This window comes from Nylanderia fulva, unplaced genomic scaffold (genome assembly GCF_048542155.1).
Source record: "Nylanderia fulva isolate GAGA-0341 unplaced genomic scaffold, ASM4854215v1 Scaffold26, whole genome shotgun sequence".
Taxonomy (NCBI): domain Eukaryota; kingdom Metazoa; phylum Arthropoda; class Insecta; order Hymenoptera; family Formicidae; genus Nylanderia; species Nylanderia fulva.
This window is the reverse complement of record NW_028190325.1, coordinates 1163083-1307261: the sequence shown is the minus strand read 5'-3', so window position 1 is coordinate 1307261 and position 144179 is coordinate 1163083. Positions and strand designations below refer to the sequence as shown.

Sequence of the window (144179 nt, the reverse complement as noted above, 5' to 3'; positions counted from 1 at the left end):
GCAGGACTCGCCCTCCTTGTCGCGCCACGACACATGGCTACGTCCGATTATTTAGATATGCAGATGATCCGCCGGGCGAGAGAGAAAGAGAGAGAGAGAGTAAAAGAGGAAGGAGGATAAGAGCGGGACGCCTCACCTTCGCTCTTTTTTACTCGAATGTGAATCATGTGCGCGCGTGTATGTGTATCTTGAAAAGGGTGTTTGCCGCCCTTCTGGTCCCCCCGTTTCCTCTGAAAAAACCCCCACGCTATGTTCGTCGCGGAGGGAGCTCATTGTTGGTCACCGTTAGGAATTTGCATGTCGACGCACTTTTCGACGCGCGTTTGCGAATAGGGTGGTCCTAGGATTCGGATAACAAAGTTATCCCCACCTTTCCGAATGCTCATTTTTTTTGACATACGTCTACTCGTGCGTGTGCTAATCAGCAAGCCGTCACGACCTGGAAGACAAATGTATTAGACTTATTTGCACGTAATAGCTTTGCTCGCAAATTTTTCTTATTTCAGGATTCGATTAAATCGAGATTGAAATTGTAGCGTATTATTTAACTCTATTTACTTTTACTGTATACTTTTTTGTCACTTTTTATAATATAATGTGTAATTTCAATGATATAATCTTCTAAAATTATTTGCGGTACTCAACGTGTTATGTGACTAATCAATTAGGAAAAAGATCATTGTCGGGACTTTGAAACCGTTCGTCGTGTCGAATAAATTTGATTCGTCTGTCCGTCCCAGCATCGACATCCGGTAGCTCCAGTCAATCGCGACGATTCCTTTCTTCGCGCGCGACAAAAACGTGCCGTGCTCTGAAACGAGCAAACGCAGATAGAGTTGTAAAGCATTCGCGTCGAGAAACTACCAGTTTTTCCGTACACGTCGCTTCCCCGAATGGCTAAAATAATACTGACGACGGAAACTTGCATAAGTAACGTTTATTCTTTCGTTACGCTACTGAAAACTTAATTGTCCATATAATTCAGAAATTCTTTCTGTCTCGTCTCGATATTCTTAGATCCGGTCGCCTTAATGTCAATTAATTTCAAATATCCTAAAAATATCTGTCAAATTTTGATATTTCAAGTATCTTTAATTCTTCTAAAAAATTCTACTATATATTATTTTATAGAAAAAAAAAATATATAATTTCATCTCTTCGAACTCGAGAGTTGTAATACGTGATATACATGTTGACGTATCGATGCAGTATAATTTGGGGAGAGAGGGAGAGATTTTAGAATTTATATTATATATATTTACTAATTATATAAAAAATAGTACAACACAATTTATCTCTTAAAATGTGTATTTCTTGAATGTCTTTGTCAGAGGGAAGGTGTCAACTTAATGAACGTGAAAGCGGGGTGGCGAGAAGGAGAAGGGACACGCGCTAACCTAGAACGCCGTTTGCATACGAGATCACGCGTGTACACACGCTTCCACGCACGCTTTTACTCGCGCTCGTGCGCGTACACGCGACCAATTCACCGTTCATTCGGATCGATTTTTTTTTAAGATCCGTATACAATATTGCAAATATTTTTTTTTTCAGAAAAACTGGAAACCGCTAATTAGTCTCGTTCCTATACGCGGTTGATTAATTATATCGCTAAAAAAATTAAAGAGAGATATATATTATGTGGATATGGGATTATAAATATAAATACGATAGAACGTTGCAGCGTGAATAAATAGAGGCATATGCGCGATTGACAGCGCGCATTAATACGGCGAACGTTACTCGTGCGGAACACGTTCTTCCGATTTCCGCGGTTTCGCCGGAGCGAATCGCGCGTAGGTTGCCCCCTTAGTTGAGAGACGCTAGTGAAATGGGGACACGATCGAGATCTCGTTCTAGCGAAATCTCAGAACTTGTTCGTAGCCGTGCTAAACGTTATTATAGATATTTATAGTCGCGTATTAAACGTCGAAAAAAATAATATGCACGCATTCCGAGTAAATATTAATTTATTAAGTCAAGCGTGTAGAAGTCTAACGTGTCCCCTCATAAAATCGTATTAAGACTGCAATACGTATATGTATGATATATGGTAACAAAATTGTCCATTTAAAAGAATATACAAAAATATTTATTCTCATTTTCTATTAAATAAGAGAAGAGAAAGGTTTGATTTTTCTATTGGAAGATTGTGATTTATATAATTTCTTACAACTCATAATTTTTATCATACTCTCAAAACATATGGATATTGTGTCATTATTTTTGCTATGAGAAAAGGTTGCAGCAAACTTTCTCCAGTAGTAGGTATATAAAGAGAGTGAAACTTATTTGTTCACATCTGGTTATGCGAGTTTTGGTCTTTAATAATATTTAATAGTTCTCCATCGCGTGGCCGCGTGTTCTATGCACTTTCATAATAGTCTTGTGCGTCTGACGAACGACGCGATGATATCATAATAAAATAATTGATGCTTCGGGAACGGTGCCGATTAATAAGATCGTCAACTAGGCTTAACATCGTTGATGGGGATCGGACTCGCGAATTGCATTTCTCGAGCCAACTCGGTAGCCAACTTGGCAACTGACGCGAAATATCATGCCGAGAGCAGAATCGCGTGGGCGGCTTTACGTATGTCTGAGCTCTATCGTCGCTTGATCGAAAGCCTCGCTTCATGACCGAAGCTTTAAAAAAAAAAAAAAAAAAAAAAAAAAAACGTTATCTCAAACGTTATCTGTTGCATCGTGATTACAATATCACGCGGACAATCAGTCATCAAAATGATAGAACGATAAAGTGATCGACAAGTTTTTTTCGTGCGCTTCCCTCCTTCATTTTTGTATTGTGAATATATGGTATAAGTTGGATCGAAGGATATGAAAGGACATGAAGTAGATGGATAACACTAGGAGAGGCAAATGTGCTAAGTGTCAGCTGATAACGAGAACCGCGTGTCTCTCACCGATTTCTGCGATTTCTCCAAACCGTCAATCATTGGGACCGCAGAGCTATGCGCATACCTAGCCAGTTTCATTACGGATCTCGCGAAAGTAGAAACTTTCTCAGACATATTTTTGCACGCTTCGAATTTAAGTGCAACACTGATTCCAAAATTTGTCGTATTAAACGGATAGATTTTTTTTTCAAGATCCAATACAATAAAATCATTGTTTTATTCTTTGTACTATTATCGAGAGAAAAAGTTTCCGAATTTTGAGACGTATTAATATACACGTAATAGACACACACGTCGGTCGTACGTGCATAGTTCGTCGATGACAGTCGGCGTTTCTCTGACGATTTTCACAAAAGAAATGTCGACGCCGGTAAAGTATGATACCTGCATTCCATCGGTTGCAACATGTGTGTCATACGAGACGTGCTTTGATTTTCTATCGTTTCGATCGGGCCAGCCCTCGCCGTGGCTTATTTACGCGGCACGAGTCGGCGACACTTCGGTAAGTCGTACAGCAAAAAGAAAAACAATCAACTATTCATGTTTGAGCTAGTCATTGGATATCAAATCGCTATCGACGCATTTTGCAAGCGGCGACACTGAAATCATACTGATTCATTCTTGAACTCAAATAAATTGTACGACGCGACGAGCGCATCATTCATCAATTTGCTAAATGTATTCTAATCTATCACACGAGTGTCGAGTATCTGAAATTATTGGTATCCTGCGAGCAGAGAGACACCATATTTTTCATTAATTATGATCCGTACAAAAATTCACCATAAATTATGAGCGTTTGTTCTCTCTCGCGTCTGAGACAATACCTTCATTTCCGTTGCACAGGCGTGCGTTTTCGATTTCATGCAACTACAGTCTGTGTGCGTGCACAAGATCCACGACTATGCGCCGATGCATATATAATACATACATGCAGTTGCTTGGCAAGCTCGCAGGCATCAGCGGGGGAGGGAAAGATGCAGAAGAAAGGGTTGGAACCTCTAGAGCGGGCACGATTAACACGTGTCACGCGTCACACACGTATACGCGCGCTCATCTATCTTTCCACACTCGCGCGGATCCGCGGGGCGCACACGCGAGCGATCGCGTATGTCGCGCGCGCGGAAAGGCTCGACAGTCCATATATCTAAAAGCGGACCCGCGCCGCCAGTCACCATGTAGGACAATAAAGGACGGAGGTGGTAACGTAACGTTTCCATACGCATTCCTGGGCGGCGACAGCGCGCTTGCGACCGGCCGTTTAAGAATTTCTCGTCGTGTACTGGAATCGAGGTGCGACTCCGCGCATTTCAATCGCTCGACACGCGTCGATGCTCGCCACGAAAATTCGCGGTTCCTGACACAACAAATAGATTAACAAAGCCTTACAAGCGGTTTTAACTTTGTAGATGTATCTATTTCTATGGAGGAAAGAATACATCACTCTGGTGACGTGCACGTCTTCAAAATTAGTTGATTTTGTCAATTATTTCTGATAAAAAGTTACATTTTTATTAATTTATAAAATTAAAAAGAAATGTCAGAATAATTTCCCCAAAAAATTTGTTTTATTTTAAAATTTCCTTTTGTTATTTTAATATAATTTTCGTGATACATCGAAAAGAAGAGAATTTTATACATATGAAATGAAAATATTATTAATTTGCGGATTATAACTGCGAACATTAACTTCTCCAAAATCGATTAATAATGCATATCTTTAGATATATTTGTGTTCGTAAATAGAAAGGAAGATATTTCACGGTACAAAAGCGAGACGAACCCTTTCGCAGAAAAAATGAATGGAGTTTTAGCAGTATACGAACGTTCGTTGAGCGCATGAAACCTCCATTCACGAAGAAATTGTTGTACGGTCGCGGAAACGAGCCGGCCATCTATATTTAACTTGTCGACCGGCGACAGGAAGAAGGCACGACGTGCTCGTCACATCGTCTCCAAACGAAGACATTTTAAGATACCACCGCCTTTTTCTTCTTCAAGAAGTCCCGTCACATTTACCATTCCGAAAGACCAACGTCTTTTACTCGCGGACAAACACTATGCCGATGAGAAATATTCTTCTTCCCATGCATTTTGATCACTACACTTTTATTATGACAATGTTCTGAGAGAGATCTATTATTAATATTATTTTAATTTCTCTCACGATCCTTTTTGTATTTGTCTTTACTTATATATTATGTCGCTAAATTTGTTATTTAGAAATTTTTGAATTTTTTTGGATACTCTAATGTGCGCTGTAAAAAGCAACTCGATATTGGAACGAGCCGTATGTCGAAAGTATCTTTCATCGCCCCATTGTATTGTTTCTCCTTTGTTCGCTTTCGTGGCCGCAGGTGAAAGCTTCGTCAAAACCGATCGCTAATATACTCGTAACTTTTCGCAGCATGTGCGTACATATATTGTTAACCGAAATCGCGATAAATCGTGCGGAAACGCAACCTTATTTTTTCATTGAAGAAAAGGGTAACATCCGGGTAGCTGCAAATTATTTTACGTCATCTTATAAACAAGTAAATTTCAAATTAATTAAACAGATTTAACATCAGATTTAATCAGATTAAATTACTTGTGAATAATAAATTTTAAAAATTATAATTGATACAAGACATATCTGTGTTAATACGATCGTTCATTGATAAAATGAGATTGAACGAACGGAAAAAAATCACAGCCGTTACAGTAGACATGGAAGAAAAATCGGTCGATGCCGCTGCAAATTCCTTTCCTTGGTCTCTTTTCTTCGGAACCGGTACTCACGGTATCTGTTCTTAATCCAGAAACGATTAATAATCCGAAAATACGCCAAACTCTGCCCGCTGTCGCATAATTCTCGGACGAATCGTGAGAAACCGGCTACTGATGCTTTTTTTCCCCAATTATCGCCGTGATTTCCGCAAGTTTCAACGAAATCGTTCGCCAAAAAAAAGGGCGTCGCCCAAGGATTCTCACGCGTCTTGAACAGGTAGAGCAGGACTTAAATTCGGGTCGATTTAATCGTACGCCGTTAATTAGGCGTCGTTAACTAACTAACTGATTGAAATGAGAATTAACATAACAATAAACATGCCTTTTTTTACTACATTTCTATCGCGATGACTAAAAAGCAAAACAATACTTTCCTCAGCCGACTATTTCACCGTAGATCGTCGATAAAGAATTTTTTCCTTCACTCGTACGCCCTCTTGACAAATGTATGTTGCAAGGGCTCGACGAGATTTTAAAATCCGACTGTGTCTCTCTCGGCTCCGAGTATGATTATAATTATACGCCCGACGTAATACGTACGACGCGATGGTGCAATTATCGGAGTATGCATCTAACTTTATAGGACAGAAATCTAGCTTCATAGTATTAGGTATATTAGGTTCTTGACCGTTCCTTCGGACACTCAGTCGAGGTAGCTCCAGGCTGGCGAAACCAGAGCTCCCTCGACCTCGCACTCGCTCCCTTTCTGTCTTCTTCATTATCTCAGCTATCCAAGAGATGCAAACATTTGTTCGCACACGCCTGTCGTTCACGCACTTCACTCATTTTATATATACGAATACATACAATTATATATCTCGAAATTATAAGAGAAAAAATAGTTTGACTCGTCAATGTGATTTACGTATTTGCCGAGAATAATTTTCAGATATTAGCTTATATAAAATGTAATACATATAAAAATTTACTTATATAAATAATTATAAATTTTAAATAAATAAAAAACAAAATTTATTATTATTATCGCAGAGATAAACGAGTAATTAATTATTTTAAAAAATTAGTAATAAATTAAATAAATTGTTAATAATTTACCTTATAATTGCATCGCGGTGACCGCGATACCTCCTCAGATTTCTTCCTCTTTTATTTATTCTTTTTAATTGCTTTTTTAATAAGCAGCTCACATTGTGCATTCACTCGCGAATTAATACGATTAATTGACGTATGCATGCACTAATTAACGGAATACAATGAAAGATCGCACAATACTTTGTACGACATTTCCGAGCACTCACGACACATCTTTTATTATTACATGATTAATTAAGATCGCACTTAAACTTTGTTAAACGCATCGCAATTCTTTTTAATGGAACTTGATTCTTCCTGCATCGCGATATTTGATGAGAAATTCGAAATTGACATCCACAATTTAACTTTTTAATATCGTTCATAGAAACGCTCATAGAGTTAATATCTCGTTTATAGAAGTAAATTAATACGATAAATCTTTTGAAAATATGCAATTAAAATTTAATGTTGACGCGATTAAATTTAATATTGATCTAATATATATTACAACTTCAAAAGAATAAATTAATTTTAATATATTAATTTATTGTATTAATTTTATTATTATATTTATTGTATTAATTTTTTATATCGTAATAAATAATTGTTTAATAATTTGCAAAAAATAATTGCGTTTAGCATGTCGCGTCGTAGTAACTCGTGATTGTTTCGAGAATTAATACGAGAACACCCGGAACGCTTGTTCACTCGAGTCTCGTCAAGGAGAAAGTATCTATATACATAAAATATTAGAGAGACAGACAGAGAGATACAGAGAGAGAATAGAATCGATATACCGTACATTCATTGTATATTTTTATTGTCGTGTTATATAAAATACTTAACATACCACAAAATAGATTTATGTGAACATTCTATTTTCTTGAAACTTTTTAATCTAACTAATAAATTATTAAATTAATAAATAATCAATAAATGACGTAATATTTTTTATTACTTTAATTATTTGATCTTGCGATTCTTGCAATTGTATTATATTATGCGTTTTTAATCCGAAAGACAAATTATATCTAAATTAGGGAAAAATTCGAAACACGATGCGAAATACATTTAAATCCAAGCATTATATTATAATATAATATTGTTGATGTATAACACATTGTTATTTATTATATAATAATGCTATGGATGCACAGGCAACCTGTTATTATTCGCTTGACGAGACTTGAACGAAAAGGTAGCAGCGAGAGATTACTACGTATTACGTCACTTCTTGTCATATGATCGCGACAATTTGAAATATCTCAAACGCGATAATATGTTTATTACAATTGACAATTAACAACAACGTGTCGACTATTTCGCGTTTAATTGAAGCAAGTATTTCATGCAATTTATTCCTTCGAAATATCATTAAAATATATCGAGATTTGCAAGATATGTGTGTATAAGATATATCGCATACATGCAATAGTAAATTTCGATAACTTATTTACAGACATGTCATCGCATTTAGTATCTCATTAATTCGATTTATGTACTTGTGTGTTTATGTCGCACAATATGAGTAAACTGCCAATGTTTTCGAGTTTTCCATCATTGATGGAATGTCACGAGTATAGAAAAATTCGATTCCAATCGAATAATGTCGCTCTATGACGTAATTATAATAAATTGTGATTCTGATTAATTATATAATACTAAAGTATAATTTTGATGGGAGTGTTGTAACAAAATATCGCATATATTTTAGTGAATACAATTAATCGTATTTCCGCGAGTGAGAAAATGACTTAAAGAAGTAACCAAAAGGTCAATAAGAGGGATGAAGGAGAAAGCTCGGCGAAATGTCAGACGACAGCGCAGCAATCATAAAGTATGTAACATGTAATTTTAAATAATTTATTATTTATTATTGTTTATTAATATTATTTGATACTAAATATTTATTTCTGCAGTAATAATCAACATCATTAGATGATATAAAATGTTATAAAATATTTTAAAGCAGGACACCCGCGTAAAATATTAAATAAAATAAAATAATTATTGCTGTTATCGTGTTCGCATTTTTAAGTGATGTAATTATTTTTTATTGCTGTGTTTGCTAAGAGTGCGGAAAGGAAAAGAGAGGAAGAGAGCAAGACGGGATTAGAGTCTCGAAAGGACGGAGAAGCGAGAAATGCTGGAAACTGGATATCCAGTTTGTCCAGGGTGAAGCGATAGCCGTGCTCGAGATATCGCGCTGCGCGTTTCACTTTGCATCTGCTCTTCTCGGGACCGAGGATAAATCGACGGATAAAACTCGCGTAAGCGCGAGATAACGCATCCGGAATCGATGGTCGCGCCCGCAGGATTATTTTATGACCGTAAGTGGGCTATGAAAATCGGACAGATCGTACGCATTGCATATGGGCATTTATCGATTCGCCGGCGGAATCCTGCTTATTCCGCTCGTACTTCCGATTTTCCTGTTAAATCTTGAATTACGTTCAAAAGAGAGAATCTCTCGCGGATAAGAGAACTGTCGATATACCGTTACAACCATCAACGCGCCTTTTATAAATTCTGTATATACAACCGCGATATGTTAAGTGCCCTATATTTAATTCAGAGACCTCGTGTAACAATCCGGTAAAATGACGCGGCTTAAAATAGACATCGCATTCCGAATTACTAAATACAAATATAAATACTTATATCTGAGAAAAAAAAGCGAATATAAAAAATATTTTTGTGCGAAATATTTATGCAGATATCCATAAGTGTCGCGTTATTTGCGCCAAGTAATGGCCAAAGGATTCCTTAGCTCGGTTACAAAGGAATGTCAAGGGCCAGTATCGTGTATCCTATTGCTCCCGATATTTAGTAGCCGTGGCGGTCGTGGCAGTCGATCCTAGCGATCGTGGCGAACGATCGCGACCGGTCGGTCGGTCGGTGTCGTTAACGGTGAGTATTTCAAGTCCGTGCCCAGTCACGATAGCCTCGAAATTCGCGGTAGTCATCATAAATCTACGGATCTAAACGCTCTCAATCCAGCCGATCTAACAAGTTGCGCGAATAACATCGGCTTCGAACCCATTAAGACGCGGTGAGAAAAATCTGAGAGATCGATATATCGCTGTTGAAACGTGACAATGGGGCGCGTGTATACGGCGATCAGTCGAGATTGGTCCAGCGTTGCGTTAATAACACCGCGTACGATTAATGAGGGTAGCGATTCTGTCATAACAACGTCGAGTTTTTTTACCTCTTTTAGAAGATTTAGAAATTTCAATTGTCATTAATGCAAATTAAAATCTCAAATTATTTCAAATAAAGAATATATGCATATTATTTAATTTAAATTATTTAAAAATTAATAACAAATTAGGATTCTCATCAGGTGCAAGTTAGAATTAATAGAAATTAAAATTAAAAAATATATTATATTTGATTTGAATTTTTTAAAAATTAATAAATTATTATGAGATCACAAATTATGAGATAAATGTAAATTAGAATTGTAACGGTGATGTAATTTATGATTATTGCTTTGCGTCTCTCGCAATTTCATGTCTATGCAAGGTCAAGAAATGATCAATAACCCTTCCTGGGATCATCGATTATTATAATTTCCGTCACGATATGGATCCGCGATATTGCTTGTTATATGTGTGCTCTAGTTTCGATCGAACCGGTGTATACCGTTCGCGGATCTAGATCTCGAGTAGGCCTGATTTGCGATAACCACAAGGAGAGACATAAATTCTGCTTCTCTACGAGGTTTTTCTAGATTATCAAAATACCAGCATTAAATAGAATCAGGTTCTGTATTCCGGAATACCGTCGCAAAGGTACGAATCGCTATCTACGGTCACCATGGCTATTTCAGACTATTCATTAATCTTGGTTGTCGTTCTTTGCTTTGGTACAATTTGCAATAACAATCGTAGTAAAAAAAAAACTAAAATCTAAAAGAGATCACATTGATGAAACTATTAATAAAATTCTTAATTTTTAATTGTGACATTTATTTGCAAAAAAATAAAAAGTATGAAAATATTTCGAAACTAGAATAGTTATTAATATCTACCTAAAAACAGAAGGAACGTATAATCACATGCCTCCTTTTAACGAATTTCCAAATAATATAAATATTCTCGCAGAGCTTCGCAATAATTAAACCTCGCCATAATTATAGTTAACGATCGAATTCTTCAGTTGCGCGTATCGGTATTTTGCGATCTTCGATCGCGCGAGTTGATGAAGAATCGCGACATGTAGTGGACATGCGCGAGCTAGGAGGTATGCATTTTATGCACAAAAGCCTGCGAGCGCCGAGAATGAGAAAGAGAGAAGGATGGTGGAGAGGAGCCCGTAGGATCTCGACGGAGGAGCGGCGGCGGTTCGTTATGCCGGCTCTCCGCGAGGACAATTAATTATCTCCTGATTCCTTCTAAGAAACCAGTCCAAGTACGCCCGAGCGGGCACACACCGACGCGACTACGGCCGGCCAGATGCACACGTACGCATCTACACACCCGCGTCCGCGCGGACGGTGTTTTATAGACACATATGATGGAACACTCTCAGGCTGATCGTGTTTCAAACCGCAGAGGGACTTAACTGAGAAACGACACACGTTCGTTCCCCTGCCGCTACATCTACGGCTGTTGCTCCAGAGTCTCGCTCGTCTGCCGAGCGATTCGGCCGGCAACTGACCACCTTTTCTCTCTTTCTCTTTCTCTTTCCTTAATCTTTTTCCCTTCCTCGTAGTCCGAATTGCATTGTCTCGCTGACGTAAACCCTGCAGTTTGTGAAACATTCGATAACGCGTAGAGGAGATCGAATTTCTCGATTATGCGTAATCATTCTAGGAGCAGAAATGTGATTCGAGATGAAACAATTAGTTTGATTGCCGTGGACAACGTTAGCGATTAGTCTCCAGTGTTTGTGTAATATCGATGATTAAGTTAGTTTCGCGTAATCGCTCGATTAAATTGTTACGTTCCTCACTCCTCGGAAGGGATCTCTCGTCGTGGCGTTTACAAAGCACCGTAGCGCTATAGTGAATTACGAGGTATATGAGTCGAAGCAACAGGTTGTCAGAGAGCGCGCAATCGGATGGAAAGTTTAGCGAAAAAGGTTTCCGCCCTCTCCATTTATGCGACGTTATACACGTAATCGCGCAACCTCGCGACCCGGTTTAACGATCTAACACTTTATCAAGAAACTTTGGCATTTCGGGACGGTTGCGAGTCATTAACTCGTCTAATCGCGCCTGAGACCCAAAGGATAAAGACATTCATCATCATTAGAATGGCTAATTATCGCGAGCTCTCAACTTCGGGGATATATGCGTCCACTTTTGCGGCTTGTCCGTTCATTAGGCGCTCGGGAGGAAGCTAACGGGCTTCGACCGACGACGGTAATACGAAGAGCCCGGGGATCCCGAGGAAACCCATCGTCGATCTACGTGTGGACACGTGTACGCGTACGTGCCGTACGATCGGTTTCTCGCAGAGTTTAGCTCGTCGAATCGTGGAATCGAAGTCATTCTCTTCCCTCGTTCCACCCTTTCCTCTCTTCTTCTCTCTCTCTCTCTCCTTCTCCCTCGCTCCGTGCCCTTTTTTTATTATTCCGTGTAAGCGCGTTCAGCACGCGGGGCGCGTGACACGTCCGCGGCATCCGGTCGCGTACGTGACGTCATACGCGAGTTATATTGTGTCGATAGACCAACGCTGCCCATATGGTCCGGTATTGGCAAAGTCGACGGTAGAAGCGATCGATCGGCTCGATCGTCGGAGTTGAACTCTCGTAATCTCGTAATCTCGGAGGTCAATAAGTGACAAGTATTCGCGATTATATGGATGAGCCGCACCGTGTCCATATTCATTTTCTCTCGCGATTCTCACTATTGATATATCTTTTATCAAGGACAGTCATTTCAAAATTGCAAATGTGTAACATTTCTTTCATTTAAAGTTAGGAAATATAAATGTATTTATAATAATTGTGATCGAATTATAACGCGAGGAGAATTAATTTTTTCGGAATTTCCACCGTTGTCTTTTTTTCCTATCCATTTCGAAATGGAGGGAGCTTCGCGAAATGATCGCGCATGTCCGTGATAGTTCCAACCCCTCGATCACGTCGCGAAGGGTGGAATTCCGCGAATGGGAAAAGCGAGCTTGGAACTTGCGCGTTGGCTTTCCGCGACCGCCCCTCTCGAACCGGGAAAACGGAGAGTCGCTTCTGCCGAGAAGAGGGTGGATCGAGAAGGGTTTCCGGGGGTAAGTGACGCAGGCAGTCTTGTCTGACTCGGTCGCAAATCGCCGCGAGGTGGGCGTAACCGGCGATTCCTTTTTCTGCGAGGTGGCGAACTCCGCGGCAACTTCCGCCGACTGTTTTGCGACAGGAAATTAGAATAATTCGATGATACGTAACTGTTGCGGCCAGAGCCAGAGGGGGCGGCCTTCATTTGAATATCTGTATAATCGGAACGTCGTTGGGGCGGAACCAGAAAACGGCGGAGCCTGCCGTCGACACCTTCGCACCCTCGTTTCTCTAAGGGATGTGTAAAAAGCTCTTCCTTGCGACTTCTTTTGCCCCGTCTCTACTATTCAGGAATGATAACAGCTTCCATTTCATTATGAAGACCGTCTATCTCGTGTTTTTCACGTTATCGAAATTAAAGATACGTCAGAGAATTAAATTAGTAATTACGAAAATTATAATAGCGAATTAACGAGTCAGATATAACTGGAAGAAAATTAATCTCTCGCTTTAAGCTTGAAAAGTTATAAAAATAATATGTATTGGTTTGAGTAAGAACTGGTTATATAAAGTGAAGGCGAGAAGGATTGTTTCTGATTTCAATCTAGACAGAAGTCTTTAAACATCGCCGTTCTTTTCCACGAACAACGAGATAGGAGCCCTTTTCGAATTTAGCCTTATGCGTGTTTCGCCTTTTGCACGGGCGCGCGAACGAATAAGGAATTCATCAGCTAAAGGTTGGCAAACGCGCACCACCATAAAACCGAATGATTTACGCTCGACATTTTATGGGCTACAGCCAGACGCCTTGACTTTGCGAATTTTTCGTCGATTTTCGGCTGGCGTTGCTTGCACAAAAGTCCCGTCCCTTTGTTAATTCTCGTAAAGTCGATGAACATTTTTTTTACCGATTGGCTAAGAAATAATCTTAATCAATTACTTTCCTCAACACGTTATTTAGTGTTGCATTGTATATTATAAAAAATTCGGCCATTTTTATGAAATTTGATTATTAATAAAATTTTGATTTTTAGTAAGTTTTATAGCAAAGAAATATTGTGTATATTATTATCTTTAACATTTTTAATTTTTTTTTTTTTTATTAAAAGAATTACAATTCTGAGTCAAATTATGTGTCTAACATAAGATATATTATACATATTATTATTTTAAAATATTTTTCCTTTTAATCTGTCACATGTATCCAGTAGCGATAATTATTAATTAGTTAATAATTTTTGTTTTAATTGAATTTATGTTGATCTCTAGAGCATACATCAAGTTTCGTTGAATCATAAGGCTTCCTAAGTATCGATAAATCGCGCATTTCTCTCTTTCTCTTTCTTTCTCTCTTTATCATTTTGTATGATTGTGTGTTGTGTATATGCGTGTATTTCTATATGTGCATCTGCAAGACTCTGGGAGCCGAGTAATCGGAGAACTCGGTATAGTCGTCGATCGATGTCCCGTTCTTCTACCTGCTGCGTATCTTTATTCGCGTCATATAAAAAAGCCAATTTTTGCGAAACGAAATAGTCGCGTTAAAAAACATAAATTGAGAGTCCTCGAAAAAATTTAAACGATCTCGCGGCAGTGAAGAAGAGTCATTTTCGCACGCCATCGACGCCTTATAAATCTCGAAAGTATGATACTCGCTTACCCTCTAGTCACTATTATCTTTGCCCGTCCGCTGTGAAATAAAATTTTCACACGCGCGAAACTCTCTCTCTCTCTCTCTCTCTCCCGACCATTAATTGACCGATTTAGAGATTTTTTGTCCCGTCGAACTTTTTTTCGGAGCACACAGACCTTCGACGGTCGATGGACCGAGAAAAATGGTCGAACGAACCTGTCAAAATATTATCGACAGTTCTGCCTATTGTCAGGCGATTTTCCGGAGGTTACAGCATCCGCACGAGGGGGTCCAGTAAGAGAGGGGTCCCGTTCGGGTCAACGTTTCGGGATCGGGACGGTCGATAGGTCAAGCGTTAACCGCTCAATTTCACAGGCGGACCCACAAGGAATTTCCTCGTTTCTTCGGGAACAGGTGCCATTGTGCACCCATTTTTCCTTGCCGTCCTTTCATCGGCTCGCTTTTCACGCAAAAAAGCGTATAATGGCCGGCGTGAAAAAGTCGAACGTTTCTCACTCAATTGCAATCGAATCGTTCTTTTTTATTTTATTTAAAAAAGTCAACGAAAAAATGTTTCCCTGTCGAAATGATTTGTCGGGAGCTTCCCTTTCGATGACAATCTCCGCAATAATTCAAGGCTCGAAAACTGGATTGAGAAAATATCTGTCGTAACAGTTGGTGAAAAAGATTGAAAGATTTTCTTTCCAGCAAATACAAAGATTCACGATACAAAAAAAAAATTAAAATACGGTATAATACTAATTTAGATATAAAATTCGGTATTAAAAGAATTGAAACACGCGTGTTTGAAGAGCTTAGCGCGCTCGATTCATCCCAGAGCTCTGTTCGCATCTCCGGTTACCAATACATAAAGAATGGCGCATAAACGTAAAGGAAATTACGAGGGATTAAAATGATAAGGAGTGCATAGAGGCAGTGCCGACCAATAAAAGGTCATTGACATCTCACTGGCATATACAATCGCCACGTTCACATCCGTGTGCGCGCGTCTCCTCGTCAATAAACATGCGCGTTACGCGACACAGTATTATATATGCACATATATGTATATATGTGTGGGACCGACTCACACGGACTCGTCGTTAAAGATACGAACACGGGACTGGGCGCACATGTACGTACGAGGTTAAATTCGTTAATAAGTGGACGTCGTTGACGTTATTCTCAACTGTTATACTCGAATGTCTCTTTTCTTGCGACGACGGCGAGACTTTTAAATGAATCTGTTTTTACGAGGACGCGCGCTTGTGTAGAAATATTCTTTTCATATCTTTTTAGCCTGCGCTATACGCCAAGTGGATGCAATGGAAACGGAAATATACAAGTGCCTTCGAGAGATTACACTTTCGAGTTCAGCGTACAAATATATATATGACCGAAGAATAAACGGTGCAAAGGGTTTATTTTACTTAGAGTTTCTCCGGGGGTTTTCTAAATTTTTTTAACGCGGAAATCAAATTAATTACAAGTTTATATTAGCTAAAAACAAATCGCAAGAAGCTTGCAAAGCTTTTATTCGTTGACGTTGATTGACGAATTATTGATGAATTTTTCAAACATTATTTTCATAATCTTCTCTCTTATCCGACGATGTTGGAAATTAAATACCTTCGAGGATCGTTAGTATCTAGCACGCGCTCTCTCGAAACGCGGTATGTCACGTGTAACGCCTCTTCTTCACATATTGGCTGCCCATTGTTTCGTCGAACTTCTCAATTAAATGCCCTACGCACTCGCGTCGGCTCCCTTCCTCCGCGATACTTCTTCCTTTTTCCTCTGTCCATCTCTCTCTCTCTTTCCCTCTCTTTTTTTCGCGCGAATCGTGAAAGGACTACCGCTTGATTCCAGGAATTTACAAACGGGAAAGAATTTCTGGAGAAAGACGGAAGGGGAAAGAGAGAGAGAAGAGAAGAGACGAAGTTCGCACGAGCGAGAGGGAGACGTACGCGAGTGATATAGGGAGAAAGACACGTGGTGGGTGTGAGCTACTGGTATTTTATTGTTCGCTCGCCGTGATTTGTGGTGTTGTTGTATTGTCGCTCGAACGACGGTCGCTCTCGCATCGCGGAGTCGGGGCGCATCCGAGAGCGAAGACGCGCGTTATGGCGATTCTGTAACTAAGTCTCTCACATCAGCTCTGGATAACGAGCCGGGGATAAATGTAAATCCCACGCACGGCCGGTCGAATAGTTTTATTCCGCCTTGGCCGCTCAATTTTCCCCCTAGCCCGCCTTCGACGTTTTATCGTTCGGCCAGCCAGAACGTTCACGGTACACGCGCGTTTGCACGCGATAACATTAACACCTGTGACATCGAGCCGCGATTGTAATCAGTAAAATACCTCTTGCAAAAGCTCTGCCCGTTGAATATAGCGTTGGAACACGCGCGACATTATGGTATGTCCCTAATAAGAACAGCCGGATAGACACAATTGACTGAAAACCAGTTTGCGTCCTGTAAAGTTTGTCACCGAGTATTGACGATGACACCAGGAGACGAGGCAAGAAAAAGAGAGAAAGAGAAAGAAAGAGTAGCGAGAAGGTAAAAGTCGCGAAATTTGAAGCGGCTGTGTGTCTCGGGCGTGAAAATAATTCTAGAGACAGGCCGGATAAATGGGAAAGATTCGCCAGATAAATTACGTTTCGTGTAACAAAGCGACAAGGCGGGCGGACGGATATAATCGGGATTTTTTAAATTAATTGCCTCGTAACGTCCATTTCCCGAAAGGCACATAAAATCCCCGTCGAGAGCGCCGACGGGCCTCGAATATAAATTACGCGTTCCTTGAAATACTCGCACACTTTACCGTCCCTTCACTGCCACGGGCGCATCCTCGGGGATGCAGCTGATATATATGTATAAATCGCCGATAAATCGAAAATATTGATACATAAAGTACCTCGATATAGTGTTAATCTTGTGCGTTTATCGAGTTCTCTTTAATTAAATTTTTTAAACTTTATATATTGTTTTTATCTCGCGGTAAAACGAGGAAAAAATTTTTAGATAATGTTGAACATTAATTAAAAGAAAATTTTGCACTTTTAAAATATTTCAAAATATTACGAGAAATTATTTTCTAATGATAGATTAAAGTAAGAATATGGATGATTAAAATGATCGCAATCTTGTTTCTTGAGAACACACGATATCTGTCGCCAATAATTGCGCACCAATAGTTATGCTCGCTCGTTGAAAGGGAAAATATACGGGCTAATTCGTTTATTTCATCGTTACCCTTTCTCACATGATTTGCAAAGACAAATTCAATCTTATTTTCGCAAGATAACATCGTTATGGTTGGGTTTAAAATTTCTTTATCCTTGGTAGGCCGATATATTGACTTTTGGTTTGAAATTGTTGACTTTAAATAATGCATCTTTATTCTTTAATTCATGACAAAAATATTTGGTCGCGTTTAGCAATTAGGTCAAACTAGTAAGTAAATAGTTTAAAAAATTCTATTCATAGTTTATTTGCATCTCGAGAAACACATACTTCTCGCTATGCCATCAATTGTCTGAGCGGAAGTAACGCGAATTGTTAAAGAGACCAAGTGCACATCCCGCAAAATCGAATCACATACGATATTTATTCTCACGCTTCGGACAAGTTTTCACTTGCATCGTGGGATGTGACCAGGTAATTCCGTTCCGATAAGAGGCCTGGATTTACATAGCCGTGGGAATTGATTTGACGCTCATTACGAACGATGACAAGGTCGCGCATACCTGGGCACACGTACATATGCGTTTTACGTGCGATACGCTCGAGTATCGACTCCTCTGCCACTGGTATCGATTGTTCGCCGAGAGAGTCAGGTCGAGGGATATCCCATTTCCACGGGACACATAATACTCGCGCATTCCCGCGAACCTCCGTTTATTTCTTCGCGTCGGGCTTCGATATCTCGCGAGGCACTTTGCGTCCGCGATGACGGATAAGAGGACAAGTGCTTACGGTCCAGTACTCCAAGTTATCGTAGCACACTGTGATTGATGCAGTGATAAATAGATAGTTTCTTTTAACATAGACAAAAGTGCCGACATAGAAATATTTTTTAATAAATAAATAAATAAATAAATATATTTGTTAGTACAAGAAATATTTGTATGTTGAAAAATTTAATACTCTACGGGTCGGTGATTGAGATGAAAATCATAGATCTCGCCCGATTAAATTATTATTCCATCACGCTTAACGGTTCGTTTTTAATTAACATTCGCAAATTATCTGTGTGTTTCTTTGATTTGGGCACAGCTTACTTGAGGCAATTATTTCATCGTCGATGATTTCCTAGTCGAAGTAGGCGGACGGACATTGATGGAACTGCGTTTCAGCTAATTAGAATCTCTCGTATTCGCGATAAACTCACCTGCGGAAGGCGAGCAAAAAAACAAGCCCGAAGAAAGAACGGTACGTCGAGCAGGATCGACGGATTTTTGCCCGCAGCCACGACGACCGTTAGAAACGTTTTTAGATCGCGAATTTGGATCTCCTTTTTTTTACGGTCATTATCTGTGTAACGATCGTCATTAAGGCGCTCTTATACGAGCGGTCGATCATTACACAACAGGAAACGTCGTAGAATCACGCAATTATTAGTTTAATTTTCTAACGCCTCGTATACGGGAACACAACATTCCGGTGTTCAATGATCACGACGACGACGATTTTTTATCACTTCGTGCTTTCGTTGCCATCGTCCGACCACTGGCCATAATGAATCTCATTGATTCAATAAACGAGTATATTACGGTCGAGTCCGATGTGGTTCTATATAATGGCATTTTAACGCTGCACTGTATGATTTGTTGTTTTGGCAGTATGGTCTTATTTTCGTTAGATCCAAAATAGACCCGGAGGCCTTTGCTTACGAGAGGATGTCTCGTTTCCGCGGCAAAATAACGTAAAAATAAATAAATAGTGATCAGTAAAAACAAAACGCTCTCCGCAATTTGTTCGAATAACAAATAAAGAGATATTAGGGAATTAATAAATTTCCCATCGTCCCTCGATCGAATGCACCGGAAGTGATCGGAAGCGACGCGACGGCCACGTGTAGCGCCGGCGAACAACGCGTTAAGTATCGAAGAGACGAGGCGAGGCGAGGCGGATGTAGCGTTGAAAGACAGCGAGTCGTTACTTAATTCCATGCGCTCGCTTAAATAGAACGACTTAGACTTAAGGTAGTCTGCAAAAATGAGGGAACACGCCGTTGTGGGACTTGTTCATACATCCGTATATACATCGATACATACGAGGATAGAGATGGAGAAAGAGAAAGAGAGACGGAGAGAAGTGAAGGTGCTCTCGCGCGCGCACACGCGGATCCCGCGATGTCGGGGGTGCCTACTGGTTTTGATATACGAGCGCACTAATACACGCGTATCGAGCACGCGTGAGTCATATCGAAAACCAGTCTCAGCTGGCGAGAGAAAGGGAGAAAGAGGGAGAAAGAGCGAGAGATGCATACGCATCCATACACCGTCGAGATAGTCGGCGCGAAGCGAGAGAGACCTTTGAATATTTCAAGCGTGTGATGCGTGTGCGTGTGTCGTTACGAAGGCGTGTGAGTAATCTCACCGGTGCGGTGCGCTGCGTGCTCCGGGGATACGCACGTGAGATTAAAACGCGTGTGCGTGCGGTTATTAACGCGCGCGTTGCGTATGTATGTATGTGGACTGGATTTGTTACCCGGTTATTTCGAAATTGTTTTCTGGTTCGAGATGAGGCGATCGATAACGGACATCTTGTCTCATGATGACGGTCACTTTTCATAAAAAGCTCCATTTTTCGTTAATAAGGTCGTACTCCGAAAGGAGGAGCCTTCGGCTGGCCTAAGACCTGGCCGTGACATTTCAATGAGCGCGCCGAACTTTAATCTGCGCGATCTTACAGATATTAACGGGACAGAGAGAATAGTTTGAATGTGTATTGTATATATCCGTTCTATTTCTCTGCCACTACATTTTGATTCAACCTGATATACCGACGTGATTTACAAATGTGCATTCCTATATTACAATAGTAAACCCTTATACAACGTCGCGGAGAAAGTTATTTCATTCTTCATGCTCCTTCGTGTACGAGAGACGAGGTCTCGGGTAAATAATACGCTACCGTGGGATGCGAATTTCGCAGACGCGATTATTGATCGATGCGATCGTGACCGTCGATGCGGATTTCTCCATTTGTTTAAGGAGAATAGCGAGCGTGATTGCTTTGACGAATGATGAAGGGTAATGCGCGAGTAATGGTTTCACTGCGAGAGCGGATAAAATTGCATGTACCGGGATATAAAGGTCGCGCAGTCGACGCAAATACGAAGAAAATGTAGCAAACGTTGTCACACAATAACTTGGACGAAACTAATTCGTTTACAAATTTCTAAATTATTTCAAAAAGAGATCATATTTCTTATTTAAAATAAAAATAAAATTATCATACGTTTGCGACTCGAAAAAAATCAAATATGGACAAAACTTTTGCGAGTTTTGACATTTCTGTAATCGTCGAATAAAAAAAAGAAATCATTAGCGAATCGATGCGTCCGCAGGAAATTGACAACGAGAGAGAAGCGCAGACGTAAGCAGCGTATCCACCCACGATGTGGCGTACTGTAACGAGGCTACAGTCCATTAAGTGCGTGCGGCTATTATGGCTAATGCATTACGAGGCGATAAAAAACGGGAACTATAGCACGCACACATACATACATCCTCAGATGTGTGCCCTTCGTCGCTCGCGTCTGCGCCCGCGCGCGCACACTCGAGAGAACCGGACCACATTCCATGTCGGACGAGTACGAACTCTCGCTGCCCGCCCGAGTACAAGGCTCGTAGATACGCCGACGACACGCGCGCACTGCAAAACGCATCCGTCTCGATCGGTCCGGACCGGTGACACGCGTCCGATTCTCTCTCGCGAGGAAGCATTTCCTCAAACATTTCGATAATTTTAGACTTTTAATCATCTCGAGCTTTTCTCAGACGCGATATAGAAAAAATGATGATAGGAGACAGACTGCTCCGAGTAAGATTTGTCAAAATGACATCTGGTTTATCTAGGAATCCCGTAAATAAGAAAGGAGGGCGGATGAGAAGGGGAAGACACGACGAGAAGAATGTAGACGCGGAAACGATAGGGTAGCAGCGTGAGGTAAAAAAACGAGACGAGGACGGCAACCCTTTTCTGTTTCCTATATCCCTCCGTACGGAACCACGGAAACTACCTTGGAAATTCGACTCTAAAAATATTCGTCTTATGGAGTTTCTCCGTTTTTTTCGACCGTGCTATTCCCTACTACTCCGACTCTCTTTTTTGTCCTTCTACCCTCGGGAGACGCGCATCAACCATATGGCTTGCGCGCGCGCGCGAGGGAGAGATAAAAAATTCATATTTTCACTGGAAGGGCTGAGACTCTGAACAGTATTTTTAAACTTGGAAGAGTGCTCCGAGAAGGAGATCATTCAACTTTCGTTTGTCCGTCAGATTCCTCCCAAGTTTCCCGAAATCCTTTCCACACCTATAATTAATTATCGAGAAATTAAGAAAAAATTATCGCGATGATGAAAAATAATTGTATTACACTTAAAAAATGAAATATTAAAACAAAATTTACGTTTTTAATCTATTCGTTTTTAATCTATTGAAGTAGTAATATAGAGCAAATAGAGATGGAAAAAATGCTGACAATACCTGAAATAAAAAATAGCTTTTCCATTCATCCCCAAGCGATCATCGGCGCGGTAGTCCGTTATTTAAAGGGTTCCTTTAGGCTAATGGTTTTCTCACACGATCCTCGAAACGGTAAAAACCCTTTTCACGGAAATCGAAACCCCTTTGGAAGGCTGTGGCGGGTTCAATCATTGGCACATTACGCAAAATCATGCGGTCCCACCTAGTAGCTTCCGATACCTGGAAACACGATATTTTATTGGTAGATTAAGGCGCGGCCCTTTAAGAAAATGTCATGGTAGGGAAAGAGATGGCGAGAGGACGGGCGAACGTTCTGACCTATTTTCGAAGGGTTTCGCTTCAACCCTTTCGAGACCTAACGGGATGCCGCGACTTTTTTCCCACATTCTACTTTTCCGAAAATCGACTACCTGATCATCAACTGGTTGTTGCGACGTCCAAAATGGGGTCGTTTCATAATACAGGAAAGGGTTAAGAAAGGGCTCACCGTTCTTCCTACTTGAAATTTTGATTAGTTTTGCCGAGCAAAAAATATGGATTCATAATAATTATGCAGGTTGATCATAATGATTATTTTCGTAAAAATAGTTATAACAAATAAAACTACATATTCTCTCTCTTTTTCGTACATATTAATAATAATAATCGTAATTTAAATAACGAGTGAGAAAAATAGATAAAAAAATAGTCTAATTAATAATTTCTTTAATAAATACAATGAATATAATAATACGCGTATTTCCTCTAATAAGAGTAACTTGCGCAATATTTCCGTAAAGCGAGAAAACACGTAATACGGCAGACACATACACAAGTATAAGAATATAGGAATATAAATACAAACGGAACGATAATTGTGATAAATGAGCGCGTTAAAGAAATCAAAAGAGACACGTTCACACGGCGGACTGGTATAATCACGTGAATCAGACCCATTTTCGTTTATGACTCTTTTCAGCTTTAATCATCCTTAATCCCTGTTACAAGCTACCCGCACGATGTAAATAGCTCGGAAACGTCAATCTAAAAATTGGAAGAGATATTAATGTCGCGATGTATCAGAAACATAACGGGAATAATATAACATGTACGAGGAAAGAGAGTTTCTTACGATACTTTGTCATTCTCGTCGGAAAAGTTTTTAACTAAAAGCAGCCTTTTATTCATTCGCGCGATAATAATGTAATATTGAAAATCAATTATTAATTTGTCTTTAGTTTTTAGTTTTATTTATAAAAGAACTATCTATTGTTCTTTCGATCGCATCCAATTTTCGCAACACATAGCATCCCTCGTTTTCTCTCAATTAGCGACATCCCCCACCTACCCCTTGAATAATCGTCGTAACCCCAACGTAACGCATCGGCGATAAGCATCAGCGGCATCGTAAGGGCCTTTGAGGGGGTAAAAAGTGGGAGTGTACTTCGAGGGCACTCGAGTGACGTCATTGGTCGACGGGATCTTCCTGCGAAGAGGGTAGGTAAAGCGGCGATTCTGCGCAGGGGTGGAAAATCTGTTCGCGAATCGTGATGATATATTACATATTACATCTAGCAGAGCGTTTCGTCTTCACGTATCATAAGTTTTTTGTCACTCGACACAATGCTGAGCATTATCTAGTAACGCAAGATATACTATATAAATACAGAGAAAGCGATTCTATCATCAATTAAGAATAACGTAACCTCAGTAAATATATTCGTTTCGAGATTTATTTCAGAGGAACGGCTAATATTATCCTAATTTGAAAAGAAAAGTAAATGTCAGAGAGGAGTTTCTTTCAACGATTATTCCGATCGGAATTACCGTCCACTATTCGCAGATTCGCCAAGATGCTCCCAGCCGCGCGTGAGCGGGAGCATCTCGGCGGCGGCTTACAAAGGCGGTGCGCTTGGTTCGCCAGCCGGTGGACGAATGCGAGCGAGAGCGATCGGAAGAAGAGGAAGGAATCGCACGGCAGAGTTCTCTCCGTCTCTTTGCCCCCGTCATCGTCATCACGGCCGTGGTACCGCGACGACGAAACCAACGCGGCGGGAAAGGGGGCGAACGATGCGTACCATCGGGGGTGGGAGGCGGTAGAACATCGGCCGAAGGCGGGGAGAATGCGACACGTCACTATACCCGACGGGGTGGGGCATCCTACGAGCGTTAAACTGGTGGGGACCCCCAAAGTATCCGCGATCTTTCCCTCTCGGTGAAAGAGGGGTCTCAGGTTGAGGAGAGAGAGAGAGAGAGCGGCGTGTTCTCCCCCTCCTTCCCCTCCTTTATTCCCCCCTCTCCGCCGTCTCTGTCTCTCACCCTTTGGAGGGGTTCAGTCATCTCGCGCCAGCCGAGCCACGCGCACTCTCTCCTCTTTCCGACAATCCGGGGTCTCGTTGGAGAACCACCCCGTGATTCTGGCGACGACGAAAGCGTTAGACTATCGTCGCGAGGGTGGCGTCCATCGTCCGAGGGTTGCGGTGGTGGAAACGCGTGGCGAACTTTGCGGGGGGTACCGAAGAACGAAGGTACGCGAGGAACGAACCGCCCTCTTCGAACATCGGGAGACCACCCCCACTTCTTCCCCCTCTTGAACAAACGCGAGCGCGCGCGCGCGTCCGCGTGCCTCCCTCCTCGTCGCGGGTGCTTAGACAGCCTCGGGAATCGAAGACACACGGGTACCGAGTTTCACGGGTGGAGAATCCGCGCGTGTCCTACGCGATCTCGCCTTCTCTCGACGGGAACGACAGTTTTCGAGTGTCGCGATAACGCGAACCGGAAAAGCTTGTCTTAACTCTGACGTATATTTAATCGGGGACGTGTATTATGTATGCGTAGTGTCGTTATACCGTCAAACTATCATCCCGAGTGAGAACGATCGAGTAGGCATTCTAATCTGACAATTTTCGGAGAAATCGAGGAAATGATGCACGATGAAATCCAACTGTCAAATTAAAATTCGACGGGGGCCGGTTGGGAGGATTGCCAATCGCTGAAGAGACGATGAGAAACTGGAGCGAGAATGCCGGATAATCATTCGAGTGACGGTGTTCAGGGTGGCACGAGAAGTGTCCGATGAGGGTGGAAGTGATCTCAGTGGATTTCGAGGGGGTAAGAGCTGGTGCGTGTTTCGTGTTCCTCGCGAGGCAGAACTCTTTGAAGAAGTCTCGCAGAGCTTCGTGACGATCAGCAAACGAATCGAAGGACTCGAATCGGGATTGTTCGGTGCAAGTGAGCGATTTGGTGCGCGAGCGATATTGAATTGTCACGGTTTTGAAAAGTGAATGGAACTCCTCCTTCCAGGGGGGCGATTAGTGTGAATAATAATCGACAACTGCGATTCGCGAGTCTCATCGATAGAACTATGATGTCGACAGAAGTGATCCGTGGCAGAAACGGAAATATCAACTAAAGAATAAGAGGTAAAGTTTGCTTCCGGTTCTTTTCAATCGATATAGAATTTAATTGACAGGTGACGGAAACTGTTGAAAAATTTCGTAAAATAACATTGATATTTATATATTTCTCACTTATTCTTGTGATACCTTTACAAAAAAAAGTAGAAGAACATTGCTATTTTATGCGATGTACTGGAATACATTTGTAGAAATTTTGTAGTAAGATTTTTCTTTTTCACAATAAAAATTGTGGTATATTATTAATAGAAATTATATTATTATTAGAACAAATTACGAAAACAGTTTACCTCTATCGTGATGTATATTGATTATATTTATCAATCGAATTCGCCTTACAATTTCGCGCTGAGCAAAGTATCGTCACGAAAATTCAGAGATTTCGCTGCTTTCCGCATTCTTCTCCTTTATTTATGTCGCTTATAGTCAACAAACAGTCGTCCATAAACAATATTAGCGACGTTGTGCTTGAATTATGTCTCTCGCCACAATGATGGTTTATTGCTATAAAGTACGTATGTAGTTGGCAGCTTTCTCGTCCCGTTTCTGAGATTTCCGCAATCGCTCTGAATTACATCTCGAGAGAACGAAATTAGCCCGTGGAATTGTTCTCGACGCGATTCCGCGGAATTTTGTCGTAGAAAAATTCACCGGAACGCGCCAACAGAGAATTCGACCGCGGATCAATTTGGCAAAATTTCACACACGACGAGTCGTCCAAATACCGATATTATCTCGTCCCAACTGCACTTTACAGTTTCGCCTGGTGATTTCGAGTTAATAGCTTCGATTTTTCGCTCCCGTGTTATTACATATGTCCTCGATGATGCGTTAATGCGTCGATGTTAAATCGTCCGTATAATACAAACCCTGTTCGAAAATTATCATTCCGACGACATCTCTGGCAGAGAATTCGCGATCTCGATCACTCGACAAATTCCCTCTAGCGAGATTATGTAACTTCCTTTCTTTATTTTTTCTCACGCATACAAGTCATCGTAATAGCTCTACGTTTACTCGACATTTAGCACATTATTCTCATTGCTGCTGTTCGGTAAACGCGTCATGTATTCCGGAACATGCTTTCGCATCCGATGTATTGTATTTAATCAATAATTTGCATTCATAATGTAATTTGTTAGAATAAATGTTACTGTTTCGCGCGATGCAAACATGCAATATTTTGTCTGTGCTCAATATATGTATGTATGTATATTCTCTCTAAGACATATAATATATATTTTATTATTTAATTTTTAAAATTTTTCATTATTTAAATTATGATAAGAAAACAATATTAAGGAACATGTATTAAAACAAAATAATAATAAATTTAAAAATAGTGTAACAAAAATTTTGCGAAAAGAATGATATAATATTAAAAAAGTTTCGCAAAATAATAGATTAAAGAACAAAAAAGAACCAATGAGCGTATCGCAAATAGATAATCCATAAATAATCGAGAGGTAGAGAGCGAAGAGAAAAATGTACGATAGGACAAAAAGGACGAGATAAAGAAATAATCGAGAGGTAGTTGTGCGGATGTGATAAAGAGAGGAGTCGCACAGGGAAGAAATGAAGAAATCAGGAAAGGCGGAATAGGAATGGGTAAAGAAGGAGGATGGAGGACAACCGAGGAATATCGTGTACGTTGATATACGTTGCAAGATATATTGGCAAAAGAAGGAAAGGAGAGAAGCGAAGAACAGAGAGCAAGGGAAGAAAAGGGTCGAGTCTCGAACGGATAAACGCAAACGGTGAGAGAAGTCAGGCGGGGGAGCGAGGGGGAGGAAGAGGGAAGAAAACCACGAAACAATTGGAGGAGCGGAGGCGGCCGCATTTCATGTTGTCTGGCATCGGCTCCCTTTAAAGAGTCTCTTGCTTTTTGTTAGCTCTTCGAAAATTATGATTGTTTGTCCGCGAGATTTACTGCTCGGAGGCTCCCTCGACGCACCGTACGCGTATGTGTGTGTGTGTGTGTGTGTGTGTGTTCATATGTGTACGCGAGTGCGCAAACGCTCTCGAGAGGAGCACCGCGATCTTTCGCTAGGCCGCGAACGGGTTTCCCGAAAGGGAGGAGAGAGATGATGGTCGGGAGGGACGATATAGAAACGTTGGAGGTTTACCGAGAGATTAAAGAATCGAGAATTTACAATGTTCGCGCTACCAAATTGGTGCTCCTTCTCTCTTCCTCTCGCTCGTTAATTTACTCGTCGCGCTATCTCGTCGGATTTATTAAATTAGTCGCTGTTTGGATTAAGAGATTTCACGCTTTGAGCTGGCAAAAAATTCCGCCGAGACCGCTTCAAATAGCGAGACGCAACGCATGAGAATATACACGAATACGTACTTGTCATTTGGATAATTAAACAATTATATTAGAAGCTAATCGAAGAAAATTTCTTTTCGATTTCAGGATATTGCTTACGTACGTGTGATTTTAATCGAATGCATTATACCGTGATTATTTATTCCGTGTAATCAAAGTTAGGTATCTACTGATTATTCATGAACATGCAGTCCATGCATTAATTAATAAGAGCCAAGAGTTATATAATTATAGAAAAAGAAATTGATTTAAATTAAAGAGTAATTTACTAGAAAAATTCTTTTATACATTATACATCGAAGGCGAAGCTAGAGAATTATATTGTATGAGAATCGATTCAAAAACTTTCATCCTTTCACGTTACGAGATTTATGTATCTTCCATTGAACCGCTTTCCATTCTTTGGATTATTACGACTCCCCCCGACTTGGACCGCAACGCATATTCCAGAGAAGACACCTGTTGCCGTATTCGAACTTCCCCGACTTGGAGTCGCGCGACTTTCCCCAGCGCTAAATCGCGCTAAAGACTCTCTTACGGCGCGAATGCATTTTTCGTCCGCCAAGCTACCGAGAGAGACTCGAGAGAGAACATATCCGGCTGATTTATTCGGGATCTTATTGTGGCTGCATGTGGGCCCGGGAACGATGGGCCAACTCTCTCGGACTCCAAGAAGCGATTCCTTCTCCGGCGCGGCGATCGCTCTATAAATTTCACGAGTCTTTCGAACCCTATATTTTCTCGTTATCCTCGCGTTTTGCGCGACACGTTTTATTAAAGTACGATAATTTTACGAGGGTCGGCCGTCCCTCAAGCCTCGCTCGTGCTCTCTTTTTTCTCCTCCACGGTTCGCCGTTCCGCGCCGAGATCAACTTTTTCGCTTTCGTTTACAGTATCTTTGCCCAAATTCGATCCATTTTCCATATCCTTCCCATCTATCATCCTCGATATAACTTTATGCTAATTTTCTTAATTACACGCGAAAATTTTCAGTCATCGCAGTTAAATACACTCGCACGAATGGTGCAAAGTTTTTAAGCGTTTATATTGCGCGTTGATTTTTATCTCATTTTTATCGTATATTAATATATACGATGCTAATTAAGATCATACCGCTGTCGCGATACGACAGCGAAACGCGAAGACGTGACGCGTGATATGTCGATGAAAACGCAGGATGCGATATAATCTTTTGTGCTTTTAATAACGCTTGCACACCATCGGGAATAATATATTCAATTTTATTCGCATGTGGCTTTGTTATCTACGATGCAAATATATGGTGTTAATTATGATGATATCACCGCGTGAAACCTACTTTAAAGTACTCGCTTTTCTTATGTTTAGTACAAATATATATTACGGAGATAAGCTCTAATTAAGACATGCAGGTAAGGTGCAAATTTGTGATGTATTACATGTCGATCGAAAAAAAAAAAAAAAAAAAAAAAAAAACATTTTTAATTGCGCATTGCCGGGAAACGTCTTGGTGCATAGTCGTTGACTTCTCGCGCGCATGTATGGTATATCCGAGAAATTGTGCTCGTCCGAGTCAGCTCGGCAGTAAAAGGCCTAAAGTTTTTAATACTTTCAGTTGTTTTTATGGCGGCTGGCATTTGCTCTTTTTTATTGTTTCGTCCTCCTGCCGCTTGTCTCTCTTTCTCTCTTCCTTTTGTCCCTTTCTCTTTCTCACTTTCTCGCCGGAACGCGAACGAGAGTCCGAGAGCGTATCGGAGTAAGAGAGAAAAGAGGAGACTCACAGTCAGCCCTCTCTGATGTACGACTCGGCAGTCCGCGTGAAAAAAATCCCATAAACCAGTAAAAAAGCATGGGGTCTCTGGACTAGAGGAGCCGAGAGGGATGGACGAGGAGAGGACGCGAAGGGAGGGAAAAGGGGTCCCAGTATCGCCAAAGGAATTCCTCTTATGACGAACCACGCGTGATTTTCTTTCGTCTGCTCCCTTCCCACACTCTCTTCACCCTTTCTCTTCTCATCCTCGCTTTACCCGACAGTTCCACGCTGCGTTTCTTCATCTTCGTTTCGACCCTTTCTTTACTTCTTCCTTCCCCTCGCTGCTTCTTCGTCCGATTCTTTCGCGAGTCTTAATCTTTCGCATCTGTCTATCTAATGCCGTCTTAATTAGCCATAGTAATGTCGAAGCGTCTTGATATGTCGAAGGGAAGAGGGAGAAGCGAAGTTCTGCTAACGTAATCTCATCTTGTAACATTTTTTTCAGTGTTAAGCTCTTTTCCGCTTATTATACATATATATATAATGTCAATTTAATTAGATATAAATTTATCTTGCTGCCTACAATATTTGCAACGTCGAAACAATTTTCGCGAGGAGAAGTCGAACGAGGAAAAATTCTCTCAGTTCGAATCGATTATCGTTTAAATAAATACTTTCGATGTTTTTTACCACGTCTCTCTTTCTCTGTACTTTCTTCTTTCTCTTCGCTTTTTCCCGTCTGCTTACAACACCCAGTCATCAAAACGTGCAGTCTCAATGGGTAAATTAAAAAGCAAAGACAAAAGCAGGTCATGTGACAAATGACGGACACATGTGCCATCGTTTCACGTCTATTATTTGTGCCCGCCTCGGAGGTCTACACCCAGGCTGGAAAATATGTTCTCTCTGTCGTCTTAACATACACTCTCCTACGACACATTTGCATATATTCGCTCGAGTTTAATTTATTGAGATGTCAATCCATATATCCGATGACATTGATAATATTACGAACCCGGACGAGCCGCGCCTCGTATTTCTTTGAATCCTAATTAATTGTTGAGTTGTTTTAAATCTACAATTAATTAAATTTTAAAAATTAATTACTCTCTCTTGGACGACTGTTAAATAAAAGATGATCGATCTTTTTTTTTTACACAACGATCTTGAATATCCACAATAGTATTACGAAAGGAGCGAGTCATTGACCTGGCGATTTTTGATGAATTTTACATTGTTTCGCGTAAGCGTTGTGGACGGAAGTGGCGACAGTGCGATTTCGTTGACCATAATCAATCGTGCGGGTATGCAGATTCGAAGATACGACGTATACATAGGAAAAAACACGAATTATAGGTCTCTCTTTCTCTCTCTCCTCTTTCAGCGCTATGAATAGTTATAGATCGTTTCGCATAAATTAGGCCGTAAGAAATTAATAGCTAATTCAGCAGGTTTTCAATTACGGTGCAATCGAGAATTCAGCGGAATGAAACTTATAAATATGGAGAGACGAGTATCACGACTCGACGGTGTACCACCATCGTGGATGGACCGTGGGCGATATACTTTTGCGAGCGTTAATTGTCGAATTAGCACGCGATTCTTCTTCGCGAAGGTTGTCACGAGCGTTTTCATTAAGCCGCCGTAACTAATTCAACAATGTCCGATACGAATCGACACGCCGTGTCGACGTATTAGAACATCGAAATTCAATGTTAAAAATTACGAGACTCGAGATATTAAATCTTCAAATTATTTGACAGTCTAAAAGACCGCATTCTTTTATCTCGTCCAAAAATTTATATATTTTCGCGCGCGAAACATTTATTTTCCAAACTTTACGAGCGATATTTCGAGGCATTGAACTTTATACTTTGCGATGCAAAACGCTTCCGTCGAAACTCGCGCTCGGATATGTCTTGCATCGAAAACGTTTCCCGCGCTATCATCTCGATGAATTATTATTTCGACGATCATCTCGATCGGGGATCTTCCAATCGTACGAAGAAGGTGAGGGAGAAGAAGAAGAAGAAGAAGAAGAAGGAGGAGGCCGCCCCGCGATCGCGCAGCACCATCCGTAATTTCAGATAGAGTCGGGTGTTATTAAACCTGATAGGCCAGCGAACGTTTCTCCCTCGCGGGTGTTCCCCGACTTCAATTTAAATCGGTGACTCTGCTCTTCTGCACCCACCCTGATCCCCCTCCCTTTCCACCCTTCGCCTCCCTCGCGCCGACTGTTCGTATACGCGCGTCCACCCTCTGTGCCGAAGGGCCCCGTTTCGGTCAGCACGGCGAAAAGAAACGGAATAAGATCTATGACGGAATTGTGCGCGCGCGCGCGCGCAGGAAGGAAGGGAGAGAAAAGAAAGAACGTCTCTCCACTATTCGTTAGATTTCACGATAACGACCGGTTATTAAAACTCGTGATAATTATCAATTTTTAATTATCGACATGAATCGTCATTAACCACTGGCCTGCGTAGCCTCAAATATGGTCCGCAAAGGCCTGTAGCTATCTAAATGTTTTTTTTTCTATCCACACAAAATTATTTCAGCTAGATTTTTCTATATTAATTTATTATCTATTTTCATGAATTATAAGGCAATACATTTTTTGCTTAAATTTATGCTTTCATTCCGTGCAAAATTTTTTACTCAAAATTCTGTTATGTAAGTTTTTCGTATATAGCTTCTTAGATATAATTATAAAATATATAATATTATAAAAGTATTATATATAATAATTACACATATTATTTGCTATTAATAGTTACATCAAATATAAAAAATATGTATTCGTGTAATAATATAAATAAATTCCTAGATGAGAATTCAAAGAAAACGGTTACAACATCGATATTAAAGTTAACATATCATACGTCCTTCTGGAAATTGTTCTCGAGTTCTCATCATATTGACATGTACACCGAGCGTTTAATGGTGTCATAGTTGAGATCGTTTGTCAGGACGAGTCTCCTGACAAGTCAATGCCACGTCAGTCAAAGGAAGGCTCATCGCGTCTCACGATGAACGATTATTCGCGATACGTTGCCGTGGGCAGTTCCGTTTAAAAGGAGTTCGTGCGAGCCAGGTCAAGAATCTTGTTCTCTTTTCTCAACAAATCACCAAAGCGAAGTTTCTCATAAAACTTAAGACGACAAAAAAATTGTATACATTTGAACTCTTCTCGAAGCTCTGTCTCTCGGATTAGAATGTTTTTTTTTCCAATATAAAATAAAGAATAAAAATTGAAGGAAGATGTAATTAATCATCTCAATAACAATAAGTTTTTTAAAATTTGAGTGTATTTATTTATTATTTAATAGCAGATAAGAATCTGAATATATTATGAACGTTATTAAAAGACACGATCGGTAGCAGGCAATCAGAATAATAATAATAATCTCGATCGTAAATGTCGATTGAAAAATCCAATGTTTAATATCTCTCGTACAAAGATTTTCTCCGAGTGGTTAGCGTGTTTTCACGAGAATATCAATGACAGTATTAACGGTAATTCGCATTCGAAGGATCTAAAAAAAAAAAAAAATGTTAGCGACACGCGCGCATCCAGTGGAAATATCGTTAGAGAAGCGGCGTCAAAATCTTGACGCGACCATCATCCGATCGTTTCGCGCGCGATTGCGCCAGATCGTAAATCGCCGTCGAGCTTACGGAGGATGTCAGAAGACGGTATCTTCCCGCAAAGCAGGAAGTAGCGCGGACACGCGCGTCTCGTTCTCCCGCGACCGGTTTCTGCCGATCGCGTTTTCATCGCCGCGTCTCTTCTCGGCGAATCCGGAACTCGTTGCTCGCTCGCGCGTGCGAGCGCGACACCGACCGTTATTCAAGAATTAATTCATAATTAGAGCGGCCCACCTCTGTATACACGGGGAGAGCCTAACCCACATTCCAGCCACCGGCTGTCCCCGCTGGCGCGGGAGCTTGTTTCCAGCAGCTTTTCTTTCCTTTTTTTCCTCTTCTCTTCTCGCCTCTTCGCCCTCTCCTGTTTTCTCCTCGTCGGGTCTGTCTCTTCGCTCCTTCTCCCCCGCATCTCCTCCACGTGCATCTCTCGCCACCTGGTTCTCGCGCCTCACCTACGCGTCAGCCGTTTTGCATGGTTTCCTCGCGCGTTATCCGCGATGTGGCATGCGGTGACACTCTCCTCTGAAAGAATGCGCCCGCAACGACCGCCGGATCAGCTGATTGATTCGCGTTCTCCGACAGCGATCTGGTTTCGCGCAGCTGTATTTGTGAGCATATATATATATATATATATATACATATTATATACCCGTTCTCGTTCGCGATATCGCAGACGGTTAGAAGGCGAGTGCGTCTGCTGATGGAAACTCATCCTGACAAATCTCCGTTGAATGTCGGAGCTAATAGAACGCACGAAGCGAACTCCATATACGATGTGGTCTGGATTCTATATAAATTTTATCGATTTGGAGATGAAGAATTTTCGATCGAGATCTCGATACTATATGTACTGTATACTGTAATTTATTATTAATATTTATCAATATTTTCGCATTACCATTTCGCACATTATAAAACATATAATCAAAGTGTATATATATTTCATATATCTAATGTATGATGTCGAGATAATGTTTGCTCGCGCGTTAACGTCTACCCTATGAGATACTCTGTCTGGCGAGGCGGGAGACGAAGGCATCATCCTCTCTGTATCATTTCGCAGTGTCATAGTTCACACGTTAATAACGGCGTGCGCCCACGTCCGCTTGAAATCGTAGTAGGCTGCACCGAGCCAGGTTGAAACGCGATATTGCGCGTTAACGCGGACGCGATGGATTAGAAAGTGGATTTTAGATGTTACCGTTCCTCCGCATCGGTCTCAAACGCGCGACCCGAGTCTCTCTCTCTCTCTCTCGCGATATATCGATATTCGCCACGCGTGTGTTATCGGCGTTCACGATCACGCGTGCGAATCTATCGGGTCACATACGTCAGAGATTTCGGGCGCGCCTCTCTCGAGAGAGAGACTCCGAGCCGTTGTTTCAAAATCATTCGCTCTCTCACGTTTCCGTTCGCATACATTTCATTTTCTTTTTTTTTGTCGGACGGTTCGAGAACATGTACGTTGTCGTTATATATTGTAGAACGGCACGCATCGCGCGAGAGAGCGCGTTATCTTTCGTGTACGCTTCGTATACCTGAGCGAGGCGATAGCGCAGCTGCAAGAAGTCTACAGATGCCGCAACGGAAGAGCGTGTGCCGAGCTATGCAAGTAGGTCAGCTGGATTCTGCTTGTGCGTAAGTGCGTGCGTTGCTTTTGTCTTTGCGAAAACGCCGAATCTTCAAGTTTCTTCATTGTCATCTTGTTTAAAATACTTTACCCAGGCTATATTTACATGAAAAAGAGACACTTTTAAACGAGGAAAAATTCATCTGTCAGTTCTTTTAATACATGTGATGAGCAAAATTAAAGAGAGAGAGAAAAAAAAGAAAGATCTCGAGTCTACACTTTCGGACGACCACGTGTGCGTGAGAAATTGGAGAATTTTTACAAAAGCGGAAATCGCCGGCGCATCGATCCGCGATCGACACATGATGGCAAGCGTTCTCGCTCGCGAAAAATTAAATCGCTGACTCGGTGAAGTTTGATCGGGTCGTCGTCCAGCACGATTCCTGCTCTGGCAGCTGGTTATGCTACCTTCCCTCTCCTCCTCTTCCTCCTACTCCTCCCTTTCTTCTCCTTCGTGATTATTATTCTTATTTTATTCTATTTCGCACACGCATGTTAATTAGCGATCGAATTAACATGCGCAACAAACATCGATATTATCGATTATTATGATACATCCTCGAAACTTAATTTCAAATCAAAACTGCTCATGATGAAAGTAATAAAAGGTTTCTTTTATTAAAATAATAACTGTTTGTGTGTGTGTGTTTGGTTTTTAATTTTCATGGCAATTTATTTAATACCATTGCGTAAAATTTTGATGAGTAAATGCACACGCTGAGGCAACGTGTATATGTGTACACAAGTCGATAAAAATGTTCAGCGTGTATAGGTGGGATTATAGGTGAAACATTCATGTTTAATAAAACTACCATTGTTACGCGGGCGATTACGGAGAGTTCGCGGTAAGAAAAAGAGGTGACGGTTTCGACGACGCCGAAATGCAATTCGTCGCGCGACAAGAGGTCATTGCACCGCGGGCCCTTCCTGTATCCACCTCGTGCTACCTCCAACGCCTTGCCTCGGTTCGATCGTGCTTTTGCGAGACGATAAATTACCTCGTCGCGTCGCGACCGCGACAATTCCTCCTACTTGCGAGAAACAAAGAAAAAAAGAGAAAAGAAAAAAAGAAAAGACCGAAACGAGGACGAATAAGTGCGTGACAAATTTATCCGCGATCGATATCGATCGCCACTATAAAGAAAGACTAGAGAGTCCAGTCGAATCACGCCTGTGATGTTTTGAAGAGAAACGTGCGTGAACGAGGGTCATTACTTAATCGACGCGTAGCGCTCCGCTTTATAATTCTAAACACACACGTCGCATGTTTCGTACGTAATTAACATCGTATAATTTATGTTATTTTTCGATAGCCACTACCAGGCAGATTGATCGGGACCGGAAAATGCGAGCTATAATGACACGAGCAAAGATAAATTTAAATTTTGTTAAAGTAAAATCCGTAGCATGATATAATTGAAAAGTCATTTCTTCTTTTTTTTTTTTTTTTTAATTCACGACCCTTTATTATTTCTTCTACGCAAACAAAGTTGCGTTACATTTAATTTCGCTCTCCTTCGTCGGTCGTACACTTGTATCCCGGGAGAAATCTTACAAAGAGAGAGCTGCGGCGATCTTCGGATTTCGGGAAACAACGCGACGGGACACTAGGATGAGATGAAGACGAGAGCGAGAGCGAGAGCGCGCGGAGACAAGCGGCTACCCGGCGAATCGTAAATTTAAATTTAGAGAGACGCATGTGCTCGCGCGAGCGCACGTGAGCCGTGCCCCTTCCTCTCTTCGGGGCTTTCGCCTCCGATCCCCTCAGCACCTACGTTCTTCCGCTCTTTCGGCCTCTGCTCTCTCGCCGCGGCCTCATCCGACGTCATCGCCGTCGCATCTCGCCGCGAAGCGCGACAACTCGAAAAAGCGCCGATTTCCTTCGCCATCGGGGTTCGATTTGAATTTTAGAACGCGATGTAGTAGACCCGCGGGTTTTGCCGGGATGCCGCGAAAAAGTTGCTCCGATCCGCAAGTCGACGTTCGCTCCGATCGACGACGTCCTTCGGAGCGATTGTCTCAATAATGAGACGGGATTCACATTGGGTGCGATTGCGCGGTTCTCGCAAGAACGCGCCACGGTGTCTTCTTTTACCTTCTTTCTTCCATCGGGAACATTCTTTTGGGCGAAAACACGTCTCGCACATATTGATTCAATTACAAACGAGACGGTAGGATTTTCTTACACGATCCAATTTTGTATTTAATGACGTTAAAATCTGAAACGAGAAATATTAAAAATTTGTTTCGATAAAAAATGACAACACACGATGTTTTTATAACGAAAATCGGAATTATTACTTAACAGAATGCGTGTATGTAGTCGCGTATTGTGCCGCGTACGGAATCTTCGATTTAATGCAATCGTAAACGGACGGTGGTTCGAGGGAGACGACCTTACGTGACTTGGAGTAAATTTGAAAATAGCCGGGTAGAGAAAAGCCTCGTTTGTGCCGCTGCGAAACGCAACGAGGGAGCGAATGACTCTTGGCAATTTTAGCGAACGTGAGAAGTCTGGACGCAGATGAATCTAAGCTAGATTCGTCCGCGTCCATTATAGACAGATCACGTTGAATGCCGGTAGTTGGCACGCTTTTTGAGAAAAGAATTTCACGAGGGCTTCTCGCGATTCGTGTGCAATCAATTTTATCTATATGTAACCTTTCTACACTACCTGAAAAATAATGGTACTGTTGTTAGCACACATTAAATCTTTCATTTAAGATTTAATCTAAAGCGAATAAATTTTAGCGCCTTTATATACCTATTAGTGAGAACAAAAATTATTATTAAATCTAGAGAATACGATGCAAAAAGCGCTGCTGTAATAATTTTATAATTTTATCTGACAGCTGGAGATTAATGAGAAAATAGATATTTTTGTACGTATCGTGACCCATAAATTACGGAAGGAAGTTTTTTTAGACACTTAGGCGGCATTTGACTTCTTATCTATACGCCGTGAACGTTCAGCATACGAACGCCCACGCACGGAAGTTGACTTCCTCATCTAACCGCGGGACGGAACTTAGTCTCGTGATTTTAATTTTACGTAGACCGCCGTATCTTTAATGACCTTGATTTGGAGAAAAATATATGCGCAAGTAACAACGATTTAAAGCGTGAATTTTTGCATCTGCTCAAAATTCTTTCGTCTGTATTTCGCGTACATAATAGATTTGTGCGGGTTTTTCTCTTTCTTATTATTAATTTTAACTTCGCTTTCAATCTCTCTGTCGGGGTCATTTATTAAACTTGCCATAAATCTTGAAATTTCATTTATAGCTCAGCGTGAAGATTCTCTGTCTGTACGAAATTTTGCGGAAAATTTATCTCACGCTTTAAAGCTCGGAACACACGCGTATTGAGTAGGTGTAAGGTATGGGTCGCCAGTTTAATATCGCGGCGCGTATGTAACTAGGCCGTGTGTCGCGCTGTTCGGGTGTGGCCGTCGTGCATTGTTTCTGAAATGACGATATCCCTCGTTATTAATATTTATATATTGCGCGTGAAAAGGAATCGTCATCATCGGTTGTTGTTGCTGCTGCTGCTGGCTCAGCGACGACTTTCTAAAGCGATCGAATACCATCGCGCGGAGGAAACAACTCAGCCGCCAGTCTGCCTTCTTGGCTAACGACAGTCATTGTTGCGCCAAGCGCGCGCGATTCATGGAAATCGGAATCAATTTGGAATTCGATGTCGGTAAAAATGAAGGAAGACATTAGCATTTTCTTCTGCATAAAAATTTCGTTTATAAGAACCGAGAAAAATCCTGTAGACAAAGAAACGCATATATTATATTACAATTTAGGCTCATGTGTCTGATGCATAGAAGATGTAGAATAAAAATTGCGATCGTTCAAGGTCTACGGTATCGATATCTAGAGGAGACGAACGAGCGCGACCACGTGATATTTCACAGTAGCCAGCGACCGACCGATCGATATCCACCGGAACATCCAACGAAAATCAGACGGCTGCTGGCGGTTGATCGACATTTCGGGGGCGCTCGTTTGTCACTCAGAAAAGCCCCGGAGTCCGTTTGTTCCTGCGCGATCGCGCCCGGTTGTGTCTCGACAGCCAGCCAGCCGGCTTTTTATCTGCCTCTGTCTTGCCCCATTCCCTTTTTTCCCCTACCTGCTTCTCTGCCTACGACAGACCGGCCGGTCGACGAACACAAACATACATACACACACACACACATACTCGCTTCTCTCCTTTTTTTAATTATTCCGTCCTTTTTACGGGCATTAAGATAAGCGGCCGCGCCGTTCGTCGAACTATCGGTCAAAGTCACGTGGTGTTCGCCTCGCGATACGTTCGAACACGGAAAGGATTGTTCCTCCCACGTTTTTTAACTCCCTCGATCCATCTGTCTGCCGTGTCATACCGTCACGCGTCGACGCATTTTCGGCCCTCTTCTCGTGTATCCCTTCTCGCTTTGTATCCTTTTTCCTTCTCGTTTCTGGACGTGGATCTGTGCACGACGGCAGACTGGAACGAGCCGAATCAGCCGAGAGAAGAGCCCGGATTATTTTTTTAACGAGTTCTTCCGCGAACGCGTTTTGTTGAGATTTTACCTTGATTGATCGTGGGTGGACAGGAACGATACTTATCCTGAGATGCGGATTTCTTTAAAGGTATTATAGTAAATGATTGGGTGTTTTAAAAATTCTGACAGCCCCTCTCCTTGGCTTCTCGTAATTATCGGATTTGGATTCTTCATATCACTCGCGATCGACTCATTGACATTTTCGTTGAGTTTCACTCGTTGGAATTCCACGTCTGTGCCCACGTTGCAATGTTCTTTCCACAATGAAAACGCGCACGTATAGATACTCGTACGTAATCGCTACGCCTCGTAGGTATACATATGTACGAAAGTTCCGGATAGTTTCTCTGTATAACTTTGATTCGAGGCGAAACTTCTCAACGCGCTCAAGGTTTATTATTTTGCTCGTAATTGCGATATAATTATCAAAGCTGAAGTTACAGACTGTAATATGAAATCTCTCTTTGCTCTAGGGATCGAAAGAAAAAAAGTTCTCTTTGCATACAAAAACAATTACACGGAGGAAGTTAATCTAAATAATTAAAATATGCGGGATTCCAGAATCGTTATATTTACAAGGGTAATTCTCCGGACACTTCTTGCCAAGTCTAGACGTTTACGGACGCAAAAAGTATCGACATATATTCCTCATATTATGCGCGATACACGGCTCATTGACATTTTAATCGAGTTTCGCGGAAGGCGTACACCGGAATTGCGATCCTGATCGTCGTCGCTTGATCGCGACGTGACTTTTCCCCCGCTATATATAAAAATGCGCGTCCGGTCGACAGATTGCAGCTGGGATTCGTTAATAAACATCGCGAACGACGGTACCGCCGAAAAAGGTCAACCCCGGTCCCCGCACAATGGCCAGGCCACGAAAAAGGCGCGAAATCCAGAATGCCGCAACGGACGCGCGCTCGCGATTGCGAAGGTGCGACACGTTCGACGCACGTCTCTCAAATAAATTATCAACACTCTTCGGCATTCGCGGCGGAATCGAGCGGAGTCGACGTATTGACCGATGCCGGGGAAGAGGCTTCGACCGGCCGGACGGATACGCTGGATATGGTTGTGGAATATGTATACATACGCCGGGGACACACACGCCATAAGCATACTACGACTTGGTGTCTCTTCGTTCACCCACTTCGCGCCCATATCCGTAGAAAACTTGGAGATTCCCTTAAAGGGAAATCTCCGGTACGTGTCTCTATTCGCGCCCGACATTTTCGTCTCCATCATAAGCGTGCGCCGACTAATTGACACATCTCCGAGTATGTGACTCTTGTGTGTAACATATTAGTGTATTATATTATTTTATATAAAATATGTTTATATACAATATATTATATGTATTACATATATGACGCTGGAATTAAGCTGTCTATGTATCCGAATGGTGAAAGAAGCGGTAATGCGCTATGACAGTTTTTCTCGAACGTTTATAACACGCGTGTCGTATCGCGTTGCGTATGAGGTGTTTGCGAAGAGGCCTCGATCGATTTCAATCGGCTTTTCTCGTCGAGTGGAATATGGTATGCGCGCGAGGCCGATCGTTCCAACGTTATAAGCATGCGTTCTCCAATGGTCTCATACTGCTCGCCCTTTTTCTCCCTTTTCTCAATAAGGTTCATGCGTTTTATCGCATTCCACGAGCTTTGTGGGAGTGAAAAAAGAAACATATATGCGGGACGAAGAAAGGTTGTCCTTGTGGTAACCTCGTAAAATCTCGCACGTCGCGAACAACAAATCGATTCATCTCGACGAAGCGGAACCGATGCGTTTTTCGACAATTCAGTATGATCCATTTTCGCTATATAATTTTTCCAGGTATCATCTTTAATCATTTTTCTTCGCCACCGTATTATTCCGCGAAAGGATTTAAATGCCGCGCAAATCGGATAATTCCATTATGCGGACTTTGTTCTTGCAATCCAGACCACTTGTCTGCGTTGCAAAAAAGTCCAGCTTGATCGAGACGAATGAGGAGAATAAAGAAGATGAAGAAAGAGAGAGAGAGAGAGAGAGAGAGAGAGAGAGAGAGAGAAGAGAAAAGAAGAAACGACGGAGGATGCGCGAGTCTGGCATCATCTTCGGACAGCGGGCAGCGCCATTATCCCTCGTCCGTTTGAATTTTCAAGTTTCGTAATAACGACTAATATGAGACAAATGAAGCGCGCGAAGGACGAGAAAGGAAAGAGGGGGAGAGAGAGATGGAAGAAGTAGCGAGGGGGAGGGAAAGAAGAGCGGGTGATTAATGGAGTCTCCGCGGCGAGCGAGAGCTCGGCCTGGATAAGATCTCCGATGGAATTCCCGTGGCTTTTATATTGGATTTCTTTTAAATTCGTTACTTTATCCGGCGCTATGTTAATAGCGGCTCGATATGAGAACTCGCGGTTAAGAAGAGTTCATTTATCATTCCGCGGTGAGCTTCGCATCGCGCGGCGAAAGAGAGTCTCTCTCCCGGCAGCGGCCTCCAACACTCTGTTCCATGCATTAGGAACGATTCATACGTAAAACCCTCTCTCTCTCTCTCTCTCTATCTCTCCGTCGTGCTCCCCAGTCATCTCGCCGATTGTTGTTTCGAAAATAAATTTATTACCTCGCTCGAACGCGCCTCGATTAAGCGGCGCGAATGCGCACCCCCGGGAAATACGATAAAGAAGTCTCTCCCCATTACATCCCCACAATTTTGCAACATTTTCGACAATATTAAATTTTTAATTAAATATAAATTGATTCGATTTTACACACGACATATTGTATAGTGCAAAGTATACGAAAAAATGTATACGTAGGTGTTAATGGAATGTACGTCGAGTATGTGTGAGGACGATGCGTCGCGAAAAATTATTTTGCGTGCACGCGGACTAGGCTAAACTACTATTTTATGCGCCATCTTAATAGCAGCCAGCGGATATCCGCGGTCGAGGGCAGGGTTCATTTATCATTTCACGTTGCTGGCATAGGCGAGCTCGATCTCTGATGCCTCGGTCTCGAACTCCGCGACTTATATATGTACGTACGTGCCTTAGACTCGATTCATTCATTCCGATCGTATACGAGTCCTTCGATCTTTGGCGAACGGTTCGCCATTGTTCTCCCGAACCCCTCCCGACTTGGCAAACGATGGATCAGCATTATGCATAGAATGGCCATTTTTGATCTGCAAATTATTATACGGGTTTGAATTTAATCATAATAATTATTGATTATTCCAAAGTGAATGGCCGGACGACGCAAATTACTATAGTTTTCAACGTCCCTGCTCCAATCTTCTTGCTCTCTTTGTCATAATTATTTTATATATTAATTTAAATTAACGGTATAAAAATTTATTTGTATCGCATATATATTTTTTATCACAATAGCGTGTCCTGATTATTTTTGTATTCTGTCGTTTTATATTGCGCTTTTATATTCCGACTTGCCTGGTAGTTTACGTTATTCGAGAATTGTGTCACAAAATCTCTTAGGTCTTACGATTTCTAGTCACGCTCGATCGATGCGATCGAACCGTTCGTTCGTTTATTCGTTCATTCGCATCGAGAACGAGGAAGACGTTCCTCGAGCGGGACGATCGAATGTCAGGGGACGGACGGAAGTACTTTCGCCTTGGGACGAGTCTCGGCGCCTCTCCGGACGGGAGACATTTCGCCTTTTCGCATTAGGATTCACTTCCCGGTGTGATTAATTGGGCCTCATTAACACGACGTAGCTCGCTCGCTACTGCGTACGCTGTCGCGACTTGGAAATAGATACGTTGCTTATGTAGACACATCGAAGCCAGTTCGTTGTGGCTCGACTTCGAGTATAACGGTCATCATTTCCTCTCGTTTCTTTTATTTATCACTTCCATTTGCGATTAACACTTCGATTTGGATTTTTTGTAGGTCGAAATGACCGAGATTGTAACATCCATCAATATGAAAATGATCCCTTTTCCGATTTTTTATATAACTATTTGTATCAATTTGAAGGAGAATATGCTTATATGAGTGCGTCTGGTGATGTGGGGGCGAAGCAGACACTCGCGACATTCACGAGAGCCCGGTACTTTTGTCGCCGACGATACCTCTTAATCCAGATCGAAAATATGTAAATAAATTCACTCGTGGCTCCAGTAGAGCCGGATGCCCACACTCTGTATTCCCCGTCGAAAAAGTATTTTAATAGAAACGATTCATCATTCCCGGAGGCCCATGGACGAGCTTCTTTTTCTTCGGTCGCGAAGAGCAGCCCGGGCTTATGCCGGACTCTTCTTCGGCTCGAAAACTTCGAAGTCGATCGCTCGGGGAAGAGCCGCGTCCTCTCTTCGTCGTTGTTCCTTTGTCGACCCGACTTCCTCTGAGAGATTCAATTTTACCGGATTTCGCGGAATTTCGGGCCGAACGGTCGGTTTTGGTTTATCTCCTCTGTCCGCCCGCGCTGTCCTTCGCTTCCTTTTTTGACGGCCCGTGGAATTATGCGCCAGTAGGATTCGCCAGCTTTCGCGGAATCTCGCCGGAGCAACACGGACTTTCTGGCCGACGATATAGCTTTTCGCTATATTTGTGGAATTTATGGAGCGTCGCAAATTTCGATTAATCTAGGTAGTAAATCGCCCGGCTCTACGAGACGTCATGCGGATAATTCGGAGGAGAATTCCGAGCAACATCTTTCGGATGGCATCGTGTGCGATAAAAATTATCCATAGTGTCCCCCATAATTTCTCATTTTTTTTTTTCAATAATGATTTCTTTTAATTTTTTATTCGCGAACTATTTATTCGAACCTTATAACGCAAAGATTTAGGAAAGAAACCATATATTTAGATTCTTTTTTCGGGGAATGCTTTTCGATGCAATGAAGAATTCCTCGGCAAATTTACGCGATTCGGTGTATTCGAACTTTACGGAATTTCGTTGGACCTACATATATCCTTTCTTTTCTCCTTCGATCGAATCGATACGAATCTCAACGACCAAAATACACGCTATCAGGCGGGACTATACACAGGAACTCGTTCTCTACGTTTCCTTCTCTATTTTATCTTCTTCGGTTTCTTCTCTTTTGTAACTCGATGCACTCTCTGTGCACTTATGAGTCTCACGACTCCGATTCGACGTCTCATTATGTCAGACCTAAGAAGATTTCGAAGAAATTCTATACACGATGCCTCTCATTTCCTCTTTCTCTCCTATTTCCCTTCTTCCTCTCGAGAATCGCGAGTACTTCGAGATCACTGTCTGCATTAAATCGTCAAGAACGTTCAATCGTATCGTAAACGAGAGCTAATATTCAAAGTAGAGAAATTTAAAAATCGCGTGTTAGCTAATACTTATTTATCGTCGGGATTAAAAAATTTAGGAATAAAAATTACGAAGAAGAATATTACAATCTCATTAATTATTTATGATCTCTATGTATCAGTCGCGCTCGCCTATCAAAAACTTGTTCCGTAACATATTATTATCCTGTGCCATCGAATATTACCTAAACGCGCCTATCTATTCTCTCGGAAAAATGCGCGCGAGTTTTGCTCGCGATTATGATAAACGGCGAGAGAGGAGAAGCGCGGAAGAAAATATAACTTTGATTGTGTCTCGCGCGCGAGATACTAGTTTGATATTTCCAACCGGTTTGGAAGCGATGGGGCGCGAATTTGCATCATGTTTGCGTGTCACATACGCTACTAGCTAGGAAGGAGAAAGAGAAAGAGAGAACTCGAAGAGGAGAGACATATCGAACGAGTTTAACGAGATCGCGCGTAATCCAGAAAACTCTGGTTGGATTATCTCGCCCCGTCATCGACGGGGCTTCGCCGTCGCGGAGAAACCAGATTTTTCCATTATTCATCAGGAGCCGAGTGCCGGCCGTCACGTCGCGATTGATTTCTTATTGATTTCTTGCGGCTCGCTATTAGGAGTCAATCGAACCTCGTAACCGATCTTACACGCGCGTCGCCGATAAAATGTCCCTTGACAGGTACTTGCCGGTGCAACTGAAGACGGCACAATGTATCGTCTTGTAGAGGAGGATTTTTCCTTCGATCAATTATTGGTGTTTGTTGTTGTCGTATCAATCTGTTTGATCTAAAGGTACCATTTAATCGGAACGGTTTGTGTAACAATAATAATGATAAAATTACGTCTTTCAATATTAATAATAATTGAAATATATCTACAATATGTTATACTGATGGCGAATGAAGGCAAAATCGGATGCTAATCTGAACTTCCGTTAAACACTGCGAGTTTTCAGGAGAATCGCGCATCGCGAGACGATCTGAAATATGGTCGGTCCGACACCCGAGAACCACGAAGAAACGATCGTGTTGCGACTTAACGAAGAAAGCGAGCATTCAACCTCCGTTCAGAAGCGTTTCTTCAGTCGAGGAGACGTTGCGTTCGGTTCATAAAAAGCGGCCCGTGGAAGCGCCGATCGTTTCGCTTCCTAAGTGTAACATTTGCGAGATGACTCTAATTGGTGTTCGAGGCTGATGAGCGTGTACGCGTAATATAAGCGCAGAATTTCCAACACGTTCTCCGTCTTTCTCTCAAGATGTTTGCTCGCCCAGACGTTTCCTGTGCGACGCGTAAAGGCAATTGGAAAAGTATTTCGCGATATTCGCAAAGCAGAGAACTATATACAGCTGTATAATTTTGTTTAACCGTCAAAATTAAATTAAAGATTTTTTTATCAAGTTTTTTTTTATCGAGTAATCATTACCTTTTCTATTTTATCAAATTATATATCTCTCTCGCTTCCCGAGCGCATGTGAAATTATAGATATCCTGTTTTCTCGCGTTATTATTTGAACTATACATATATAATTGTGTTGATTGCTAATCTCTCATGCTGACGGGAAGATAAATCATGTGTGCGCTGTTTCTTTTTTAAGATCGTTTCAATATTAAAATCCGCGAATGAAAGCGCGGCGCATCCCTGTAACGCGGCTGCCCCCTCGTTGTTACCAGCAATATGGCCCCCTTTTTAGTGGAAGCCACCCCGAATCGAGCGAGGCCAGACCAGTCCAGGCCGCTATAAATCTCGGAAGTTTTAATGCCTTGCAGCCTGCACGGCAGACCCCCTTTTCCTTTCCTCCCCCTCCTCTCCTCATCTCTCTTTTGCCTCCCGCTGTACCCCTCCCTCTTTTGCACGTCGAACCCCACCTCTGCGCCACCCCTTACGTCCGTATTTGCATACGCGCATAATAGCGAGCGTGGCGCGGCCTACCCTTTACTATTAATTTTATAAAATCGCTCGGGCCATTGCCGGTCTCGCGTTTCTCCTGCCTTATTTAAATAACGGATTTTTGAAATCTCGTTTTCCAGGCGATCCAAAAGGAAAAAGAGGGGGCATTGCGTATTCGGGCACGTGTGTACACCCGGAGACTCCGCATCGTCTATAGACTCTTAAATCAAATTTGTCGGTTTGAATATATATTTTAAATACATAATCGAATACATAAATTAAATATGTGTGTGTGTGCAAAAATATTTAAATTTTAATTAAACGATTGATACATTAAATAGATTGGTGTGGTGGAAAAAATTACTCTTATAGCTTAAGGTTTTTTATATTCTTTGTTTCAGCAAGAGTAATTATTTTGGGTAATAATTTTCTTAATTCGAGAACAATGATTTAGATGAAGCTTGAAAGCTTGACGTAAAAAACTCACGTGGTCTAACCATTCTGTTACGTCCCGTGTACGAATCAACATCCATCGATTAATTACTCGGCACTCACTCGTTAATTAGTCTTAAAACCTCTCGGAGGTAGAGCCCAAGCTTGTGACGATTAAGCCGAGATGACTCTGACGTTGTTCCCACATCCAGCCAGAGATGAAGATTCCCCATTAAGACTCACTGCGGTCGTTCACGGTCTGAACAAATAGCCATCACTGGGAGAGGCCTATTAGCGAATTTAATTCCATCGAGATTCTATGTGTGTACTCTTTATTGAAACTTGAATTAACATTCACAAACTATTCTAGCGCCGTTCTAATAAAATTAGTTAGCCAAGAAACACAATTGACGGTGGAATCGCAACATGCTGTAAATGAAAGAAGAATTGTTTCAAAGTTGGATATATCTAAATGTATTTTCGGAGAAACTATTCAATTATTAATATAATATCCGAGATCTATAAAGTGTTTGACGAGATGTTCAATTTCGCAAAAATTTGAGCTCCAAAATATGCATCGATTCATCTTGTTGCGATCTTTCGAATCCAATCTTTCCTCGCAATTCTCGTGCCATCGCCTCGTCTTCGCGTTCATCGACTTTGACAAACTCGGTGTAAAATCGCGCGTTTGAGCTTACTCGCTTATATCTATTAAGGCGTTTTAGCGCGGGTCGACGAAGCCTCTCCTTTAAAGGTCCAAAAATCGTCTCTCCCCGCCGTCGTCGCCTCGCCAGTTCTACTTAGAGCCGCCGATGGCGGCTTAACTACCGTAACCGTATCCAGGTCTAAATAGTCGGAGTTACGCTAAGTAGCCCTAACCAGATTAGTGAGTCGTTGCGTGCTCTATTTTTAACGGCGCATGCAGAGAGAGAGAGAGAGGCGACCCGAGTTTTACGCGCCGTGCGGAACGCGAGGTGCCGATGAACAGGAAAACGAAGACAGCCGAGAGACAACGTCGCGCTTTATCTTAATCCTCGTAAATGGAGCGTACCCCCTCGCGCGATCTCCTCTCGCCCGGCTTCCCCCGTCTGGCTCCGAACAGCCGTCGCACAATATTTCGCCACCCGATATCGCTCGCCGTCGTTCTCTTCTGGGAAGCAATTCTGGGAGGCGCGACACACGGACGCGAGAAAGAGAAAGAGAAAGAGGAAGAGAGAAGCAGAGCGATCTATTACGCATTTGTGATCTTAGAGGTGATCTTTGTGAGGTGGTCTCTCTGCGGTGGCGATCTTCGCGCGTAAGCCAAACATCATGCTGGCGAAATGCGAGACTTGGGCATCTCTCGGGACCGCGTCTCTTCTCGTCGTCGATTCTTTCGACGCGGCGCGAAGTCCAAATATTAGAAGCAAACATCCTTCCGTCCGGCGACGAATTTATTTACATGATGCTCGACCATTAAACGACCATCCACTTGTCTCGCGGCCGTGGACGAGCGAGGCTCGAGCGAGAGCCTAGAGAACGAAGGGCGGGAGACGGGGGAGGTAGGAATTTTATTTCCGCTCGCATTAATTTCAACGGCGCAGAAGACGCGGTCTCGTCGTAAGGCGCGGCTTGAAATTACGAATATTATGACTTCAACCAGTTCTCAGAATTCTATGTTTTTCATTCTTTAATCTCGGTCCTCTCGTGTTTCACACCATATCTTATGAACACACTCGCCTTCTCTCTAGCCCGTTCTCCTTATACTTCCTTCCACGGCTTCTCGATCCGAGAGCAAGGTAGAGTGTGCGAAAGAGAGTGCACAAGTAGTTTTACAGTAATCCAAATACAACAGAAAAGTACATATTAAAAAAAAGATACAACCTTGCATGAGAGAGAAGTCTGCGTTTTATCTTAGTCACTGCTGCTCTCGAGATGCTCCGATGTCGACTTTGCAAAAATTTTATTTCAAACCGACGATCAACAACAGAATTATATCTGTATTGACAAATTTCATTTTTTTTTTTTTTTTTTTTTTTTTTTTTTTTTAATAATGTAAAGCATTTTTAACGTAGACGTTTAATTGATTAAAAAAATAATTTAACAATAAATATTAGATAAGTAATTATGCATATGGCTATGACACAACACAATTCCAATACGAAGCTATCGTTTGAGCAATTTTTGTGGATCCAAGACTCGACGCATACATTTGAAAGACGAGCGATACATAAGTCGCGCCGGTTATTATTCGGCGACGAGTCGGTTTCCGGTCGTTCGTCCCAGCACGATAGGCGATTAATATACATTTTAAGCCGTCGGTGGCGAATTTGAATAATCTCCTGGTATTCCGCAGCAGGCACTCCAGGAGCCGCGGGGCTCCTCCAGCTCGTCGGGGTCTGGCAACGTTACGTTCGAGTGTTTGACGAACGAACGCGTTACGAAGTCGCCGACTTTTTTGTTTCCTCTTTCTGGCATCGGCATCAGCGTCGAGCTATGTCGAGTGGTAGCCCGCTCTCACGAAGACCAGCCGCTGTCTCGTACAGTTTCATTCCCGACTCGTCTCTCTCGTCTCTCTTATTCGATCGCGTCTCCGTCATGTAGGTTAATATTCGTAGCCGTGATCGATCTTAAAAGTTGCGTTCTCTCAAAACACGTGTAAGATAAATTTCCGGAAGTCTTAAATCGAAATTGCACGGTAACGAAACCGCGCAATATAATATTTTATTCAAATTTTTTAACTTTATCTTTATTTTTATAATTCTATTTTGATTGTCTATTTGTAAAAATACATGCATAACAGAGAAGTGCAGGACTCTGAGAGAAAAATACGAATTATGTCTAAACCGCATCCACATATTATGGGGACCGCAGAAATTACACGTGTCTTAATTACCTGTGAGAGATACCGACATTTTACAGTTCCTTTTTCCGCGAGTCGATCATTGGTTCAGAGATTCACGAGTACCGATGCGTGACGTGTTCTCATTAGCGAGCGATTTGTAAGCATTTTTGCAATTACACGAAACAAGACTTCTCAATGTAGGTATTATATCGATCCTCAAAGAGAACTCGTGAAACAATTTGTCGGGTGTTGTTTCTATAAATTGCGACGATTTGATAAATATGCCTTTTGCCACCGCAAACTCTCGCAACACTTGTTACTCCAGTTTGCAACCGCGCTCATCATGCAAAGAAGAAACAACAGAATGGTATTTTAATTTCCGGAAATAATGTATCACAGCCTTCAGTTTCTGTGTTTTTAATTTTGGACCCACAATATTTCAATTATATTTAAATTTAAGAATTTTAAAAATCCCTCAAGATCGCAGACGCTTCTGTCATTGAATACCCGAACAAGGGGTGAAATTTTACTTTATCAATCTTTTATCCCATTTACGACGAATTTTTCGTTGGTGTCTGTATTCGGACCAAGAAGGGGTGGCTACAAAGAGCGTGCTTCATTGACGCAAAATTCGATTCGCACTTCTCGCTCAGACGAGGAGAGGTCGTTAGATCCCTGACGAGGACATGCGTGCAAAGCAGGACCCTACGAACAGCGGAGATAAAGATTTTCGTTCACGGTCGATCTCTCGCGAGCACTGCGATTTGATGGTGCACAATATAAATGTGTGTGTGTGTGTGTGTGTGTGCAAAGTGTGCATATACACGAGAGGGTGATAATGTATTCAAGGTCCGCCCCGTGGTCCACGTGGTGGGGTGAAACGGGGCGGCCCGCGCGCTATAGGTACTGTAACAGATGTTAATTATCCCTTCTGTATAGCCGGCGAAAAAAGGAGCTCGCGCGCTCCTTCCTCGCGGCCGCTCGGACATATCGCGTCCGATCGTGTACTCCGTGCATCCCCGCTCGTCGTCTCGCGCGGGGATATATTCTCGCGGCTACGCCTAGCGCGCTCGCGCCAATCGGAGGGCGCGCTCGACTTCGACCGACCTTACTGGCGATTATTCGCGCAGATCTTTCCGCTTAAATCTGTAGATCCGAGTCGATGCCGAGGCACGAGTATAACAATGAGAACGAGAATACGTTTAGGCGGAATTTCATTGCCGATCATCCCCTACGATATCCTTCTCACCTCGCCTGGAATAAGTTCAGAGATAATGATTGCAGCGCGAAGAAAAAATCACAGAATACAATTACACGTAATTGATCTTTCGAATTGTGCAAAGATTGTGTAAAAAAAATGATGCGCATTTTTATTACAATCGAGACCTGTTAAATTCAAGCTTGAAGACTTAGATTTGACAAGAAGGAATATACATATCGAGAGACACAACGACTTCTCTATTGACATTGCAGACAGTGTCGACCGACACGGAAACCGCGAGGGTTGATCTTTCGAGGACCGGTTGGTCTGAATGGCGCGGTCGGTCGTGCGGGCAATACGCAACACAATTTGCGCTTGATCGAGGAGGCAGTAGAAAGCCCTCGTACGTCAACCGCGATCGGCGCGACAGGTTGGAATTACGGCGCGTGTCGCCGATTTGAGAATCCTTGAGATCGACTACTTGATTTAAATGTTCATTATTTACGATTCGGCTCTCATTAACCGTCGTGATTGATTCATCATCATCGGTACCACGTGATTCATCAAGCGATCGGGCAGGAGGGAATGGTAAACGCCATTCCCTTCGCGTAAAGTGACAACAATGAAGCGCGACGTTAATGAAAGAGACGGAACATGTGCGGTGAGCGAGAGGGTTATCATCCATCGGTCGCGACGCATTCCTGAAGGATACGGTCCGGGGGTCAAATCTCCCGCGTGCTAAGAAAGGCAAACGGCGATGACGATGACGATGAACGAACGAGCGGGCGGCAGAAGCGGTAAGAAGTCATTTTCCAACGGATTGAAATTCCATTCCGCCGTTTCTCATTGCGGGAGAACCGAACCCAAGAGTCGCGCGAGGCCATGAAATGACAGTTAGTGCGGGTATAACCCCGTCGAGATAAACCCTTTCGATTGGCCGGACGTTAATGCTTATCACGCCGCCTGCTCTCTCTCCTGTCGGTCCTTTTATTGTTCCTTTCTCATTTCGGATTTTTCCCCCCTTCGTCGGCGGCTTCACTTCTCTCTTTCTTTCTTTTCCTCTTCGTGTCTTCCCTCGTGTCGCGCGCGCCCGCTCTCTTTCTCCTTCCGCCGTTGCTGCCGCCGCGAGACGGCGTGTAATGGGCTTAAAGGTCTGCATTCCAATAACCGAGAAACGAATTGTCGTGCGCTCGCGCGTTATCGCGCCAGACCTGGTCGGACTAGCGGAGCACCAGGGCGCTCGTATATCACCGTAGCTTTTGTTACGGCGACGGGCCTTTGTTTTCGCCTCGTTTTCGCGATTCTCTTATATCGGTGCTGCTGGCTCGCCCTCCCACCCTTCTCGCAGCCTTAACGCAGACTGCAGACCCACAGACGTCGTCGGCGAGCGTGTGTTCTCGGGGAACAACGTCGCGGACTTTATTCGAATAGAATAGGTTCGATCATATTGCGAATTGGATATCCCGAGTGAACGAATCGAGAGATTGACTCTTACGGCTGTTATGTGACTACTCCTTTTCATTTGACGTTTCGCGCGCATATTCCTGATTGAATTCCGGTGACCCGTGCATCGTCGTGGAAGACAGTCGATCGCTCCCCTTGAAAGTAGTGTAATTCTACGTGTCAGCGGAACACGTGGGCAGCGCGAATTGACAGATCGACCGTTCGATTTGACGTCTGAACTAACGTTCGCGTTTTGTTTCAGGATGCGGTGAACAGCCGGCTTTCGCGAGGTTCGAGATGTCCGCCGTAACCAGCCCGTATGGCCCCGGTAAGACGGTCTTTAATTTCAATCGTCAAATATTAGAGATTTATTTCGCACAAGGTATAATATATCATTTTAACGCGAGTTAACTTTGTCAATAAATTTTTACAAACATTATAATAATATTCATAATAATATTAATAAATAATTGTAATTTCTAATAATAATATAATTATAATTATAATAACGCAGTGTAGAAGATACGAATATCTCTGACTTATTTATGGAATGTTGAATCGGGAAGGGACCTATAAGTATGCATAGGTTATATTGTTGTCGAGGGGGGGGGCGGCGAGTCTCCGCAATTGCGCGAAGAATTCGTCCTACGCGGTTCATTTTAAGTGAAAGTAAAGTCGCGCGAGAACGCGAATCGCGCGCGGCGTTAATTTTGCAAAACTATATGGCGTATATAAGCCATGGCCGTATATCGTCGTTCGGAGAACATGCGCTTAGCATTCGAGTTCGCGGGATTATAATTGACGCTAAAATTTAATATCTATTAACTGCGATATGAGAAACGGGCAACGCGCCTTGAAACACCGCGGTCTATTCGTTGCATGGAATTAGTGACTATTGTCGTCTCACCTTCGCGATGCGAATACCGAGGCATTGCACGTCCGAATCGTTTTTATTCTCATCCGGCATTCCTGACTCGCTCGAGAGATCGAAGGTCCGGGATGGCCATAAAAAAAAAATGCAGCAACTCCTCACCGCGAGATAACTCGAGTCTCGCGCGCGTGTCATCAATAATATATGTATATCGATCGAGAAACGAAACGATAAGACTATAGCGCGTAATCGATCGAATAAATTTCATCTCTTTATCAGCGGAGATGCTTTCCGATTCGGTCTACAACTACGCGACGACCCGACGGGGCGCCGCCGATCAGGACAGCGACTCCCAGTACGAGACGCAGGCCCAGTTGCAGATCACCAGCAGCATCCAGAGCAAACCGCGAAACAAACGGAAGAACTTCAAGCCCATAAGCAGCCGGATGGCGGAAGTGTCCGACGAGTCCGAGAGAGACGACGACGAGCCGGAAGTGATCGAAGAGAGTTCGAGCGAAATCCTCGAGTACGAGAGGAAGACGATGTTGTTGCCGGCGGACGATAGATCGAAGCAGAGGCTAAACAATAACGAGGTCAGCCCGATGGATCTCTCGGTCACCACGAGACCGCCGTCCTCCGAGGCCGATGACGATAGCGGGGACTCTCTCAGGCATAAGTTCATCCTCGAGCAGCTGAGATCGCGGAAGCTATATTCGCCCGGTACAGAGGTAAGCCCTTGTTTTTAATTTTTCATTAAAATGTATTATACATCTTGAACGCGATATTTCATTCGATTGCTAAATGTGTAACTTCTCGATGTGCAGGCGAGGAGTCCAAATTCTGATTCGTCGGAAAGAAGCGGGAGCGGCGTTCTGGACGCAGAGTCGTCTCGTCTGGACGACCAGGACACGCAGTTTGAAGATGAACGGGGCAACGACGCCGACGGCGAGGCCGAGATCGAAGAGCGGAAGCCCTTCGAGGGCATGAGGGAGTACGCGGAGTCGACGATGCAGGAACTTCTGGCGATCTACGGGCTGGCAGGAGGCGAACTGGCAAAGTCGGTCAGCAGGCAACTGCCGCCCACGTTCCTCAACCCGAGTACTGGTCAGCAGACTCAAGGTGAGTAGCTTCCAAATTCAGTGATTATATCGACTTTGTGATTTAGAATATAAAGGCGAAAATGCGATTGTTTCAAGAATTATTGAGACACTTAAAGTCGTCACTATATACGATTCCGAATAAGCCATCAAAGCCAATGTCGAACATTGGAACCGCCCGCAAAATCGTTAGACAAATTAGTATATACGCGGATTGGTTGGCATTAAACATGAGGTTGGCGTAAGATAGATCGTTGGCTGCGCGACTGGTTGACGTTTGCGATCGGACTTGGCCGGAGATCAATCCCGCCAGAATTATCGATCGACGAAACTTTGAAGCTACTGTTCGCGCTTTCGGATGGTTGCACATTGCCTGCCTCGTTTCGCAAAAAACGATGAATTAATGTCAGCGATAAAGACGAACGTCTATTATCTCGGCGATTCGTCGGGAAAATTGCTGAACGCGCGCGCTGGCAGTCGTTCGATGCAACGTGAATCAGAAGCCTTCGTTGAGCGGCAGCAGTTTACGTCAGCCGGCATCGAGATAAACGAATGCACTTTTCGCGATACGTTGTGCTGGCTGCGCGCGGATGAGGGGGCTCGTTCCGTCTCCGGTCAAAGCAGCAGAGCCGGCTGCTTTCAGCCGGGACTGTACGTGCACCAGAACAGAATGTGGCACTTACATATTGCCGGTGCATCGCATATGTGCGCACGTGAATATGTGATGGCTCGAGCAAGATGGCCGACTTATAACTCATAAAGTCGGTCGGACTGCGCGCGCTAAGCGCGACCGTCCGACTCGCGATCGATGGATGCCTTCGAGATCAGCCAGCGTCATCGTTTCCCGTTGCACGCGGCGATCAGCGTGGGTTGTCGCTCTCGAGAATTCCCCGCGGCCCAGAATTCTCAAGTCGCTTCAACTTACAAGCTCTTTCCCATCTTCAAACGCGATTTATTTACATAAATTGTCATAAACGGTTTTTCAAACGTACTTTGGAATTTTGATTAGAACACATGAAACGAATTGAAGGCTAATGCGCGCAGTCTGATCCATTCGAATTGAATAATTGTTTTTTTTTTTTTTTTTTTTTTTTTTTTTTTCATAGTTTCGGCGACAGACATGGGTATCCATAGGCAATTTTTTTGTTTTTATCTTTTGATCTTAATTTTTTATATTACATACGCAAACAAATTCCAGTGTTTTCAAAGGGAGAGCAAATGCTTAATTTTTTTATTGATTCTCATTATCAGGCGACAGACGTGCGACTAAGTGATTTTTTTTAGACAAACTATATGATTATTTTTCGACAAATTATTTTGAATAATATGCAATGTATATAATTTTGTGGTATAATATTTCATTAAAGTATAACAAGGACCGATATGCGTCCCGAGTGTTCCGTCCTGTCATCCGCTTTGCCTCTCACCGCTTCGCGTCTCCCAACTGGTTGCCACCTACGTGCAGGTGACGAGAAACAAAAGCCGACTTGTTGCGGCACGACGTGATCGTCGCGATTGATACAAAAAAAAAAATCACGCGTAATTTATCATGTAAAAGAGCTTGAAGCGGTACGCGTCTCGACAATGACACGTTAGTGACGACGACAAAAAAAAAAGAGAGGAAAGACGGTACTTCTTGGACGAGCGAACCTCGCCTCGACGAATAGATATCTTACATATTTGTCTCTTCCGCTGAGAATATATTATCGTTTCGCGTGATAATCTCGAAGAGAGCTATCTATATGCGAACCCCTCTTATTGGTACATCTAACATCTGGCAATGACATACGTGTCGTTATATCGATTCATCACTACTTTTTCTCGTAACCGGCTAAAAATTAATTTATGCTTGTGACCTATATATGTATACGCATAATATATATCCTCTGCTTTTAAATGTTTGTTATGAGCGACTGTCGGATCAATTCCCGATCCGACTCCGTCATACATTCCGTCCAACTTAATCGCTCCATTTCATGGCGCCGTGATATTAAAGCGATACACCGAAGGCAGAGAAAAGGTAATGTACTCTAAGTGTCGTACAATCGCCATACTGCACGAGGGGGAGGAAAGGGGGTGATAATCTAGCGCGACGAAAAGCAGAAAACTCGTCTATGCGCGCGGGTGGAACAGAGACCACTTTGGACGGAGAGGTCTGATGAGGGGTCCGAAGGGAAGATGAGAAGAAGAAGAAGAGAGAGAGAGAGAGAGATACCGCGGTGCCTCCGTGAACCCATTAATCATTCCGTCCGGATAAAAGGCAGTAAGGATGAAAAGAGAAGACGGACAGTCGGACGGACAGCGGGCAGATACACCAGCAGAAGGATAGAAAGGAGAGAAGAAAAAGGAGAGGCGATCTCTTTCCTCTTTCTTTCTTCCTCCCCCGACGCAGCTTCCCTCTTTCTCGCGAGAAGAGCGCAGGATCATTTTTTATTTTTGTCCTTTTCGAAATTCGTCGGCCGCGCCATTGTCAGGAGGCCCGCGGAGACTTTCGAGAGACAGGCCCTCCTCTCGTGGGCCCCCGGGCGTCGTCCCGTCGCACACGGGGCCAGATTCATTAACTGATAGCGCGCGATTCTCCCGGCTCGATTGCGTTTTTTAACGATATCCGTCCGCAGCATCGCGTCCGAAGAATGATCGTCGAATGCCACCCGTCGGGCGAGAAAATCCGCTCCGTCTTCGAAATCGGTTCAAGCCGACGATCGACGGGGGTACCTCTTCATCCCCCTCTCTTTCTCTTTCTTTCTCAATCTTTCTTTCTCAATCTTTCTTTCTCTTCATATATATATATATACATATATCGCGTAGTGACTAAGATTCTTGCTAACTGTTAACATCTATTTATTTCTTGCTCACTTCTGTCAATTCTACATTGTTGATTTACTGTATTAATTTATTATGCATTTACGTTTGATTTACACTTGAAAAGGGCTGCAATGACAGCCGAAACGTTGTATTTTAACTAATTATTTGTAATAAATGATTGCCAGTTTGGTCGACTTTTATAATACCATTGAGGAAAGATTTATATATATATATAGTTCAATTTAGCGAGGCCTTAAAAGTAATGGACATTACCTCCGATGATTACTTGAAGAGATACACACACACACACGTGTCGGGCCGAAAGGAGAGAAGAATGATTAGAACTCGAAACTTTCTTCATTTACTTGTTTTTTTAGATCTTCATCGTCACGCGCTGCAAACCTCGGTGACAGATACGCGTGTGTGTCTCTTTGAAAAGCCTTTGAAGAAAAAGTTTGTCGTTTCAAAAAGCGGACTACGTCGGAAGAAGGTATACACGAACCCTTCGTTAAGAAACGCCGAATTCAAAAAGCCAGCTAACTCGACCGCTATTCAACGAATCTGTCGTATTTGCTGGTCGGGTTTAATTCGAGAAGAGCTGGTAGCGAGAGGAAAGGAATCGGTCATATTAAGGAAGGGGAGAGAAGAGTTTGGATCAGTCTGGTTACGAGCTTTTATGTCTCCGTATCTCTAGTTTAGGCACGTATGAGTTAGGTCCCGAAAACGAATCGTTGCAAGATCGAAATCGGAGCTTCCTCCTTGAACGGGGACAAAGAACCCTCTCCATGGTTGATGAGAGACGTTAAAGATTTCAGGTATTCGGACCAGCCGCTGAATCGGGAATCGTAATGTCTTTCGATCAATTTTATGCGAATAGAAAAACTGAAGATAAGATGAAGAATAGTAGTACAGAAGAAAGAGCATTTAATAACTTTATTAAATGATTCATCGCGCAGCAATGCTTATTGCGATTCTTTGTTTATTCAAGATTTCACGAGAATACGTGAAATGTGTATCTCGCACTCGACCGAGAAAATATCTTTTGCCGCGTAGGAAGAAGAAGAGGAAGAAGAAGAAGAAGATGATGCGGAGAAAGACGGACGAATCTCTTGCGGAGACGTTGATCGGCGCTGGATTCCCTCGGTACGAAGAGATCGTGAAACGTTTTATGAAAGCTTTTATGAAAGGCTTTACGAGGCACGGACCGAACTGGGGCCCCGGGTTCGCTTCTGCTACACACGTGCTGCCACGACGATGAAGAGCCCCCTTGTCCCCCCGAAACCCCGCGGGGGCCCCTCGTCTTTCTTTCTCTTCATCTTTCCCTCTTCGCGAACGAGTCGCGTTTTCTCTATCGATCCTCGAAAGTGCCTCGTTTTTCATCATCATCATCATCATCATATCCGTCGTCGATACTTCGCTCGATCGCGTCCTTCTCGATTTTTTCTTTCTTTCTCTCCTCGTATTTCTTTGTGTGTGTTTTCATCCTCCTCCGACATATTTCATTGGACAGTGTTTTCCTCGATCGAAATTTTTTCGCGACAACAAGCTTAGATCGACGTTTCACGCGAGAGCGTCGGAATGCCGACGTTATTTGCATAAGAGAAAACGAACGATTCGATCGTTTTCTCGCTTGAATTTTCTCGTTTAATTCAATTTCCTTGAAGGCTCACGTTTTTTCTGCCATTATTCGCACGATCGTCGCGTTGATGTCCGCTTCCGGGTCAATTGGATCTTCTCAGCTTTTTTGTTCTCCAATTAAGTTCTGAGTCAGAGAGAGGAATGGCGAAGTTCTATTGACGTTGGACACGGTACAGTCTTTGCAGTAGCATGCGTTTGCGACGATTATACGTAGATCTCAAATCTTGGTTTTTTCTCTTCTTTTTTTTTTTTTTTTTTTTGTATCAACCATCGCGATTGAAATCATTGACGAGAGCTTGTCTGCGTCATGAGTCGATTATTTGCGAAGATTCAGAATTTTTCTCCGCGATTATAAATTGACGTATCAATGAACTTTAACACGGAGGCCTCGACAAGCAGAAAAGCATAGAACGGTAATCAAGTTAAGTCGCCGAGTATGAGCTATTATTATCCGCGAGAGTGAATGTTTTTGCGAAATCATCTCGGATTATGGTCGATTAAGAATGAAAGATTAATATGCTATTTTCCGTGTGTGATGAAATTCAAAGTCAATTTGAAGCAACTTGACGAGATGAAATTTTTCTCATATGGAAGAAGTCTTTAAATTGAAAAACAACATTTTATTTCGTCCGCGAAATTAATATCGAGATCGGGATAAAAAAAAAAAAAGAGAAGTGGACCGAGAGATATTATATATATCTCCCGTGAAATCCTTTCCCATCTCCCGTTCATTCTCCCCGCGAGCGTTCTCCTTACTCCTTTTCCTCTACTCCTCGCGGCATCTTGTTTATTTTGCCCGTCAGCTCGCTGACACTTGGACATTCGTTTAAATTTAGAATTCAATAGGTTCCTTTTACCGGCCGTACTTTCGTGTCTTAACGGATTCCCCGCTCGACGAAGATTATTTGTTTAATTCCAGCTCTAACGTCGATCTCTCGCCGTTTCCCGCGATTCTCGTCCTCGTCCCAATGACTGTCAACCCGGAACTCGCCTCTTCTCTCCTCCTCTCCTGTCCGTTTAACGCGTAACTATCTCGAGTGCGTTCTTCTTTTCTTTCTACGGGCTCTCCGAATAAACCGACGACAAACACCATACGGCGTCGACTGCTTTTCAACGGTACCTTAATTATCATTCTCTTATCTTCGGTTCTTAATGAAGAACTTATATCTAACGTTATGACAGTCTTTCGATCATAAGTGCGCGTAGAACTATAATAAGGTCTATGTTTTGAGAGGTTTCATCAAACAGAAGACAAGTCTGTCAGAATACAGTAGTCAGTCAATTAAATTTGAAATTTGAAATTAGTTTTAAATTAAAAGACACGATGTACACACGTGTCTAACACAATATTGCGCGAAATATTGCGTGATCGTAAAATAGCGGAAGCTTTAGCGTACATAACAATTTTTTTTAATTCCTCTTTATCTCGACTTCCTTTTTTTTCGACAGAGAAATAATCCTTCGTTTGAGATTGAAATTTGACAAATTTTTGCAATTTTCTTGGCTGACTTTCAACAGCTTGTGTTTTTGATGCACGCCACTTTTCTCGACACACGTGACCCAACACGAGGAATATCGCGGAGTAAGTGCACCGATCGCTTTATTACTTTATTTCGCCGTGCATCCACTCGCGCCTTGGCCAGGCGAGGTGCGAGTTTTACGACCGTCCCCTTTTGTGCCCATCCTCGCCGACAATAACAACACCGGCGACAAGTAGTTCTCGTCGAGTCAATGGATCGAGATCTGGCGGACACTTCGTGTCTCACCGCATCCTCGATCATTTTATTTTTACGAGTACCGGTTTCGCGTATCCGCAAGATTAGCCTCAGTTATGTCCGAGAGAAATTCCGTTTATTCGTGAAAATTACTTTTCTCTCATTTTAAATATTCTATTCGCTATTTTAATTTTAAAAAATCGCATTTTTTATATAATTAATTTAAATATGATGTTTTTTAAATCGGCCAACAGAGCCAAAGCACGAAAAATTAATTATTCGGAACTGTATCTCTTGGTTTGAATCGAAACTTACATATGGAGAAATAGGCGCGACTTTTCGGACCTATATTTTTCGCGCCTATTTCGAGATTAATTTATATGGAACTTAGTGATCTCAAACCAAGAGATACAGTTCCGAATAATTAATTCTTCGTGCTTTGGCTCTGTTGGCCGATTAAAAAAACATCATATTTATATTCTTTATATTGAGAGCCGATAAAAATATTTCTTTCTGATAATTAATTTAATTTACGCGCTTGAAAAATTAATATTGTCGCAAGCAAAATTTTTGACATCGAGTCGCTTATTATAACACTAAAAACGCGCGACTCAAGATTTCTCCGAGATCATCGATTAGTATTGTGGGATCCGCGAAAAAGAATCGGGCCTTCGGGTGACTAGACCGGGACTCGAACCCGGAACCTTCCGCTTGCCGGGCGACTGCTCTAACCATTAAGCTACCTAGGCCCTCTGCCTAACCTTCTCGCATCACCCACTTACGCGTTATGGAGGAGTCCCGATACTACATTCGGCCGTCCTGAATTGACATTCGCCCTCGAATGTCGCCACGCGCTAGTGCCACTGGGTTCTTGGGCCTCTTTCCCACCCCCAGCCAACACCCGCAATAACTCGTTTTGCCTCGTGTAGACCGAATCCTGCCTCCATCCCGGACGAGCCCCCAAATGTGGGATCCGCGAAAAAGAATCGGGCCTTCGGGTGACTAGACCGGGACTCGAACCCGGAACCTTCCGCTTGCCGGGCGACTGCTCTAACCATTAAGCTACCTAGGCCCTCTGCCTAACCTTTTCGCATCACCCACTTACGCGTTATGGAGGAGTCCCGATACTACAGTATGTCGAGATTAAGGTTGCCTTCCCCCGCGAGAAGATTTCTATTTCGCTCCCTCGTTCTTTGCTCTCCTCACTCGCGGTGTCGATAATCGAATGAAAAAGGTGACCTTCCATTAGCATTTCCACGGGGACTCCGTAGGCTCGATTAATTTTTCAAACGATCCCACCTCCGGTTTTGTCGATATGTGCGCTGAGATAGGCAGAGTCAGCGAGAGGTGGCCGAGAAGGCCCATTAGGCCTCACGGGCGCTGAGGGCCCCTTGTCAGTCTCCGAAAACCAGAAAGTCAGCTTGTCAAATTAATCACGGATGACCAATCCATCAGGAGGCATTCCTAGCCGAGGAGGATCTTCGTTGTTGTCGTCGTCGTGACTGTCATGTTCTTCTTCTTCTCCTTTACGTCCAGCTACCTCTGGTGGTGCGTCGGCTTCCTCGTCGACTGATTTTATATAATTCTCAAATTGTTTCAGGGACGTTAAAAAAAAATGCTCGACACAGATTGTATTAAGTATACACAATTTCTGATTAAACACAAACTCGTTAAAAATTCATTTTATTATTAATTGTTTAATCATATTTAATTGTTGATTATGGAATAATTCAGTGTGTGTAAAATCGCTAAACTATAAGAGAGATGAAGGTAGAATGTATCTGAAGAATCTGTGGAAAACCGCGACGAGAAGGCTATCGGGGGACCATCGAGATAATCCTTCGCACTCCTCGCATCGCGATATTATTTTGATTTCAAGGTATCTTATGAATACTGTTTGAATAGAGAAAAAAAAAGAACAGATCGCCTTGTGGAAGTGCGCATACCCGAAAACACGTGGCCGGTACAGTCGAAGAAAGAAATGTAATCTATATACTTTACGAAATTATTTCGACCCCACGAAAATGCATAATTTCTCCTTTTATTCTCGCGTCGATCGGTTCGCCGCACGTTTGGCAGTCGTGCAAAAATTTGGTCGTGTATTGTTGCCAAGTATTTATTACTGTCAATTGCCAAATTGATGGCTCACAAGTCGACTTTAGAATCGATCGTCGCGGCGAACGAGCGATTGAACGAAAAAATAGAGTGTGTGGATCGTTTATATTTAAATCAATGTCTCGCCGTTTAGCATAGTCATCACGTTGTTGCCCTAATAACTTCAAATCATCGTCATCGATTGTGCTTTTATTTTTTTCAATATAATTTTATCCGTTCAATATGATTTTATTATCAGTTTTCTTGAAAATTCCATTACGTAAGATAAAAACGTTTCCGATATTTTAATATACACTTCTCAAAATAATTAAGGGATCCAAAAGTTTCAAAAAATTTTTCAAATCTTACGTATGCGATATGTCTACGCAAAGTGGGAAGAAAAATTTCCATTTCGTATCGTTCGTCGTTTTCTATATGTAAAAAATATTAGAATTGAAGAAAATAAAAAAAAAAACCCGTGACTTTTCGAAAATTGAAATTTCAAGCTCTAAAACCCTTTTAAAAAATTGACAATTCTTTTCGATCCCTTAATTATTTCGAGGGGTGTATAATTATAATTATTTGTTATTTATATTACAGAGCCTTGTTAAAACTCTTATATTTGATACACGCTGGCTTAAAAAATGCGTTTGTTTACCAACATTAATATATATAACAGAGAAAAGTATAGAATCGAAAGGATCTGAATAGCTCAGCTGGAAGAGCAGTCGCCCGGCAAGCGAAAGGTCTCGGGTTCGATTCCCGATTCAGCGATTTTCGGATCTATATTTTTCTCTTGCATTCATTTATTTATTTTCCGTGGGGGGGGGGGGGGGGGTTAAAGGGGGTATTGAAATTAAATCTCAAATATGAGATTATTTCATATTTTAAAAAATCTTGGCCGTGTCCAAGTAAAATTTGGTGCCTTGTGCACCGGTATTTAATTCTAACGGAAAATTATTTAGTTTCGTTAGGATAACGCATTGTCATCCGCGATTTGGCTCTTGTTGCCCGTCTTATACGTTAAATTTATATTTATATTACGGAGCCTTGTTAAAACTCTTATATTGATACACGCTGGCTTAAAAATGCGTTTGTTTACCAACATTAATATATATAACAGAGAAAAGTATAGAATCGAAAGGATCTGAATAGCTCAGCTGGAAGAGCAGTCGCCCGGCAAGCGAAAGGTCTCGGGTTCGTTTCCCGATTCAGCGATTTTCGGATCTATATTTTTCTCTTACATTCATTTATTTATTTTCCGTAGGGGGGTTTAAAGGGGTATTGAAATTAAATCTCAAAATATGAGATTATTTCATATTTAAAATCTTGGCCGTGTCCAAGTAAAAATTTGGTGCCTTGTGCACCGGTATTTAATTCTAACGAAAAATTATTTAGTTTCGTTAGGATAACGCATTGTCATCCGCGATTTGGCTCTTGTTGCCCGTCTTATACGTTAAATTTATATAATTATTTCTTTCGTTTAAACAGCTATGCAATTAATAAGAGTATGATAAAGTACCAGAGAATTTTCATGACGATGAGAGCAACAAATATATATAAATGTCGTGAGAGTGAAATATTGGCGACTTGAAGGGCTGGCTCGCGTAGAGAGAAATCGCGTTGCTTAAGGGCGACATTGCCAAATAAAGGGTTAAGGACCATGCCGAAACTCCGGGAGTCTTTTATCCGGGCTCGATACGTCGGATGATGCAGGGGAGAGAAAAGATTCGCGAAAACCAGTTTGTCCAACCTAATACGGTGCCTGTGGCCGTATCGGTGGTCTTAATGAACTTCTACCTCTCTCTTTCTCTCTCTCCCCTCTCTTTAACTGTCTCTTTCTGTTCTCTCGCTCACGTTCATCCTTTTTCCCTTTCCGCTCTTGGATTTTCCGCGGAGATGAAACGCCTCTTGCCGAACAACAATGTTGCAAGGGGAAGAGCAAGAAGTCAGGAAAAATCGGGGAAGCGAGAAACTATTAAAGAGAGAAGTAGCAATTAAATGCAACGTAGCATTAATTACATGTCCTACTTTGCATCGGTGACAAGGAACGTTGCGATCCTTGCTCGGCAAAGTCTTTCTCGCGTGCAAATATAGCGAAGAGCGTCGCTGACAGCTCTCGTAGCTGTGCACGCTTTATGAAAATATTTCTCGCGAAGAACTTCCCCGGTGTTCGTTACGTGGATAGGGATGAGGGAGAAGCTCGCGCAGGAGGCATTAAAGCTAGCCTAATCTTAATATTCAAATTCTACGGCGAAACCACGGTCCGGTCGAAGGAAGGAACGAAAAGAGGAGAGAATGGCCTCGCGTAACCGATTCTCGAACTCATAAATTTTAAATTATGTCAAGCAAAAAGAAAGGACGCGCGATGGTACCCGAGCTCGGATAAAATAAGATGAACGCGCGGGGGTATTTCTTTTTCCCGCTGCGGCCCCCGAGTGCTCCAGAAAAAGACAGAGGAGCGCCAACCGACTGAGTTGTGAACGCGAAGAAAAAGTTGGTGTCGAGGAATTATTTTTAATTATGTAACGTAAGTGAATTTGTTTCTCTGTAGGTACATTTCTCATCGTATTTCTGATTTTTGAAAATTTTGCAAAATTCGAGATATAATTAATCAATATATCTAAAAAAAAAAATGAAAGAATAAAATATATTATCTTCGATCCAGATGCGAAGCAGATGTGTATTGTCATGCTTTTGCTAAAGCAATTAATTCGATTGATTTGCGTATGCGTTGGACAATCGGAGAAGACGTTTCCCTTTCGTCTCGTTCGTTCAAACGAGAGAGAAAATCGTAAAACTCGTAGCCTTGGCAAAAACGGCGAGACTAAAGGCCACTGTCAGGGAATTATTAGGGTTTCTACGTCGTAAGGCCCCGCTGGCAGCGCAGACGGCTAGCCGTGGAGGGGAAGGGGAGAGGAGGGCTCGACACGTTTTCCATACGCGAAACCGCTTTATGGGGCTCGCTACGAAATTTCAGGGGGCCCCATTACCGCGCGATGGAGTGGGGCCCCGTCGAGTCGAATTTCCGGCATTAATTCGACATTATGCGATATTCAAATCTGTTACGTGGAATTTTTTCAGTCTAACGAGATTCTCCCCCTCCACCCCTCAGCTTGCCCTTTTTCGGACCCAACCTCTCTCTATTCCCCTCTCGATACGCGAGTTTTCGGAGCTCGCTCCATTATAGAAAATTGCAGAATATGCCAGAGTGCCATTTTCTTTTTATTGTCATGATAATTTTGCGCTGCCCGTTTCTGTCATCCTGTACGCGACCAAATGCACCTTTGCGATCGATACAATTGATATTTGTTTATTTATTTATTTATTTATTTATTCATGTAAACGGGAAACGTTCCTCTAGTACAAACAATAGCTTATAAAGAAAAAAAAATACATATACATATACAATTATTATCATGTACACATGTATAATTTTGAACGCTATTCCTTCAGTGTTGAATTGATGTTATCGGAAGCTCAGAGAGAGAGAGAGAGAGAGAGAGAGATTCACATATAAAGCGCGAATTTAAATCTTGCTTACGAGTCTTTCGCGCTCTTTTCCCGCGCGCTACTCTTCATCTCCCAAGATCCTTGGTCGAATTCAGGCGCGAATAAACAGCGATTGGACAACGGAGGCTGATCGCGAGGACCGCCGAGTAGCGCGCGCGGCGCTCCTTTGTTCGCGGCCAGTTTCATTTTTCGAGTATGGAGGATAATTAATCTTGGGTGGGCATAAAAGGGTTTTCGGGTTCGGCCACGAGAAAAAATGAGCGCAGCTTCGGCCAGTTTGTGTTCGCAGGCCCTTTTTTCTTCCTCCCGTCCTTCTTCCCTCAGGCTTCCCTCCCCGTCTGCCCCCGCGCTTATTCTCAACATTTCTCTCCTCTCCTCTCTCTCTCTCTTTTCTTTCTCGTTTATCCATTTAACCGCCTCCCACACGTAGCACCGCGGGATTCTAAACCGCTATTTCGTTTTCGACTCTAAACCCCCTTCCCATCCCTAATATCCAACGTATATGAAGAGTACCCCCTTTCTCTCTTTGCCTCTTTCACCGTTCTTTTTTCCGGAATTTGAGTCAATAAAAAATCGCTTGGAACAAAGAAACGAACGGCCGCCAATTTCTCACCGGATAATGCCCGGACCCATCGGCCCCGGGGAGAAGGCTAATCACGGTTGAGCATCTCGACTTCTGTTAGGTGTTAAAAATGAACCCCACGGGGCCCTGAGTTCTTTATCTCGCGGCCAAGCCACGCTGGTCCCTCTCGATCTGACCGCCTCGAGACGTTAAATATTAAAATTTGGAAACGTTATACCCGAATATGTCCGTCTAAGATTCCTGCTTTCGAGAAGGAGCGAAGGCAGTTGTGTCGATTCTTTTTTCTGCAACGCGGCAGCTGATCATAAATCTGACAATGACGTCTACTTTATTCGGTTCGTGTTACGAACACTGTTTTAATTGTATTCTATATGGTTCGCATCTTTTACATATTTTTCAATGTCAAGGAAAATTAATTTTTCTCGGTCCAAATTCGATTCGAAATTTTGATTTTAATCAATTTCCCTGACCCGCACAAAGAATCATGAGCGAACGTTTACATTTTGCTTTACTTTTCATCATTATAATTCTCCCTAATTCCTTTGTAATTCATTTTTATAGATACGTACATCATCCTTCGCATACTCAACATTTTTAGAAATATTTCTCTTATCCGTCCATAAAAATCCGTCTTCTAAATCACCGATCGTTCTCTGAAAGTTTATTGAATTTGTTACGTCTCGTTTTGCTCTTTTACGTATCCGTGCGATATTTCTTCATCCTGAGCGAAGTCATCGCGAGATCATCACGGTTTCGATCGAGAGCTCTAACGATGCTGGCTACATTCGATTATGACGAGCCGATGGAGAATCGACGATTTATCACAGGGATTTCGCGCGAACTTCGGCTTTGCTTCATAATTCTCCCCGGGGTAGGTACATCGATCGTTCGACGTAACGGGTGTATATCCGTTACTCGACGATTTGGAATTCTCGACAGTCGTTGCGGACGAACGCACTCGCTTCCGTTGACGATTCCGGGTTGGACGAGCCCAACCACGTACTCTAGTCAGGCACGCGTAACGCGAGGCTCTTGAAACGCGCGCGTGTTTCGTTACACGACGACGAAGCGCTCGAAATTCGATTCTGGCGAGAAACAAGAAAGCCGAAGCCGCCGGTAATCTTACTTTTGTGTTTTGGAATACCGAATTTATACGCAACATGTACGCGATACGCACGAAAGAATCACGTTGAAAGGAATCCACGCGATTCAATTCATATTTACGCGAATTAATATTACCGATTATTTCATACATTCTTTTCTTTATTTCGTTAGATCGCCTCAATTTCTTTGTGAATCTCCATTACATATTTTGCATTTTCTCTTCAGAAAAATATATATATATATATATATCAAAATATTTTTTCTGATATATTCCTAAATGTTCTCACGAGAAAATACGAGAGCAACAACGGAAGAGCAGCTTCCTGCGAAAGCTGCTATACGACAACGATTACTCAGATTTCTCGACGAAAGGAGTATCCTCGTGTCTCAGTTTTCTTCTTTAGCAAAATATACTAGCCACCTTTTTCTTTATCCCTTCGTATCCTCCCCGAGTTACCCGTTCGCGCGGGTCGAGTAGGGAAAAGGAAGTAAAAGAGGTGCACCCCCGGGAGGTACGCGTAACCCCTGCGGGTCACGGAGAGAACGGCGTTTTACCGACTATTAACTCACTTTTACCCCTGTTTCTTCTTACCCTCTGGCTGAGCGAACGAAAGGAAGGGTCCGCGGGCGCCGACGAGAAGATAAAAACCTAGGAAAAAGGTGCACGCGGAATCCCTTCGACGCTCGCGTGTATTTCTTTCCCTACTCGAAGCTCCTCGTTCGCGTAATCTCTCGCTTTTTTTTTCTTACCTTCACCGCGCTATTTTCGCCCCCTTGCGATATTTCTCTTTCCGCTTTTCCGGGATGGACGCGTGCAGGTAGCGGCCAGGTACCTGCGCGAGACTCCTCAAAGAGGGGCGAAGAAAAAAAAGCCAGATCTCTCTCTCTCTCTCTTTCTGGGGGCCACGCTCGATTTAACCCCTGAGAAAAATCGCGCGATCCCTTCGCCCTTCAGCGGTGTCGTCGCAGTTGATTTCGGGGGTTAACCGATTTCCCTGCGAAATTTGAAATCCGAGAGCGCGTTTTTTTCCACCGTTTGATCCCAACGACGTACCCGTTTAAAGGTTTAAGTATCTCGTAAAAATGGGCTCGAGGATACGAGATCTCGGTGCCCCTTCTTTCTTTCTTTTTTTTTTTTTTCGTGCGACTTTCGAGGTTAGAGGGTCGAATGTCACTCACCGTCTCTAATTTGAGCCCCGAGCGTATCCGAATGATCTCGATTATTTTATTATTTCATGTCCGTATACATTTTCGGACAAGTGTATTAAACTAATGCAAAGATCTGAAAATTTATAATTATAGGAAATTAGCACTTAATCTTAAGGCTACAAATGGTTTAAATTTCAATTTTTTCTTTATATATATAATTTAGTCTTTGACCGTTTTTCTAAATTTTATTCTGATAATCTTCTCGAGTGATAGATCCATTTTTTTCTGTATCAAAAAAGCACGTTATATTTCGCACGGTGTCTTATAAACGAGGAATCTTGGAAAGATGACTCGTCGCAATACGTCTCTCTGCTGCGATAGTGTATCGATGGGGCATGACTCGCCACTATGTGAGGCGATTTGGAGCAAAGACGAAAGAGAGAATATCTTCGGTGGAAGAGAAACACAGAATCCCCGCGGCGCGATACCTTCTCCAGACTGGGCCTTAAAAATCGAGTCAATTTAAAGATCCGGCCGCGAGCGAGATACTGCGAAATGCGTATATGCATGCGATTCTTCAGGAATTCTCCCTCGCGAGAATGGGAATTCATTTAATACCGAAACGAGCGTCGAAATTTTTTTGCGCTATTTATGACGACCCTCCTTCGTATTATGCGTTTTATTAATTATAATCCCTTATTAATCGTATATATATATATACGCGTTCGAGAAACGAAATCCTGCATTTGATCACGATACTCGAAAGGTGGGAAATAAAGCGAGCCTCGGCGAATCTGAAAGCTGGAAATATCGTCGATCATATTGCGCAAGAAATATTTTCCCACATTGCGCATCATTTTTTTCGTTATTCGGGGGAGTCCATTTTATGACGGGGATATATTCTCTTCATTTTTCATCAATCGATGTAGACCTTTTGCGTTGATGGCGAGCGAATCATTCATCGTGATACACAGGATGCTTCATTCGTTTAACGAAAAAAGTGGTGGAAAGCGTATAACGAGTGAAAGGAAGAATTTTAACCGCGAGAAACGAGGAAGGGATAAATCAGAAAAAAGAGATCCCAGGGGTTTCGTAATTTTAGTAGACATCATCGATCTAACCTTTCGGAAGAACCAGACGTATCTCTTCGAGGGGGTCTTCTCGTGGTTCTCTCTCTTTTTCTCTCTTAAGGAGGGGATTTTTAAGCCCTTTTTAAATTTTGTCTTCTTTATCTATTATATGTCTCTCTCGTTTTCTCATACTTCATCTCACCTGCAAATCAAGCAAACCTCTAGAAATCGCTTTGATGGTCTACAGGATTTATTTGTGCGAATAAAACGCATCCTATCTACCTGGTATGCCCGGATTATATTTGTAAGGTAAAAAGACGTAAAAAATAACTTTTATCTAACGTACTCATTCAATTGTTTGCGCGATTAGAACTCTGTTTTTCTAACGGCCTGTAGGAATATATTGTTAAAACAAGACATTTTTTTTAGAAAATCGTACATTTTTTAATATTAATTATTTTTATTTTGCACAAAGCTTGTGTTATAATTGTTGAAAAAAAAAAAATTTTTTTTCCAATTTGAAAGAGAGAGAAATCAAATTTTGTATTAAGAAAGTTTTTTTTATATACAATCTATATAAATTATACTTTTGATTAAAATCTATCAAAAAGATGGATTGGTAATCACAGTCAATTTGATAGGGTATTGAGTAGTGTTACAAACTTTTTTACTTTTCTCCATAGAATAGAGTTCAGAGCAGATGTATACCTGCCAGCAGTCGATTACGCGGCTTTTAGAATCGAAACGTCTCAATTTCACGACTCCGAACCTAAGAAAAAACTTTCCCCGCGGTCTCTCCCTTTTACCGCCATCACCTTGGAGCAATCGCACATTCCCCGTAGAATCTCACCGCCTATTCCCAGCTTGCTGTATTCTCGAACCAATCCGGAAGTCTATCACCCCTCCGTAAGATTTTTCCGAAATCAAGATAGAGCGAAACCAACTGTTGCAAGGAGTCAGTCTTGCCAGAATTTTGACAAAGATCAGATCTTGAGAATTTTTTAAAGTTTGTAAATAGGGTAGGTAGCTAGATAATGACTCTTCCCTCCTCCCGAATAATTCGAATATATTGAACAATGACGAACAACAGTGCAATATTCTTTTATCGTTAATTGAAATAATGAAATAGCGATCTCTAATTGCTGATAATAATTAAAAAAGAATAATTCGATTTTCTAATAATTAATCTATTGATTTTCGAATTAATCGTTATCAAAACTTGAGAATTTATGGAGCGCGAAATTTTCGCGTTTGTTTAATTCGAGATATTTATATAAGCCTTTTTTCAAGCAGGTAAGATTTATTCTTCAACAAGTAACAGACATTCGCGAATTTTGTTCACTCTTGTCCAATTCGTTTTAAATCAATCAGTTTCGTTGAAAACGCGTCCATCAGAATTGGTCTCGATAAAAAATCAAAGTTAATTTATTTTATAACTCTCACGATATTCCGCAACTCCCGTAAATCTTACCAAGGTTCACGAAGACGTCAATAACATCGCAATACGTCAACGTTCAACAATAGGTCGTTCTTTTTTTTTCTAATACTTCTCTCAGAGTTGATTCCAATAATAATACATTACGCACTTTGGATTTCTCGAGAAATATATCGTCGATAGCAGACTTGCTTTGTCATTGATTATGAAACTAGTGTATCTAATAGATACATCAGTATTGTGCGCGTTCGAAAAAAAATTATTTTAAATTTATATCTTCAAGTTTAGAAACTTGAGCTACTTTTATCGTAATTTTATAATAAAGTAACACGACTCGATTATAAGTAGCATTACCAATCTTGTCCTTTCTCTTGCAGGAAAGATGAAGGTGAAGGAGGAGAAGGATGCCTCGTCGATGGCACCCGGAAGTCCACCCACGCCTCCGCATACTCCGCAAAGTCCGCAACGCGCGATTCCGTCTCTCGGCAATCCTTCGCAATCCTGTCAAACGTCAAATGCAAACTCGCCGAACTTGCAGCAGCAACCGCAGCAGCATCAGTCGCAGGAGCAGCAACAGCAGCAGCAGCATCCCATGCACGCCATGGCTAATTCACCCCTAAGTCAGATATTGGTCCAAAATCCGGCGTTGGCGCAACTGCTGCAGCAAAATCCAGCGATTTTGTCGCAGAATCCACAATTGGCGCAGCTGCTGCAGCAGAATCTGCAGGTTCAGATGGGCAGCGTGCTCTTCCAGAACATGAGACGGGAAGAGTCCGAGGAATCTAGGGTAAGTACGAGAGTCTAATATAACGATTTGATCCTAAAAACCGACGCAAAGTTCGTTACACTCGGGGTTATAAACTGGGATATCAATGTCTGAGACAGCAATCCTTTACACAATCTAACAATCTTAAATTCTAAAGATCATACGATATTATACCGAGACTCGAATGTCAGCGATTATTAAAAATTTAAGTAGCATTGAATTATTATTTGCTATTGCGTCAAAAGCGAGACAATATCGCGAAGCTGTCCAAAAACAATAAACGATGACTCATCCGACTCAAGTCACCGTCAAGATCGTAAAGTTACCAACGGGAGCTGTGTGAGCTTAACTGTACTAGAATAATTCAGCGCTTCCTAGAATCGTAAGCGACGAACAATCGCTTATGATACGTCGTAATAAAAGTCGATAGAGACATCGCAGTTGAAGATCATTCGTTTGTCGCATACCTTCAGGCTTTTTCCCGTTATTAATCGCGAGTTATTTATTTATTTCCGAAACCCGCGAAATGATTTCCAACAAAATTTTTTGACATGCATCAATTTGATCTTATTTTATTTATTCCCATTTCTCAATAATATTAAATATTCGTTCCGATCAATCGTTTATGAAATGTAACCGTTGATAATGATATTTATTATCGAGATTGCGAGACGAAGAGATTTTAACGATATAGAATAGAATGCGCGTTATCATTACGCTATTATCAATGACGCGTAGAGACTTGCATATATGTCAGGTCACCAAAGAGGAGACACGAAACCGCGCAGACGACCCGGCTATAGGATCGCTGCTGTGGAATCCCATACACGGAGAATTGAAATTATTCCTCGAATTTTTGTCGTGTCGTTTACATTATTTTCGCCTTTGAATATTAATGGACATATGCTCTCCGGCGTTATGGCACAAGAAGTAACAACAGCGTATAATACTCGAGTCTTAACGTTATTCTATTGTTTGCAAATCAGCTCTATTGTTTTCTCATATACCTCTATACTCTCTCGCGTACCCTCTTTGCCCCTCTTCTCGTCTGCCCCCCTCCCCCCTCTTCTCCACCTTCTCCTTCATCGGCGAACCTTCCCTCCCCTCTTTTATCGTCGTCTTTCTTTCTCTTATCGTTACCTTCCTCCTCGTCTCTCTGTCTCTTTTTCTTCCTCTCTTCGATTCTCTTCTTCCTTCTCGACATCGCTCTTCCACTCGCCCCACTCTTGTTTCATTCCGATCCTTTTCTCTTTCTTCGCCCCCTTTCCACCCCCCAGTCCCCCATATGCTTCTCGCCCCGTGCTCCAATGCATACGTTCGCATTATATACATCGTGATGCACATTATTTTCCATTTGTTTCCTCGCGTTCGCGTTTTCTACCTGCGAATTTTTTCGCGAGCGATAAATGCATTAATTTAAGAAGCAGCCATAAACGTGCGCGCTTGTCCTTCATCGCGATGATCTCTTCCCGAGGAATCACGAGGCATGCGAAGAGAATTATTTCCTTTTTTTTTTTTTTTTTTTTTTTTTTTTTTTTTTTTTTTTTTCAACAATCTTCTCCGCCCGATATTATTATGCGCGATACGCTGCAATTCGCAATATTAGGCACGGAAGGTCACGGATAATTATGAACGAGGAATATAAATGTTCGATTAGAGATTGCAGAATTGATGGAACGCGATGGTCACGTACGTGAGGCGAGTTCTATTAAATTCGACGGAATTAATCGATTGTTCCGGCGCGCGCTCGATCGCGAGGTTGCTTCTTGTTAGGAGTGAAGTTCATAGATCGGGACAAAGAACCTCGTCGAACGATAATGCAATGGTGCGTCACGCCCGTAATATTAGAATATGTTTATACGATATTTATATACGGAGTAAAGTAATTCGAAACTTGTCCTCGATAAATTTACGCGCCCGAGATTAGCTTTCTTCGAGTTTCAATAATACGTCGCGATTCATTCGTTTCGTTCAATTCGGAGAATTCATTCGGGAATTAATTTTTCAAGAAGAATAAAAAAATTGGATTTTTGAGAAGAGAGAGAGAGAGAGAGTAACCGGTTCATAAATTCAACGATGTGGATCGAAACTAAGGCTTCGGAAATCGTACATAGTATTGGAATAATTTAAACCGCGATGGGGCTTCTGGCAAAGTGACGTCTCTCTCCAGGAGGCATCTTCTTACGTCTTCCGCTTTTAATTTTGGCGTTCGATAAATTGAAAGAAAAACCTCGTCTCCTCTAAATGCGAGGGACGAAAAAAAAAAAAAAAATACACGCGGACGCGTCGATAAAAGTCGGTTGCGCGAAATTGAAATGCTGCGGAGAAGATGTGCCCCGGGGATAATTTCATTACTCGGTAGCAGGAGGGTTAACGAAGGATATTAAGCGGCCATGTTACGAGCGGGCCATAACGCGATTAGTTCGCGGAATGGCTGGAAACGCTTTTGCACGATAGGTTTTACGGAAACATCTCGCGTCTGTCTGTCGCGTGGGTCCCCACTTTTCGCTTTATCGTTTCGCGCACCCTTTGCTCGCGTACGGCCCTGAGCACGCCGGTGCATTGTACATCGTAATGTATTTCTTTTAGGTACCGCCGACAATAGCGAGCCTGACGGCGATGAAGGTGGAGGCAGCTGACCCGAAGGTTTCCGGTGAGTTACTATTTCCTCCTGCCGACGGAATTATCGGGATCGTAATTAGATTCGAATCGAGACTGCCGCGTTCGATGACCCTGCTCGCGCGCAAACAAAAGGAAGGTGAAAAGAAAAAGAACCGAGTGGAAAAAGATTGACCGACGGGACGCGAAATCGTCGATCGACGCCTCGTCGCTAATCTGGTTTCACCAGGTGATGATTTGCAATCGACGCTCTTGTAATCGTCGAGCGAATCTATCATTAGAACATGGAGACAATGTTGTCGATCGTACGGCGACGTCTGACCTTTAACGGCATCGGGCTAGAAATATAATCGGTATGCGCGTTCGCGTTCGCCAAAAGTCCGATTGCGCGAATTCGTATATATTATTTGGGATATGAAGAGTCTATGAAAATGAAAAATCGCACCATTTTAATAGAGAGAAAGAGGGGGATTTTTTCTTCTTTTAACGTAACGTAGTAGTCTATTCATTTTTTCTTCTTCAAATCGACGATAATCTTTAAATTTTCGAAAGGAGATTTAATGAAATCGGCCGCGCCGTGCCGTGTGAAATACGCTGGAGAGAAATCGCATCCAGCGCAAACCCGGCACGCACATAGTGGACCCGCATCTTTGAGTGATTATCGCACATTCCTGCATGCCACGTGACAAATCTGAAGCTATATGTACGTAAGCCGGCTGAGCGCCGTCGGCTCTCTCCCTACAGCCTTTATTTGTCTCGATCCTCGCGAACTCGTGAATCGTGGAGCAACCTGACGAATCGCGGCCGTTCGCCGCTTTCAGTGTTTTGTGCCCGAGGGCTGTTCCCCCTTTATTGGAATATCCGCCCACAGCATTATGGGAATTATCAAGGAAATGGGATGAGTGCCAACGGCTCCCACTAGGGGCTCGAGGGAGAACGGGGGGGTTGTTGCTCTTTGGTCGCATTGATAAAAGAAACCCGGGACTTATCAATCCTCTGCTTCCTTTTTTCTAATAATATCTAATTAATATACAATTTTATATACGAGCGATGTAAATTGACTCGATTAAAAAAATTAAATGGAGCATTCTTGTTTCGATTTCATTAATTACCGTCGATCTAAAAGAACGTTGTAATATAGAATGCTCCTGAATTAATCTCGATTGTAATGAAACATCGAGAATCCACGAGAATTGCTGTGCAGCGGCAATATTATGTTTTAAATACCAGATAAAATATTTACACGCAGAAACGTACCTATAACATATATTTGCGTACGTTCTCTCGGTTACTGGATTACGAATTTACGGTTAACGAAACAATTCATTTGTATGTTAATTCTATGCGTACCATAGTGTGTTTCCAAATAACATTTCATTTATATATGAACCAAACTATTAAAAAAAAAAATTATTTTTTTAATTGTTTGCATTTGAAATGTTCAGCATGACTGCGTAGAAATATCGCTCACCGCATGCGGTCATAGCTCTGTATTACATAAACATGCCGCTGTTTCTCCGTAAATAGGCATCATTAAGATCAATCGTTCCTCCCCGCTGTCATTTCACTATTGGCACGCGAACCATCATTTTCTTCGAAAACACTAGTGACGATTCAATCGGCAGTTTGTCGCGCAATTCCCGGAAATCACGGCGATGACGACGAGAGGGAACATTGAGTAGAGAAAGAGAGAGTGGGCGGCCTCCGTTGGATTTTCTGGTCCAGTGACATATTCTCGTAATTTCGTATCGGCCAATCAACGTTGATCGGAGGATATTAAACGCGTGGTGGGATCCGTAACGAAATGGAATAAAATAAAATGTATATACATACGTTGTACGTTCGCGACTATATACGAAAGAGAGAGAGAGAGAGAACGAGATGAAGGAGGCTGAAAAGGGTGAAAGAGAAACGCGAGTGTGCGAGAAAAGAAGATGAAGACACAGACATGTGCGTGTGTACGTGGAAAGAGAAAGAGAGAAAGAGACACAAGCGAGAGAGAACGGTGAGAGGGAGCGATAAAGAGAGAGAGATGCCAGCAATCAAAGCTGATTAAGCCCACAACTGGGGAATCTGTGGGGCCAGTGTCTCACGCCAATCTCGTCCAATCAGCCGGTTGGCCGGGGAGATTTAAAAAATAGAATGCCTACTGTCAATTGTCCCATAATTTAAATAAATCGAATAAATGGACAAAGTGGCCAATTAGAGTAGTTGCTGGTTGCTGCTTTAACGCATTATTCTCTCTTTCTCGCAGTGTCTTCGACTCTCCTCTCCTCCCCCCCCCTTCCCCCTTTGCTCCTTGTCACCGAAGATGCGCTTCTATTTTCCCCCTCGGTGTCCTCCCGATAATGTCGCCGTCGTTCTTTTAATTCTCCGCGTTTGACATCGACGACGTCGCCGCGGCCACCTTGTCTTCGCCGAGGTGCCTTCGTTATATCGTGAAGAAGATGTCCATCGGTACGTCTACAGCGTAAACGTCCGACGTGATTTGCGCGAAATTGATGATTAGGCCGTTATGCTTCGACAAACTCGATTATACAGGCGTGAACTTTCGGAGAATTACTGTCGCTATTCCGAGATCTCTCGAAACCTCCTACGATTCTCTTGTGTCCGCGCGGATAAAATATATTCCCGCTTTCATTTTCACTTTGAAATCGATACCTCGAACACATTAGACTACTATATATACGTATTCACAGTCTCAGTTACGGGCATAAATTTGCCGGAGCGCTGTAAACTTTATCGCGCTTATTCATCTTTAATAAAACTTGCCTGCAAGTTGGCGGATAAATTTTCCGGAGACGGTGCTACTTCGTTATTTTGACATTAATATTCTGAAACATAGACTACGCTATATGCATTTTCGCAGACTCGTTAAACTCGGAAATAAACCTAAGACCTGGATTGCGCTACTGTTTTATCGCTGAACGTAAATTCGATGATAAGCGAGGTACGTTGTCGGAGAAAAAAAAAGTACGAGAGTGGTTCGTGCTCGACCATCTCGATCTATCTCGATGAAATGTGCGGTATTTCTCTCTCTCTCTCTCTCTCTTTCTCTCTTTCCGTCTTGGACTCCGAATTCTACTTTACTAATTATAACAATTTACGACTTTAATAATTATCACCATCGTACATGCACCATCAGTCTGCACCTGTTCGACATACATTTACGAAGTAACTTAATGGCCTCGTTGATATCTATACCCATCAATTTTGTGCGAGTACAATTTAATTAAGCCTCGCTATCGCGCTACGATTACGAGTAATATCGACATCGTCGTTTTCCTAATTACCGCATCTGTCAATTTTGTGACGCGTGTAATTATTGAAAAATTATAGTATTAATAAATATCGGATATTTTTTTTCTTAATACATAGTCGCGCAGCGAATAATTGAGTCACGATAAGATGTGAAATAAATCGCGGTGAGCACGCTTTTCCCTTAATATTATAGAAACGAGGGAGGGAGTTGTGATTGAAACGATTGTTTCCCTAATTACACGAAACAGACTCATTAACGTGATAGTCGCGAATCTGTCATGCGGATAATGTAGATGCTCGAACGTAGACGTGCCCGTCTACAGTCTGGACAGGCAATCGAGCAGGCAGGCAAGCAAATAACAAATCAAACATGAACGGGAGCTACGATAAATAACTGGTGCATATAGTGCGGGCCCTCCAGGGTCTCGTTCCTCTCGCTGACTCTTCGTTACCTCTCTTTTTCTCTCTCTCTCTCTCTCTCTTTCTGCACCCGCCCCAACTATATTACCTGAGCACAGGATCCACATACGTACGTGCAACCATTCAGGCACCGAGGAGTTCAGACCTCGGCGACCTTTAGTTTCCGTTCATAATGTCGCGACCGCAGGAAATTAAAGAAATTAAAGAATCTTTTGCTTGCCCTCGTACGTGCTTTTTGGAAAGCAATCTGATTGCGAGAGACGTATCGGGGGACTATTAAGGTAGCGCATCAATATTCACAAGATTGCTGAATCATTCCTAGTATAGCCGTACGTGGCTAGGTATTAAGAATCATTAAATTAAGGAGCGACGTAAATTTCTTGCGAAATTATTTTCTGTGAAAAGAATAGCTTCGTTGAAATTATATTAAAGGATATTAAAAAATGATTTCTCATATATTATTAAATGATTCTTTTACACGTTTCTCTAAAGAAACTCAAGGACAGAATAATGAAGTATCCATTCAATATAAATATGATCTCGAAAGTGAATTTAAAGTAAGGTATAAATTGTCGTATTTTGTGTAGAATGTTGTTTAAATCATTTCTATGAAATTATTTCCATTTAATCATTTCCATGAAATGAATTTTAGTTCTATGAAGAGAAGGAGACTGATTCGCTTGTGCATATAATTCAGCCAATTCTTACGAGCTGATTCTCGCTTGCGTTTATACTCGGGAATTGAATTTCATTATCCGAAATTGAACGACGCGATTGCGATGACGGAACGTTTCGTTGCCACGTTCGTTTCTCGGGCGAGCAACCGTTAGCCTTGAAGAAATACCATTAAAAGGCGATACGCGCGGTGAAAGAAAGCGAGGGAGACGGAGAGAGGAAAGCGAATTTCACGGTTCATTCGAAACTTTTTAAACGAATTTACACGCGCCGTCCGCCACGCTTCGCCAAGGGGTTGAAACTTTATTAAATTAACCCCGCTAAGTAAATATTTGACAGCTTTTATACATGTACCATATAAATTACTGCTGTGTTCTTTTTTTTGTTTCGCCATCGAATTATCGGTGAACGTATAGACACTTTTATATCGCGCCGCTCTTTTCTTCATCTACAATGATGGACGATGTTTATATCTCGCTCGCGAGATTTTTCGATACGCGACGATGATAAAAGTGCGCGACGACAATTCCAGCCGTCGCGGTATAACGATCGAGCGGTTCACCTAGACCTGTGTGCAGACAATGGCCAATTTCGTCGACCGGGGACGCGAACAATGCTCGCCATAATTCGTGGTCCACTCGCGTTCTCAGGGGGTTCTCGCGAAACGGCCCGTCGTCATCTCTTACCTCGTAAAAACCCGCAGCGCCTTAAAGATACGCGGCGGATACGAAATTTTATTATTTATATTTGAAATTTATTATCGCTCGTGCGCCGAAGTTCTCTCTCTCGCGTCGTCGCCCTAATTTATCGTTCCTCAATTTTTTATTCATTTCTTACCCTCCCGCGATCGTCCTCGCATTAAAGGGATCGTCATCGGCGGTCACCGAAATCCGCATCGGTGCACAAACGGAATGTCGTCCCTCATTTTTCGCTCCGCTGTGTCGTCCGAAAACTCTCGTCCCTTCGATATTCGGAGAGAGCTTACGATCGAGTCGCAGAAGAAAGACATTTTTTTCCATAAATAGCGTAGCCTCCTCTCTTACGTAAAAAAGGAATGCGGCTGGTCGCACAATATTGAATCAAGAATGGTGAGATAGAATTTTCGAGGGTTGCAAAAGTGTAATTAAAGCAATCGATCATCTTGTCTTTACAAAAGTGCAATAACATCAATATTAATTATTATAATGAAAATCTAGGTTGAGTATCGATCGAACTGGTCTCTATCACCCAGAAACAAATAATTTCTTCTCCGAAACTTGATAAAACTACTCGTGTAAATTAAATGAACCTATGAACACGCGTTAATGTGACACATTCCGAATCCGTGCCCTTCGCTAACGAGGTTTACGCCAATATCACGCGAGATATTCAGCCAATCCACTCGACCAAGACAAGTATTAATATCTGCCATCTCTTTTTTGCCGATCGTGGAATTTCAGTCCTCTCCCTCTCTTCTTCCCCGTTCGAGATTCGACGGATCTTAGCGCGCGCGGGAAAAAAGGGCCTCGACTAATTAATAGAGCGGGATTCGGACCCCGAGGGGACCGGCAGGGGGGACGAAGAAGCTTAGGGACCCTTGCGAAAAATAAAATACACCCGCGGAGTAAATTAACGTAGAGCGAAGAGGGGCAGAGGCTGCGCTTAATTAATAGAGCGAGGATCCGAGACGGATGGTGGTGGTAGGCCCTCGGGTGGATTCTCGAATCTCCGCTCGTTTACGCTCGTTTTTTGCACGTAAGATGATCGCGCGGACCACGATCCGCGGTAAAGATCCCGCTCATCACGTTGCGCAACGTGTCATTTACCTCATTATAGAGAATACGCCGAAAGCTTTTTATGCAAATTTTCAATCCTGTCATTCCCCGCGCGTTGCGATTTAACAACTTGGCATCGTTAATTATAACGGGTCGCTTGATTAATGTAATTTACTAACTTTTTTTCTCTCTGCGCTTCATTTTACATAATTATATTATATTCTTTTTTTTCGTTTTTTTTTCTTGACTGCATTTATTTTTCTTTTCATTCTTCTTATTTCGATTAACTGCAGACTCGGTGCATTTTTATTTCTATCGTATACTTCATTATTCTATTATTTAAATTTTTAATTCGCTGGTAGAACAATCAAAGGATAAATTTAAGCGACCAAATCTAGCACAAAATGGTTTTTATCAAGTATACACTGTAAAAAAATGTTATTATAATAAATTTTACAAGGTAATTAACAATTATGCACACGGATTGGATTATACATACGTCTTTAGTGGCGAATATATAAATATAGGATATTATTAATTATTTCTATCCGCGCGTATTTTATTGCGCGCGATATTCCGTGGGAGTAAAAGGAGCTAGAGCTAGAGTATCGATCAGCGATAAAAATGGCTGGTTCAAAAAGGGAATTGCGAAACTGGCGAAACAAATGTGCCGCGATGTTGGCCGTGCGATTGGCCCCGATCGATTTGTATCGGGAAACAACTATTGGCAATCGCATGCCGTCCTCGAAACTCAGGAATCCATCGTTGCTCGATCGAACGATAGTCTCCCCGCGGTCTCCTCCATCCTGCTGTCGTCGCTTCGCGTCCTCGTTTTTTCTTGGCCGTCGTTTCGCGATTTTTCGGTCGCCAAGAACGCGTCTATGTTCTCTCATATATCGGCTATATCGAATTATCCGCACAAAATTAGAATCCAATTAGAATCGCGCCGCGCGATGTGCAACTTGTTTCTCGCGTCGCGCAAAAATATATAAAATCGTTATTTCGGAAAATGGTTTGGTAAATAAACGCACCCCATAAATAACCCGGACGTTTACAGAAGTCTTTCCTTAAGTTTAGTGCCACTCCAGTTAAACGTCATTCGATGACGACCCGCGAAGCCCTTCATCGCGCTTGCCGCGAAATGAAGACATCGCCGACACGGACGACTCTTAATCATCGCCGACGAGTTCGAAAGTGGACTCGCGCCGGCCGAGAAAATTACACGGTGTGTCCCTCGGGTCCGATCGTTGATCAATCACTCGTCCGCGAGCGAGACGACGGCGACTCGTCAGCACCCTCGTGCACACTCGCGGCGAGACAGACCAAGCGGTCTTTTTCTACTGCGCTTTCTCTCTCTCTTCTCGAGCTGCCGCTTTCCAACTACGCGAATCGAGTATTTCAACTAATAGATGCGGTGTATCCCAGCCGAGCTCTTCTTCCATCTTCTCTATACTATAATATATTTGACATTCAAATTCAAATTCAAAATATATCTATGCGAATGTTTCCACGTGTGGTATATCTATTTTCTCTCGAACACCCTGCCTCGTATCCGATTGAATCTTTCGAGATCGCTCTTTCATTCCTCTCGCGTCTTACTAATGCGCTCGAAAAAAGGGTCTCCCGAAATATACGGAATATCCGCGGGCGCATCGTCGGCCGGCATCCGGTTGACTATTTCGAGAATATAATCACGAAACGAAGCGCCTCGCCGCTGCGGGCGAAAGGGGATCGCGGAGAGCATCTCGGGGAACGCGAAAGAAGAGAGGAGATGAAAAAGGGATTGAAAGGAACGCGCACCAGCGGGGTAGGAGAGAAAGAGGCGAAATGTTCTTCTCTTCGCAAGAACGTTTCGCGTTTCCACCATTCTGCATTCTGTCGCGTTTCTACGTGTCTCGCCGCTGCCGCCGCGTGTTTCATTGGTCGTCGAAGTCTTAGCTCGTAATGGGCCGTGTCCAGTTCGTTACATACGTGTAGAATATCCTAGTCGACGCGCGTCCGCGATTAATTCCAACATGCGATCGCAAAATAACCGGTATGCCGAAGGATTTACGAGCCACGGTACACGTCGATTAAAGCTCTCGTTTCCGCGTTCCTTATCGTCAGATTTTTTTTTCAAAAATACATTTAGCGCGTTTATTGGACCATTAAAAGCCACGAGGAGATAATTCCATCGGAAACAATTGGAAAAAAAAAAAAAAAATGAAGGCCAATGATATTCTTCCGACGCTTGTCTCGCGATTCCGTTCTTCTGCGAATCCTCCGCGATCCGTGGCCCGCTTTTCCCCGAGAACGAAGAAAACCGCAGACTCTCCCCCGGTCGCGACGCGTCGTTAATAAATAGACCTTTTCTCCTCCGCCTCGTCCCGGTCGCTCTTCGCCGTAACCCGCAGTCCGGAGCTCGTTGCCTCTTCGGCGTTTTAGTAATTCGAGTTAGCTCTTCGACTCTCTTCCTTCTCCGATGCCCTCCTACGGCGTCCCGCCGACTTCGTCCGTCTGTTATTTCGCGCTTGATGCGAAAAGCAAGAAAAAGGAGAATCGGCAGCATCCATGTGTGCGTGGACCAACGGTGGAAACGACCGGGAAAGAGGGAGAGAGAGAAAGAAGAAAAAGACGAAGAGGGTCGAGACCAAGACCACGAAGCCGATTGTTTTAGCGCTAGGCCACGCTAAAACGACCAGGGAGGCCCAGAGGGTCAGGGCTGTTTGTGAGAGGAGTTGGGCAATGAGCTTTTCACACAGGTCGATCGCACACCGATAGATTTCTTACTATTATACACCCCAGCAATATCGAATAAAGTTTATTACTACGATTATATAAATTAAATTTAGATTCGAAACACTGTTTGTTGGTTGATTTTTATCGAGACAATTTTGACATAAAAAATGAATGATGTATCTATTATTCTTTTATCATTTTTTACGAAGATACACATTTGAGGAATACGTGCATTTCGCTTTAGCATATATAGTTTTAATTGCACATATCGACGATATTTATTGGCACAGCCCTGTTTACGAATTTTCTAACGCAAGAAGATCGTAGGAAAACGTTCCTGCTTGTTTTTTCTTTTTCTTCCGCATCTTTTTGCATCTCTTTCTGTTCACGCGACGAGGCGAAGACGATAGGCAACGCGTGCCAAATCATGCGAGCGGAATCGGAGAAATTTAAAAAATATTCTAAATTTAATTACCCTGCCGTCGACGACCCTCGGTCTTTCGAAATCGTGCGGCCTGCCAATGCTCGTGTTGAAAAATAGCCGATCGACGAACCGAGACGTGAATCGAAGACCAATGGTTTTGAAACATTTTCAGCTCACGCGTTATTATAGAAAGGATAAAGAAGATAATTATAAATAAATTATAAAATAATGACATTTCTAAGATATCGATCGTTAAATCCGATGCTTATTTTGCAAATTTTGCAAATAATTTTCAAATTCCCGTACATCAAAAATAAATAATTAATCGAAAACGCTTTTGATACATAAATATACAATTCAGTACCTAACTCTCGCAAGTACCCGAATCTCGTGCATTCGCTGTCAATTGGTATAATTTAAAAAATGGAGCTTATATGAAGAACCGCTTACAAAGTAAAATTGCGTTCGCCGAATGCAATTTTCGCGAGCAAATAAATTGCGAGAAAAACGAGAGGAGACTCTCGCAATTGTTCGCGAGCGGATCCGAGGCGTTAACGTTTGCGAAGCATGCAGCGGCGCGCTTTAATAGTGGGTCCATGCTCGTTACGCACTCGTCTAACCGCCTTGTTAAGCTTAACAGTCGTATAACCGCGCCGCCGAGAATATTCAAAGTTATTGATATACGCGATCTCGTAAATCACGTTTGTAAAACTTTCGGCGTGTCCTCGATATACCCTCGCGGATAAGAGAAAAATCCATCGCGCTGAGACTCGGAGGCGTCGAGAGGACGCCTTATTCGCGGTGGTGTACGGAGTATATCCGTATGATGAACGCACAGTGCGAGCTCGTTGTCGAGCAGTTTGTCGTAAATTTCCGTTAACGAGCTGCCCGTGCTGCAACGAGCCTATGCTGCACGCGCGCTTTTCTCGTGGCGCGAAGCGGGAAGAGGCAAAAAACCACCCCGCGAGAGAAATATGAAACTGAGAGAACCCGCTCTCGTGTATGTGTATATATATATACCATAATTTCCATCGCGCGGAAATGGAATTGTTTATTGGCGGGCCATTATTAACGCGGACAGATAAGCGACCACTGGTTGCCACCGGTGATCGACGTCGTTGTTGGCGTCGCATCGTTAATAGCAGCCTCTCGTTTCTCGCTACTTCAAATTCGAAACAGATGAAGACGAATGAACGCGGTACTACTCGTTTTGCGTCGCTTGGACCAACGATGAAGCCGAACGCGAGTGAAAGGAGGACTTAATCCTCCTAGAAAGCTAACACGCGAAACGATTAACGCTAATCTGGTCTTACGCAGCGCGGTACTAAAAGATTATACGACTGGCGAGACAAATATAAGGCACAATATTACATCGTTCATTAACAAACCGACGTGAACTTTATTAATCTGACAGTCATAAATAAAATGCCCAGGGTGTGGAGAAACGGTGGAAAAGGCGTGTTTGCAACTGTGTGTCTGATAGTTGCCACGATAACGCCAGTTTAATTTCTAGTATTAATATTTCTCATCGTTTATACCATCGTAATTATTTATTTTCGCGACGCGATGACATTTTTATTTTGATCGTCGCGGTCAAAGCTGCGCGACAAATCGCGCGTCCCTTTGAGCTTATTTAACCACCAATAACGGTAATCGGTTCCCGATATTTCATCACAACCGCTACTATCGATAGATTTCCCCGATGAAGAGCCCCTTTTTATTTTTCACCCCGCTCTCCGCCATTATCCCGGAAAAATTGCTTGAATGAAGATCTATCGCGCGAGCGAGGGAGACTCTTTCTTTCTTTCTCTCGCGATCACGGGAATCGAATTTCTTGTTTTGACAGCGGATCGCCGATCCGTGGCGAGCTGTATTTTGTAGGGCTCGTTCGAGAAAGTTTTCGAAAGTCGAACAAAGAGGATATCGCGAGAAACGCGGTCCTTGTTTCTCCCTCCCCTTCCGGCTATTTGAATTTGTAGAAAGGGTTCGATTCTGTTTATTTTTTAGGGGTCGCGGAGGGAGAAATTGTGTGCATACATATATATGTACGTGCGTGCGTGCGAGGGGGTAGATATTGCGCGCGCTTATATATATCGGGCCTAGTGTTACACACGGTGTTTTTCCCCTCGTAAAAGCTATGCGCGTCCTACGTAAGTAAGTAAGTCCGAGGGAGTGCGTTTACTGTAAAACCGAGGGGTTTCGAAAGAGTGGGGAATTAAGTGAGAATAAACGTAATTCGGATCGTATTTCTTTATTCCTTATACAACGAGAGAGAGACGAAAGCGTTATAATTGCAAAATCTCCATCTGCGTTATCGATATAATACACGTTGCGCATGTAGGTGTCTATATAATCGGAACATTCTCTCACGTGTCCACGCGCGAATAAAATTACGATTAAAAGTTGCGGGATTTTGCGGCGAGGTACAAATGAGAAATTTTCTACTAGAAAAATGTGCGTGTTTTTACTACAGCGATACAGTTGCGCGTTACAATGAAATATTATACGGAGAGAATAATTTCTTTTAATAGATTTCCCGTGAAATTTATTTTTGACATCTCGCTACGTTATATTTTACATGTGGCGAGGATTTTACTGAAACCCTCGCGTTCAAAATTTGTGCCCGAAATATTTTGCACGGCTACGTCCCCTCGTTAAATTTAACACGCCCGTCATAAGTAAGGGCGCAGAGGGTTCGCGGCGTTTTCTAAAAAGGAAGGGGTTGCACGAGGGAGAGTAAGAGGGTGTATTAAGTAGTACGCGTGTAATACTGTCCCGAAAAAATCTATACGTGACGGCGTCCGGCGGGACAAGGGCGAGCCAGATTAAAGAAAGACTGGTGAACTTCCACTTTCCTCCCTTCGTTCATTTACTACGGGCAAAACGATACCAGTGCCGCGATATTAACAAACGTGCCCTCGTGGAGCAGAAACAGCAAGAAGGAAAGCAAGGCTGTCTCGATCGCTTTATAATACGAGTTTTGCGACATGAAAACCTGTGCACCGAGAAATCTCTAGGAGTTTCTTATACCGTATGCACCTTTCCGATTTCGAAATAATGCTATCATCATGAGGAATAATCGTGTCGCCGGTGTCAATCGTAAAATTGTCGCTCGCATGGTGCAAATCCCCCCAAGATGGTATCATCACGTCGATGCATGCGTCTGCGAGCATCTGTTTAACGCTCGGTTCTTCGACAGGAAAGACACGTGTACTCGTTTCTTAAAGCCGTTACGTTGAGATCGTCGAGTTGCGTAAGCTAACTGCACCGGCGTTGATTGCATGAAAGAAGGAATCTATTAGAAATCCATTATTAAATATTTCAAAGAGTCTACGCATAGCTGTTATTATGCCACTTTAACCATTTTTATGCCTATATAAGATTTCAGTAAAAGTTAAATCAGACGAATGAATGACGAATGGTATTTTTTCTCGCGGAAGAAATATGGAGAAATAGGACGAATCGATCGCGCGTTAATGAACAGCTGTCGAAAATTATTTTGTGCAAATATGGGTGCATCGGACGGAGAGGTAGAACCAAAACGATTCGGGGAACCCCTCTGCCGTACCTCACCTCTCCCGGTAAAGAGGGCGCACTAATTATAATGAACCCGTTCACCACGAATGGGAGAACGGCCATAACGACGTTTATTCTCGTCCCGAATGATCCTACGAGCGGTCGCGTCGGCGAATAAGAAGAAGATGGATCTCCGAGAGAAGAAGAAACGCGACGAAGAAGGTGCTAAACGGGTGACGGCAATCTCTTTGCCAATTATTCCAGAAATGCATTTTTAATTCAACTCTGTTACAGAGTAATAGACCGATTATAACCGCGATGACTTGTTGCTCGAAAATACTGCTAAAGTACAAAAGGTGGAAATTCTCGGGGTTCGAGACGCTGAATCTGAGAAAAATTTATATCCGAATCACTCGTTTGGCAAACAAAATATTGGAAAAAGATGTTTGTTCCAATATCCAAAGATTATTAATCTGAGAAATACAATAAGAGAAAAAATAACATCGTATAATCTAGGAAACAAAGGGGAGCCGAGACAAAGAAAACCGGGAGATGAGGGATCGTGTAGATGGAAAGTGTTAAACGAATGGTAGCGGGACAAATCCCGAAGAGAATAGCGACCATAACGTAATTTTGACAGAAATAACACCGTCGTGCGCGCCTTTGCTGAGAGACAATAAGTTCGCGACACTCTTGCGGATCTTAGAATAGTTTAGTGTCGGTCGCTCTCTTCCCGTCTCTTTCCATTCACTTTCTCCATTTCACTCCCCTTCGCCCTCGTCCTACCCCTCACGTTCCCCATCATCTGCCACTCGTTCCCCGTATTCTCCCTTTGTACGAGTCCCCGCTGATGCTGGCGCCGACGTACTCCTAGCACACATTCGGACGAATGCTAGAAATCCATCATTCGACGATGGTTGACTTTTATTAACACAAATGATCCGTATCGATGACGTTACTTATTATTGAACTCTATGTCAAAACTTATTTTCATTATTAAATACGATGCGATGCATTTTTTTAAGTTTCACTACCAGTCATAATTTTATATAAATATTTCATTAGATTTTGATTAAAGGGCGGATTTAACTTGTTGCGCAATTCGCGTACTGAAACAAAGTAAAGATAAGAAATTTAGTTTTCGCTCCGCTCGCCATGTGGCACGAAATACTTGGAATCGATATCGAGTACCCTGACGTTGATTCTAGTTTATTAAATGACATCTGGTCGGCGGTTCTATTCGCGAAGCCATTTTTCCGGAAACAATGTCGCTACGAGGACCATCGAGGAAGGGTTGCGAACGAGCCTGACTCGGAGGGAAAGAGGAGGAAGGCGCGATGCAGACGGGGCATGCCCGTACCTCAGTGCCTGTATTTCTTTCTTTTTTTTTTTTCGTCGGTATTTAGAACCTCTCGAGAAGAAAAAGCGTTCAATGGGGGTCGCCGTGGCTAAGACGAATCAGCGAGCGCAGCGGGCACTCCACGCATTATCCAAACACGCAGTTTCACGTAGGTTACGTTAACCCCTTCTAGTGCGTGTGTGCGCGTAGACGTGCGTGTAAACGCACGTGTAAGTACACGAAGAGAGGGAGAGACTGCTGGTACACACGTGATGGAGGCAGCAGCCGTTTTCGGCACGGTATACCTCGATGGCCCGTATATAAAGGGTTATTCGCTCAGCCCACGGATTAAATGATAAAAAAAGAGAGAGAGAGCCCCGGCGACCCTGAAATACGGGGTCTTTTCAGGTTCGGGTCTTTTTGAAAATTTTAAATTCCCTCCCCTCCCGCGCCCCCCTCTCGGATTGTCGTCGGCCCGGCTTCCATCTCTCTCCGCGATTCGAGATCGCACCCCACTCCGCGAGCGGCTTTAAGAACTACATACATATGAAAGGGTTCGAGTTCAAAGCCTCGCTGGATGCGAGGAGGGAGGGATCCTCCTGGCTACGTGTCGTTTCACATATTTTTTAAGATTTGCTCTTTAGGCCATGTCACGTCGTGTTATATCCTCCATTTGGTCCCATCGATAACTGCGCACCCGCGTGGGTGGTATTTATTTTCTATGCAAAGGAAATTTTGGATTATCATATATTTTTCTTGCGACGCAATAATCGTTAAACAGGAAAAAATTGTTTATAAAATCTAATTTATTCTCATGTTCAGAAAAAAAATATACTAAAATTTAGAGAAATTTCTTAAATTAAGAGGATTCTCTTGGCGCTAAGAATACAATTTTTTCGGTGTCTAGGAAAATCTCGCGGAACCTTGCGGGACACTCCGTGAGACTCGAAAAGTATTGTAAATATTTTTATTCATTACGCTAAAATGAATTAATGACGCAAATTGTTCTATTATGCTATTAAGATCTAGCGCTTTAATTAACGTTAATCACACTTTGCATCGAGACTGCGTATCGTTGCTTTCAATTTCTGAAGGCATCTCAAGATCGCGATGTGTTTCACTTACGCGCGGCACTCACGCGATTTTGACACGCTTCCCCGTGCGCATAATTAATTCGCGTTGTATACTATTTGACATTGCTGGATATGCAGATGGATTCAGAGACGCGTTCTCTCGCCGTTAAATATTTAATATCTCCGATTAATACGACGCGTAGACCTTGGCCCGAGCAGGAGCACTCCTCGATTACGTGCTTGATGCTTGGCGACCCGGTAAACACGACGGCGACGGCACAGTCTGCGAATTATGAATTTGTGCAAACAATAATTTCTCGCTGCGCGCGAAAGCCAAAGGTGCCTCTAATGAACGGCCGCGCGAGATACGCGGCGGCGGCACGCAGCTGCGTTGCGTAATTACACTGCCAAAGGATAAATTAATCGCCGTAATACCGACTCTGTTACGCAACGGCGCGTAACCGGGAGCATATCCGGTGACACACCACCGACGTTTATTATTATTAAATTCGCCGGAGTTTACCGAGAGTTCATCGTTCGATTTCGCCGGGAAACGATTCGAATATATTATATATAATATATATGTATATATTGGAACTCTTTTGATAAAAATTATCGCGACCATCCTCTAACGCTCGAAGAATAATAATCTTCCCTCGCCGACGTTTTCCCTCTTCCTTCGCCTCTGTCAGGGAGTCTGCCTCTTTCTCTCCGGGACCAAAACCCTTTCTCTTTTTGTGCGCGCGTATACGCTCTCGCAGAAACGCGCGCACGGGCGGCCAATGTACGGGCGCGTTTCTTCCGCACATATACCACCGCGAGAAGAGCGGGGAATCCCTCCCGCGAGAGTCTCACCGAGAAATATTCGACAATTTTTAAACTCGTTCCTGAACGCGCGCGCACGTAGACATTTCTGAGAATCGACCTCGTCCTCCTGGTGGAGTGCACCGAACCGCTGGACGGCGTGATAAATGCTATGGGATTAGAACACTCGGGACCCCGAGTCAATGTGATTTATTACCGTTCCGTAATCGGTTCCGCAATGTCCGATAAATTAACGAAATGTATAAAACTTGCGTCTTGCGCATTTCAAAAAAATATAAAGATAGATCGATCTCGATGGATCACAGAAATCTGCAGGAGATACAGACAAACCGGTCGGACTAATATTCGATCGATTCTGCAACTCTATCATCTGTTGAAGTTTATTTCATTAACGTTTCTATTTCACGAATGTTTTCGATCAAAATATATTATCGCATTCGCGAAAAAGTCAGACGCGGTAACAATATCGGTTTAATTAATCAAATTTAAACTCATTCCGACAAAGGAAAGAAATGCAAATGAACTCCATCGACTTAAGAGACAGCTTTAACTGTAAAATCAATCATTTAGGCATTAAAAAAAATGGGAGAAGCGTGTGCGTAGTTAGTTTATTTTCATCTCTTTCTCTTTTTTTTTCTCTCGTGTGCGAATTACCTCCTCGGGAGATAATTATCGCGAGCGAGGATTGGTCAACCGAATTGCGTCTCCCGCTCAATATTTTCTTGCGTGCCGCTTGCGTTTCAAGAGCCTTTTAGGAGCGCTATGAACGAATATATGCTTACGCGTCTTCGCCTCGCCCGCGGCCACGCCGCGCTTTTTTGCATACGCGTATTGCGATCGGCCCGATAGTTTTTTTACGCCGACCATTCTTTCCTCTCTCCCGCACCCTCCCACTTCTTTTTTTTCCTTTATTCGCCCTCTCTTTTATCTCGCGGCATGGCAAGTTGCGGACAACCAGTTTTCGGTCGCGCGCGGGAGAGTGCCGTAGGTCGACGAACGGCGCGTTCATAACTCTCGGTATGTGTATCAGAAGTCATTCCGGTATGCGTGTCTCTCCTCTGGTGGATGTGAATGCGAACCAGAGTCGAATATTGTCCAGAACGCCGAGCGATGGAGAGAGAACACGCGGTCGGTAAAGTGAAACGATTTGCCTGTGAGGAAGAGACGGTGTACCAGCGAGGAATAACGTACCAGCGATCGTCTGTTCAGTTCGTGTTGTATCTTCCATTACTGCAGTCGCCTACTGTAATCCGTCGAGATTTATCGATCTTTGAATTTGAAATGCGAGATCGACGCACAACATTTAGATTTTCTTGACGTTTTACGTATGAAATTACAATTACGTCAACACATACATATATTTTATATATAAATATACGTAACATAATTTGAATTTGACACATAGCTATTAACATATTTGTGAAATGACGATTGATCGTTGGTCTACGAGTATTATCCTATTGTATAGCACATATATACATGACTCAGAACGAGTGTAACAAACTTCGACAGATGAATGTTTAAGAGGTCAATCTGAGTAAAATATTTAAATAAATGTATTTTTCAATATTTACATAGTTACAGAAATTTTATAATTATAGTAAAATCACATCATCTTTAAGGAATTGAAACAAACAAAATAGTATGCAAATATTATTGATTAACAATTCAGTTTATAAAGCAAATGCTTAAAATGTACAAATGAGGAATCAACATTCCTTAAGTCAGTTCCTGCTTATTCAAGCTTACAATTAACACATTCTGAGCATTTATTATAAAATTGAAATGTAAAAACAAAAAAAAACAAAATGTTTGCATATCCATATTATATCCTGTTTTATTTTGATTTCTTAAACTTCTTCGTCAATTCTTACTATGCGTGTGATTTTAGCAATATATTAGCAAAAATTTTTAAAATTTTTTAATTTTCGCAACTATATACGCAGCAAGTTTTAAAAATAAAACCATTGTTTATTGTTTACTTTTTTTTATTCAGAATGATCTCTCAAACAATCCGTCAAAGTTTATTGCACCGTTATGAATCAAAATAAAAAATTCTGTAGTTCTTTTCAATACGAAACAATTCTATAACGAAATATATCGCCTCGTACGTACATTGATTAGACAAATAAATTTTCTTTTTGTCTTGTTACAGCTTTGCTCAGGCAGAGTATGTCTCCGGTAGCGGATTCTCTGATGAGCGGTTCCAAGACGTCAGTCTCCCAACCGATCATCGATTACTCTCGATACGTGAAGCGATACATATCCGGTCAGGAATGTGGCAGTACGTATTGCAAGGAACTGGGTTGTAGGGAGCACTTTCATTGTCTGGACTGCAGCGGCAGGGTGTTCGTGAAGAAGGAGGAAATGATTAGGCACTTCAAGTGGCACAAGAAGAGTGATGAATCTCTGCAGCACGGCTTCATGAGATACTCGCCGACGGACGATTGTTCGGAAAAGCATCCCGGTCGTGTCTGTCCGCACAATAGAAAACAAACCCATTATCACTGCATCCATGAAAATTGCGACAAGGTGTACATATCGACGTCGGACGTGCAGATGCATGCAAATTATCATCGCAAAGATTCGGCCATCATACAGGAGGGCTTCCAGCGATTTCGAGCCACCGAGAATTGCGCGACCGACTATTGCCAATTTGCCGGTCAACGGACCACGCACTTTCACTGTCGGCGACTAGGTTGCCGATATACGTTTAAAAATAAGGCCGACATAGGTAAGAAATGACGTTTGACGTATGCATGATTAATATGCAGATTCTCGCATTCTAGGTCGAAGCTATCGTTAATCAAAAACTTTCACACAAATGTCGAACGTTTCGAAAAACGATTAACATTACGATAAATTTTTAACCCGACACATCTCGTTATATTGTCCTCCTTTCAAGTTTGCATGATTTAATCGACAAGTTTCCATTCTTTTTTTTTCTAGATAAGCATAAGTCTTACCACATCAAAGATGAACAATTGTCGCGGGACGGTTTCAAGAAGTTCATGAAATCGGAGGCCTGTCCTTTCGAACAGTGTCGATTCTCTCGGGTTTGCAATCACATCCACTGCATACGGCCGCACTGCAGCTACGTCCTGCACTCCTCCGGTCAGCTTTTCTCGCACAAGCGGAAACACGAGCGTCACGAGTCGGAACTGGCGTATCGGAAGTACAAGAGTGTCGGCACCGTGGGTGGCGTTCGTCCACCGGGATCGTGGGCCCCGGACGAATTGAGCGCTCAAAGCTTGTCGTTAAGCCTCAACGGCGAAAGCTCCAACGAGGGTAGAGGTTCTCCGTCGTACTATTCCTTGGACGATTCCTTTCAGAGCGGAAGTGACCTCGCTATGGATCTCACCGCACCTACGACTATCATCACGGCCAGCGGAAGTTCCGTCAATCTCGAGCAGCAGCAACAATCTCAACAATCTCAACAACTCACCGCTACCGAATTGGCTTATCTGATACCGGCCACTGCGGACTGCGCCTGTAACGTCGGCAGAGACCATCATCATTGCGGATTAGATCGCTGCGGGGCGACCTTGAAGGATCCCCGCGAGGTCAGGGAGCATTTGAAGGAACACGAAACGCAGGAACGTATAACAGACGCCTTCTTCGAGGAGGGCGGCTGCGACGACAATTGTCCGTATGCGGACAAGGAGAAGCATTATCATTGCAATTGGGAAAATTGTCGAGAGGTGATACTTTCCACTGACAAACCGTTCCGCAGATTGCAACATTATAAAATCCACGAGTACAGTCGACAATTGAACCTCTCCTGTCCCTCGCACGCCCTCTCTCCCGACGTCACGTTGACCCATCTGACGAATATCGACGCGATGTTTAGGCGGAAGCGCGGTAGACCGCCGAAAAATCGGGTGATCGAAATCTGGTCGGGCGGCGATCCCACGACTCACACACACGATTCGCCGCAGGCGATCTTTACGAGTTTCAAGCTGCCTAAACCGCAAATCTCTAATTTAACGTCGAATCCATTGTTGGAGGAGCGAGAGGGTAGCGTATCGCCTTCGAATAGTTTGGGCGAACCCGAGGGATTCGCCACCTACAATCCGGAAGGATGTCCAGACCCATCCTGTATACTTAGATCGATCAGGCATCATCATTGCTCGCAGCCACGATGCTATTTCTTTACCGATCGGGCGGATCAATTGCTCATGCACAGCAAGGACTTTCACGACAACGTTGATATACCGCCCGGTTTCGCTTTCTACGATAAGATGGTCGATTGTCGATTGACTGGCTGTCACAGTAATCGCGTTAATCGGCATTTCCATTGTACCAGACCGAATTGCGGATATTCATTCGTCAGGTACTCGACAATGGCGTTACACGAGAAGCAGCACTCCAATCACGTTGAATCGTGCCAGGAATTGAACAATCAGGAATGTCAAACGCAATCTCAGTCGTTGATTCAAGAAACGAAACCTAGGATCCAGGTGAAGAATCCTGCCGAGCTGATCGAAAAACCCGATGAGAGTTTGATGGGAGATTCAGAGAGCAGATCGATGATCGAGGATAAAGAATCTGAGCTTGCGAGTCCGGATAGCGGTAAAACTACCGGTAAGTATGAAAAAAAGGACCATGAAACGGTACCGACTTCGATATTAATTTTTTAAATCAATTTCGTTTGGTAGTGATAGATTTTTTTTTCGAGAAAGAACACGACAGAGACCTTTCTGCTATTTGACTACGTATGCATGCTCTTCTGCACGTAATCGCGCACAACAATTTACACGTCGTCACACCTTGCATTTGAAGTAGAACACTCTTCGCTACTCCTCCGTTGTTTGTTTTGTCTCACGAGACTGTTTGTTTTACCGTTTCATTCTCTCTCGATGTATATGTATATACTGTACATACACGGTGGTTGTATAGCGGGCGGTAATATTTGAAGTGTTGGTTGTTTGGTTGATTGTTGCTAGTGGTGAGGGCGGCTGGCACCTATTATCCGGTCAGCGGACCGCCGAGCGAACCCGCACTTCCGGGCGTCGTGCTATCCATGCGAACTTCCGTGCACCAAGGTTCGTCTCTCTTTTGTATCAAGTTTTTTTGTGCTTTTTTGTGAGAGTGTTCTCGTATTGGTATAAATTAGTTTTTCCTCGTCGCTGTCTTGCGCGTTCGATTCAAGGACACGATTCAATCTCACAGATAAATCTTGTAAAACATTGTAGAACCACCGGTCATGCCCTCTATGAGCTCTACCTCGCCGCACACTCTCTACGGACCGGAACAGAGCTGCAGCAGACCATTCTGCAAGCTGAAACGCAAAAATCATTATCACTGCAACGCGTGCAATCAGGCCTTCTCCGAGTTGGATCGCTTGGTCGCGCACATAGCGAAGCATTCTACCGGGGCGATTCTCAGCCAGCAGCAACACGATATGGTTAGCCCGTCGCCTAATCAACTGCAACACGACTACATGGCGCAGTTGTCGCAGAAGCGCAACGACTTTATGTTGCCGAATGCTCAGATGGCCCAGAACATTCAGAACTTTCAAAGTCAAATGCAACGGCAAATGCAGCAGACTCTCAGTCAACAGTCCCAAACGAAGGATATCAAGCTGGAGAAACCGAGGTGCAGTATCGATATCGGTGTGCAAAATGTCCCGAACGTTAAGCGGGAACCGCTCGAAATCGCATCCGACAGGGATGAAGGTAACAATTCCACGGTAGATACTCACGAGAACGGACAATTGTCGCAACCGCCGATGCAACCTAGCAATGTGCAACAACCGAGTGCGGTGCCGACGAGCTTCGAGCTCGATCTCAGCCACGGCTTTCACTTTCCGAGCCCAGCCGTAATGGCTGCTATGAACCAACAAATCGCTCTGATGAATCAAGCTCTACCGCCGTTTCTGCAGCATGGCGGAATGTACGCCGGTGCACCCGGACTGATGTTCGCACCCGGTTTACCGCCGGCAAACTTTCTTCCACCCACGAGAGACGAAAATCCGCTAGCTTCGCTGGCGGCCAATTTGAATATGAACAAGAGATCTCTCTCACCGGACATCAACTCGCCGGAAGCCAAGAAACAGAGACTTCATCATTCGATGCGTATGCTGAAGGACGAGCCTGTCCCGGAAGGATACGTCAGGTTGGTACTATATGATGATTTTGTGAATGAATAACGAGATTTTGAAATTCTCTTTAATACAACTTTGTCGTTGCAGATTCAGATTCAACGAGGACTGCAGATACCCTCATTGCGGTTACAGAGAGCATCAGACACATTTCCACTGCATGCGTCAAGACTGCGGCTATTCGTTCTGCGACAAAACTCGCTTTGTACAACATACCGCGAGGCACGAACGACTAGACACCTTGATGGGCGGCGATTTCCAGCAGTACCGGGCCAACGTGCCCTGCGGCAGAGCTCAGTGCGCGTACACGTCGTCCCTCGGTTCGATGCAAAACAAGGCGTCGCACTTTCACTGTCTGAAGTGCGACTTTGTTTGCACGGACACGAACAAGGTGGTCGCTCATCGGCGGCAGCACGCCAAGCTGGACAGCATCGCGGCGGCGGGTTTCCAAAAGTTCACTCCCAGTCAGCCCTGCGGGGCCGTGCAGTGCCAGCACTCTGGCAAGCAGACTCATTATCATTGCTTGCAGTGCCAATACGCGGTGTTGGGTCTGGCGCAGATGTCGGCGCACAAGTACCGACACATGGACACTTAACGATCTCCCGTAAAAGATCCTGCGCGTGGCAGGACGCTCGAATAAAGCATTACCTTGGCCCCTATAGACATTCCCTAGAGAATGGCGCGGCCATCTTCCCCCGACTAGGTGGAAAAAATTCAGCGGAACCGGTAGGGGGCTAGTCAACGACTTCGTTTCAACTCGATGCCCACCGTCGATTATTGTTTCGCGAGAGTCGCGGATGTCCGCGAAATTCCGGAGACGCGAGATCTGTTAAAAAAGACATATTCCTAGTCCCTATAAACATTCCCCGAAAGATCACTCAAAAGTGCCTCGGTTCTTTACGATCGAGCAATGTTCCTGGTAATACGGATGGTCAGTGGTAACCGGTAGGGGGCTAGTCAATAACGTTTATCTTCAGGATGCATACTAATACGTTCGAAACCTTCAAATCAAACTACGTTTGGTATCTGCGATAATACGTCGAGTAAAACGTCGAGACGATTTGGTCTCTTCGTACTTAGAGACTGAGCAGTGACGTGGACCGACGATGTAAGATCGGAAAACGATCATCGAACAGTCTTTTCTTTTAGGAACGCTTCCATGAATATCGACAAGACGGAATATTAGTACGCGAAAAATTAAAAACCGAGAGAGTTACAAGGTTTTATATATAGTCGAATCTCACAAAATATATAATTTTTTTCGGGTCCATGATTCTTGTGGGAACCAGAAAACGAAGGCGTGAGAACGTGGCGTAGCATCTAAGACAATAATACGAAGACAAGCCTATAACATAGCTTTAGCATGAAAAAGACATACTATAATATTTAATAGAGAGAAGAAAAAACACAAGAGAAACCTTGTAAATTTTTCCCTTCGTTAGTATCATCTTGTGTATCCTCCGCGTGAATAGTCTTTATGACGATCTAAATTGTAGAATAGTTTAATGCATTGCATCTGCAAAGCAGACGGGAAAAGAAATAGTAATAGTAAACAGCAACGTGATAATCCGATTACGATATGTTGCAAAAACAATGGAGATTACGCATATCTTCCGCTTTGACACTGAAGAATCTGAGGAGAGGATACTTTTTTATCGACTAGACTGCATAGTTAACTGTTGGGTTTTATCGGCGTTCGTGTTGCACAATTAATATCGAAAAAATTTGATAGATATAGAAGCTAAATATATCTATGATGTTTGAATCTACTTTTTCGAATCTTTTTATACATATTTCACGGTAAAAATTTTTAAAACAAAGTCGTCTTGTATGAATTTTTCTGTCATAATTATTGTAAATTATTTATTTACTTTTAATTAGTATGATTGGATGTTTACTGTGCAGTTGGCGATAATTATAAATATATATATATTCAATATTTAAAAAACGCGATAAAATAAAAAGACATACGCATATTTACGGTCTGGATTACGTTCTGGAGGGTACGCGATGAATATTACGAGCAGTATTGATAAATTGAGAGTTTAATTAGAAAGACTGCGAGCCGAGACATAAGAATGGAGAATAGAATGAGACAGAGCGACGGTCGTTGAACGATCAAATTAAAAAAGAAGAAAAACGAGAGTTAAAAGATTGAAAGACAAAAATTATGTATGTATACGCGAGAAAGAAAAAAAGTATATTTGAAATATATTCTAAAAAACGAACGCTAACGCGACATGTGTAATGCAAAGCTGATTAATTTATGTGTGTATAGTGTATATGTATATATTGTGAGATTGGTACGAGTCGTTGGAGGGAGAAACAGATTCTTCTCGCGCTTCTATTTCTAAAACACGCTCAACGATGGTACAATTCTGTTCGTTTTCATTTCATATACAAAATTTATTGTTGCACATTTAATTAAATCTCGCCGTATACTCTTTGTCGCATCTTGGCTTTTCTTATTTTTAAATATAATAGATAAGAGCTAGACGAAAATGATGATATTAATTTTATTTATCTTCTATTTTTTTTAAAACAATATGTCTGCGTTTGCACATGTGTCGGCGAGAGATAATAAAGCCGGATGAACGCGATAAGGACTATCCGGAGAGTTTAATACGTATGTTGTAAACGTACGTACGTATAGAGACGTGTAGAGACATTTACACACACATATATATTTTCTCGGCAGATAATTAAACATAGTGTGAAAAATTTTACACAACTGCTCGGCGAGAAACGCGCTAGGGTGCCTTTAGGATTTTTTCTGAACTCTTGTAGAACCGTGCCTTAGCAATTTAACAACAGACACACAAAAATCTATTTGTTCAATGTAGAAAGAAAAGATAAACCGAATGGACTTACAATGTTAGATCTACATATATCGTATACATACTTGTGTAGCTATGATCGAATTTCGGAGCAGTATATCGAATTTTATCGCAGTTACAGTTCATCGTATTTAGAAAAATGGATCGATCGAAGACTGAATCTCCTTAATTTTAAAACTACAGATAATAATCCTTAAGGTTCGCCAGTAATAATTAATAAAAATCTCTCCTCAAAAGTTAAAAGTCGACCAAACTGACAATTATTTATAATAAATGATTGCCAGTTTGGTCGACTTTTAACTTTGAGGAGAGATTTTTATTAAAACTACAGATATAACATTAAAGATAACAATTTTCTGGCAGATCATCGAATCCGGTGATCATACCGTGTATGGTTCCTGGATTAAAAGCTTTCACGGACTTACTTTAATCAACTGACCGGAAAACGATCGTAGATTTTTAGCAACTGGAAGACATTAGTGCCTTAAAGATACATCAACTAGATAAAAGCACCGCAAAATATAGTCGCCGATATTTATAAGTGGTCATTTTAACCTTTTTAAGATTTTTTTATAATACATCTACGATTTGTTTTTAGAAGGAATTATTTAACTCGTACAATTTATCGGTGTCGAAAACTCCTGATTTTTCATATATAAAAACAGATTTTGAATAATAATATACAATATTTCGCAATTTTTTAGAACTATCGTCAATGGGAGAACCTATTATTGATGTCGAGTCAGTTTTTACTTTTGCGCAATTGTTGTGTAATTAACATTTTCGATATAAAATCACGAAGAAACCGCGCATTGTTGTATCAAGTAGTGAAGATATTTTGAAGAAATTTGCAAAATTTATGTCATCATAAAATGTAACTTCTTCCACTTAAAATATATTGCCACGATTTCTTATCTTTTTCGTCGCATTGGATAATAATAATTTTGCCAATCCATGCTCTAATTTTATTTATGTTTAATTTATGCCGTAGACATTGGTCGACCATGAATTCAAAATCACAAAAAGATACCGTTTCCACAAAAATATGGGTATTTACTGTTTAAAGTTCACATCCCACCTCTTCCCACATCCCGATAAAGATGTGAATAATTTCTTAAATGGAGAAAAAATATATTATATATGTATATCTCACAGAAGATGTTACATATCGAAAGTACAATATCATAATGAAAAGTCGCGCTTCATCGTCGAAAATGTGTCCTGCCTCAGCAGAGGAGTATCAATTATGTAGCGGCAATAACTGTGAAATAAACCATTATATAAGATGCTATAAAAATGAACATTATGAGTAATATGAAAAAATTTTATTTTAATTGAATATATCTCTTATCCATATGACCCATATTGTCATAAAAGATATCGGCAAAATTTTTTAAGCAATAAAAACGAGCGACAAGAAACTAATAAAAATTTTTTAAAAACTTTTATTTTTTGGAAGAAAATTTATATTTAAATCACATCACACAATTTTTTATTTTATAATATTAATAAATATAGTCAAACAAGAGAGATCGCGCGATAGTTCTAAGAGGACCGATCATGCTTAATTCCATCGGTCTAGCAGATCGATTGGAAAGCGAGCCAAGGATGGACTCGATATCCTAAAGCGTGTTGCATATTAAACATAACGTCAGCGTTACGTCAATATAAAAACATCAACAAATGTTTTTATATAGTATATACATATGTAGGTTTTTTATGGAATAATATAAGCTAACCGTCACGTATCGCCCCGTCAACATTTAAAATCCATAAAAGAATATTTGACTTCTTTTGACATAGCAATGACGTTATGTTTAACGCGTTACATTCTAAATAGTTTTCTTTAAATATTACAATAGTCTTCTTAAAATATTACAATAGTAGCATTCCATAGCGAGTCGATATAGTCATCGATCCTGTCCACGTCGACGGTGCGTCGTTCATTTACAGCAGTTTAATGAAAAATCATGAAGAGAGTTCATCGCTCTCTCGTGGTATCGCGTATCGTATCAGCGATGTAACGCGATATCGAGGCAAATACCAACATTGGAAGTAAAAGAGCAAAAAGTGAAGACGAAGGTATCGTTCGCATCGAGAACGTGGAGAGGCTATAGAGCCCAGCCATTAAATGAGTGCCATAAAATTATAAAAGTCGAGTGCTAAAAGAAAATAAAGTCGAACTACAGTTGTACTATGTTAAGTCGAGGGAGACACTTGCGCGGGACTATGTGGAAGAGTGGACATGTGGTCGATAGATAAATCTGTATAATATTTATTTAGCGTTTTTTTTTAGAATCGACGAGAATATGCGTGAGAAAATATAGGGAACGAACGGGAAATAAATGGAAAGCATGTGATCAGATGAGAATGAAAAGTTTATCTACATATACCTTTCAAGTGTAATTGCGAACAATCGAATTCTGATCGAATGTCAGAGAGAAAGAGAGAAAGCTATTAACAATGAGATGTGTATATGATGGCTGCCTTATAAATATATCTCGCGAGAGAAAATCCATTTCCCCTTTCCCTATTATATATAATATATATAATTTTTTGTGAGAATTATATATATTATTATATAATGTAAAATATATATACGTGGTTATATCGAAAACGACGATGGAAGCAAAACGAGAGTGAAGCGAAAAGTCGTATATCAGTAGAGCGTATTATTATTTGAAGAAGCTAGAAAGATTCTATCGCGTATGATCGTTAGTGCTAAAATAGCTGCTGTAAGGACTAAGAAAAAAAGAAACTATTATATTAATATTATCGATTATTATTAGATTATTATTATTATTATTATACTGTTTAATTTTGTTCGTCAGGCCCGCCTTGCAGCCTTCGAACTTACAAGGCGAGCGTGCGGGCAATACACTGTGTACTATTCTCTATTATTATTATTATTATTTTTATTATTATTTGAAGGTTTGTCTATCAGGTCTGCCTTGTAGCTTATGAATCTACAAGACGAACGTGTAGGCGTTATTATTATTATTATTATTATTATTATTATTATTATTATTATTATTATTAATATTATTATTATTATATTAATGATTATGGAACCACATTTTATGTAGCTGTGATTTTGCTTTCAAGAAGTAAAAATATTTATAGCAACTGAGATGAGACATGTACATTTGTATGTTTCCGCTCAGTCACTTCCTTTTTAATCCGCGCTCATCCTATCACATCGCGTTGTTTTTTTCTTAGGTAAGCTGAGAATTATTAATTAACCTAATGAAACGATTTGTATCAGAAATCGATTGCCTAACAATTTAACTCTTATTCAGCATTCTTGTGATGTAACGAGAACCCTATTTCATTATGTCGATAATTGATGCGAACGTTGCACATTTGGACGCATGAAAATTTGTCTGTCCTTATAAAGAGCGCCCGATGCAGCGGAGTATTAATCACATTAAATTTTGATGCGATTTATTTTATTTTATATAAAAGTCGCGCTTTGGGAAAAATGATATATCGCGATAAAAAATATCGTGCGCGCTAGAAAAAGTAAACATTGAAAACAGATTTTCCAATGGTAGAATTTCCAATGGTAATTGATATTCCCGATGACTATTTCATTGATAAAAATACGGTTGAGATAGTGAATTATATTTTTTTAAAAATATAATGAGACAAGCATTTCAAAGATTTGAGATAAATCCTAATGATTATGCATTAAGAACCGTCTTCATAAAGTAAGAAGTAAAAAGTTGAAAGATCAAGGATGAGAATAAATTCAAATGAGGACAATAAAATAATTTATCAATATATACTTATTCATATAAGCAGGTTTTTTCATTTCTTGTGTAATTTTAAATTTAAATATATAAATTTTTATTAGAGAATCCAAAATATTAAGATAAGCAATAAATTATTATAAGTTGTATGTTTAACGTATAAAAACAAGCATGCTTATAATGTATTATTCACATTATATTTTCTAATGAGGTTTTTAAATGCGCAAGAGTTCTAACTATTATTTTAAAAATAAAAGGTAATGATTCTTCAAATTAAATTCTAGATTATTCAGAGTGAATTAAATTCAAGATAATCACTTTGCACTTTGCGCAACAAAGTAAGCTAAAGTTGTTTTTCAATTTTCCAATTACGTTTGTTGCGATGCGCTTTTCATGGACAACTTCTGCTCTCATACTGACTATTGAAGTAAATCAAACATGTTATAAAACCTCCAATAAACTAATAAAATAATTATAATGAGAAAAAGAGAGACACAGTAAATAAAAAGAAAAAATTAGATGGATTTATTAATGGCTGATCACTCGCCATTAATTTATTCCGGTCTATAAACGGTCTGCAATAATCTTCGTGTCTTCCTGCTCCATTGTTTATGACATAATAATCCTAATTTGTCTAGACTTTTACGTCAAACAAATGTGCGTTACATCAATGAGTGAGGAATACATTGTGGCAAGACCTCGAATTAAATATCACGTCGCATCGTGATGACGGCACAACTAATTTTGATTTCGAACCGTCAAGTGCAATAATCGCGAGAGTTTGCGACCAACGAGAAGATGGACATGCGTGGCTTGCAATATTATTTGCATATATTATTTGTATACGAGTCAAAAATTACAAAAATATTACATTGAAATATTATAACATTATTATGAATCGAGCACAACTAAAAATTTAAGGTTGACAATTTCGATGTGAAAACATTCTTATAACAGGATATATTATCCATTTATTAAACAACAAAATTAAAAAAGAAGTAACAAAACTGAACAATGCTATGTGTCGATATTTACGAATATAATTGATTTTTCTAATCATATTTTTCATAATAAAACAAAATAATGTAAAGTTTAATTCTTTGATATTGATAATATTATATAAACAAAACTAGTGATGTATGCTCCGATTTACAATACTACAACTGGAAAAAATGTATGTTTTTCGAAAAATATAATGGCACTGTACATACATTAAAACACTTTAAATAAATAATGCAACATATAATATATATAAAATATTCTGTTTTGTGTTATGAATAAAATTTTCTGAACACGTGATCATTTCGTGTTGGAACGAATGGTCAATGGGGCTGGTGCGTGATATGAGTGTGAGTCCATAGTTCGCCCTTCTCACGATAGTTAAGACTGTTGATATAGAACAGAGAAGGGACTGAGCTAGAATCTTTTAGCCGGTTTCAAACTTCAAGTTTTCGTTGTTTGATATATTTTACGGAAATTCGTTTCTCATCTATATCAAATAATTTCAATAATAAATATAAATCTAGCTTTTACGTAATAAAAATTTTAGATAAATCTAAAGAATACAAATTAGAAAATGTAAAAGAAATTATCAATAATTTTCAATGTAGAGTGTAAATTATATATTACATTTACATAATATTTTACAGATTACATAATTTTTTACTTCAATATATAAATATTTTCAGTCGCACTTGTCCGAACACAACCAGATAATGACTTTCAAAGTCATTAAACAGATTGCGACTATATTGTATAAGTTGTTATTTTCTCGATTTCGTCGCCAAAAATTTACTTATTAGTATCGACCTTGCTTAGAGAATTACATCATTCGTCGCATTTTGCTGTTAAATATCACTAAAGTTATCTGTTAAAAGTTAGCATGCTCTCACGTGCTGAGCACGGGCAGATAACGAATTACGGCAGATAAATTCGATGTCTGTATACTCATAGATTCTATCTACGGACTGCAGACACATAAGTGGAAGTAATTGCAATGCGCAAAAGGGCTAACCGCTTGGCTTTTGCGCTGTGAACCGCAGACTCTCCGAGAAGAAGAGTGACGAAAAAGAGGAAAATCACGGATACAGAAATAGAGTAGCGAGAAGTGGGAGCAAAATATCATTGCAAAAGACAACCGGGCGTCGATGGATACTAATGTTCTTTTAGCAACGCACATAAAAAGGATATTTTTATATATAATGTGAAAATTTTTTGAGAAAGTTTATCTAATATCCATTAAAAAATAATAATAATAAATTGTCGGAAACTGGCAAATTTATCAGAAGAATTTTGCAATTTTCTTGAACATTCTCTCTCGAAGTTTCAAACAGTCTTGATTCCTTTCAAGCGAATGCTTTCGGAACAGAGAGTATACTTATTTTCGGCATCTGATGAGTTAGCAAAGTATGTATTTTTAAGGCGAAGATGAATTGACGGTTTAAAAAATATCTACCGAATTATATTTATAAAATTCTCATTTGATAACGAAAAATATTTTGCGCGCGTTTTACATGTGTATCTTAAAAGATACAATTGTCACGTACGACGACAAGATAGGTATGCAACTTGAAATGATGTCTGCACAACTTGAATAAAGCGATCAATCACTTTGCGAACAGATCCAGGTGCGCTCATATTTTGCTTAATTTTCTTTCTTTAAAACAAAAGATCGTTAAAGTGTGGTTGGCTATAAGAGCTTAATCGCAGATAATGAGGCGCGATATATATTTTTTATCAATCCAATTTATTGCGATGTTAAATTACAAGTTACAAATATAAGGTACGTCGTACGTTTCGGCTCTTTCTTTGAGCCTTCATCAGCGCCAAACACAAATGAAAACGCAGAAAAAATTATTAATTTATTACATTATAATATGATATCCAGATACGCATGATAATTCAAACGTTAGAATAAACGCATGATAAGAAGCCCGAGATGTTAGAGATATGTTCCACATCCTCAGAACTGAATTGTAAATTATATTCTATGCAGTTGCATAGAAAATTTCTTGTCTTCCATATCCGCTCACATTTTTAGTATTTTCACCCAATTTCGAAACACCAGTACGTACAAAGATGGTAAAGTACTTGTGTATTATTTTAAAGCAAAATTTCTTTCTTTAACACAAGAGTATAAAATTATTTTCAGAGAATTGTTCCAAAAATTCAACAAGTCGAATATATTATAGAAAGGGACAGTTACTCGAATCAAAGATGCAGCGCTAATTTTTGCTCGATATTGCTTCCCGATTTCTTAGCATTTCGCGAGCAAGTGATTCGGAATTGAATTATTGCAAGAATAATATGTATTTAAATAAGATATCGTTAATGCGTAATTTGTTGTGTCTACACTGTTGGACCGAATCGAATAAATTATTAAAGGACAGCTACTCTTATCAGATGTAGCGGTAACTTTCCGCCAATGATGCTTCTCGACACTTTGAAATCAAGTGATTTCAAAGAGTTGACTTATTGCAAGAATAATACATCCGTATTCAAATAAGATATCGTTACCGCGCAACATTGTTGTGTCTACTGTGGAACGACCTGAATCTCTCTGTCGAACAGTCATGGGAGAACACGCAATGCGTCACGTGCGATGCGTGTCAGGAGGCTTTGAAAAAAGCGAGGTCAATAAAATGACGCACACTTTTAAACGAAATCAATATGTGCACTCACTTTTTCTAATAGCGTTTTCGATTGGGAAAAAGTTAGTGCACACCAGTGCGCACTCAGTTCATACGAACACTGGACAAGTTCCATGGGTTGCACTGAATAGTGCAGGTGAAAAAGAACACGCCGAAATTTTCAGTGCCACTTGAGTTGACTAGATTCCGGGAAGAACGAAAAAGTAACCTCGACATCTTGTGTTCAGTTAAGTAATGATTTTTATTATATGTAATTAAATATAGAAGATGATCAAGAATATCACGTATGACAAATATAAAAATTATTATTATTCAGTATAAAAATGCTATTACATTAAGTACATTAATTATATTTTAAAAAAGGGTATAGGTTCGATGTTTATATAAAAAGATATAACACTTACGGTGTCATTATCTATTTTTTTCACACATTCTACATAATTTACAGTTTTTGGAATTATTCTTCTAGTTCGAAGAGTTGTAATTATTTCTTCTTGCTCGCTTGAACTAGAAGAAGATTCCAAAAATGTCTCCAAAATATTAAAGAGAGCCAAATCCGAATTGCTCATTATGTCGAATTTTCGTTCAAAAGAATGCCCTACTGCTTGCATGCATCCAGTGCACTGAACTGGCACCGTCAAAATATCTCGTGCCACTTAGTGCGCACTGAGTGCGCACTATGCGAGTGTTGTGCGTTCAAACGAACACGCAACACTAGCCAAGTGCGCATTGGCACTACCAATCGAACACGCGCCTGACATTCAGTGCAGCCAGTGCACCCCAATCGAAAACGCTATAAATCAATGTACATCTGTCAATTTACACTGACAAAATTACATTCATCAATTATATTATTATCGGAGCATACTACCCACGAATGAGTAGAATCGTCTCTGCCCTCTGATCACGCATACTTCGCATGCATCAACGTGGAGAATCGATCCCATGGAAGAATCCTTCTAGATCTTCGGAGCTTGTTGAACACGCTCCAACGAATATACTTTTTATTTCTACTTCGCAGCAGAATTCCTTCTACCTGCCTCTCTACTTACAAATATTCGTATTACATCAGAAACGTGAAATGATGGATAAAAGCAAAGGCTATTATCATTCTCGAAACAGCTTCGCGATGTAATTTAGGCGTTTAAATAATTAAAGCATTTTTTAACTGATTCATGCTGACATTTTAACAATTTTGTGAGATGATACATGCTGATCTTGTAAATACATATAATCTTTTCTGGACTAAAAAGATTTCTCCTTGCCTCATTAAATATGTATGTATGGAAATATACTTATAAATATATTTATACATTTGCATATGAAAACAGTCAAGGTAATAATTATTTTTTTTACGTAACTGTTCAAGCATCTGTTAAATCAATCGACTGTATTAGAAATAGTACTAAATTTATATAGAGTCAAAAATTATGAGTCTCATCAATTATTCCAATGTTTACTGCGTGGAGAAAACTTTGGTGACTAGAATCTTATATTTCCGTTATATGTAAAAGTGTAATTCCATCAAAAATTCCATTACAGACATTAATCAGACCGCGAGAAGGTACGAGAGGCCAGAAGACTCGTTTGCATGATCGTGCACGCGTATCGTCGACCCTTCTTTTCTCCTTCTCGTTATTCCCGTAAAAATTGTATCTCGACCAGATCGTAGCTCGGTGGTAACGTCCAATCTAGCGTCAGCTCTAACGGAAGTTGCCGTTCGGATTGGTTCGACATGTTTTACGTAGCTGGTTGCGGTTGTAAGTTCGGAGCATATGGAGGTGGTTGGAGGCGGCTGGTAGTTGCTAGTCGACACAACCGAAGCCGGTTTAGTAGCTGAGCGAGCATCGAGACGCAACGTACTCTGTCCAACATCAAGGCCTTCCAGCCGGGTGCTGCATTATTGATCGCGAACGTTTGTTGAAAAGGCGACGCGAAGAATGGGCATATTTCGCGAGTTTCCCATAGTCTTTAATCTTTACAAGAAGTATAGTTAGTCTGCGGTCGTTAATCGCTCGTACAAGAGATACAGGTGAATCTTCCAGGCGTCCTCCATCACTGACATTCGTAAACATCAAGGTGAGCACCCTAATACGTGAGTTAAATGCGTCTTCAAAATCAAATGAAACAGAATCCTTTGTTTTAATGTTCGCTCTATCAGAGTTTCAGCATTATTCAAATCAACATTTTGATTAGAAATAATTAGAATAAATTAGTTCTAAATTTTATTCTAGATATTGTGTATAAATATTTATAACGTATGATGGATTCTTAATTAGTAAACATGGTACACATACAGGTATATTTAAGTATAATTATTTTTTTTAAATTACAAATTCTGGGAAAAAATCATTTGCACGTTCATTACTTTGGCATCAGGTTCAAATTTTATTCTCTACAATTTGATTCGTTTTATTCATGTAATATTTTGTATGCGTCACAATTTATTTGGCACGTAATAACTTATTTATATTTATTTTAACAATTGTACCCAATTTATCTGTCACTTAAAAATAGTGTTTATTTTTATTTTTTATACATGAACTTGTAATCGAATTTTTTATTTGAAAGCTAATAGCACTTTGCCAGTAAACGAGTGAGTTTTGCATTTGCATTAATATTTATTTAACACGCTTGATAAAAATACAAAAATACAAAAATAGCGAGATAGCAACCCGTCGATCGATGTCCCAACCCAACAGAATTCTCGTTTGAAAATTTTAATTTTTAACTTTTAGCTAATGGTGATAATTGGAAATAAAAGTAATAGCTTTTGATTCGTAAAATATTTTCAACAACTATACTATCATATTTATTTATACTTTGAAACAAATAAAATGCCTGTAATTTTTTAATTATAAAGTATACTTAGCTGGTGTAAAAAATTTTAAATTAAAGTTCATATCATAGATTACGAGATGTAATTTAAGACTTGCAATTAAGAAACCAGTTTATAGATCAACATGCAGTTCTAATAAAAATTCACAATCGGGTAAACTGTACTGTAATGTGAATAATATTGAGCCACGCGAAATTTTTATGATCGACAAATTAATCTCGGGTCGACAAGGCTATCGAATCATCATGTCTTTTTTTTGTACCGCAACTTCGACATGAACGAACGACGACGTAGGTCTCAGTTCAGTGTTGACCAAAACTCTGATTGGTGATCTTCGTCTCGAGAATTACGTTTGCTCGTCGTAAAAGAACAAAATCATTACATTTTCCATTATATTTCGTGCATTTGATTTAATCTCTGGTCTGTTACAATCGTTCATAAAAATGTTCGCCTTTTGATACTCTAAAATTAATAACTAATTATTTATATTTATTTCAGATAATCTAATCAAGTTATCTGAAGGAAGATTATTTTGAGGATTGTTCCGTGATTACAAAGCAAACGTGCTCTTTGAAAATCGTGTCAAAATGTCACAGATTACGTCAGAAATCATGGAAAAAAAGAATGCTATTCAAAGGAAACCCACTCTGGCAAGACGAGTGTCCGATTTATTTAAGGGTAAATAAGCAAAACTTCACATTTACTTCATTTTTCTCTACGTTAGTCCTAACTCTTTCGACATTTGCATGTAGAAACACGCTTGTTATCGAATAATTGTTGAGCAAATTCAGTTGTTTTCTCTAAACTGGAGATATATTTAGCCAACTAATATCTCGGCTTATCACTCGTCGAAAATTATACATATATATATTCGCGAAATAAAGCTGTTTTCAGCCGCGACTGATGATAGTAAATGCGTAATGTTGATGCTGATTATAAACGTTTCTCTTTCCTTCGCCAGATGGAAACTACAACGGACCACCGATGCTGTTTCGACACGCGTCAATGCAAAAGATCCGCCATTGCTGCCAGAATCTATACCTGTTACCGTACCTTCTTTACACCTTCGAGAACTCCAAGTCGCTCAAAGTGCAAATTAGTCTCAGTCGTTTTCTTCAGGATATCACCATCAGGTTCCTCCTCGCGTACGAGAATCTACGTCAGCTAGCTCTGCGCGAAATTCGCGTCGAAGAACCGATCACCGCGGAACCTAACGATGAACCTGTCGCTAAACTTTCCGCTAGTTTCGGCGGATTCGAGAAGCCGAAACGCAAACCGCATCCTCTGTACCTGGTCGCAGCCGTGTACCTCGTGCCTTTATTATTAGGCTTCCAGATGGTAACTTTATGTGGTTTGACAATCCTTGGCAAGTACACCCCAGGCTTCATCTTCCTGATATCCGCCCTGCTTTTCCTCGGCGGCATCGCCCTCAAGATATTGTTGCACGAGACCGTGAGACACGGCGCCAACAAGTGCGAGAGGAAAAAAGTGCAGTGATCCCACGTCTCTTTATCATCTAGAGATAGACGAAGAATTGAGAGAATCCCGAGTTTTGTCTGCATATTCGACAAACGTTCGCATTATATTACGTATACTTCCGTTATTATGCAATCCCAGCATATGTGAGCGCGTTGACGAAATCTTTTGCGATAAAGTCTTCCATTTATTTTTTTGACGTAACTCTTTAAGGTTCCTTTTTTTACGCAATTAGTCATCTCGATTTCTACATATGTACTCTCTTTTTTTTATATGTATATATAATGTTATCAAGTAACCGTCAAATAGGTTTGACGTAGACGACATCATTGACAGGCTTAAGTACAATTATACTACTTGATTGCAAGAACGTGTTATTAAATAGAAGCATAATATTAATCTTTCTCAAGCGTAATCTCGGAGAACAACTTGTATTCTTAGATTTTTTTACAAAGTGAGCATCGCAAGTAGTATCTTGATGATATCCTCTGTAGCATAAGACTGAGAATTGTTTTTAACGTACATTATTGTAAATAATAAAACGAGCGAGTGAGAATATATACGGAAAAAGGCAGATTTGCAATTTGCTCAAGAATAAGAAGTATAACAGAATACGTTTATATAGGAACTCGGTACGTCCATTGTGTGTGTGTGTGTGTTTGTGTGTGTATGCGAGGGTGAGTACATGAAAGTTAGTCTGATCTGTGATGGAGTGGAGGATACAAGTGATAATCTCGCGGGCACTTGCAATACCACTTAATTACATGCGATAAGAATTATTGTTATATAAATTCGATTTTTCTGAGAATACCACACATACCAGGGTGTGAGGATATATATTATAAATATATAATTTCCTACTGAAAAATAAAACTGATAATGTGTTTTTATTAGCACTTACAGATTTAGTTGTTTGCGATTAAGAGCGACAAGATTAAACTACCGCATAAAATGACTACATTTAGAAGACAAATTTGTGATATCGCGGCGCCGTTAAAATACTCGCCGACATTCGTGGCATACGCGATAACGTGCGCCACATAATTCTGCTCGTGCACACTATGAAAGAGATATGCATGTGGACCTGTAGAAAAAAGAGTTATCAAATTTCTTAAAATTCTAAGTGTCGTAAATCAAACGTTCGCAACTCAACGCAAAGTTTCTGAGACCGAGAAGCCATTTAACTGCACTCTTCGTAATATTAAATTAGATGTGTTTATAAATATGCATACCTATAGCGTACACAGCCACGTCTCCACCGCCATGATAAGCCTCGTCCGATATAATTGTGGCTTGTTGGCTGTAAGTAAAATCGCTGGTGTTGGATTTGGAAGGATCTATTCTCACGACTCGGTCCTTGTTTACCGTGTAAGCAATGTTATTTGGTCCGCCTGTGCTGTAGGACAATTTTGTGTATGGTACCCCGTCGTATTTAGATTCCTGAGCGATTCCTGAAATAATGTCTCGCGTGAGAACGAACGAGAGAATCCGAAATCTGCATCGATCTTACCCAGAACGGATGAACCGCGAAGACTGAATCCATTGAAGTTCATCGAATGCGTATGGTCGCTAGTGACTATCACGAGGGTGTTATTGGTGTCGATCATTCTTAGAGTGGCGTTAACAGCATCGGATAATCGAACTGTTTCCAACAAGGCTTGAGCAGCGTGACCGCGATGATGAGCAAAGTCGATCATGCCTCCCTCGATCTGGAAGAATTGCAGAGAATCGTATCGATTTCACCTCACAAAGAGATGACGACTGGCGTACGATACCATTAAAAAATAGCCTTTCTTGGACTTTTGCAAAATTCGCAATGCCGTCACGGTCATCTCTTCCAGGCTCGGTTGTCCTTTCGGACCTCGCTCACGTTTCCAGTCCATCTCCATATGACTGTTTGCGAAAATACCGAGTAGATAGTCCACGTTATCGACGTCGAGTCGAGACAATTCCTCATTGTTTTGAATAACGCTGTAAGTCAAATTTCTACTAGACTTGTCTCGCGTCCAGTCAGCGATAAGATCACGACCATCCTGTCTATAGCAAGCCCAGGAGTCTATCGGATCGAATTCACCCGCGCTCACGTTGGACTTCAACACCTGTCGACCACCACCCATTATCACCTATGAGGAAAGTTAAATATCAAATCGGTCTCATGTAATCATACCGAAACGTAGTACATGAGTCATTCTCTGTTTACGTTAATGCTTTTCCCCGGCTCATCCTCTATTAATTGTCTGGCGATATCTTTACAGCCGACAGCGCTTTCAGGCATTTTAGATTCGCACTCCCATCTACGATTCGCGCAGTGAGCATAAAGCGGAGCCGGAGTCGCGTGAGTCACTCTTGTAGTTGTCACAAAACCTGCAATCAGTTATATTATTTTTCACGAATTATATAATAAATCGTTTAATTTTATTTCAAAATATACGAAGAAGAATCCGATCTTTCCTAGTTATCTAAGACGATAAAAGTTTTACTTCTATTTTTACTTGAAAATTAAAAAAAAAACTGCCAACTATCTATAATAATTTAAAAAAATTGGAAAACAGGAAAAACATGTTATTCTAAGTTATTATAAAATTGAATACATTACGTAGACAGAATTACGCGACAGTCAGACTTTCTAGAATTAAAATTGCAATCGTGTCTGACCTGTCGCTTTACCGGCAGCCTGAGCCCACGTTATGAACGAATGCACGTGATTATTTGCGTTCAAACTCGCCGGACAATCTCCCAATTTCACGTTGGCGTCCACTCCAACGACCTCGTAATTCGTCTTGACACCTCCGAAAAGAGCAGTGGCGGTAGAGGCCGAGTCCGGGACTTGTCTGTCCACGTTGTAAGTCTGCATTACCAGCAAAAGATATATTGGAACACGTGGAAGAGATCTTACGTACAAAACATGAGATTAATTGAAATACGAATCACGTTTAATGAAAATCTCATTGAGACGACCTTCAGTATCCCGATATGGGGAAAATGTTCCCATGCGAGTCGACTGGTCTCGCCGCTACGATAAATTCTGCTGGCTGTTATGGTGTCAGGACTCATCCCATCCCCGATGAAAAGAATCACATTTTTAGCTTTTTTCGTGTTCCAATGAAGCGAAAGAGATTCTTCTAGTTCTTTATTGGCCAGTTGATGCCAATGTCGACTGTCTGCATCAGAAATGTCGATACGTTCAGTTTCGTTTTCCTTATTTGAGAGTTATCACTTGTGCAAATATATAGTAACAATTAAAAAGAAATATTAAATCATCTGGAAATAAGTCTTGTATTTTTCCAAGTGTAAAGACAAAATATTAGCTTATTAAAAGTCTAATCGTAAATAAGAAAGAAAAATATTTTTTTATTGTTACTATTGATTTTATATCATTTTAAAAGTTTCCCATATCGTGTGGTTTGGAATCAAGGTCAATTATATTTTAGTTAAAAATAGATATTGCGAATATGTATCACAAAGTTATGAACTATATATGGATCTTGTAATCTCGTGTTGATTATAATTACATGATAACACTTGACGTAGAAGTTTTTACATGTGGTATATAATGAAACGTACCTTCTATTGCAGCCACATTCAAGATTTTCACAAAGCATATATACACGACACAATGTATAATAAAATGTTTCATTGTTTTCTATTATTAACAAATTTTTGCACGCTCACTGAAAACAATGTAGTTAAGTTTACACACACTTTAAGATAAAATGTGTGTCAGATAAAAGGATGTATTCTGTCCTCTGTCGAGATATAATACGAATCATGATGACAAAAGTCATCTCAAATGGTAAAAGGAGACTTCTTGTACACGAATTGATTAGTTGTGCGCCACACGAAGAAGCCAAGTTCGAGAAAGAGGAACATCATCTCACGCGATTTGAATTGACATATGGTAATTCACGGGAGAGGACATTCATCCGACGAAGACGTGTGTACTACTTGTATCAATCACGTTGCACTTAGAAAGAGGGTCAAGGAGTGAAAATGAGAAAAATAATTCTAATTCAGCTAACATTGATCGTAACGTTTTATTTGATTTGTTGTTTATATCTATTATCTTCTTCTTACAGATCGCAACATATCGCGTAATATAATCTCTTATAAGTTTCGTTTTTTTCCCTTTGTCTGTTTAGTCTTTGAACAAAACTACTAAAAATAGACTCGATAAAATCAACCGCTCAAGCCTTTTTTTTAAATATCTCTCGTCTTATTTATCAAGCGCGAGTCGATGAGATCCGAGATGCAGTCGAAGATATTATTGTATACACTCGAGAAGAGGAAAGAGGACACGTCGTCCTCAGAAAATTTCTAAGAAGCTCGCAGTAGATGAACCGAAAATGCTACTCGTCCATTAGCTGTTAGCGCTTATATTCGCTACAATATATAAACATTCCGTTACTAACATTAGTATCAGTTTTTCGCGTATTTCGACGCGCTTATGAAGTGTCAACCGAGCAACCGAGGAGCGTCAGATTGCCATAAATTTATCTCTACGTTACTTCTGCATCCAATGGCACGATTTGGCCGATTTGGACAATTTTGATTTTATACAATTACTACAGCCCCTTGATTTTGCTCGTGACAGTCTTTCAAATCGTACGACGTCTTGGTTTCGTGATTTCGAGAAAAAAGAAAAATTGCTACGAAGAGATTTAGGAAGAGAAATGAAACTGTACACAGCTATATAGCCTTTCGAACAGAAGGCAACATATTTAGCTTCATCTACAGTCTTCTTTCGGCTAACATAAAAGTCCTCGATATTTTTCTGTAAAAGATAGAAATGCGCGGAATTTCATTCTCCAAGTCGTTACGCGAGCATTGCGCTAAAAACTCGAACGCGACAATTAAATCCTCCCATCCTTTGTGCAGGACGAGGGATGTCGCCGTGTCGATATATCGGCCTAATATAAACGTGTCTACAAATTCTGCCTTATATAATAAAGTACGATAAAGTCGTTCTCGTTACGTCTAACCGTGATATACGCGTTTCGTGTATTATCGCACAGACGAGACGCGATCGTCCCTCTTTGTCCGCACACTTTTGTCCTCTCTTTAGCTCGAATATTATTGCCAACGATTACGCTATCCTTTCTGTCTCGCATTTTACTTTTTTGTCTCTTCATTGTTAATCCTCAACTACCGTAATGAGATCCTTAACTGTCGCAAAAAAGCACGATCTCAGAGTGAAAATGTCTTATCGCGTATCAACTAAGTACTCAATTTACTTTAATTTTAATTCCTTTTTTTTTATTTCACACGCAATTACTTTTTTGTAAACAAATGAAAAAATTGCTTACTCAGCATTGCTTTTAATAATTATTTAATCAGTATTACGTAATTTATTTCTTGCAAATTAAGTCTCTCACACGATAGTTACGATTCAACTATGATAGTTGAATATTCTTTGCAAGGATTAACAAATCATATGAGGTGAAGAGATTCACACCTTACGCGAGGTCCGTTCGACGAAACCCTCGCTTCCCGCGCTTTTGTCCGGATTCGATCTCGTCGCGGACGTAGGCATTTCCCGTTGGCGTGACTTTGAGAAATCGAATCGATTTAGCCGCCACGAAGGCCATCATTGCCAGTATCGCGAGCTTAACGTCGTATGCACGATGTGCTCGATAAAATTGACTTGACTGATGGCAGAGGATGGCCTCACGCTTTTTCGCCACACTCTCGCTCGCTTTAGACGCGCTTAATTGCGCTTCGCGCTCCTTGCGTTTCCATCGGGATTCGAGAAAGTCTCGCACTCGTGCATATATATATATATATATATATATATATATATATATATATTTGAGTCCGCAAGAAAAATTTCCTAGATCCTAAATGCTCAACATGACGATGGCGATCCTCGATTATATTCCAATTTCTACAAATCTTATTTTTGTGTTTTAAATTCCCCAAAAATTTATCCACAATCTTGAAATTTTATGTCAAATTTGAACACCATCTCTTTTTTTTACAATTTTTTTATCTTCAAATATATTTTCTTTCATATTTGCCCTCAAGCTTATAAATCAATCGAGGATCCACATCAATCATGCGCTTTTTTGATTATTGAATACGTGTCGGGCTCGTCACAGTTGGGATCGATGCAACGGATATAATAATTGACGGTTAATGTTACACGCTAATTAGTAGCATTGTCGAATTAACCTCATTGTCATTCGTGATTGTATCGTTTAATCATTTTATTATTCCGGTACTCATTGTAGAGAGTCTAAAATTGGGTCATCTTAAAACGGGGCAATGAGGTTCAAACGAAAACGCCAATTAAAATCCACTAATTACTACTGATATGTGTTTAGTATACACATGGAGTCCAATTCTTTTTGAATGCTTCCGCATTCATTTTTGTTCTCTCGGCAACGTTGATTCTCCTACTTTCAATGGCTCTACTTGATTTCTAAATCGTCGAACCATACCATGAGTTTCTAAGAATTGGATCCTTTAAATTTTTAACTTTATCTTGTGGATGAACGACAGAAGATTATAGAAAGAGTTCTAAAATAAACTTTACTTTGTTCTTCTCACTGTTACATAATTTTAATTACACTTAATATCACAATTTTAGGAACTGAAATTTGTATAGATAAGTATGGCTCGCGATTTCTAAGAGATTCTATTTTTGCATCGTAGCTTCTTAAAACACCGTCCAATATTTGATTCTCTTTCATTCACCTATTAAAACTATGCATCGAGCTCGATCCCACAGAGCGAATGAACAAAAAGACAAGAAATGGCATTTGAGACTTTCTCAACTGTCCCGCTATCATAACATGACAGCTCCTAACAGTTTGTGGCTGCCGAAAGATTTCACGCCCGCTTGCGCTTTCTTTCGGTTACAAAAGAAGTATTGTCATTATTATCAAACCGTCATCGCGCTATTAAACGCATCGCTGAAAATAACATTGAATTTCCTGTCGGCGAAATTGTCGCCCATCTAGCTGGTAGATTTTCAAAATACTTTCCTATTCACTGATCTTTTTGATATCGAGACTTGCAAGGTAAATCTTGACATGTAGACTTTGTAAAAAAATTGCTTTTGATTTTTGGCTGCTTACGGGAGACTCGCGAGGCAATATAGATAATCAAGATTAGGGGCGAAATTTAAGGTCGAAAACTTTTGCGTATTGTATGTGTACGTGTGTTTGTGTGTGTGCTTGCCGTGTATGTGTGTGTATTTATCTGTATATGTGTCATTGACACACAGGGGTTTTTGTCGTTAAAGCTATCAGCGCGTAACTGTCATGTAACTTTGCTTTCTTAAAATTTTGTACGAGGAATCTATTGAACGTCGTAGAGCATAGCAATTTCAATAATTAATTGCTTAATTCGTTAGGTAATTATCGCTCGTGAATTGTCGAGCGAGGAAAGAGGGTCGAACCGAGGGTAATCGATAACAAGAATTCCTATGAGTCTACGAATTCACGAACAGTAACGAGACACGCGCTGCGTTTTCAAAAATTTTTCTGCTCTCTGTCTATTTTTATATAATTATATATATATTTTATATATATTTATAAATGTGTGTATATTGTACTATATAAGACTATCTCGTTATTAGGTATATATATATATATATATATATCCTCTCGCACATTTTAACAAATCGATCTTATTAGGCTACCCTCTCGTACGCGACTTGTACGACTTTGCTCGCGGCACGAAAGTTCTTCACGTTTCTCTGCTTGTGAAATTCTGTAGGTGTATTTACAATATACGATGATGGGGGAGAGTATTTGATCGTGGAGTGCGATGTGAAAAGCGAAAAAAATGCTTGCGATTCCTTTTTCTCTCGATCCAGTGGCAAGAAATTTCGGAAAAAAACTATACATTTTCACGTTGCACCTTCTCTGAAAATTTTGAAATCAAGATTACGTTTTCTACGTATTGGAGTATTATTTAAAAAAGTATATCAGTTCATACGTATAAATATTTTTCTTATTGAGTTACTATTAAAATAGACAAAAATTTGATTTATATTTTGCAAGCACCCTTTGCCCTTCGCGCGATTTTCTAGAATGTTTTGAAATAAGATGTTGGGAGCACGGTGCAAATAAAAAAAAATCGAGAGTATCGTTTTTTTTTCTAATTTCGTAGTCGAGAACGCGACTGGTCTAAATTGACTGGAGGAACGGGATTATCGATTATCTCGAATTGGCGGTAGGCGATTAAACGTCGCGACGAAGATGTTCGTCGTGCAAGCGAATCAACTGTGAATTGAATGTACATACTTTATACGATGATTTGTATAATCGGTCAGAGATGACATCAGCGCGACGTCTTTATTAACTCTAAGGTTTCGTCAACTGGTTGAGAACTGAATGAAAATCTCATGGCAGATTTTGGCAGAATGCGATTCGAGTAAGTTTCAAAAGAATGAGATACGATTTCGGAATAATTCGAAAAAATCGACAGGAGAGTAATAAGATTGAAAATAATTCGCTTGGATTCTAAATTGTAGCGCTATGCTCGAGTTTTCCTATCGATAATAGTATTAGTCCGCGATAACTCGATATGACAGGTTACTAAGTTTGGCCGCTTCTAGATTTTTTTTTAGGTATACTTCTTTTCACCGTCTTTTTGCTAACCTACGAGATGCCGAGTATTTCGGGACGAGTTACAGATTATTCGAGACATTTCTTCGCCGGCAGTTATCGAGATTCAAGCAACGAACAAGCCGAATAAATAAACCTGATGACCTATCTCTCGAATTGATTAACGCACCGACACAATCTCTATAATCGTGCCGAGTGCTCGCTTCTCGGAAGAACCGCTTTCATGCTAGGCCATATTCATTAGTTGATAACTGGCTGCTGCAATTTTCAAGAGACGACGTCCTTTGCAAAGAGCGCCACTTAACATTTGCAATTACAACGCGAACATCCGTGACCCATCCCGTACATCGCTATCGATCTTTCGCGGCTACAGCATATACCGGAAATCACCGTTATTCGCGGAGGACTCTTCAGGTACGCCCGTACGCCGCAACGATCGACCTCGCGATACTCATCTCGAGATTTTTCTGCTTGCGATTAATTGGAACTCTACTTTTCGTCCCTCAGGAGGGCCTCTTCGGCTTCCTTTCGCCGTGCCTTCGCTTCCTTCTTCGCCCTCTTTTTCTCTTCCTTCGCCAGCTTCTTCGCCTCCTTCTGCCTCGTCTTTTCCGCCTTTTCTTCCTCCTTTTGCCGGGCCTTTTCCGCCTTCTCCCGCTCCTTCTCCCGTTCCTTCTCCTTCTTCGACTTCTGCACCTCCTGGACCACCGACATCTTCGGCGTCGACGCCGGTCGCTTCGATGCAGCGCGGCCGCACGATGATGCCGATGACGTCGACGTCGTGCCGGACGTACCCCTCGGACTCGGTGACGTTTCCAGCTGCGTCACGATCTTTTGAGCACATCTGCAAACGCAGATCAAGCGTATTGCAAGCACGTTTTTTCCGACGAGTCTCTCGATCGATCGCGAAATTACCTGATTCTAGTGGAGGCTTTGCCAGCGCGATAGTCCCTCTGGAACTCCTTGATTGGCGGCAATCGGCGCTCCCGGATTTCCTCCTCCTCGCTGATCTGTTGAATCGGATCCTGGTACTCCTATTAATTTCGATAAATAATCGTATGCGAAATATTCTTCTGCGACACTTTGGGGAACCATTGAAAAGAGTGCGTCATTTATATATATATATATATATATATATATATATATATATATATATATATATATAATGTTAATCTAAGGGACGATGAGAAAAATGTGCTTTACATCGAATATTACGACACCCTGCTAACCTGAATTCGCATTTTCATCGATTGCGTCTGGGAACGTCTGAAAGTGGCGCCTGTGGGTTGCCGTACCCTCGTAGGTTTGCCGAGAATGGAACTTCCGGTGCTATGCGCGGACGAGGAAGTTGCCGAAGAGACGGAAGACACTCCTATACGAGTGAGAATTCAAATATTTATTTTTGCAATACCTCAACGACAATGTAGACAGTTTTCCTTAGCCTCGAACTACCAACCAGAAATGGAGGACGAACCACTGGCCATCGAGTATAAAGAGGCAGAGGCTGGTACGCTTCCGGTTCCCCATCTGCCACCGGGACCGGATACACCGGCGGATACACCTGTGCCCATGTTGTACTCTGATGCGCTTTGAGGCAGTACCCAGGATTTACCCGACATCGAATACTATAAGTTAAAATAAACCTCACAATGGATAATCCGATTCGCGTTTCTCTGAGTAAAATTCATATCTACAGTGATTACGATGATTATTGAAATCACGATTATTGCGTCAAAAAATAAAAAACTGGTTAATTATAGATGCAATTTATTTGTGTATGTAGCAAGTATAGTAGGTAAATATAATTAATTGTATACTTTGATCGTAATTAATTTTGTAACATTTAAACCGGATGCATTTCACGAGTTTAAAGAAAAAATATTTTGAAGAATTTCAATTTCGACGAAAATATGGTCTTTAAATATCGTAGGATACGCCGCGTTACACGATAACCGAATTGGTTGCAAAGGCACCGTCGGCTTTGAGAATCCGCTCCAATTAGCAGCAATTTCGTCGCGATCATGTCAGCGAACAGTGAAATTTATCGACGCGTTTGTACGAAATATAGTGGACGTAAAAGGGAACACGGTAAACGAATTTAGCACAGGAAGCTTTCTAAAGCGGAAAATATTAAACGAGTGGGAGAGAATATAATTGACATATTCGCGCCCACGAAAGCGAGAAAAAGACGTCGAGTTTAATTGTAAGATCAAACGCGCAATATCTTCTTCACTTACGTCACGCGGAATGAGAGTCTGCTTCAGTCGTAGAATCTTCGCTCTGCATATAACGCATCTTAGCGGCAGAAGCCTCTGAGACACCGCCATTTGTATCGTCTTGACGAAGCAGCGTCTGCAGACGGAATGCAAAATTAACGTGAAACGAGAACGCCAAGAGAAAAAAGGAGAGACGTAATTAGAAATAAGTCTTAAAGAAAGCAGTTTCTTTTCAAGTATCTCGCTGCAACGTGGCCATGAAAAATAATTAACCGCCGAGTTTTTCTCGACGTAAGTCGAGTAAGAAGAAAAGAAAGATACAAAATACGGAGGCACGAAAAACTGCAGGCTTTTTAGCTCACCTGCACACCACTCGATGTCCACACGGTGCAGTTTGCATCGTCGCTCTCGCGTTCACGCATATGACGCACTGAAAAAGGAAGGGAAGAATAACGATATACATTCGTCGGACATGAAAGAATGTTATAAACGAGATTTATAGACGAGGTTTGATTGATAACCGCATCAAATACTTGGTTATATCGACTGGAAGGAGAGAGAACAAAAAAAAATGGACAGGAAATAGAGAAAAGAGAAATTGCGTGTAACCACTTTTATTCGTCGCTCACCGCGAAACACGATTCTTGCTTTATTTTGCATAGTTCTTATGCGCTTGCACGTGTAATATTATTAAATCCCAGGATACAACGGATCGTTGTTTAGCGATCAGGACGGCCGCGATATTGGTTGCCGTAATCGACGTAACGTCATTAGACGTCACTTTAATCGAAATATTAATAGCTCGAGTCCGGGGAGGGTGGGCGAACACGTCAGGAGTCGAAGGGTTGCGACCGCCACTTTGTCGTCGTTGTCGTTAATCGACTTTTGCGACCGATTGGGCGGCCAATTCGTTCGGAAATTGCGACTCTTCCAAACGGCCCGTCATATTTTGCGCGACACAGCCGCTCTGTTATCGTCTCTGTTTTCTTTATCGTGCAGCTTAACTCGTTTCAATATGATGCTGCGCAATGAAGCTGAAAGATACACGCGGCGTCCCTAATATAAAGTTTACGTATTACGTTTTCGCGCCGATGCTGATAATTTTTGATACTTTGAGCAAAAAATATAATAAAGAAATATTGCACATTATTTATTTTTAACGTTGTATATATTTTTTATATTGACTATTTATATGGCACGTTTCAGGAAAGTAATTACGTGGGTTTTGATAAATAGAATCAAATCAGCGCACGCAGTTCAAGCTACATACGCTATTATTCTATTAAAGATAATTTTCATTAAGCCTCTTTTATTGACTAATTCTCTAATTTGTGTTTGCGCGAGAACGAAGAGATTCTCCTGCTCGCAATTTGACGTAACCAGCAGAGAAGTAAATTTTTTTTACTTATTTTGTCCAATTTCTTTTTTCTTCTATAGCTATTTAAAAAAATTATTGTAATCGAGCTTACTTGTCAACAAACTTATTCCTAATTGCTAGTCTCAGTAATTATTAACCAGCAAAGTCAACTTTAGAGAGCCTTAAGAAAGCGTAGGACTCTAACAAAGAAGTAGCAACTGTATGAAACAATGGAAATAGTTAGTTTCTTTTGACGATTAGATCCGTGACTATCTTGAGTAATCATTGGAAAAGAATGGCGCTCGATTTTATTTCATCATTTGATCGATTGGCCAATTGACATTTGCAAACGTCGCTCTAAAGAAAATGTCACGTTTTGCCTGTCACTTTTGATTCTTACCTCATCTTCCTGCGAAGATGCCAGCTCCGGCTCATTTTCCTCCAGTTTCGTCAGCAGCTTGTCCTGAAAATAAAGAATCACAAAAATCACAAGTCTATCAAGTGTAATTATCGTATATAGATTATATATTAAGTTTAATTTCTCCTTTACGGAGCAAAGTTATTAAGATAAACTTGAGATCACTTGCCACGGAAAGATAAACTCGATAAGAGATCACTTGTGTCTCGGAAAGAAAATAGTATCCAGTGACATGAAAAAAAAATTACGTCCTCTCGCGTTCTACATTCAACGATGTGTGAAGTGGTTCCACAAACTGTGGAAGCGGGACGATTAAAATAATTTAGACATTGTATCCATTCTTGCCTAGCGTGATTCTGTTGTATCGCCCGAGCCGGTATTACAAAAAGAAAAGGGTGGAAAGTAGATCGTGACGCCCGCGTTATGCTCGCGCGCGAGATGATGCGAGAGTAGGTATGCGAGTTCTACAAAACGATCAGCTGGCGTTGTTTCCCGCCAGTTTCCTCTCGAATCTGGTGTAAGACGATTCGGCTCCGGACCGGAGTGCAGGAGAGATAGATAGAGAGAGAAAGAGAGAGAATGGTCCCGTCCTTCCTCGTGCCCTTTCTCTGTAGTTTGTACATTTTCCGAAGAGGTAAACTGCGCGCGAAATCAACACAATGCACATTCGCTCGTATAAATTCATCCTAATTATCGCGAGTAGCAAAGTTGTTTTCGCAAAGTGGTTCGTAAAGCGCCAAACGTGCGGTATTGATATGTCGATTCGATATATGTGCAAGCGATAATTAACGGTCTAGTGTGGTTTCAATGGATTTCAGGTTCATGTTCAGCATAATCCAGTTCCTATAATTCTATACGCGTGTATAATAATTATACATACTCATATATAATTATCGATCATGTATCGAAGTAACTTTAATAGAAAAAATAGTGTTTTTTTATTAATTTTATATCAGTGTTCTTATATCTCGTAGTTTAATTTCATAGAGAAACTTTTAATCGCCAACGGACCAAAACTGGATCGTGCAGTCACTCGCGCGAGATCTCGATGAAGTCGAGTGCACGTGATCGTGTTAAGTGTAATTTCGTTTCCGCTAACAGTCAGACGGCGTCATGTAAGTGACGACCGTGATTCACGATGTCAACGTTAAATAAGACTGCTAAAAAAATAACTGGTGGCAGCTAGTGAGACTGTGTGTGATGAATGATTCGTTAAACCAGAAATGTGCAAAAGTGCTTTTACGCAGAACTTAATGAGAACACTTTGTTCCCGCGATGATTAATTTCGGAAGCAAATAATAGACTGTGTTAAAGTCTCTTCTTAGAACTTTGTTCTAACTCGTTCTAACGCACACCGTGTCACATCAGCTAGAATGTAAATTTTCGTCATTTAAATTGTAAATCATTCTTGTTTAACGAGCCATTTATTATCGTTAATTGCTACCGGAATCCGGTTATCTTTTTATCGCCTCTGTCGATGTAGTTTTTGATTTAACGATGAGAAAATAAATCGTTTTCTTGATACTTGACATCCATCGATATGTACATAAACTTCTTTCCGGTGGTATATGTACCTATATGTACAGAATGAGGTAATTAGAACGCATAACGCATTCTGAGCAAAGAACGCGTATTAGCAGTTATGGTACGGTAAATTCCTAATATGGCAACATGGTTATGTGGCATGATTTCCTGGCAAGCCTTCTATGGCTTAGTTAGTTCAAGTGCGGGCCCTTTTTACATAACGCGATTACTCATCTGTCCGGTGTAACCAGTACAGGAATGAGGGACTGTTACGTTGCTTTCACCTTAAAGCCAAACGCGTCTATTAGGGACAGATCCGGCAACCTGGATTAAATAAATATAGTAGCGATCCAACGCAACATCGGCGAAACTGGACTCGCCGATCGTGAAAAAGTTTCAAATTTATAGAACCTCAGATGCGGAACGAATTATGATTGTAATAAGCGAAATCTTTTCCGCTCCTTTCTCTTCAAAGATCGCCACGTTATAAGATAGCCGTATATTTTTACTCTTTGCTTTTGATGTCGCAAAAAGAGCCATGCCTTCGCTCGCAGCTGCAAAATATTTTGCGGTCGATTCCGCGTCATCAGACAAATCATGACACGTAGTGCATTGCTGCTTAGTAATGCCGATTATGTTAATGAAAAAATGAAACGGATATTTTGCTATAACGGTTATGTACAACATGCGCATTGACCGACATTGCGAAAGTCTAATCTCCTCTTCTTCTTTACATCCCGTTGGTTCAATTCCTCTCACCTAACGGTCACATTAGATTAGAAGATAACATTTGTTAGATCGCAAAATGGCAGATTCGATATCGTTAATCCGCGCTGTCATATTCGATAGATCGCGGAACTATTGTTGACATGAGAAAATGCTTCGAGCGAAAAAAGTCTCGCGATTATCGCGAAGTGAAAGTGTAATAAACTGCGACCTATTTTTCGCGAGATGCTACTTGACAAAGTGTATAATTATCCTATTGCGCAATCGTGAAGCAAGAGTTCCAGAGTTGTAAGCCGATTTTATTTGGACAACATTCGCGCGAACAATCGTCAGAATTTATTCTGTCGTTAATTCGACTATGCCTGCAAATTCGAGCAAGTTCTCTTATTCGCATAGTCACAATTTTTCGCTATGACGCTCAACATTTTGCTCGACGTCGCATTTAAAGCTTCTCTCAAACGCTTCGTGTTTTCGAGACGACGCGAATAACTCGAAAACGTTTTCGACGGGCAAAATAATGAAAATTCATACACGATATATTTGTCTCCGTACAAAAGCCGTTCATCATCGACGAGTTTCGTTGTTTACGTCGCCGAATATATATTTAAGGTTTAAAGGGTGCCCGAACCAGCTCGACAACCACTTAACCACGTATGTACGTTTTCCTCTCGCAAAGTTTAATTGCAATCGAACACGGCATCGCGCGCGTTGTCGAAGTAAATAAAACGACGGATTATTTCTGCAGATATTTTCCTCGATCGCGGATAAGCGCGGTATGAAAAATGTCCATCACGTTCGTTCTGCAAATTATCGAAATTACAAAAACCATCTACGATTAATCCATCAAAATTGTCCGATTTGTCAGAATCAACGTTCCAGACTGTCGAAAACACTAATCACCTTTTTTTCCAATGAGATCGTTGCAAAGAAGAAGAATAGCTTGAATAATGGCTCGTACAATGGAACCGGAAATTAACATAATTTGTTGAAAAATAATTCTTTATAAGAGCGCTTGCGTGTTTGCGAAAGAATCGAGTAGAGCGTTTCCGCGCCGCTGCCGCTTCGAAAAATTCCGCGCGACGAAGGCAACTAAAGGGGGATTCTTCAGCTTCGCTAGGGTATCACGCGCCGTCAATCTCCGTCGGCGGTACAACACGCGACATGACGTGACCATCGTCAGGTTCAATGACGACGACCGCGGCGATTGGTCGAGGCTGGCCGACGTCGTCGTTGATATTATGCACCGGGTTTAATGCAGCGAAGGAAACGCAAAGAGTGAACCCTTTCCTCCTTCTCTCCCTCTTTTCTTTAGCCAATATTTGAAATACTAGGTTTACGAGCTAATCCTGATGATCTTTAAAAAGATTCTCGACTTTGCCAGGTCGAAGGAAAAAAATAGTAATTTTAATAATTATTCGCAATTTTTCTCTCAATTTTAATCTTTATTATATTACATCGTATATATACAAACGCGAGAGATTAAAATTTGATCGATTTTGTTCTTGATAAAATTATAATCATATTATTTCTTTTGGTTAACAGACGACTTTCTGCTGCATCTGACTTTACTTCCCACCGGCACGTGTTTCTACTGCTGCCCCATCGATTTAAATCGGGACGTCCAATTTCAGCTGTTTACCAGGTACACAAATTGTTCGTGAGTAGAAATCACCATCACACGTCGTACTTAAATTATTTTCGGTATAAATTAATTCTCTCGATTTAATATTCTCGAAATTATGATATTTAATTAATCAAACCTTTCCTTAATTCACTAGCTCATCAAGGCTATTCACGTAACTAATTAGTTAAAGTTCTATTGATTAAAATTTGAAATCTCTCTGATTGATGGAAGTCTGAAAATTAATCTCTCAGGCTTTCTATCCCATAAGTCAACAGAGTCCACCATCGACCGTATTAAATTTCACAAATTTTGCTCATAGCGACATTTTTCTTGCGTTTCGCATTAACGGCAGACGAAATCCAACGCATCCATCCATACTGGATCCCAATGATGTCGCGACATTGTGGAAGAGTAATTTCGACGTTAAACACCCGACTATCGTTTACGTTCACGGATACAGCGACAGCGGTTCAGGGAAGGGGCCCATCGCTATACGAAATGGTATGTCTTTATAAATAACTAGTTAAAATCGACAAATATACCTTGTCCAAGCTGCAGTACGATCGATTGCAAGAAAGGCGTCCACATAAATGCATAAACAGGAAAGCATTCTGTCAAGAATACTCGTCAACTTTGAAATGCATAGAAAAAGTTTAATGTATTCTTCTTGTCAAAAGTTCAACGATCTTCGGCAAGTGTTTTTCTATCATTCTATACCTTCGCTCAACTTCGACGATAATAAATACGCCACACATATTCTTTTATGTTTCTAGTACTGTGCGTGATATTGCAGGTATATATCCGCTCTAAATATCAAAATAGCTGATTAAAAGTTACCGCGATGTTATTCGCGATGTTATTTCTCGTTCACTTTTCCGCTCGTAAATTTCGGTGAGCAAGTAGGCTGGATCCATTAGTAACTCTGTATGATCTATGGATACTTTTCTAAAACCTCAAGAAATTCTGTCAGGCTGACGTAAGAGTAGGCGCTATCGTAACTCGCACACGATAAATTGCGAATTTTTCCGCTCTTCAACTCACGAGTTGATTCAATCCAATTTTTCGCGACCCCGAAGGAGGCACCTTTGTTTACTCGTTTGCTCTGGAAGAAAAACCGTGCTCCCTGCTTCATGATTTTTCTTTCAAATTCCCACTCACGCGATTCTGACATTATTGTCAAGTCGAACAAACGAATTTCGCGGTTAAACGTTACTTTCGTTTACACTATCCGTATCCAAAGATTTTAGAGATCATTCCCTACATTTTTAAAGCTAAGTAATTTATTCTGAAAATTTACCATTTTTTTATCCATCCTCTTTGTTTTTCAGCGTACCTTCGTCGCGGGCATTATAACGTGATATTACTACACTGGCCGAAATTGGCAGTATTACCGTGGTACATATCCGCAGTGAAAAATGCCAGAATCGTCGGGCGTTACTTGGCTCACGTGATGAGGTGGCTCGACGCGCAGAAAGCAGTTCCTTTATCCAGAATTCATGTGATCGGTTTCAGTTTGGGCGCGGAGGCTGCCGGTTTCATGGGGAAAGCTCTCGCGCCACGGAAGGTAAGGTGTACATCGTAAGATCCTGCTAATAACGATCGTCAGTCACAGTGCATTGAACATTCCCTCGGTTAATCGAAGGCCGCATTATCGGAACCGCATTAGTGCCGTGAGTCTCGCGTCGAGAGAGGCGCGATATCGACGCGACCGATAGACTATACATATGTATATTCAGGTGGAAACCGAGCTCTTGTATGTACATACATACTGAGAGAAACGCGCTTTTAGGTAGGCAGAATCACCGGATTGGATCCGGCCTATCCGTTGTACATGGACACCGGGGAGGAGGGTCACTTGACATGGGCCGACGCCGCATTCGTCGACGTCATTCATACGGACGGTGGCAATTTCGGATTCCCTCATCCCCTAGGCCACGTCGACTTTTACCCGAACGGCGGGAGTAGACGACAGCCCGGTTGCGATTTAAGGAGCCTCCTTCGCATGAGCTTCCGGAGAATAATAAATCAATACAGTGAGTTTCGACGTCAACATGCTTTCTCTCTCCACTCCTCTATTTATTTTCATTAGATTTCTTGTTTTTGTTTTACTTTATTTTATTTTTCTTTAGGGAACATAATATGTATCTCTGTTAAATATTTTGACACTTTTCTGACAGTTGCGTGCGGACATAATCGAGCCTGGCGTTACTACGCGGAATCGGTGGACAACCCCTACGGATTTCCCGCGAGTCGATGCCCAAGGTGGCGACCCGGGATTTTGGCGAACTGCGTGTGGAAACCCGAGGTTCACATGGGCCTCGCGGTCGATCCTGAGTGTCGGGGAAAATTTTATTTGAGCACGAACGCGCAAGCACCGTTCGCCAGGAATTCGACGCGCTACAAATTTGGCAAGTGACACTCGACATGGGATAATCCTGAATTTGGATGAACCAAATTAATTGGGAAGCGAAATAGATATGGCTTCCGCCAAGATAATTGTCTTGGATAAAAGTTGACAGAAGGAGAATATTAAAAAAAAAAGATCTCTCTTGCGACAATTTATTTTACGTGTTTTGCGGTAAAAATGTTTGTATTTCTACCGTTTCTACACTGTAATAATGAATTCGAGGCACAATTAATTTAGTTGCCTTCTTCGAGAAATCGCTAAAATGACAATAAAAGTTTCTCCTATCTTCCTCTAGAAAATAAACAATGTTCGTGATGAAACACGACGATAATAACCGATAGCGAAAAGCTCGAATCAAATTACGACAAGTCGAAGAGGAAACAACTCGTGCCAGACTCTTTTAATGTCAACCGTACTACGATCTCATGCCGGATATAGAAGCGCATTGTTTACCGTCGCTATCTCTACCCTTAATTGTCAACGATATACGAATAATAGTTGTACGACACGCCTATAGAATTACATAACATGTAACAGGAAAAATACGCGACTAAAATTCTGTAATAATGTAACTATGCATGAATTAGAGGAATACTTTTGCATGAAAAATGATATGTTGATAACAAGCTCAGATTATAAAAAAAATGCAGAATTTAATTGATATGCTATTAATCTTATGTCTCTTTTTTACATTTCTTTAGAAAAAGATATATACGCGTGAAATGTTATATGCACCTATATAGTGCATAGTCCCAATCGATTAAATAGATTTGTCAATTGACCTAATAATATTTCATGTTCTTTCGTATTTTTAAAAAAACGACGTGAGTTTTCTGCGATAAAGAAAGAAAATTTAACAAACATAAAATATAGAATGTCAGAGTAAGAAAGCTAATGATCAGAGAACCCGCAAGTTTCGTGCTATATCCGATGCACCCCGCCTTCGAGGTATGTAAATTTCAAGGCCGAGGTACTTCATTATTTTCCATTTTTGGAGACTCGATAGATCAATCTCTCTGAAATCGCGTACTTATATTAAAAATTACAAGTAACAGCTTGGAGGAAGTACAAACGAGAGGACTTCTATGACGCGTGTTGAAAATTAGGAATATTTAAGAAGATCAGACAGCCGGATCATCTCCATTTTATTCTACTGCTTTTATTCTGCGCCATTTCATAAAGTATGAGGTCGCGAAACGAGGCGGTCTTCTCCTCGTCAAATATCGCTTATGACTAAATTAGTCTTTATCTTAGAGAGTCAGAAATTCCTTCCATCTTTTAGCGACGAACGCAATCCCCTTCGCTCGTCCCCTTCGGGAAGTTCGGTTCCGCGAAACTCGTTCAACACTTTGTGAAACTTGTCGACCGAACTTGAGTAGCGAGACAGCCAAATTACACACCCTTGAAGGAATTTTGTTCGCCGTTTTCAATACTCGTTAAACTAAAATAACTTTTTTTTCGGAATAACTTTCACGTTCTCGAATGTCTCGCAAGAAGACTTTTCGAACGAACCGACGAACAAACATAAATGATCCTTTTAATTATCACGCGTTATTAATTTCGAAAGTTGCGAGTTTATTCTCCCCTTTAAAAAAGTAGATAGCAATTTTTTGAAAAGTTCACTATGTAAACAACGAAAAGTAGAATGTCAAAGTATTTGCGAATAAGAAACAACAACAGCAGTAAAAAAAGAACTGTAGACAGAACAATATAACATATTTAGCGGTCGGAATGCAATTTCAGGATCGATAGAATGATTTATGTACAGCAGAAACATTTTCTGACTCATCTTGAAGATAGCACTGTGACCTTTCACGATCACGTTAAGCACTGTTCGATTTTGGAATACATTTCGCGTAGGATAATAATATGCGAAAATAAAATCAGGCTCGTGTAAAGGGAAGAATCGTCGCGTATTCTCCGTTAAACTAAACAATCTCCTCTCTCTCGAGAGAGAGGCGCGTCAAGAAGGCTTGATTCAAAATTCACAGTACATCTCAGAATCACGAACGAGACACATATTGAGACACCGTAGAATATCTGGTGGACGGTCAATCAACCCGGCATGTATACTGAAAAATTCAGTATAACGGGCGGGTCGATAAGAATCCAATGGCTAGGGTTATAGATGACCCTAGTCTTGAAAGACCATGTTACGCGAAAGGCCTAAGGTGGCCCTCTACGCTTCAGCACGTTCTACCGTATTCGGTGTCGGTTCCTACTCTCTTTCTCCCTCGAGGAGAAACTCCCCCGAGTATCGTTACCGACTATATTCTCGCGTGGTTATAACATATACACCGCGTCCCAGGTTTCCGCAGTACTGTCTTTCATCCGCTATTTTTATTAAAAATTCTATCCCCTTCAAAGACAATTTTTTTTGCAGCAAAATCAAAAAAATTATATATTTTTTAATATCGTACTTCTTTTTTATACAAATCTTTCAATTTCAATTTTTCGAACATTTTCGAAAATCACGTAAACTTTTACAAGGTTCGCGGTTGTGAATTTCGAAATTTATACAAGATTTTCCTCGTGAAAAGACAAAGTCTAGGGTGGAACTAAGGTCTTTACGGCCGTTATCGTTGCGAATCGATGAAACGAACTAACGTCGGCAGTTTCCGCGCGCTGCTATAAAATCGCTGCCGCGATATCGACTATTTGATCCTTGCATCGTCGGGTGCATTGTCCTCCGCGGAAATGAGAAACGAAACACGAAACGTACCGCTGCCGTCATCGCCGCCGTCGTCAGCCCGTGGCGTCGTAGATATCGATCCTCCTTTGTTCTCGTTGTTGAGGAGGTTACAAATGTTAGACTAGGGCCATTCGCGTGTTGCACCCCCATGACAGTTACGTGCATTTACAACGTGTGCATTTACGTGGGCTTTCTCAGAAGAGAAAAAAACTTGTATGAAGGAAAGGGTGTCTCTACTCTCTGTATATACTTTGACACTTCACCGCTCGTATTTTCCTTCCATTCGAACTATCCATCTTTTCGAGTTAGAGTTTGCCATATACGAAATGTCCCAGAGCGCGCTAACTCTTATTTTTCTCAGTCTGTCTTCTAATATCAGTCGACGAGATGACGGCAACTTCGATGGATAACGAACGAATGGATCCCTATAGATTTACAGTATTTCGCGAAAGTGATTTCCAGTGTAAAATAGTATGGAAAGAAATCTTTTCAGTACCTGTCCGATGACGTCACGCAATTAGCGTGTTCGCGTTCGTCCGAGAGTGACACCCGAAGCATTAGCACCTCGTTAATGTTTCCTCGCGAAGGACACGGCTAGACGTGCCGACACGCCTGTTCTTTCGATTGCTGATGGTCATCACTTGTTCATGTCTCTCTTCGTGTCACGTAACCTCACATAAACGTAACTTCGAAATTACACCCAATGAGAATCGAACAGCCGCGACTACTATTGTACGAAGTTGGGGAAGCTTTGTTCTCCCACCGGCAAGTCTTCCATTTGATTTATTTCGTTCCTGTTCTAATTCCGGGCTTCTCCTATAATGGAGAATCTCGAGTAACTAAATTGAATCTCCTTTCCTAGAAACGCCGCAGATAAATGCGCGGAGAGGCGCTATTTGCGACTCGTCAAAATATTCCAAAAGGATCTCCGATTGCCGAGGATAAATTGGACTTTGAATTATCGAGAATATCAAATTAACGAGGAAATAAATTTAATCCCATCTAGCTATTACCATTTTGGAAACCACATATACCTGTGTAATTTAATTATCATTTACAGAATCGGAGAGTTGAACAACCGATATGGAAAAATTGCCTATATGTACACTCTTTTGACGATTTGAGATTTTCATTCAATTTTTTTCTCGCCTTTTTGACGACGACGAGTTGTTTTCAACGGATCTCTAAAGTGCTCTTAAAAAAGCAGTGTACAGATTAAATCATTTCATGCCAATATCTACTGTTGTTCTTAACTTTTAAAGTACCATCGTTGCTCAATTAATTTGCTCACTCAAACGTGATTTAAAGTTTCTTGAATCGCTCGAATATCGATAGATGATCTTCGTGAAACTCGTTAATATTGCATTAATCTACTTGCTCACGTTAACAAGGTAGAGAAAAACTTTGTATGAAGTTCAACTGTAAAACAAGAGAGAGACGAGTGATTCAAGAGAAACCTTTTCAAAATTGAATAACTCTCACGCAATCCGAAAGCGGAAGATTGCATCAAGTCGCGTTTCTAGCGTGCATTATGGTGGTTTATACTGGTTGGTATTATCAACCCCCGACGCCGAACGCTCCAAGGGGTCGACGACCAAACACTTATGAGTTCATTATTTAACTTCATGCCACGAACTTTTGATTTAAAAACTGATATGCACATACTCTCTCAAATTACAAGCTATAACTCGCGAAAACCACGCATATATTGTATCATTTCTGTAAGAGAATGATCGTGATACGTTTCTTTCGAGTTTGCAAAATAAAGTCATTCTATAAAATAATTTTTACGGTCGAATGAATTTTCAGAGATAAGATAAATAATGCGCCAACGATAAGATAAATTAAATCTATCAAAGAGTATAAAACACAGCAGCTTGAATCGTTAGTTGGTCGTAACCATGGATCGAAAAAAGTTTTTTAGTTCGCCAACCGGGGGTTCGTCGGAGGTTGGTTGAAACAACGAGACTCGCCTGGAATCGCGTGGACGTGCACTTACGTGACTCGAAAGGGGGAGTAGACAGGGGCGTAAAACTTTAGTCCGTCGACGGTCTGACTGCCGCAAGGTACAATCCTACCAGCTTGTTATTTTCTGCAAACCCAATTACGTTGCATCGAGGGAGAAAATTCGCTTTGTTTTTACGACTGCTGTGACTTGGATATATGTGTGTCTATGCGCGGCCGTTTCTAAATTAGTCTAAAGAAAAACATCGCGTCGAAATGGTGTGACAGGCATGACATAAAATAAACGAGACGTATAATGATGCAAATTGATTTTACGTAATTTAAACGTCTTTTTCAACTATCTTAAATGGAAAAACATTTATATAATTCAATAATATTATATTTCTATTTTGTAGAAAAAAATGAAATATCTCATAATATAATTTGGAGACATCTCGTAATATAATTATGAGACATCTTAAATTTTGTAATAAATCATAATTATATCAGGAAATACCTTAAATGCGATATCCTGCTAACAATGTTCCGTTTGCACGGAAATGCGAAACTGTCGCAAACAGTGTTGAAACAATATCGAAAGTAAAGAAGGGAGCGCGATATCTGACGCCGATAATCTCGAGCGAGTGACGAGCCGTACACATCGATTTTCTTTTTCTTTCTTGCCTTTCGCCTATCGTTCTTCGTTCATCGCGACGGCGTTAAACGAATATAAGCGGGCAAAGTCCACGTGTCCGGCCGTCGGGGTTACGATCGGGATCTTAACGTCGAGTTGGCGTGAGCCTTATCTGGAAGCCGCCACCGCCACCTTGTCAAGTTCTATCGGTTCGTAAGGATCGCTTGATTTTTAAACAACGCGCAAACTCCGGGGGTGCTTCCTACGTTCGTGTGTTTATATTGTCAAGGTTGAGGTTGATCGTTCCGTTGCAGGGCCTCTTCAAGGCCCCCCTCGCGGCATTGTTTAACATACGTCACGCGAACGCGCTAAATGACAACTTGGCTTGGGAAATTCTTCCAGTCTCTTCGTCTCTTCATTTAGTCTTTTTCTCCACATTCTGCTTTCTTCCCGCAGTCTAGCAATTCCAATTTCCGATAACGAGCAACGCGTAACGATAAATCAGCCGACCAGACGTGAACCGGCTTCGCGAAATTCCGGTTTGCTGCGCGATACCGCGAACGCGATCCATGGTTACATAGAGGCTGCACGAGATATTCGGGGTATCCCGGTAACGATCCATAGTATACGCAGCTTCTTGGCAGGATTCCCTAGCGGGGACACTTTTTACTTCGCCCCATCTTGCCGCGATCGCTCTGCCAAGCCCGACACTGACCTAACAAATTATCCCCGAACCGGGACGCTGCAAGCGACGACCTTGAGAGGATGGAGAGCACCGTGTCACGAGTTACACAAACAGTCCGTACATACTCGGCAAGATTTAAACTTATTCAAGCGAAATAACACACCAAGGCGAAGGAGAGACGAGGTCCCTCGCAGTTTCAATCCAATCGGAATCTCAAACGAAGATCATGCCTTCCGATACCTTTCACGAGCGAGTCATTTGTTAGCGAATGCCATTTCCGATTATAGGCTATCGCTAGCAAGTCGCCGTAAGTCGCCTTTCCATCAGCGATCAGCACCCGCCAAGTCGACCCGAATCACGATAGCCCGGGACGGACAGAAATCAATACGCGTTCTCACAGTTTACAGAGTTCCCCGAGTTTCCATGAAATGTGAATTCTCTGCAACGTCAGCTATCTCCCGAGTGGATATCAACGAGGTCCACTGGGCCGTTTAATGCAGCGACCGGCCGGCTTTCCACATCTTTCCATGCATCTCGAATAACGAGATAACGCGATCTCTCAATCATGTGCAAACGTAAACTCCGCAGAATGGGAAATTGAATATTTTTCTTATCTTAGCAAAATTCAGCTAACGAAAAAAAGAGTTGATTACAAAAATATTTAATACGGGAGATTATAGAGATTCGGCGAGTAAAGAAATACGAAGCATTATTACGCGAATACAATCTCATTTTCTTTCACGAGACGACGCAGGCAGCCGAGCGAATCTAGGATAATAATGAAGACAAAACGCCACTAAGGCGGTCGCTTAATAAGGATAGCGACGTAGAAAAGCAAGTTGCTGCAGCCTTTAGAAGATGATACAGCTTTCGAGCAACGGGGGATAATCACGTTTTTCCTTCCCTCTGGATAATCGAACCTTTTCACCGCGTTCCTCGCGTTCTTTCATGTATCTCTCGCCCTTTCCTCGGTCTCTTATTATTCACCGACTATGTCTTCGGTATAGAAACAGTCTAAGCAATTTCGTCGTGTCGTTGTTAAACCTCCGAAAAGGACGGACGTTATGAACCGTTTGATTAAAAGAAATAAAATAATTTTTTTCCCTGTCGTTACTCACGTCAAGGCTCAATATCGGCAGAAATAATACTTTCATCGCTTCAATATTTTAGTATTGTCGTTTATCTTCGGAACATTAAGATATAACAAGAACAAAATCACATAGTTATGAAATATATATACATACGTATGTATAACAAATTACTATCGAGGGACCGATAATGGTAATACGTCATATTTATTTTCAACCATTATTTCTTCTCTCGATTCGCGATTCTAACTTTTGTTTATTTTCGTTACCCCGGACGTAAAAATAATACGCTGCACGAGTAACGAAGTCGGCATAAATAAATTGTTGTGCAAATGTGTTCGCTCTGTAATTGAAATTATTATCTCAATATTCGCTCTTCGCGGAGCTAAAGATAGAAACTCGAACCAATGACGTAATACAACAGGTGGGATGTTACGATCGCGAGAGACCCATCTCGTGCGCAAGTTCCTTGACCTGGCGACTGGCAGGCAAACGCTCGGGGTAGGCAAGTTACATTACGCATATACAGCTGGAGAAATTCACTCACGATTTTGTGATGAAGATGTTGCAGCTCCCTCTCGGTGACTCTTCTGCGAGAGAGCTCGCGCTGCTCCCGCCTGTACTGGCTGTACTTGTAGAAGAGGTACATCCCGGGTAGAGCCAGCACCACCAGGGGTTTCATCAGGCCGGTCCGTCCGCCACCGCCGCGAGCACGTGGCTCCGGTGGTTCGTCCAGATCCTCCAGCTGACCGGCTCCTTCGGCGACGGCCGGCACGGCCGCACCGGCTGCTGGCATCCTTCTGTCAAACGACATTTCATCATTTCCATATTTCATTCATTATTTCCATAATTCATTGTTGAAAGATATTCGAGAAATCGTTTTTATTCGTGTAAAAATTTCGCATTAAAATGATAAATTATAAATAAGAATTTTCGTGTGAAAAAGAGAGAAAGATAGTCTCGTGGTGTCTGATAATAATCTAAATGAATTAATTAAAAAAATCTCTGTCAAGGAACTCGAATATTTCTCTTTTTCTCTCTCCCTGTTTAAATTACTAAACACAAGGATTCCAGTGACCAATACAGCACACTACTGCGAACAATATACTCGTTCCGGTGCACTGAGGAGCTCATTGAGGATATCGAACCGCTATGCCAGCTATTCCGCTCGTTCGAAGAACATCCGACAAACTGAAAGCAGCGGGTTCGATTGCCGTCAACTTTCTTTATCTCCGACCTTTTCCCTGTTTAATATGCATACGCGCGTTTTTTTTCATTCATGCCTTTTTCGAATAAATCTCGAAAGAGTATATCAATTCGTGCGGAAGCACGGCGTACTCGGCGATGAGCGAGGCACGGGATTTCAAATTCAGTTCTTCGCCTCCAAACGAATGGAGAATTTTAGGTCGACAAAAAAATCAGCTATTGGTTATTGGTTTCCCATCAAATCCGTTTTTTATCATTTCGTTGCGTCGGGACGGAAAGTTGCGCATCGATTTTAGTCGTCTCGAATTCCAGGCACGAACGCGCCTCTTGTCTCTCCACCTCTTCCTCATTTTTAGATATTTATAATACTCCGTAATGTCGTGCTATGACATCTGAAAGAAAATGGTTTCCAAGTCCGCATTTATCCTCTAATCTTGCGACTTTAATCTCGCAGCTGTGATTATTTCCGCGATCTCTTGCGAGTTTTTGTATATTTGTATAGGAGCGATACAGGAAGAAAAAGAAGAACCAGATATGTTTGCAGATATTTCTTTTAAATTTTGCAAGTAGACGACTAATCGGGGGACAAAACGCTCTCCTTTGAATCTAATTTCAAAGATTTCGATTAATAATCACGAGACAATCTATTCAAAGTTTAGCAAATTACGAATGCATAGCGCGTTCATCGATCATGCTAGACTGACTGCGATTAAGACTGCAATTATACCATCCATGTCAAGCATCTAAAATATCCTGCTGGGAATTAAAATCGTATCGACTTTCTTGGATAAAGAACCGACGAGATTCACTCGATATCACGAAGACGTCCACTTAATTTCGATCTTATGCATCGAAGATACCGAAGATATCGCGCCTACGGATCTTCGTGACTTCAATGAAATTTCGTAATCTACTTGCCGGTCGTTCACCATCTATATTTAATCCAGTCGTCTACTTGCCGTTCTATTCTTAAACCGGCTGCTCTAGAAATACACGCGCAGCTCGCTCTATATCGCCGTTGCCCGGAGTCAGGTCGTATACCCTGCTTCGTTGCACTTTGTAGGGAGACAATATACGTCGTCGTCGGTGATACGCGCTCCCGACATTGCCTCTTTGTCGATAATCCAAACGTTTCGCGATGATAAGCAATGATAAGAGCAACGATAAGAGCGGGCAAGTCAAATTCACGAGCGGCGAATGCGTCATGTTTGCGAATACGCATGCTTTTACACCGGGCGACAGATTAATCGACGGTCCAAGACTCTACGCAAAAACATGCAAAATAAATAATGCATCAATTACGTTTATTTATCTGCCTTTGCACATCAACGTATGCAAATATTTCATCGAGACAATTTTCAGCCACGTTCGCGAGCGGACGTACAGTAATAAATGATTAGTATCAAAGGTTAAGCGTTGGGACTCTTGTGTGCGCTTTGTACAATCTTCGCAATCTCGATTCACTATAACACTGCGTCTATTCGATCCTTTAGCAACCAAATGCATCAATGCATTTTTCAGAAAAAAATTGCCTCACCATAGAAGCAAAATTATATAATATAATAATAATTATCAAAATCTCTCTCTCTCTCTCTCGTCTTTTTACGTTCTATTTTTTTGAAAGATAAAATTGTTTACATGTTAGAAAGTCATCGAAAATCTAGTGAAATATATTAAAATTGCATTCGCCTGTTAAAAGTAATTATCGTTGTAGTTATTTCTGGCGATAGGCGCGTGCAGCGATCGATACGTCATCGTTGCCGAACGCGAGAACGTATACTTTTTCACGCGTGTTCTACACACTCGACGTGACAATTTACACTAAATTCGCGCGAAACTCGATGCCGTCGAGATAGGGGGATCAACGATACGTACGTAAAACGCGCGCATACGCGTTATTGCCATGGGAGGCAATATATTATCGGAAATGAATCGATATATCGACTCATCGTTGTTTTGCACTTCGCACTCGGCGCCGCGAAAACATACATGACCTGAGGGATTTCACGACGGTATACGACACGAGTAATTTCGCAAAGGACAAGGTCGATGCTGTAAGCTTTTTACAGATTTCCTTTCATAGATAATCACGATGCAAAATGTTTTCCCATCGGAAGCGAAGGGGAGATGAGAGAAAAAAGGGGAACAGATTGTCGATCGTAATCATATGACACGTGCAACTAATATCAAATTGATTTGCAATAATTGAAGCTGTCAACGAAGTAGTATAATTCCTTATAGAATTATATTCATTAACATGCTGTTACCTTCTCCAAGAAAGTTAGTCGCGCAAGATGTGAATTTCAATTCGATTCAGCAGTCAGAGTTGAATTAGAGACAATACCTGGAAGTCTCCGATTTAATTAATGTTTGGAAATTCGGGTGAATTTCACGTCAACCGCACCCCCTGCGAACCGAGGACGACGAGAGTTGGCGAGGGCAGGGTTATGAGAGGCGATCAAATGTTCGAAGAAAATTATTACTTTGTTAGAGCGCGAATATTATCGGACCGATCTGATATCGCACGTACGTATGCAGTTTGCCTTGACACAGCGTTGACACAGCGCGGTCGCGCGAGCAAGGACAACCCCAACATTGCGGGATAACATCGTTCACGATATTTCTACGGCCAAGTACACATTCCGCGTCCGCTATTTTTATGTTCTTTCTACTGTCAAGTCTCGGTTCGATTGACTCGCCACGCTATTAGAATCGATCTGGGCGCTCTTTTTTTGTCTTCGCGCTGCTCGATGAAAAAGTATAACAAGGCGGCAAACGTCAGCTCTAGCTGCAGCAGCGCACCATCAGTCAACGTTTGATGAACAGACACGACATAGGCTCTAGTTGATCACCTGTGTAAGGTGAAGGCAATGTGGGTGAAATATAATATATTTAAGTATCTCGGCGTATCTCGAATTAAAAAAGAAGTCAAATAAGTTTATTGATTAATCTAAACAAATCTATTCGAATGCTGATTTACTTACAATTATATTTTAAAAAGATATGTTTCATGAGCACACAAAAGCTCTTTCAATGATGTATAGTGAATGAGATTTGCTCGACGTAAAATAATGATAGTCGAGTTTGTACAGAACAAGAAAGACTAAGTTCTAAACATTTAAGTGTAAAGTTGTTGTCACCCTAGTCGTGCTGTTTGTCGTGCAACCAGGCAAGAAACATCAATCACTAACGCAATGGGGTTTCCTTGTTGCAGATTGTGCGATCAGTTTTCTACCAACTACGGCGAATCGTCGTACCATCATTCTTCGCGCCTTGCTACGAGATTTTCCTTCGAGAATTCTCTTCGAAAAAAATTCGATTCGAGGATTTTTTCTGCTTTTCATAATTTCATTATATCACAATATTACGTCGTTTGCGTATCGGATATGAAATCGGTCGAGTTTCATTCATCCTCGCAACAGCTGCTATTACCGCCGATATATAACGTCGTGACGAGGACGCATGAAGCGCTACGAAGAGAACTATGTCTCTCTCGTCACCTGTCATTGTTCCCGCCAAGACGATGCGTACTACACGTCCGCGCGAATCATCGACCATCGCGTGTCGCCCGCCTTCATCGACCCCCGTGTCGAGTACATATATCAAACGTTTTTTTTCGCCCACGAGGAAGAATTTACTCATCCTCGCAAGGGAGTAAATCTTATTCCCGCGCGCGTGTCACCTCCTTCTCCGCGAATACAACATCCCGAGGAATGGAATATCTCACTCTGGCATCACGTGCCAGATGAATCGCTCTCGATCCACGTTCATCACTTACATCGTCCTGTCCTCTTCACCCCTCCAAGGCAAGTCGCGAACAGGATGAGCGAAGAAGAAGGAGCCTTCTCCTTCTCTCGCGCGCGCTCAGCTCAGCTCAGCTTCAGCACAGCCGAACGCATCGCCGTACTATCCAAACCGGCGGCTGCACTGGCGGCGTGCCTGGCAAGCCGAGGCAACCCTTGCGAGCACACTGCTCGTTCCGTGCAACCCCCGGCTCGCTCGCGCGCCCCCGTACGCCGCGATTCGTGCGCGCCCGGCCGGCGCGTCGGCTGCTTCCGGAGAAACGTATACTCTCCGAGCGGAGAGCACCACCGAGAAAGCGAGAGGAAGCAAGACAGAGAGGGGTGCGCGATGCCAGGTTGCGTGACGCAATGCGTGGTGGAGCGCCGCACAAAACCGACCCGATCGAAACAGTTATGCCGGCGTGGTGGCCGGGCAGCCACTGAAAGGGATGATGGGCGATGCTGATTGCTGTTACTGCTGCTGCTGCTGCTGCTGATGTTGCTGCTGCTGGTGCTGCTGTTGTTGGCTTTGGCTGTAGCAGAAGCTTCGTTGGTTGGACGAGGATCGATAAAAGAAGGAGGGAAAAGCGATGGACGTCTGGGGAAGAAACGAGGGATGTAGGTATCTCTGTGAGAAGTCTTCTCTCTTATGAGCGTTGCGTTCCCGTTCCTCTCCCTCAGATCTGACAGAGCAGTCGCTTTTCCAATGTCGAGACTTACCTTTCCCCTTCTTTTCTTTTTTTTTCTCTCTGTCTTTCTCTTACTCTCTCTTTTTATCTCGTCTTAATCCCTATGGTCTTACAATCTCACGTCGTTACGGTATTCGAGTTTAGTGAACTTTCGATAAAAGTTTCCCGATAAATGGGGATTCCGCTCTCTATAGGGCACATCTGTTATTGAATTAGAATTACGATAATTGGCTCCCCTATAACGAGCTAACATTTATCGAATCGCACTTTTATTATAATCGTAGGAGATTTATAAGAACTTAAGAGATTAGAGAAACAATGCTTCGCAATGCTATTGCCATCTGAGAAAAAAATGTAACGCCATTTTTTCGAGATTATTATTAATTAAAAATAAATTTCTATCTATGTTATTATTTGTATACTTTTGTATTCTTTGAATTACCATTCTTAAAATATCTAGAAATCGGTTTCGACTGATCGTTCACTTCGCCGCATAATATTATCATGCATATGAAGAAGAAGCGAGAGCTGCAACGTTCTCTTGAATCACAGCCAGGAATTTCGAGCGAGACCATTTTTCGTGACGTTTGACCCGTTTCTATCGAACGGCGGTGACGTCACCGCGCAGAATGTCAGATCAATGGTCCCCGGGGAGTTGGTGACGGATGCTTTCCTACCCTCGCACATCCCCCTAACTTAGGGTACCATAGTACCAGCCATGTGATAACGTGTGCGATTATATGCACCAGCCCACACACCAGTTTTCGGTCCGATAAAAGTTGACAAAAGGCGTGCAGGCCAATAATGCAATCTCGAGGCAACAAGAATAAATTCA

The 144179-nt window shown here is 41.5% G+C and overlaps 5 protein-coding genes across 8 annotated transcripts; 3 read left to right on the top strand and 2 right to left on the bottom strand.

Annotated features, from left to right (window-relative positions):
* Nucleotides 1-24593: 24593 nt before the first annotated feature.
* On the top strand, nt 24594-103195 carry LOC114938956 (zinc finger protein castor homolog 1). Of its 2 annotated transcripts, XM_029313137.2 has the most exons (11): nt 24595-25697; nt 52924-52989; nt 53812-54260; nt 54357-54651; nt 72113-72522; nt 75091-75154; nt 93281-93859; nt 94075-95709; nt 96072-96170; nt 96321-97242; nt 97319-103195. In XM_029313137.2, the coding sequence occupies exons 2-11, from the start codon at nt 52959-52961 to the stop codon at nt 97821-97823; spliced, it is 4989 nt and encodes a 1662-aa protein (XP_029168970.2). In that variant the 5' UTR covers nt 24595-25697; nt 52924-52958; the 3' UTR covers nt 97824-103195. The 2 variants fall into 2 exon arrangements, with proteins under 2 accessions (XP_029168973.2, XP_029168970.2); XM_029313140.2 differs by lacking the exon at nt 96072-96170 and having other exon boundaries at nt 24594-25697.
* A 6070-nt stretch (nt 103196-109265) lies between these two features.
* LOC114938981 (uncharacterized) lies at nt 109266-112655 on the top strand. 2 transcript variants are annotated; one of them, XM_029313188.2, is made up of 3 exons: nt 109266-109546; nt 110805-110984; nt 111268-112655. In XM_029313188.2, exons 2-3 carry the CDS (start codon nt 110894-110896, stop codon nt 111801-111803), a joined length of 627 nt encoding a protein of 208 aa, XP_029169021.1. In that variant the 5' UTR covers nt 109266-109546; nt 110805-110893; the 3' UTR covers nt 111804-112655. The 2 variants fall into 2 exon arrangements, with proteins under 2 accessions (XP_029169021.1, XP_029169022.1); XM_029313189.2 differs by lacking the exon at nt 109266-109546 and adding an exon at nt 110588-110726.
* Nucleotides 112651-115517, bottom strand: LOC114938980 (alkaline phosphatase). The gene is made up of 8 exons (XM_029313187.2): nt 115347-115517; nt 114741-114943; nt 114438-114630; nt 113983-114146; nt 113558-113905; nt 113293-113491; nt 113015-113233; nt 112651-112866 (listed from the first exon to the last, which is right to left on the bottom strand). The coding sequence occupies exons 1-8, from the start codon at nt 115417-115419 to the stop codon at nt 112688-112690; spliced, it is 1578 nt and encodes a 525-aa protein (XP_029169020.1). The 5' UTR covers nt 115420-115517; the 3' UTR covers nt 112651-112687.
* Nucleotides 115518-115797: 280 nt separating this feature from the next.
* LOC114938931 (uncharacterized) lies at nt 115798-143096 on the bottom strand. Of its 2 annotated transcripts, none has more exons than XM_029313096.2 (9): nt 142652-143096; nt 138215-138467; nt 124326-124388; nt 122931-122998; nt 122590-122704; nt 121809-121977; nt 121582-121724; nt 121268-121386; nt 115798-121196 (listed from the first exon to the last, which is right to left on the bottom strand). In XM_029313096.2, the coding sequence occupies exons 2-9, from the start codon at nt 138461-138463 to the stop codon at nt 120845-120847; spliced, it is 1278 nt and encodes a 425-aa protein (XP_029168929.1). In that variant the 5' UTR covers nt 138464-138467; nt 142652-143096; the 3' UTR covers nt 115798-120844. The 2 variants fall into 2 exon arrangements, with proteins under 2 accessions (XP_029168929.1, XP_029168928.1); XM_029313095.2 differs by having other exon boundaries at nt 138215-138464.
* LOC114938932 (pancreatic lipase-related protein 2) lies at nt 124873-131290 on the top strand. The gene is made up of 6 exons (XM_029313097.1): nt 124873-124977; nt 128136-128235; nt 128570-128718; nt 129546-129781; nt 130007-130250; nt 130395-131290. Exons 1-6 carry the CDS (start codon nt 124923-124925, stop codon nt 130631-130633), a joined length of 1023 nt encoding a protein of 340 aa, XP_029168930.1. The 5' UTR covers nt 124873-124922; the 3' UTR covers nt 130634-131290.
* Nucleotides 143097-144179: the final 1083 nt, after the last annotated feature.

Bases quoted from the DNA above. Each gene is read 5' to 3' on its own strand.
- LOC114938981 (XM_029313188.2), top strand. From the start codon at position 110,894: ATGTCACAGATTACGTCAGAAATCATGGAAAAAAAGAATGCTATTCAA. The intron at 110,985-111,267 runs GTAAATAAGCAA...TTCCTTCGCCAG, and splicing joins AGTGTCCGATTTATTTAAGG to ATGGAAACTACAACGGACCA.
- LOC114938931 (XM_029313095.2), bottom strand. The intron at 121,978-122,589 runs GTAAGTGAAGAA...TTTAACTTATAG, and splicing joins AGACTCTCATTCCGCGTGAC to TATTCGATGTCGGGTAAATC. The intron at 121,197-121,267 runs GTAATTTCGCGA...CTGCGTTTGCAG, and splicing joins AAAGCCTCCACTAGAATCAG to ATGTGCTCAAAAGATCGTGA.
- LOC114938932 (XM_029313097.1), top strand. From the start codon at position 124,923: ATGGTCCCGTCCTTCCTCGTGCCCTTTCTCTGTAGTTTGTACATTTTC. The intron at 124,978-128,135 runs GTAAACTGCGCG...TTTGGTTAACAG, and splicing joins TTTGTACATTTTCCGAAGAG to ACGACTTTCTGCTGCATCTG. The intron at 128,719-129,545 runs GTATGTCTTTAT...TTTGTTTTTCAG, and splicing joins GCCCATCGCTATACGAAATG to CGTACCTTCGTCGCGGGCAT.
- LOC114938956 (XM_029313137.2), top strand. From the start codon at position 52,959: ATGTCCGCCGTAACCAGCCCGTATGGCCCCG. The intron at 54,261-54,356 runs GTAAGCCCTTGT...CTCGATGTGCAG, and splicing joins TATATTCGCCCGGTACAGAG to GCGAGGAGTCCAAATTCTGA. The intron at 95,710-96,071 runs GTAAGTATGAAA...GATTGTTGCTAG, and splicing joins GGATAGCGGTAAAACTACCG to TGGTGAGGGCGGCTGGCACC.
- LOC114938980 (XM_029313187.2), bottom strand. From the start codon at position 115,419: ATGAAACATTTTATTATACATTGTGTCGTGTATATATGCTTTGTGAAA. The intron at 114,944-115,346 runs GTACGTTTCATT...TTTCTGATGCAG, and splicing joins GAATGTGGCTGCAATAGAAG to ACAGTCGACATTGGCATCAA. The intron at 113,906-113,982 runs GTAAACAGAGAA...CTTTCCTCATAG, and splicing joins AGCCGGGGAAAAGCATTAAC to GTGATAATGGGTGGTGGTCG.